The following is a 144,179-nucleotide window of genomic DNA, read 5'->3' as shown; positions in this document are numbered from 1 at the left end:
AAGGTTTCCTGTTTCTGTTTTCCTTAAGGTGATTAAGCACTAATATTTTAAGCCAAGATTAAAATTATTAAAAATGTATTTGGAAAAGAATAACTTACTTTTTCAAAAAAGAAGTTTACATTGTAAAATTACAGGTATGCAAAAACTGAATTTGTAAAAAAAAAAACAAAACAACTGAATTTGTCCCATCATTTATTTGCTAGCAATGATAATAAAGACTTCTTTTAAAAAACCTCCAGAGAAGTGGAAATAGATACTAAATAAAAATGTGGATGAACACAAAGGAATGAAAATACCATGAGCATGTGCCTGAGTAAATATCGAGTGTGTTTTTTCTATCATTTAAACTACTTTGAAATGTTATTTACTAAACTCTATATAATACGAGATTTACAGTATAATAAAAAATTCAATGTAATAAAATGACGGAACAGATATCAAGGAGAGAGAGAAACAAGTAGGTCTTCCTGTTTTGCTTGCCTTAAAAACCAGAGGAAAGATTTCCTGCCTCCAGATCAAGTTTTCAAGGATGATTATATAGTTAGCAGTCCTGGAAAACCAGAAAATATTTGTGTCTACAGATGAAGAAATGTGTGTGTATATGTGTGGTGTTGTATTGTTATTTGTTTTGTTTCTATTTTAATGTAGTCTCTATGTGGTTGTGCAAGTTTAGTTGTAGTACATTGTAAAGGATTTGGGTTCCTATGTTTAGTGTTTTGCAGCCACACCCAGCTAGACATCTGCATACCGTGCACCATCCTGTGGGACTTTCATAGCAAAAGAAAACAACCAAAACACATGCTATAGTATATGCTGTGCTGTGAATAAGTAAGGAGCTTTGTTTCTGACCGACCCAGAAGTCTCTGGGCTATTTTTTCCCAGCATCCATGAAATCAAGGTAAGTGAAGTTGTTAGTTTGTAAGCAGGAAAAAAAATCTCAGATTCTGTACAGATATTATAATAATAAAAATACTTTCTATGTAAAGACACTATAAGCCATAAAGAAGCAATGAAATAACAAAGGAATTGTATGTAATAATGAAATAAATAGATGATATTATAAAAACAATTCTAGCAATCTTTAAAATTTCCAAAAGTAAGAAAAGAGACATGAGGCATGTATGGAGAAAAATAGGAAACATAGGAAACAGAACCAAATGGTTAACCTATCATTGCCATAAAATTAAAATAGTCTTCATATCCCATTTTAAAAGTTAAATGCTTTCAAACTAAATAAAACAGCAAGTTTTAAAGGTATGCTGTTAAAAACAGTTTTTTGTAATGTATGAAAAGGTACTAATCATAAATTTGATGAGGGATGGAGATGTGGCTCAAGTGGAAGAGAGCTAGCCATGCGCAAGAAAGCAAAGCAGAGAGTTGGAGAGTTGGAGGACATTATTACAAGTACAGTCCTTAGTACAGTACTTAGTAGAGTAATTCAAGGGGAGAAAAAAAACTAGTAAAGTGAAATTAATACAAAGAAAAGTAAAATAGGTAAGACCATGCAATACTTTAAGTGAAATCTAAGAGTTGCTTAATAAGATGATATATCAATCTTAACACCAATATGATGGCCAAGATTTTGAATATGTGGATCAAATACTGAAACAACCACATGGAAAGACACAGTTTATAATAAAAGCCATACATTTTTTGTCTCCCTTTCAATGATTTATACAGCAAATATAGAGAAACATAGTAAAGATACAGAAAGACTTGATTAATATTACTAGTTTCCCCTGTAGGCATTTTGATTATTCAATTTTGATCATGAATATGAAACTCAATAATTACAATCAATCTCTGAGGATATGAATTGCCTCAGTATAAAGTTAACATTTTTCCTCTTTGTAGTTATTATTATTAGGAATATATTTGAGGACCAAGTAATTACTCTCTTTTATATGGTTCTTCTACACATTAACTTTCCCATCCAGTGCTTTTTTTCCCTGAAGTCAGCATTATTGTGGTAACTGCCACAATGACTTTGTTTCCTTCATTCTTTGACACTTATGAGTGGCAATTCCAATTTTTGGAAGAGCTTGTCTTGTTTTCCATTCACTTACTTAATAATTTATAGTATTTATTTATATTTTACAGAATTATTACTATATATGTATATATTTTTAACCTACATATTTTAATAATTTTTATTTTTCCCTTTTCTATGCAGATTGTTGCAGATTTGACGGGGGAGATTCACTTCATCACTGTACTTATTTTTATGTAAAATGTTCTCGAATTGTTTTCATATATGTGTATTAGCTTCAAAGTAGTTTGGTTTCCAGGTGAAATAAATTGCCCTAAAATTTAAAAAAATCTTGGCAAAGTATGTTTTAGAAAATGATTGTCTCTTGCAGAATAAGTATTGGGTATCATTAATGGGTTGTCTGTTTTATCTACCTTTTGTGGGAGCTACCATGCAATTCACTTTTCTAGTTCTGAACACAATCATCTCTAAATAATGGAGAGTCAAGTAAAATTACATTGCAAGTTCATAAGAATAAGCTTATCAATAACAAACAAATGTTAGCATTTATAAACTTTTTCAAAACCCTATATCTAATTAAAATTGTACACATGTAATTTGTTTTCAACAAGATTCTTTCATTTCTTGCATACACTTGAGCCTTGAGTGAGTTTTAACATGCTTATACACAACTTTGATGTCTTTTAACTTTCATCAAAGAAATTAATCAAGTGAAATAAAAATCCATGAGCAAAGATATTTTTTCCTTTATTAAAACTAAAATGTTGCTGTGAGTCTGGATAGGATCTTTCTTTAGACAACAGATAATCTACTTTTAATAGTTTGTTTTTAAAAAAACACCTCTAGAAAAATGCCATGCTTAAAGCAATTTCAAAAGCATTTACTATGACCATGATGCCTTTTAATTCTTTAACACCCACACATAAATCTTAATAACATTTTATTTGGATGAAAGTTTTAGCCACTTCTCTGAAACAGGAAAAAACAATATCTGCATTGTAAACTTACAAAAATATATTTGTACATAATACTTGGTATTCTGAATTGTCTAGCTAATAAAATATTAATCTCATGAAATATTTGAGTACTTCTAATTCTTTTCATGTAATTTCTTTCTGTTTCCTAAGGTAATTTCCTGAAAAAAAATATATATATAAGACATGCTTGTATAATATGAGGGATTTTTAAAAACATCTTCTTTTAGTCATTCTTATTGCAAAGAGAATTATGTTTCCTAAAATTAAATAGAGAACTGTTAGCAATTTAAGTAAAGCAAACACCAGATTTCAAGCACTTATAAGAATGAAGCCAAAGTTTTATAATTAAACTCTTTTTATAAGATAAATATTGGACATTTTCCTAGAGAAAGTAGAAAGAATAAAATGTGTATTACATTGTAATCTTGCAAAAAGGTATTTTATAGGATTTATCATTTCAATGAAACATGTACTTCAAAGAATTTTATTTCTTTTTTCTTTTTCTTTCTTCTTTTTTAAATATATATTTTTATTGTAAAGATACTATACAGCGGGTTTACAGTTACATGAGCAAAGTAATGAGTCCATTTCCTATCGAGCATTGTTCCCCCTCCTTAGTTTTCCCCTACCATCCCTTTCCTCCCCACCTCCCTTGTCCTCCCCCACCCCCCCAAAGTTGAAAAGTTCATTTTCACAATAGTGTCTTGTACATCTCATTGTTAATGTGGGTTTTATATGTTTTTTATTGTAAAAATACTGTTCAGAGGGGTTACAGTTCCATGAGTAAGGTAATGAGTACATTTCCCTATTAAGCATTGTTATCTCTTCCTTTTTTCCCCAGACCATCCCTTCCCTCCCCAACTCTCCTTTCCCTCCCCCTACAAATTGTAAAGTTCATTTTCAACATACTGTCTTGTACATCTCATTGTTACAATGGATCATCTTGTATCCTTATTTCAGCATTTTGCTATTTCCCTTCCCTTCCCCAAATTAGAAAAATTTATATATAAAATGCAGGGCACTGGAACAGGGGTTATACAATGGGGGAAGAACATACAAAGAAACAAACAAAAAAATCACATTATATAGTACATTATAAGTACATTAACAAGAAGAGCAAGAAAGATAAAATCTCTTGTGTTCCTATCTTGGGGTTCATTTCACTTAGCATCATCTTATATGGTCATATGCACATAGCTTTAGACTTTTCTGCTTGTCCTAGATTTATTTTTTTGATTTTTTTAAAATTTTTTATTGTTGGGCTGGGAAGGTGGCTCAGTGGTAGAGCGCTTGCTTTGCATGCTCGAGGCCGTGGGTTCGATTCCTCAGCACCACATAAGCAAAAAGAAAAAGCAGGAAGTGGCGTTGTGGCTCAAGTGGTAGAGCGCTAGCCTTGAGCTGAAGAGCTGAGGGACAGCGCCCAGGCCCAGAGTTCAGGCCCCACTACCGGACCCCCAAAAAAAAAAAATAAATAAAATAAAAATTTTTATTGTAAAGATACTATACAGAGGTTACAGTTACATGAGCAAGGTAATGAGTACACTTCCTATTGAGCATTGTTACCCCCTCCATTGTTTTCCCTCTACCATCCTTGTCCTAGACTTATACTAGGTATTGAAGATAAGGAAAACCATGGGACCTAGGTTCCTTTGAGTCTGGCTTACTTCACTTAGAATAATTTTTTCCAAGTCTTTCCATTTCCTAACAAATGGGGCAGTGTTACTCTTTCTGATGGAGGCATAGAACATAGATAGATAGATAGATAGATCACATTTTCTTGATCCATTCATTTACTGAGGGGCATCTGGGTTGGTTCCTTACCTTAGCTATGGTGAATAATGCTTCAATAAACATAGCTGTGTTGGTGGTGAGGATTAACATAGTGAAAATGGCAATACTGCCAAAAGCTATCTACAAATACAAAGCGATACCTATCCACATCCCAACTTTATTCTTCAAAGAAATAGAAGAAGCAATTAAAAAATTCATATAGAACAACAAAAGACCCTGAATAGCAAAAACAATCCTTAGTGGAAGGAAAAGTGCTGGAGGAATATCAATATCAAACTTCAAACTCTACTACAAAGCCATAGTAATCAAAATAGATTGCTACTAGTGCACAAGAACAGAGCTGAGGACCAGTGGAATAGAATTAAAGACCCAGAAATGAACCCACAGACCTATAGCACCTAATCTTTGAAAAGGAAGCAAAAAAAAAGAATGGAAGAAAGACAGCCTCTTCAGTGAATAGTGCTGGCAAAATTGGTTATTCACCTGTAGAAAACTAAAGCTGGATCCTTATATATCATCCTGCACCAGAATCAACTTCAAATGGATCAAAGACCTCAGAGTCAAAGTAGACACCCTGAAAACATTACAGGATGGAATAGGAGAAACCCTAGGTCTCCTTGGCCAGGCTGAAATTTTCTTAATAAAGACCCAGAAACACAACAAATCAAAGAAAGGTTTGACAAATGGGATTGCATGAAATTGCAGAGCTTCTGCATGGCAAAGGACATAGCAAGCACTATCAGTAGAAAGCCTATGGATTGGGAGATCTTCACTAGCCATACAACAGAAAAAGGTCTTATATTTAAAATATACTTAGAACTCAAAAAATTAAATCCCCCAACAACAAATCCTCAAAGAAACAATCGCCCGATTAATAAGTGGGCTTAAAGGCTTATAGAGAGACTTCTCTGAAGAGGAAATAAGAATGGCCAATAGACATATGAAGAAATGCTCAACTTCTCTACCCATAAAAAAAATGCAAATCAAAACAACATTGAGATTCCACCTCACCCCAGTTAGAATGGCTATAATCAAGAAATCTAATAACAACAGATACTGGAGTGGATGTGGCCAAAAGGGAACCCTACTGCATTGTTGGTGAGTGTAAACTTGTTCAACCACTTTGGAAAGTAGAATGGAGATTCCTCAAAAGATTCCACATAGAACGCCCCTATTACCCACCAATCCCACTTTTAGGCATTTACTCAAACCATCACAAACAAGGCTAAAGTAAAGCTTTTTTTTTTTTTTTTTGCTTTGAATAAATGGCCTTGTTTCATCTGCTAATCTGCTATAAATATACTTGTACAGAATATTGGCTTCTATAGCTTGTTTTCATATCAAAATTGCTATACATGGAGTATAGGTATCTTAAGTCGTTATGGACAAAAATAAAGTTTGAAAACTTTTAAGGTATTTTAAATATAAAACTCAAATTTAGAAACTAAAAATCATTGAAATCTTTAACTTTCAAGGTTGTTATGTAATGACATTTAATATTTTATTGTAATTTACAAAAGAAAGTTAAGAATTGTTGATATGTAAATAATAATGTTGTGTTAATTCAATTTAAGAAAGACTTGTGCTTTCTAGATGAATTGGTGTTAATTTTCTGCTTCATAACTATAAACAATATTTCAATATGAAATATTGAGATCAAAAAATTAATTCTACATTCCAACAGAACAGGATAGTACCATGTAATAATTAATGGTCTGTTACTGCATAATCAATAAGTAAAATTAACAGCTTATGAAAGCAAAATGTTAGAGTTTCTAACATCAGGAATCTAGATGCAGACTGGCAGGACACCACTGGACCACAATCGTGCACAGAGCCTCATCAGCATCCTGTACAATTCCTTTCTAAGCTCACTCGAGTTAGTTGGCAGAATTCCATTTCTCAAGTGCTATTGAACTACCTCTTTGGCTTTTCCAGAGCCATTGACTGATGATCTCTCTTAATCCTCTGCCAACTAGGGACTCTAGAATACTTCACAACCTTGTAAATAGACAAAAGAGATTGCAGAATAGACTGAGCATATAACCAGAATAACTACTTCATAAAGAAAATACGGAAGCATATTTCATCACATTTTTCATCAAGTAAAACCCAATGAAAGAAAGAACCAAATCAATGACATAGACAAGTAAGAAGCAAATGAGTTTTAATAATTTTAAATAAGCCGGGCGCTGGTGGCTCACACCTGTAATCCTAGCTACTCAGGAGACTGACATCTGAGGATTGTGATTCAAAGCCAGCCCAGGAAGGAAAGTCAGTGAGACTCTTATCTCCAATAAACCACTAGAAAACCAGAAGTGGTACGGTGACTCAAGCGGTAGAACTCTCACCTTGAGCTGAAGAGCGCAGGCACAGCACCCAAGCCCAGAAAGAACTTTAAATGGAAATTTTATCCCAGGGCAAAAACAAACATTCCAAAAGGAACAAACATGTAAAATAACAATGCTGTAACATTTGAACAGATTCAGTTAATGAAAGCTTAATCTTCATAGATGTGTTATGCTCTCCATGGACATCTAAAAATTGACTAATAGTCCACTGGAATAATGCTTAATACATATGCTCTAGAGACTCAGAATATTGAATGTGAACATCATCTCTTCCTACTTGATTACTTACACTATTTGAAAAAACTGACCTATTCTCTAACTTACTTGAGATAATAGCATTCATCTCTCAGTGGAGTTAGTGGTATTATTTTATCCAGAAACAACTTTTGAGAGATTTCAAGAAATAAAACAACAGAAAGAACTAGTATGGAGAAGAGCACATTATACTAACTCAATAAAAATTATTGAAATCAGGGAATGAAATGAAGTGAGAAATGAGAGAAAAGAGAAAAGAAGGTGAAGAGAAAGAAAAAAAGGGACGGTTAAAACATAATATAAAATGTAAGAAATATATGTACATACAAACATCAGAGTACTCATATTCCTAAACCCAGTTTCACATGTGTAAAACAAGGATTATGATTTTTATTCACCATCATTGCTTATGAATGTAAGGACAGAAGTGGCCAGCATCACTTCCAAACTGGCTGAGAATGTTTAGAAACATAACTCTGAAACAGATATTGGTCTATTGGTTATTAGTAGTATTATCCTTACCTATGTTTTACTAAAATTTTCAGTTTATTATTGCCCAACTATGTCAGCAGACTCACAAGGAGATACTTTAGGATGTCTAAGAGATTTCAAACTATATCCTCATGTGCACTTCTTTTGTTGGCAAAGTGAGAGAATAAAATGAAGTTTTAAAACATTTTCTGTAAATCCAAGTTTATTATCCAATCCAATCTTCCCACATACCTAAAAAATGAGAACACTAAAGATGGAAATGAAATATACATTTGTGGTTATCATGAAAACTCTACTTATAACAATAATATTCATTTCATATTGATTATGTAACTTAAAGCTAAAATTATAATATGACTTTTTGAAGATGTTCTGGCCAACAAAAGACAGAGAGAATGATTTTGGTGGAAGAGAACTCTTACTAGCTGCTGCTTTTATTGCTTACAATCCAATAGTTTTAATATATTGTAAAATATTTTAAAAGTATATTAAAAACTTCAAATGCATTTTATACAATAATATTTAAGAGTAATATTTCAAAACAAACATTCTATATTTCTTACATGTTTACTAGTAATGAATAATATTTTTTAATCCATGACACTAGGAAATACTCACTTATATATGACATAAAAGTAAATTAAAATTTAAATACCTATATAGAATTTAATCTGCATTTGTGGTTGCAACCTATTACAAACTTTACTAGTTTATTACCAAGACAAATAATAAAGAAAATAATTATGAAGTGGTAATATAATACTGCCATCTCATGGCTAAATATACATGAAAAGTAGATTGCTCAAGTTTATGTGTGAAGTTAAACCCCTTTGCTCTTCTAGAGAATAACCATGATTTACTAAAAAAATATAAATAAGGAAATAAAAATTAAAAAGAAATTACAAACAGTTTTAGAAGGCTAGGGGTATAAATGATAGAGAATAAGCTTGGCGTATGCAAGGCCTTAGGTTCTGTTTTCAGCATCCTTAAAAAGAAAAGCAAATATGTAAAATCATAAAAGGAAGAAATTATACTCCAAATATCCACAGACAAAATAAAAATGTTCCTTTTACAAAAAAACAAAAAGTTATATTCAAATGTAAAGATATTAAGTTTGATGAAATTATCTGCTCTTTCATTTCTACTTTATATTTACGTATCTTGAAGTCTGAATGTTAGATAAATTAATTGATACTAAGTCATTTCATCAAGTTCTAAATTTTTAAGGATAACAATCAAATGTGACAAGGATGAGTTAACTGTTGGTGTTATCAAGTAATTTTATCCATGCTTACATTTCTACATTCCAGTACTCAGCTACACTCCAGTCCTTTGTAGAAAAAATCAGGAAAAAATAATGTCCAGGGATCCTAGAAATAAACCAAGGGATTTGTGTACCCTGTGAGGCAAAATGCTGCAAGAATTATTAAGCCTTTAGAAGTGGCCTTCTCAAGACACAAGCAACAAAAGGAAATATCGACAAATAGAATTACATCACCAACTCCCCCCCCAAGATTTTGCACAGCATAGGAAGCAATAGAATGAAGAAATAGCCTTTCAAAAAGAAAAGAAATAATCACAAAGTACAATGAATAGTGATTACACAAAATTTTACAAACCAAAAATCTCAAGCAATTCACTAGCAAGAATACAACCAGATTTAAATGGAGACATAGTTCTAAATATACCCTTCTCCAAAGAAGACAAATAACCAACTGCCATATGAAAAAAATGATGCTCAAAATAAGTAACTGTCAGGGAAATGCAAATTAAAACCATAAAGTGATATAACCTTGTTCCATTAAGAAAGGATGCTATCAAAATAATAAAGCTATAAAGGCTTGCACTACGTGAGAAAATAGAATGCTCGCACATAGTTTGGGGAATGTAACATAGTACAATCCATGTGAGAACTGTATTGTAGTCCTGTGGAATTTTATGGTAAACATACAATCAGCTATCATATAATCTTGCACTCCCATTGCTTGGCAAATATCCAAAGGAAATGAAAGCAGTACATTATATAAACCTCTGTAGTCCTAGGTTATTGAAGCATTATTCATTAAAGCCAAGGTGGTTGGACATCAATGAATGAATAAAAAGATATGATTTTTATACACAATGGAAGACTACTGTTTTTCCATTTGTGACAATGTGATTGAACCTGGAGGGTATTTTGCTAAATGAAATAAACCAATCACAAAAAAACAAGTATTGTATGATCTTACTCATGTGGAACTTTAAAATATTGTCATACGAGAGTAGAATCTCCATTACTAGTGGCTGGAGCCATTTGGGGAATGGGATAGATATATACTGATTGGAGGTCCCTAAATTTCAGTTATAATTGATGATATTAGTAGTAGTAGTAAGATAATAAATTATAATTATTTAGAACAAATATGATGACTATGTAAGGCAATGTATATAATACTTAAATAGAAATAGACCTCCCACAGTGTACATACTTCAAAACACCATATTGCATTTGCTAAATATGTGCAGTTTTACCTGTCAATATAGAACACACATAAAGAAATACAAATAAATCTCAGAAGAAGAAAATAAGCCGCTGTGTGTGTATGTGTGTGTGTGTGAGAGAGAGGGGGGGAGAGAACTGGGGTTCTCGGACCAGTCACTAGCAGCTCTGACCTAGTGAGAAATGAAGGTAAAGAAGATAGCAGAGATGATTTCTTGCTTTCATGGGGTATTCAGCCAAATGCCTAATTGTCCAAGGGCCCTGTACCTGAGAAAATTGTGTGTATTTAATAGATCGCCTTGTGGTTCTTGAATTCACACTGCATATGCCTACCTATCATTCTTGTGTGATGTGACCCTTCACATATGTGACACTTAACATAAAAACCCTAGCCAAATCTCTTTCATTTTGTCATCAGAAAGACATGTAGAACCAGAGTGACAAGGCTACTAATTTCTGTTTCTAGGGTAAGTTAAACTTAAATTCAAATGGATAGCATACTAGTTTTCCTTACTAGTTTTCATACTGGTTTTCCTCACTCTGCAGAAACACTTGAGACTAGGAAAGTTCATAAAGAAAAGTGTTTTATTGTAGCTCATAGTTCTGGTAGTCCAATGCAAAGAAGAAGACCCTGGAGAAGACCCTGTTGCTGGTAAGGTCCTTCCACAATTCATCATGGGAGTGCCATATTGCTGACCTTATCTAATGCAAATTGTCTTCACAAAGCCTCACCTGTAAGCCTCAGACTAATTTCTCACAATAGGTATTAAATAATACATGAAACTGTAGGGAATATTGAAAGTATAACTGCAGGTAAATTTTATGGACAAAATTCACTACAGAAGTTACTAGAATGAAATAGAAGTTAACCAATGTATGAGACACTTCAGTTAGACAGGAAAAAGAACATATTTATCTATTTCATACAGGTGACTACACTTACAAACTATAGATTGCACACTTGAAAATTAGTAAATAGAGTTTAAGTGTCCTCATCACAAATGAAAGTAAACATACGAGAGGATGCACGGTTCACTAGATTGATGTTAGCCTTTACTCAATGTATAGACACACACATATAATGCATTGTATTTTATTTAAAAACATACAATTTTACTTACAAATCAAGTTTTTAAACAGTATAGGAGACTTCTATAGCCAATATTTGTGTTTTCTTTGAGGAATAGCCCAGCCAACCACATATAAGGATTAGCATCAAACGAGAGGTAACCCAGTAAAGCAGCGACATCCACCCATGCGGTCCACATCAGTCCATTTGGTGAATCAGGTAATCTGGAATGTATCCACAATATTCACAGCATGGAAGAGTTACTCAGACAATTTCCAGAAATAATAGCAAAACTCATCTATAAGCACTCCTCAAGGTTATTCTTGTTTGTTTGTTTGTTTTATTTATTTATTTATTTTTGTCTGTCATGGAGCTTGACCTCTGGGCCTGGGCGCTGTCCCTCAGCTCTTCAGCTGAAGGCTAGCGCTCTACCCCTTAAACCACAGCATCACTTCCAGTTTTCTGGTGGTTTATTGAAGATAAAAGACTCCACATAGAGCTCCCCAATGACCCAGCAATCCCACTTTTGGGCATTTACCCAAATGATCACAAACAAGGCCACACTAAAGCTACCAGCACAACTATGTTTATTGCAGCATTATTTACCATAGCTAAGATATGGAACCAACCCAGATGCCCCTCAGTAGATGAATGGATCAAGAAGATGTGGTATACTTTGGAAAGCAGTATGGAGGTTCCTCAAAAGACTCCACATAGAGCTCCCCAATGACCCAGCAATCCCACTTTTGGGCATTTACCCAAATGATCACAAACAAGGCCACACTAAAGCTACCAGCACAACTATGTTTATTGCAGCATTATTTACCATAGCTAAGACATGGAACCAACCCAGATGCCCCTCAGTAGATGAATGGATCAAGAAGATGTGGTATATATACACAATGGAATTCTATGCCTCCATCAGAAAGAATGACATTTCCCCATTTGTTAGGAAATGGAAAGGCTTGGAAAAAATTATATTAAGTGAAGTAAGCCATGCCCAAAGAAACATAGGTCCCATGGTTTCCCTTATTTGCAATATCTAGTATAGGTATGAGTCAAGCGGAAAAAGTCAGATAATGTGATGTTAGGAAAACGAAACCTCAAATATGTATTTTAATGTTTTTGTTTCTTTCATGCATGTGTTTCTAACGCATTTATAAGATTATTTCTTTGTTGCTTTGTATGTCCCTCCCCCACAGTGTAACCCCCGCTTTCACTATATTTGATGTCAGTATAACATGTGGAGGAGATGGGGACAAACAAGTCGTTTAAGGATTCAGGTGGACCTGTTGCAACAATGAGAAGTACAAAATGTCATGTCAAAACCAGCTTTACAATGTCGGTGGGGGGGGAGGGGGGGTATGATTGGGTGGGAGGGAGGGGGGAGGCTGGGAAGGGAGGTGAAGGGTAAACAAAGGAGGAGGCTGCAATGCTTGGTAAGAAATGTATGCATTATCCTGCCCATGTAATTGTAACCCCTCTGTACAGTATGTTCTCAAATAAAATAAAATAAAATTTAAAAAAAAAAAAAAAAAAAAAAGAAGATGTGGTATATATACACAATGGAATTCTATGCCTCCATCAGAAAGAATGACATTTCCCCATTTGTTAGGAAATGGAAAGGCTTGGAAAAAATTATATTAAGTGAAGTAAGCCAGGCCCAAAGAAACATTGGTCCCATGGTTTCCCTTATTTGCAATATCTAGTATAGGTATGAGTCAAGCGGAAAAAGTCAGATAATGTGATGTTAGGAAAACGAACCCTCAAATATGTATTTTAATGTTTTTGTTTCTTTCATGCATGTGTTTCTAACGCATTTATAAGATTATTTCTTTGTTGCTTTGTATGTCCCTCCCCCACAGTGTAACCCCCGCTTTCACTATATTTGATGTCAGTATAACATGTGGAGGAGACGGGGACAAACAAGTCGTTTAAGGATTCAGGTGGACCTGTTGCAACAATGAGAAGTACAAAATGTCATGTCAAAACCAGCTTTACAATGTCGGTGGGAGGGGAGGGGGGGTATGATTGGGTTGGGGGGAGAGGGGAGGCTGGGAAGGGAGGTGAAGGGTAAACAAAGGAGGAGGCTGCAATGCTTGGTAAGAAATGTATGCATTATCCTGCCCATGTAATTGTAACCCCTCTGTACAGTATGTTCTCAAATAAAATAAAATTAAATTAAAAAAAAAAAAGTCTCACGGCTTTCCTACTTGGGCTGGCTTTAAACTGGATCCTTAGATTTCAGCTTCCTGAGTAGGATTAGAGGCATGAGCCACTGGCTCCTGGCTTCCTCAGGCTTTTAAGAGACCTTTTTATTCAATAAGCAGTTATCAAAAGAATTCTTTCTGAAGTGCACAGAAAGATTTAGTTGTTTAATGTTTCATTTTAATAGCCTTAGTTGTATATAGTTCATATTTCATAAATATGAAATATATTTAGATGTAAAATTTAGGATTTTAAATTCTAAGTTTCACAGAACTGTGCACATCTCTTCCTGCTCTCATTTTAGAACATGAATATCATCCCAAAGAAACAGAAAAATGATTGGTTACCATTCTTCATTTCCTCTTTCCTCAAACTTCAGGCTGGGAAAACATGTAAATTATTTTCCATTTCTATAGATTTGCTTATTCTGGACATATTACACAAATGAAATCATATGATATCTATTTTTTGTGACTGATTTCTTTGCTTTAGCATAATGGTTCACCCTTATTAGAGCATGAGTTTCTATTTCTTTCTTTATTCTGAGATATTGTTTCACATATAGTTCTTCCTTATATTATTTATCCATTTATCAGTTGGCAAATATCTGAATTGTTTCTACCTTTTTCTACAAATCATGCTGCAATTATACATTCATCTAAAAGCTTCAGTGCCTAAGTAAATTTTTGTTTATTCTGAGCACACACGTGAAACTGTTTTTCTATGTAGAATAATAACTCTATAATTGACATTTTGAGATATGGGCCAGTTGTATTAGAAAGCAGCTCTACTACTTTGAATCTCACTAGCAGTCTATGAAGGTTACAATTTCTACAAGTACCTGTCAACACTTGCTATTTTTATCCTTTACTTAGAGATATCTTAACAAGTAGTAGCTCAGTTTTTATTTACATTTTCCTAATGACTAAAGACACTTCTGTGTTCGTTTGGTAAATGAGTCAAACAAAAGTTTTATGACCTATACTATCTCATGGAATGTTCTTTCAAAGAAAGGTAAATACACAAAACTCATGAGGATAGTGATCATCACTCCCAGGTATTGTTATATTCATTATGTATCAAACTCAAACATAAATAAAACAATCTGTGTGACATGCTACACAGGCTTAGGTGATTTTCTAGCTGTTACTGCTATCATAGCAGTTAATTCTGGATATGATTGTTACTGGCTCCAGAGGCCTGACATTTAAATCAATGCTACTATTTTTTTTTCATGGGGCTTGAACTCTGGGCCTGAGTACTGTCCCTTTGCTCTTTAGCTCAAGGCAAGCACTCTACTACTTGAGCCACAGTACCACTTCCGATTTTCTAGTGGTTTATTGGAGATAAGAGTCTCACAGACTTTCCTGACAAGGCAAGCTTCGAACCATGATCCTCAGATCTCAGCCTCCTGAGTAGCTAGGATTATACACGTGAGTCACTGGCACTCGGCTAAAGCTATTATTTTAATTTTCCTATATTATTATTACAAAATTTCTGTAAATGCAATCTCTTGTCAAGTTATTACTAAAGATACTACCATAGACAAGGTCACACTCCAGTGGAAATAAATGTAATTACGTGGATGTATAATATGATCATTTAACTTTTGGATTTCTCTTTTAAAATTCCCATCAGCCAATTATAGCACATTGATCTAAAAACAGATGGCATAGTTTCAAGCAAAATTATACAGCACTATTAATTTATAGGATACTTATCAATAAAAAGATCACCTCATAAAAATAAATTCTGCCTGATATTTGCCACTGTACTTTTATGTAATTAAATGACTTTTCCTGTTACTAAAATTAATAATTAAATTATTGACTAGTATGGTATTATATCTGTAACTCATTGCTTAAGAGCCTAGTCTAGTATGCTCTTTCAATTAAATGAAAATTATATGGTCAGGTTTATTTTGAATGTGTACTGAAACATCTGTTCTCGGTGTTATCCTCCTCTTAACAATTTTGCTTATTAATTGAGAAAAATGAACTCCTTTGTCTATAAAGTATCTTCCATGATTAAGTGGAGATTTACAGTATTTCATTTTCCTTAGGTTAGAAGAAACAATTGGTAGCATTCATGTGGAAAGCACAGATTTATTTTTTAATTTCATGTCATACTAAAGATACCCATTTAATTGGATCTCTTAACTGATCTTTTAGATTCCTATGGAATGTAAATAATAAAAAATGATGTATTTTGTCAGGCGCTTGTGGCTCATGCCTGTAATCCTAGCTACTCAGGAGGCTGAGATCTGAGGATCGCGGTTCAAAGCCAGCCCGGCCAGGACAGACCATAAGACTCCTATCTCCAATAAACCACCGGAAATGGCGCTGTAGCTCAAGTGGTAGAGCGCGAAGTAGAGCGCTCGCCTTGAGCTGAAGAGCTGAGGGATAGCGCCCAGGCCCAGAGTTCAAGCCCCACAACCGACCAAAAAAAAAAAAAGATGTATTTTATTCATTGTAAACAACAAATTCTGGAAGTAAAAGAAATATTAAAATTTAGATTTCTGTTACAGTAATCAATTTCTGAAATTATCAATCTATAAACAACAAGTGATCTACCTGAGTTTTCTTTTCTAGAAGTTCTGGGTCCTGGGATGAAGCAGACAGAACACATGGTAGAAGAGCTCTTCACCTTTCAATCATATTTCAGCTTCTTGACATTCATTGGATAAAAATAATTATTTGAAAAGTTTGCTTCATAAGTTCCAGGCCTGCACATGCTATGCCTTAAACATTTGACCATGTATATAAGCACATGCTTCTGAATGTGTTCACATGGGAGGTTTCATTTTGGTTCTAAAATCCATATATCAGAGAAAATACTCACCCTTATACATTTTGGGCCTGGGTTACTTCACTTGTATGGTATTGTCCAGATCCATCCATTTCTCTGCAAACAACCTAATTTCATTCTTTCTGTTGGCTGTATAAATTTTTATTGTATATATGCACATATGTATGTATAATTATGTTTCTAGATATGTATCTATATAGACACATTGAAATGTACATACACAATATATACCTGTATATATATATATATACATGTACATATACACTTTTTTTTTCAGTTGTGGGGCTGGAATTCTGGTCTGGACACTGTCTTTGAGCTATTTCACTCAAGGATAGTGCTCTGCCACTTTGAGCTACAGTACCAATTTGGGTTTTCTGGTTTTTAACTGGAGGTAAGAGTCTCATAGACTTTCCTGTTTGTGCTGGTTTCAAACCTCAAATCTCAGACCTCACCCTCTGAGCAGCTAGGATTACAAGAATGAGCCATCAGTACCCAGCTTCATCTATTCATCTATCTATCTATCTATCTATCTATCTATCTATCTATCTATCTATCTATCATCTATCTATCTATCTATCTATCTATCTATCTATCTATCTATCTATCTATCTATCTATCTATCCATCATCTATTGTAGTGCATGTGTACTGTTACCATACTTATAGTAATAAACTTCCGTAATAAATATGGATGTACAGGTGCATTTGTTCTATACTATGGTCTTTCAATATACTCCCAAGAGTGGTGTCACTGAATCCTAGGATAGCTGTATGCTTAGATTTTTGAGGACTCTCCATAGTAATTTTCATTGTTGTTGCACTAATTTACATACCCAACCAATAATGTATTATGGTCTGCTATTACCAGAAACATTGCCAGTATTTGCTGCTGTTTGGTTTTTTGTTTTGTTGTTTGTTTGTTTGTTTTGTTGTTGGTCGTGGGGCTTGAACTCTGGGCTTGGACGCTGTCCTTGCGTTCTTCAGCGGGGCTTGAACTCTGGGCTTGGACGCTGTCCTTGCGTTCTTCAGCTCAAGTCAAGTGCTCTACTGCTTGAGCCACAGCACCACTTCCAGTTTGCTAATGGTTTATTGGAGATAAGAGTCTCACAAAGTTTCCTTCCCGGGCTGGCTTTGAACCATGATCCTCAGATCTCAGCCTCTTGAGTAGCTAAGGTTACAGTCGTGAGCCACCAGCACCCTGCTTGTTTGTATTTGTTTTATTTTTATTTTTATAATTTTTATTGTGAAAATACTGCACAGAGGGGTTACTTGTTTGTATTTTTGATGCTGGCAATTCTCACTGTAGTGTGATGTAATTACACTGAAAACTATAAAGCTCTGAAGAAAGAAATAGAAGAGTGTTAAAAGATTTTCCATGTTCAAGGATTGGCAGAATTAACATAATGGAAATGGCCATACTGCCAAAGCCAATCTGCAAATACTATCTCTACAAATCACATTATTCTTTGTGGAGGTAAAGAAATCAATCTAAAAATGTGTATAGGATCACAAAAGACAGAGAAATGTTTGAACAATTCTGGAAAATAGTAAGAAAAAGGAAAAGCATTTCTGGAGGCACCACAATTCCAGACCGCAAATTTTATTACAAAGCTATAGTAACAATAACAAATAGGTCAATAGAACAGAGTAGGAGATCCAGAAATGAACCCACATACACACAGCCACCTAGTAGTTGACAAAGAAGGCAAAAATATATGTTGGGGAATTTTTAAAAGACAGTCAATTTAACAAATGTTGTTTGAAAAACAGGACATCTATATGCAGAAGACTGAAACTGAATCATTTTCTCCAGTTTATACTAATCTCAATAAAAAAATCTCAGAATAAGTCTTGAAACCTTTAAAGAAATACAGAAGAAATAGAGGAAGTTAATAAAAATCAATGGCATAGGCAGAAACTTCCTGAGTAGACTTGCAGGGGATCAGCAAACAAGAGAGAGAATGGGCCAATAGGATTGCATCAAGCTTAAGACCTTCTGTGTAACAAAGGATTTAATTTCTAAGCTAAAAAGAAAGCCCACAAAAGAAACTATCTTTACCAGCTAATGCCTGATATTGCCTAATAAACAGACTGTATAAGGAGCTCAAAAATTAATTTCAGTGAATCAATAACTCAATTAATAAATAGATATAACAAGTTAGTTTTAAGAGAAAACCAATACATGGCTAATAACACATAAAGAAATGCTCAATATCCCTGCTCACAAAAGCAATTCAAATCATGACAACACTAGATGATTCCTTTTTTTGTACATTTTTATTGTAAAAATGCTGTACAGAGGTGTTACAGTTACATGAGCAAGATAATGAGCACATTTCCTATTGAGCATTGTTGCCTCCTCCTTTGTTTTCCCCCTACCATCCCTTCCCTCCCACCTCCACAACTACCTCCCTCCCCCGCCAAAGTTGTAAAGTTCCTTTTCAACATAGTGATTTGTACATCTCATTGTTATAATGGATCAACCTGTATCCTTAGTTAAGCATTTTGTTTTTTCTCTTCCCCTCCCCAAATTAGAGAACTGTATATACAAGATGCAGGACACTGACATCAAACACAGTGAAAATAGGGGTTATGCTGGGGGTGGGGGGTGGGAGGAACATACAAAGCAACAACAAAATCATATCGTACATTATAAATACATTAGAAACAATAGCAAGAAAAAAAATGATATTTGTGCCCCTATCTTGGGATTCATTTCACTTAACATCATCTTATATGGTCATATTTACACAGCTTTTGGCCTTTTCTCTTCTCCTACCATGTACTAGTTAATGCAAATAAGGGAAACCATGGGACCTATGTTTCTTTGGCCCTGGCTTACTTCACTTAATTTTTTTTCCAAATCTTTCCATTTCCTAACAAATGGGGCAATGTCATTCATTCTGATGGAGGCATAGAATTCCATGAAGCTGCAGAGCTTCTGCACTGCAAAGATCATAGCTAGCAAGATCAATAGAAAGCCCACGAATTGGGAGAAGATCTTCACTAGCCATACAACGGACAAGGGTCTCATATCTAAAATATATTTAGAACTCAAAAAATTAAATCCCCAACAACAAATCCTCAAAGAAACAACTCCCCGATAAATAAGTGAGCTAAAGACTTACAGAGAAACTGCTCTGAAGAGGAAATAGGTGATTCTAATAAGGCATTTTAGTTAAAATTGCAAACCTGATTTTGGGTTGAACACAAAGTAGAAGTAAACTTTAAAAACATGACTATTTTCTTTGCCAACACAACTGCAAAAGGAAATTTCAACTAAATATCTTCAGCTTTTGATTTTAATAATACAATTTCAAATAATAGAAAATGAATGTTATAGATAGATTAGATAGATTATACTAAAGTAAAAGTACCAGTTTCCTTACAACTTTCATGGAAACTTTTTTGAAGGATGTCATATATAATTAAATTTCACAGTCAAAAGAAAAAAACACCTCCTCTTAAATGCTTTTATTAGTGTGATAAGTATACATTTTAAAATAGAATATAGTATCAAGCTTTACAATAACATTTCTGTTTTTTTACCAACCCTGCACAGAATTGTCAAATTATAGTTAATGACCCATTTTTTAAATTCCTCAAATTATAGTGCATGATGTGTTCCATTACCTTTTAACATTTCTTAAGTATTTTTCTTAAGTTTTAAAAGAAAAAATATATTTAAATCACTTCAAAAGTTATGCTCAACTTTTAAACATTTGGAGGAACTATTCTTTCTAATTTTACACCATTTAAAACATATTTAAAAACATAGAAAGCAGTATCTATACACATGTCAAGTGTTTTAATTAAATTAAATTAAAGTAACTTTAGGAAAATATTAAAATTTCCTAGTTGATGAAGGAAATATTTTATAATAGGAAGTAATGATAATTTAAATTGGTATTTTCCTCTAAGTTATCCACTCTATTATAAAGTATGTGTTGTGATTACAATAAAGCAACACTTCTCTATTGTCCCATTTATCCTATTTAATATGAGTCTGTCTCTTTATTTTCCTAACATTGCCCTGAATTTGCCAGAATTATGTTATCCTGGACATTCATTCATACCCAAAGGATGTATCAGAGAGCATAGAAGTTAGTTAGATGTTCCTTCATCAGGATATGCTTCAGGGAAATTTTTCCTTAAAACACAGACAGCTGCTGGAGCACAAAATCCAAAAATTACCCTCAGATATTCACAAAAAAGTTGGATAACTGTTTTCATTAGTACATATATACATATAGTATAAACTCATTTATTTGCCATCAGCAAAATTATTTAAAACTACTATCACGGGATTTATATCTATAGTATCCTTCCTCTATTCTACAATTGTTTAATTGGATGTTGCAATGTTGAAGTGTTAGGCATTTGTGTGAGGGGTAAATTATTATTGTAAGCATTATGCCCACCTTTGGTCCTCAGTCCCCCCAGACCTGAGCTCCTCCCTTGCCCTGGAGTTCCCGCCATACAGCCGGCCCCTTCCTCTCTCACCCAGACTCTCATCTACCTCACTTCCTACCCCCAGACCCTGATGCTACCTAGATAGCAGAGGTTGCCATGTGCTCTCTCTCCGGGGCAAATATGGCTCCTCTAATAAACCTTGTAATAATCTTTCTCCTGTGTCTGTCTGCCTCCATGTGGTCCTCTGGCATGGATGTGCAGATGCTTTCATGGATTCTTTCATTGGTGGCTCCAGTTTGGATGGGGGTCTGACCAGCTTCCCCGGGACCTAGCCTGAGATACTACACTCCAATCTCCAGAGGACCAACAAGGTAACTTTCTCCTGTTCTATCTGCTGCCCAACACCGGCTAATTAAGTCCTTCCTCCAGGTAAGTGATCACTGAGCAGTCTCCATGCCTCTCTCAGAGGGCCTCAGAACCCCCCCTCCTCAAACAAAAACAAACTTGGCCAAGTACCTAGCTGAGGGGTCAAGTGGAGAAATGTGACATTTCCCACTGGTTGTTTCCCTGTTGTTGTTGTTGTTTACCATGTCCTCATCTGAATTAGCTCATTTTTTTTTTAATTGTGAAAATACTGTACAGAGGGGTTACAATTACATGGGCAAGATAATGAGTACATTTCTTATCAAGCATCCTTTGTTTCCCCTTCCCATCCCTTCCCATCCTCCCCCTTCCCCTTCCACCCAATACTCCCCGCCCCACCCCCCACCAAAGTTGTAAAGTTTGTTTTCGACTTGTACATCTGATTGTTGCAATGGATCCACCTGTATCCCTATTTAAATGATTTGTTTTTCCCCTTCCCCTCCACAAATTATAGCGACATCAAATACAGTGAAAGCAGAGGTTATACTGTGGTGCCATGGTTTCCCTTATTTGCAATATCTAGTATATGTCTGAGTCAAGCAGAAAAGGTCAGATAAGGTGATGTTAGGGAAATGAATCCTAAGATATGTATTCAAATGTTTTTTTGTTCTTTCATGCGATTGTTTCTAATACATTTATAAGATTATTTCTTTGTTTCCCATTTTTTGAGCCCAATTTGCTGCCGGAGACACTGGCAGTCAAATTTTGGTTCCACCATCACTTACCATGGAAAAGGACAGAACTCAATTTCCTTACAACCAAATTTGGCCCCAGATAGAACTCTCTCTCTCTCTCTCTCTTTCTCTCTCTCTCTCTCTCCCTCTCTCTCTAGCTCTCTCTCACCTCTCCCTTCCAACTGAAGATACAAGTATAGGTGAGTCTAAGTTTAAACTCCTCTTTTGCAGCCTTCCCTGGGAGGTACCCCTTTTGAGGCCTCCCCATGAGGTACTCCCCCTTTTGAGGCCTCCCCCATGAGGTACTCCCCCTTTTGTGGCCTCCCCTTCAAGGTGCCCCCTCTGCAGCCTCCCCGTGAGGCCCCCCTCCTCTGCCCAGGCCCCCACTCTCCTGAAGAGCCTCCTCTGTGAGGCCCCCACTCCCCCATGGGACCCCCTCCTCTGCCTTTGTAATGGTGGTGGAACCTGAAGCTCCATGTGTGCCAGAAGCAATGCACCCTCACTGTCAAAATCTTTAGCTCTCTCTATCATTGACCATGTGGCAGATGCGCCATCTTGGCATTGTGGGAGCTCAGCTGCTATTTTGCACCAACTCGATTTTGCGCCTACCTCAACTTGATTCTGTGACCCTCCCCACTCTGACCTGACAAGTGGCGCCATTATATCATGTCACATGTCTGCTCTTCCCTCCTGTTTACTAAAAGTTAGTTGGCAAAGTTTTGTGTTTTAAACTGACCACATGGTTCCATCATAATTAGGCAAAGTAAAATCCCAAAAAACTTTAAACGGCCAATTTTAAAATCTAAGCCCGCTCTAAATCTGTGCATAAACATGTCTGTCGGTCTACTTGTCTATATGTAAATGGTTATGGTTTCAAGGTTATCAAGTACTCTGCTTACTAAAAATCTTTGTCAATGGAAGCTGTGATTTAGCCTAAATTGGTTTAAAAATTTGTGACCTGACTATAAGCCAAAGAAACGAAGGCTAAGGTTTTAATTCTCCATTTTCTTCCCTGTGTGCTGATCAACTCCCTTGAAGATCAAGAGACCAGAGTGAAACCATTGATACTAGCCTGCAAAAGCCAGTGCAAACCAGGTCTTAACCTATATATGGAAAAATTTTGCAGGTAATCCACGACAGATGCCACAGACTTTCCCAGGCTCTGGCCTTGCTCCATCACACATGACCAAAAGCCTGCTAATTTGGGGTAAAACACAAGCCACCTTAGATATTTGTTTCTGTAAGTTAATCCCCACAAGTTAGACCTTAAAGGGTATGACCAAATGATAAATCTTTGGCCTAGAGGTAAAGGGTATAGCCCAGTGTTTCAATGAAGCATTTAAATACAGATTAAAGTAACTTTAGAAAAAGGGATTAAGAATGATGTCCCTTTTGTGAAAAATCTGGGAAGTTGTGGGGAGTGGCTGGCATCTCAGACAAAGTTTAAAATTAAAATTCTCTTGAAGGTTTTTTAGAGTCCAAAAAGATAAATTAGGATTACCGGAGACCTGAGATTGTATCTGTATTGAGATCTGCCTAAATCAGATTCCTCAGCCAGCCAGAAAAATGCTTTTATATACCAAAGTGTTAAACAGGCTACCCTGCTGTAGACCAAGGTATAAACCACTTTAAACAGGCTGCCCAGAGGCAATGGGAGGTACTTAGAGTGCTAATCATTCTCAGTTTAAAAACATCTACTAGATTTTATTTAAAAAAACTCTGACAAGCCCAGGCCGATGGCTCAAGCCTGTACTCCTAACGACTGAGGAGGCTGAGATCTAAGGATCACGGTTCAAAGCCATGCCAGGAAGGAAAAGTCCATGAGACTCTTATCGCCAATTAACCACTAGAAAACCGGAAGTGGTGCTGTGGCTCAAGTGGTAGAGCTCTCGCCTTGAGCTGAAGAGCACAGGGATAGCACCCAAGCCCAGAGTTCAAGCCCCATGACGGACAAAAACAAAAAACAACAACAAAAAAAACCCCTCTGGCAAGTAATTGTTAGTCATTTGTTAACAATTTATGGGTAACCTCTATCTCATTGATCTCCTTGTTTCTTTAATTGGAAATATAAAGGGTTTTTGTAACAAAGACTCCTTTTGCCACAGTTCAAAGCCATCCTGGGCCCAAAGAAATCCCTCTAAAACTCCATCTCCCAGCTAATCAGCACAGAGCCAGGCTGAAGGCCTGGCTTAAGACTCACCTCTAAGTATCCAGCCAAAGGCTGAAAGTGGCATTGTGACTCTAAGTGATAGAGCACTAGCCCCAAGCAGAAGTGCTCAGGGACAAAGACCAGGCCTTGATTCCAAAACCAGTAAATGCGAACTGGGAAAGCCTATCCCAGCAATGGACGCTGAGACACCCACCAGGACAAAGTCAGTCCTGACAATGGAAAACCATGGAAGAGGAGTAAGAGGAGATAACAATCTCAATGGAGTCACTTTACACTCATCCTTTCAAAATTAATCAGAGCCAGGAGATCAAGAAAAATAGCTATTGCCCACCTAATGTCCATACCTGTCTACCTTCTAACTGGACAGAAAGTTAACAATCTTACTTTTGTTACCTGGTATTTGTATTTATAGTAGCCTCTGACTGGTACCCCCAATCAGTCCGTTATGCTCTCCCCTGCCCAGTTGACAAAAAGACCCTAGACACCCCTTTCTACCTTCTTGCCCCAGTCCAGTTATTTCTTTCACCTTCCCTGTAATGGGCTACAACAGGGCTTTATACTCCAAATGCAATGTTTCTGGTCCATGGCTAATGTGTGTTCTCCTATGTCATTCATGTTAACTGACCTTGTCACCTTGTCAGCTTTTTGTTTGATGTGTTGTCAGCTTTTTTGCCTGAACTTTCTAAAAGTCTCTTTCAATAGGATAACATCCCCTGCCCAGGATACCACCTGGGAACAAGTCAAGGCCATCCTGTTATTTCAGGCAACTGGAGACATCGCTTGCACTACCCTGCTTTGCTCACTGCAGACCCAGACCTAAAGACCCCAGCTCCAGGAATTCCTTGATGCCCCCAGACCAGCAGGAACTAGCCAAAAGAGTCCATGACACCCGTTGGCTCTGGTACCTTTAATATCTCTGCTACCTCCTCTTCAGGTTACTGTGAACCTAAAGCAGGAATAGTCTTACTTCTGCTCTTACTCCTCCATGATGCCTGTAGTCAGGTATCGGGCTATGTCTCCAATCTAAGACAAAAAAGGCAATTTCAGGTTTTTGATAGCCCTTTCTGGGAACCAATCCTCCCATGGCATATTCCTCTCTTGGGCTGCCAGCAGCAATTGACTTAACAACAATTTTGCCTTTTATTAATTGTGTCTTGCATTTCAGATAACTATTGTCATAGAAAAAGGAGAACCTTTATCAACCACTGTCATCTTGGACAGTACCCAGCCTAGCAATGAAGCAGAGACCCCTGACTACTTTGCCCCTTTACAGCAGGCAGTAGCTCCAGAAGAAACGACCTCCGCCCATAACCCCTGGCCTGGGAGACCTTATTTTTATTAAACAACAGAGTGCGGAATGTAAGCATTATGCCCACCTTTGGTCCTCAGCCCCACCCAGACCTGAGCTCCTCCCTGCCTTGGAGTTCCTGCCATACAGCTGGCCCCTCCCTCTCTCCACCCAGACCCACCTGAGCTCCCATCTTCTTCACTTCCTACCCCAGACCCTGCTGCTACCTTGATAGCAGAGGTTGCCATGTGCTCTCTCTCTGGAGCAAATATAGCTCCTATAATGAACCTTGTAATAATCTTTCTCCTGTGCCTGCCTGCCTCTGCATGGTTCCCTGATATAGATGTAACAGATCCTTGCATGGATTCTTTCAAATAGAAGTGAAATACTTTTTCAGCATTATGAATTGTTTTTGAGACAAAACCTTGCTATATTGCCCAGGCTGAAAGCAGAATTCCTGAGCTCAAGCACTTCTACTTCAGCCTCTTAGTTAGTTACTGGGCCCATCACTGTATCCAGGTAAAGTATTACATTTACCTAGCTTCCTTTTCTTCTATAAATTTAAGCTGTAAAATATCCCTACATACATTGAGTAAAGAACTATACTAAGTTGCTTAAAGAGCTTGACTTACTCAAATAGGTTGTTCATTTTAAAAGACAGTGGAGTTAAAAATTTAAATAATCTTCTGACACAAAATCTCCAACTACTACACAAAAAACAACAAGCACATTTTGAACTTAAATCTGATTTTATCATCAGTTTTAGGAAGTTTCCAATGGAATTGAAATCTCCTCCGTGGAGCTGATGCTAAAGAATAGAAGAAAATACATTCTCATTTTTGGACATTAAAATTTTCTGTTACTAATTTATGAATATACAAGTAAGCATATATGGTATCATATGCAAATGTGTACAAATGTGTTAAGTGAAGTATGATATACACAGGGTTGAATTCAAATGGTGCCATTCCTTCAAACATCTAACTCACATAGATCTTTTGTCTCTCTGGAACTGACTTAGTTCACTTAACATAATTTTTTTCCAGGTCTTTCAATATCTTTACAAGTGGTACAATATCATTCTTTCTAATGGACAGCTAAAATTCAGTAGTATTTATATATCACATTTTTATATACTCATCTATTGAGAGGCATCTGTGCAGCTATCATACCTTGGCTATGCTATTAATTTTTTTAAAAGGAAAGAAAAGGAAAAGAAAGCAATATTAATCCGTACTCCAACAAAATGAATGCCAAGAAGCTAATACTTGGAAGCTAATACTTGAAAGCTGGGGGCAGGGAGGGATAGGGGAAGGAGTATAGAGAGGGGGATAGACAAATGAAGAGAGGATCTGGGAGGGGGAACTGCAGTTATAATATTCAGTGTATTTTTTTATGAAACTAGGAAAACTGAGAGGAGAGGTTTGACTTAGGAGTTATAGAGGAGTATGACAAAAGGAGTAATATCAACCAAGATATGCTATAGTTATAAGCTGCTCTGTTGACTGGTAATCTCTTTATACAACTACTTGAAGATAACAAAAATATGATTTAATTTTTGTCTTTGTTAATTGACAAGAAGAGTGGAGAAATCACTCTGATAGAACAGTTACAAAGTAAAAAGCCACGTACTCAGCGTCTCACATCTGTAATCCAAGCTACTCAAGATGCTGAAACCACAAGATTATGGTTCCAGGCTCACCTGTCAAAAAGTTGGCAAGATCCCTTGTCAATGAATAAAAAGCTAGACACAGTGGTGTTTGTCTGTCATCCTAGCTATGTACAAAATGTAAACAGGATCAGAGTATAGGCCAGGCCATAAAAAAGTCAAACTCTATTGAAAAAAATAACAAAAAATAAATGGTTTGACCCATGGATCAAATGGTAAAGTGACTACCTAGTATGCAAAAGACCTTGAGTGCTAAACCCTAGGGCCACCAAACAACAACGAACACATCAAACTGTAAGAAGTGGAAAATTGGCGTATGCAAAAGTACTTGTGTTGCTTCAATTTTGGTAATTCAAAGTCCAAGGAAGAGAATTATTTATTTGTAGTAAAAATAAAGTCACAGTTTAGTCAGGGCCAATGTTTCTTCCATAGATCTGTAATGTAATGATAGGGTCTTGTCATAGAGCTGTTTGTATGCCATGAGATCCTCTTTTGAAAGTTCATACTTTAATATCTTTCATCTGTTGCTGCTGTATAGAGTTATAATTCATATATAAATTATGCTATTTTGAATCTTATCCATTATCCTAAAATACAATTAGACAACATTAAGAATCTACTTTTTCTCTATTTATTTAGTCTTGCCTTGCTAGATCCCAGTCCTTGTTTCATTGTCCCTACATAAAGTAACAGCAAGTAAACAATGTTTATCTTGCCCGTACTTCTTTTGTATCCTCTATCATCTTTCTGTGCTGGCCAGCATACTTAGAACAAAAAAGTAAATGACAAATATGGGAAGTGTAGGGTGATGGAAATGTTTTATTTGGGAATGCACCTGTTGGATGAAATTATTTACATTAGTCTATCTTGTTTAATTTGCTGTTTTGTCCTGTGAAACTTTGGAATTCAGAACTTATTGTAGATAACACAACCATGACAGCTCATAACACAGCACCTCTGTTTTAGAGACAGTCCATTTTTCATTCTACTGTCCCTGAGTTGGCTGGCTGTATATATACAACCATGGCTATTGCTGCTTTTCTATTATCTGTGGGCCAGAAGTAATCTACAAAAGTAGATCCTATCAGAGCCTTCTTCTATCTTAACAAGTCAGTGGTGTGGCCACATTTGCAGACAGCAAATAACAAAAATAATATCTCTTTCTCTTCCTTGTCCTTCTTCCCTTTCTCCTCTTTGTCCATCACTCTTCCTCTTCCTTTTATGTTTGCACTGGGGTTTGGAGTCAGGATCTCTTACTTGCTAATTAAGCACTTTACAACTTGAGTCACATCCCCAGTCCCTCTTTTATTTTTGGTGTTTGTAAAACAGCATTTTGCCATGTACACAGGCTGATTCAAATTCATAATCCTCCTGCTTCATGTGTCTGAATGCTGGAACTATACCATGACCATTATTCTTCATCATCTTACATGTAAAAATTATGTAGAACTCTGATTCTGTCACTTCCTGAATTTTTGTCTGAGAGGGATAAGGACGCAGTTACCTGAAAAGAGCTTTCTTTATAGCAAGTACGGATAGAAAAGCAGTTGTCAGATTTGCTTTTAAATTATGTGATACTCATTTTCATGGACTCAGAATTTCTCAATTATTTTGTGCTCCAATCTCAATCTCAGAAAAGCCTGTTGACATCGGTGGCCTCTGACCTATAGCAGTTTATGTCATTATAGCAGTCTTAAGTGAGCAACAATGACCTTTTAGCAATTCCTCAAGTCTATATAGAAAAGAAAAAGCATTCACTCTAATGTGATACACAAAGATAATGTTGAACTGTCCAAAAACCCTGTAGCATGAGTCCATCCACAAATTTCCCCATCTCTGGAACACCAGACTTGTGACAGATATTTCATAGGTCACAAGGTGACAATACATCCATAATTGGAGCCTTAGTTTAGTTCCCAATGCTCCTATCATAGTTGTAATTTTTTTGAGGGTTTCAATTTAGACTTTTACCCTGAGGTCAAAGAGATCCAAAAGTGATTTTCCCCCCAGTGTTGTTTTTTCACTATGTTACTGATAGTACATCAACACACTGGGTTTTTTAAATAGAACACATCTTTCTTTTAAATTTTCCATGAAACATGAGCAGTAAACCAAGGAGCGATGAGAAAAATTAGGTCTGGTAATAAACACAAAGTTTTAAAAAAGCATTTTCAAAACTTGCCAATTCCTAATCACTTTCAATAGTGCCCCACACTGTAATAATATCATAAAACATGTTTTATTATAATGATCTATGATATAATGTTCTAAAATAGGACTTATATGGCAGAAAGTAAATAGTATTTACTACAAGAACTTAATACAAAATCAAGTTTAGTAAATGAGAATTAGTTAGTAATCACCTCATTGTTTAATAAAAATATACTGAATGATATTGCATACAACTATGCTTACAGATGCTCTAAAACTACCCAGCAAACATAGTAATTGAGTCTACCCTCAGTTGTTAGGAGTAAACAAAATGGCAATGTGAATAAATATCTACACTTATTAGAGAATGTTGTTCTAAACTTCATTTAAAACTAATGTCAATCAACTACTTATGACATGCAGCTTGAAATTATAGGACTTTCAATTTTATGCCCAATAATAATTTAAATTTGAGTGTTCCTATTTAATAATTATAGAAAATAAGGTTTAAATATCTTTTTAACTAGTTTAAAGTATCTTGAAGCTAGTATAGGTTAGGTTCTAAACTTCATTTTTCTTGAGCCACCTTCCCAGCCCCTAAACTTCATTTTTCTATAGCTCCCCCTCTTTTTCTTTGTTTCTCCAATTTCTGCTCTCTAAAATTAGCATTTCCTTAAAAAGCCTCCAATTGGGATGCATGAGTCCTCTGCAGCTGTTTATAGACTGAGGCTTCCCAAGTAGCCCTTCAAAACTAGACAAGATATTCTTCGTAATCTGTGAGCTTTATCTCTAGATGTTTTGCTGAAACACATCCTAAATTATAAGAAATGAAACTTTTTTGTTCTATTTGTTTTCCACTACCACTAACAGCTGCTTATATCTGGATGTCAGAAACTGATTCAGCTTAATGAATGATAATCTGAACCATTAGACAAGAGGATCTCCACAACCAAACTGTATTACTGCTTAGGCAGCCACCAGAATGAACAGTCCTGGTAAAGCCTGGAACCTATTTATGCCCTCTAAGGTGGGCTGTAAGGGACATTGGATATCTTTGTTATGAAATATTAATGGATATCTGGAATTGTATATGGAGAAGAAATTCTATAGTTTTCTTTTTGTTAATTGTCTCTTTGGAAACAAGAGAATACATAAAGAAAAAAAATAAGTATAGGCAGCAAAGTGTGTGAACACCAGGGTTTTGATTATAGGTAGGTGTCAAATTAAGCATTTTTTTTTGTTCAGTGCTTGGAATATTGCAATGTAATTGCCAATGTTGTATATTTAGAAGAACAATTGGCATATAAAGGTAAATGCATTCTATAATTGCACACAGTGGACACGTTTACCAATAAATTATCTGACTAATAACAACTAGGCAAAAACAACTAGGTTAAAATTTAAAAGCCCCAAATTCTCCTGATTATCTTTAAGAAGCAAACTAAAAGATGCTTTTACTGGCTCTGTGATTTAACTAGCAGTCCCCCAACTATGTATTTGTGCCCTTTAATCTGAGCTTTTCCAGCTGCAGTCCATTTGTAATTACCTTGGGTTCCAGAAGGAAGAAGCAGGTCTATCATTTTCTTTTTTTTTTTTTTTTTTTTCGGTCGTGGGGCTTGAACTCTGGGCCTGGGCACTGTCCTTCAGCTCTTCAGCTCAAGGCGAGCGCTCTACCACTTGAGCTACAGCGCCACTTCCAAGTCTATCATTTTCTACCTGCTATATTTGATAAAAAAAAAAAAAAACCTGCTTTTATTTTCTGATACTGATCAGAAAATATAGAAAGAACAAAATCCAAAATAGTAGTTTCATGTACATTTCCTCTCCTTTCTCTTCTATAAAATAGGTTTAATTCCTAACTAGACAAATAGAACTTTGGAGTTACATGGAAATTTGGCACAGCATACATATGTTGAGAGTTTCATTATGATTCAATTTGGATTTTTGAACATGATTTTCCAAAGTTTCCTTAGTTTTCCTACTATAGGAATAACTGTATATCCACCCAGTAGAAGCAAGAGGGAGAATCCTAGTGTAATTTCATCTATTTGCTTATAGTAGACCTTTAACTCTGCTACTAGAACGTTCAAATCACAAATAGAGTAAGACAAATACAATGTGGGTGCTGGGTTACTTAGCACTTAATGAATAACAATTTCATCTTGCCTGGGCTAGTAATCTGACTTAGTCTTTCTCCTGAGTTTTCATTTATGTTATAGTCTTTCATGCAAATGAAGAAACTACAGAAAAACAATTTGATGCGGCAGCTATCTCTGCAGCAAGTGAGAGGAAAGGGGCTTTTACCACGAGTGGATAACAGATATATTTCTTTCCTTACCAGTAATAGTCAAAGGATCCAGTTCAGGCAGATTTTTAAACGTTTTTCTTTCCGTTGCTTCTTCCAAGCCAGAAGAGAATGTAATACAAAGTGAGTGTTTTATTTTTTTTAATGAATTTGTGTGTTTTCCCTGCTTTTATTTTTCTTCATGATTAGTTGGAAGCCTGAAGTCCTAGGGGAGTGGCACTTCAGAGTTTCTGCTGCATCCAAGGTCATTGTGGTCCCACCACTCCCCATCCACAGCCCAGTAAGCACAGCACATTGTTTCCACCTGCCTACATGATTTGACGTTAAGCCCTCAGAAATGAAAGTTGGACTCTTCGAATAAAAATAAAATGTGTTTCTACTTCTTCAGCAATACTCTCCTCAGACATAAATAGTGCCTGCTTCATGCTGGCTCCAGGTGAAACTGGGAACTAAGCAAAATTTGTCCAAAGCTGTTTTAATATTTCTCCACTGCTGCAAACTTCTTTCCAAGGAATTCAATTACTTTAGTTCAACATTAACTCATTTTGCATCTTTTAAATAATTTAATTCTTTCCATAACTCTATTAAATAAGATTAGTGAAATCAGAAAGTTTAATTTAGACAAGTATATGATAACAGATTGCACAACGGAAAAAAATGAGAGTGTTAATTTCATAAGAGGACCCATGATGATGACATTGTGTGAGAGACACCTGGGTTTAATCACTAATTCTTGAATACGGTTATATGATTGGCAGTTTGCCTCCAGGAGACCAAGTTTTAAAATTGGTCAGTATTTATCCTTTAACCTAAGAATGACTAACAACCAAGTTAAGCTCTTCCTATGTATATGTAATATGTATATATAATCTCAACCCCAGAGGAGACAGGAAGAATGGATTTGAGGCTGGCCTGAGAAACATCGAGAGACTTTGTATAAATATAAATAAAAGTAAAAATATATTTTAAAAAACAAGAACAAAAAATTTCACTGTACTGCAGTTGCTCTTTGGAAATAGAGCATTATGTTAGCATCAAAGGGAATGATTCCTGTACTTTCAAATGCTTTTGAGTCCCATAGAACACTAGACATTGAAGAATGTTTTTAGAATATAACAAATGCCAAGATAAAGGTAATCAGAAGGTCTGTGGAAGAAGAATCAAATTTTCTCCATACTCACAGAAAATGTTTACTTGTTCAACTCTGGCTCCATGCCATGATTCTTTTCAATATCCTGTAAGCACTTTTTTAGTGACACAAAAGGGAAATATAGTAAGTACTTGGCTTTTGATAACTACAGAAAAACAAACAAAATAAAGCAAGATAAAATAGTATGTCCGATTCAGAAAATAAAACATAACTAGGTAAAATAGAGAAGTAGAATTTAACTCAAATCAAAATGAACATGAATCAGTCTGCACATCTCTGTCTTTGAGCATTTTTTAAGCATTGCTCTACGCTCTCCTCACTATTCCCCATTCACTGCTTCCTTCTACTCTCAGCACCCACTCTTCCCTGCACTCTCTGACAATCAGAAGCCTAAGAATTTATTTCTGTGTGTGTGCACGTGTGCGTGCGTGCGTGCACATAAGTATGAATAGAGGGCTCAAGATTTACCTCCAGCAAGTCATATTTCCCTAAACAGGAAACTCTTGCTCCCTGATAGAAATATTGATTAGAACTCTTGAAGTCATGCAAGAAAAGATATGCAAGCAGAAGATCAATAACAATTATATAACGATCATTCTGAAAGGAAGAAAAGACTAAACATAAACATAATAACTGAGGCACTGAACGCGGTGGGGACACGCCTATGGTGCCAGCACTCAGAAGGTCTCAGCAGGAGAAGCACGAGTTAGCCAGCTCAGGCTAACTAGCAAAATCCTGTAGAAATAATAATGACAATGACAAGAAGAACTGAATTCCAGGAGAGAAAAATCTTTCCAGAAGGAAAAGTGACTGTCAGTGTCAGATGCCTATGAGATGAAGAACAAGAGAGGAAACAAGCGATCGCCTCTGGCAACAGTGCAGTTAGAACAATTGCTGACTTCAGCAAGAACAGATCCAATATCATCTGTAATGCTGACCAAGTCCTCCATAAAGATTCATCCTAAAGCACAAGCACAAGTACTTCTCACTCACAATGGGAAGGTTTCCTGAAAACATTTTCACATAAAAATATCTTAGGCTCATTACCAAGGTGCTGTTTTTTTTAAATAAAAATTTTGCTGTTTGGATCGATATTTTTCAACAGATTAATGTGCACAGATAATCCCTTCGATTTGAAAACAGTTCCAGGACTTAATAATAACTGTTACATTTTTAAACAATTCATTTTTTCTCTTCCCCTCCACAAATTATACCAACATCAAATACAGTGAAAACAGGAGTTATACCATGGGGGAGGCACATACAAAGCAACAAAGAAATCATCTTATAAATATGTTAGAAACAATCACAAGAAAGAAAAAAACATTTGAAAAAAAACTTTCATTTAATTGAAACATGAAAATCTAGTCAAAATTTTCATACATACAAATTACAGCAGGGAATATGCATATATTTCTACTTTGCTCCATGAACTCAAGTAAGAATTTAATCCCCAAGTTATATTTAATGGTTAGGAGGAGGTAAGCGTGAACTCAGTAGTACTGCGTGGTCCATCAAGTGATTACGGTTAGATTGGCCATTGGAGTAAGCTATGATTGAATTATAGCACTTCGGTAATAGGTTGAGAACCACATGGACATATACATGTTTGCACCTCTCTGGCTCTAGCCATCCTTGGCATGTGTTCCCTTTGTGCTTCACCTGCAAGAAGACTATCTGTCATGACATGGTGAGATACTTCTCATCATGTGAGAGCCCCCACTAGAAACTACATAATGAGGTTTAGGCTGAATACAACTCTCCTCTTGATTAAAGTCAGCCTTCCTTATTTATTTCATACAGTAGCAGTAGGATAATAAAGTATCAAATAAGTTAACAAGATGATTCCCAATATAAATATGACATTCCTGATTTACTGTCATTCTTAGGTATAATTTTGGTGTTCCAGATGTGTAAGCATCAGAAGCTTTGGGAGTGCAACTAGAATAGATAAATATAATTCAATTAAATCCTCATTTCTTTGTGAAATAATCTGTTCCCATATATGAACTAATTGTGTTAAAATTAATCTATTCTTTGCCTGTTCTACTACTTTAGTCAGTTTATTTCTCCACTTTTATTTTCAATTTTGACATAAAAATTAATTATACAAAATAGTGGGTACTATTTTTGTATCTTATGGTCATATATCTATATATATATATATAGTATATTTTGATTATATCCACTCCTCATTACCCTCATCTCCCACTTCTTTCCCACTTCTCTCCCATTCTCTTGATCCTTTTTTTTTTCATTTTCATCAGTTATGGGGCTTGAACTCGGAGCCTGAGCCCTGTCCCTCAGCTCTTCAGCTTAAGGCGAGTCCTCTACCACTTGAGCCACAGCGCCATTTCTGGTTGTTGTTTTTTTTTTTTTTTTTCTTTTTTTCTGAGTGGTTTATTGGAGATAAGAGTCTCACAGACTTTTCTGCCTCTGCTGGCTTTGAACTGAGATCCTCAGATCTCAGCCTCCTGAGTAGCTAGGATTACAGGCGTGAGCACTGGCGCCCAGCTCCTCTTGACCCTTTTTATATAGACACATACATAGTGCATAAACACATATATGTGTATGTATATCTGTGCATATACAATAAGGTAAAGGTCAGCACTTAATCAATTTAATATATGTTCTTTCACTTCTATTGCTGCCTTTGTCTTTTGTTGAGTAAATCTTTTCTCAAGCACCTACTTTTGTTGGCCCTTATGGATTATGCAATACCTGGAATGAGTACCTAGCAAGTGAAGAGCGTTGTATACTAATGAACAATTCTCTTTTCTTACTAGTTTTTAAATATGCTTCACTGGCTATTTACTATTTGGCCCACCTTGTCTGTCAGATCATCTTTTCGGGGAGTGGGTGGGTTAATTGGAAAAAGAATCTCCAGTGCTCTTCTGGAAGGACTAGTTTTGAACCATAATCCTCTGTGCCTCAGCTCTCTGAGTAGCTAGAATTATAGGCTTGAGCCACCAGCTCCTGGATGATAAATGATTCTCATACTTATGTTCTATTCTTTAAATCACCTATAAACATTATTTTACTGTGTTTCTATTCCCTAGTATGATACATGAGAATCAATATCCATTGAACTCTTTCCCACTATTTTTGCCTGTTCAAAAGAAACTATGTTTCTAACATTGTTGAACAAGTCTTTTCTTGGTATAAGTGTACACATTTGTATTTTTATGGGAACTTTTGTCATATTTTATTCCAGGTGGCCTTAAGGACATTTATTCATATCTCAGCAACTATTTTTTCTTTAGATCATCTTCAAAAAGGTTTTCTTAAAGATATAAGACTTTTTAAAGTGTATAAAGCAGTGAATTGATGTTGCTGTTATTGTTCTGTTGTATACACTGACATCTTTAACTGATCTCTAAAATTTGTTATTTATTAGCTCAACAGCTCTTTTGAGTTAGAAACCTCTACTAATTGTTCTGTTTATTATTTCTTTTGCTGGCTACTAGATGCTTTTTCTACACAGGAACCACATTTCATTACCTACTGGCCTGAAGTTACAGTAGTTCAGCATGATTCAAGGCTGAGTAAACTCTGGTCCTAGAATCTCACCATAGCTGCTGGCAGTTCCATCAGCTTCGATCAGATCACACAGAGATAGACAGCATTGTTCAGTGCTGTCTACCAATCTTTAGTTATAGTACATGAATGAAACCATCATCCTCCTTGGAAAATCTTAAGGTGTTTGTAATGTTGAAGTATGAGAACATCCTTAGAAGTCTCTAAGACCTGAGCCCTCAGTGGTTCTCCCTTATGACATTTACTAGTTTTTAAATACTGGTCCTGTGAATCTCTTACTTTATTCTCTAGTTTCTTATCAAGACCAGAGAAAAGTTTCCTGGAATAGTTGTCTTGATTATATCTCTCAGTCTGGACATGTCTTCATGGATCAAGAGTGGAAGATAAGTGAAATTTCAATTTTGGGAAAAACTTCAGACAGGCACATTTATGCTACTATCTTTTATTCCATTTTCCTTAATTAAAATCTAATTTTTCCTATAATGTGTTCTTTGGCTATATTTTGTTAATACTTTTACAAATTGAGCAATCATACTTGCTCATTTTTATACTTCAGAGATCATGTGCATTTAAGCTATCTTGCAAGAAAGAAAACTTCATGTTTCTTTTTCATATGATGAAAAAGAAAATTTCGTCAAAGGTATGCTTATTACTCTTGTATTGGTACAAGTGTTCACCAAATAACTAATTGAATTCTAGTCAATTTTTTGTTCTTTTCCTAGACTGTTGAACTTCATATTACCCCAAAGTTTGCTCACAGGGCTGAAGCATAATGACCCCTAAAGGCTTCTACTAACAATCAGCTAACTGCAAAGGACAATTCTCTGTGCAGTTCCTTGATCAACTCCTTGCTTACTACTTTCCCCTGTATATATTTCTAACTTAGTATTTGTTTCTCTCTGTAAAAGCAAGAATCTCTTTTCTTTCATCCTGATATACTACAGATCACATAGCTAGAACACCTACCCCATATATACAGTCCTCTTACATATAGTGTCCTTCCTTCAATCTATTCATGCTTTTATTTTGATATGATAGTTCATATAGTGTGTTGACTTTGGAAACATCAGGTGAAACATTTTTGAGGTCAAAAAACATGGCCATGTTGAAAATAAACCTTATTAACATTCTTAAATGTTTAATTCAGAAAGATCTGGATTTTCACATTATAAACTAGAGAATTAACGGTAACAAAAAACAAAATCATAATATATTAGCTATACTTGAAGATCTGCATTAAGACAAAAGTATTTTGTGCTTTCAAATATTTTATCACTTTCATGTTTCTCACCAACTAAATGAAACATTATTTCATTTTCTGAAAGAATAAAACTTGTAGTTATAAGAATGATGTGATTTGACTAAGGTCATACAACTAGCAGCAATGTGAGTACATGTTATTTGAATGCAGGTCTCTTGGCACCAACACAAATGTTGTTTATACAGAACATCTGCAACACAAAATGTGTGTACTATTTGCTTGTAAGAGGAGGGGAAGTGTTGCTTTGTATAATATTGAAAGAATACTTTCAAGGACATCTTGGAGAATGTCATTAAGTGTACAAACAAAAGATATTTAGGACAATGGGAGAAGTCTTTTCATATATATGAAAGATGAACTTCTTTAAGGATAATTTGAAATTTTTTCATATGCTGATGGTGTTGAAGAAAACTGAGAATTTTATTTTAGTCACATGAGATATTTTGGATGTTTGCCATGTAATTCTTCCTTTACCTGTGAAGAATTGGACTTCATCTACAATCATTCTGAACAAGAAATAAGTGTGATATTTCAAAAAGCAAATGTGAGTTATATTTGCTTTTTCCTTAAAACTAAATTTGTGCCAAAATATAAGCTCTAAAGCAAACTTTGTGTGGGCTTGTGATATTCTTCATGATGTTCTTAAGTTTTCACTACTTTATAAGAAATGAACTTGAGGATAGAGAGATGTCATCATTTATCTTGACTAAATTTTAGTCAAGTCTATGACCATGATATAAAGAACATAATTCTCAACTCCCTCATAAAAATCAGTTTGATTAGGAGATTAGTTTAACAAAAATTAGCATGAACAAAAACAATGTAATAAAGTCTAAACATTTAATATCAAATGCTTCAGAAGGCAATTACTTCTTTGTCTGATTTTCTCTCCATCCCTCTCTCTTTTTTTCCTTCAGAGACTTTTTTATTGTGAAAATACCGTACAGAGGGGTTACAATTACATGAGCAAGGTAATGAGTACATTTCTTATCAAGCATTGTTGCCTTCTCCTTTGTTTCCCCTTCCCATCCCTGCCCTTCCAGTAAAGTTCGTTTTTCGACATAACGTCTTGTACATCTCATTGTTGCAATGGGTCCACCTGTATCCCTATTTAAACAATTTGTTTTATCCCTTCCCCTCCACAAATTATACCAACATCAAATACAGTGAAAACAGGGGTTATACCGTGGGGGAGGGACATACAAAGCAACAAAGAAATAATCTTATAAATGTGTTAGAAACAATCACATGAAAGAAAAACCATTTGAGTCCTTATCTTGAGGTTCATTTAGCCTAACGTCAACTTATCTGACTGTTTCTGCTCGTCCTAGACATATACTAGTTATTGCAAATAAGGGAAACCATGGGACCTAATATAATTTTTTCCAAGTCTTTCAAAATGTGGCATATATACACAATGGAATTCTATGCCTCCATCAGAAAGAATGACATTGCCCCATCCTTCTCTATCTTTTAGTTTATTGGCACTGTTGGTACTTCCACAGCATGTCTCTTCTAACTAGCATCAATTTTAGAAATAAATACTACACAAAAGAAAATTATTTTACTATTATATATATGCATTTTAAATTTAGTACATAACAGATAGTTATAGCAAATGTATTTGGCCTTTATCCTTTTATTATTAATAATATTTTTCTACATAAATATGTTAGCATTCAATTGTTATCATGTTCATTATTCTATTCCTATTAGATAAGGTAAAGTTAAATTATTCCTGAAGATAACTCAAATAACAGACATACTTAATACACTCATTTTTCCATATCGATGGCAGATTAAAACGCTAATCAGAAATCCCATTTTGACATCTTTTCATTTCATGAAATTCCAGGTTGTTTGTACATTTCAACATTATCTTGTTTCCCAGCAAGCTTCTACCATTACTGTAAGGGCTTAATGAAAACTTTGAAGACATTTCATTAAATGCAATATATTACTTTTTATTATTGTAAGGGTGATGTACAAAGGTTTCCAATAGTCTATAAACCAAAGCACAAACCTTCTAACACATAGTAGAAGATTTGTAAACACAAATGTCTGTCCTGATTCTCTGGTCTCCTCTTTTACTTTAGATTAAATATATAATCAGCTGTACTCAGCTACTCGGTCATATCCTGTACTTTCATAGGCTTTCCAGGGATAATGAAAAAAGACCACAGCTCTTTAGAAGAGACCTAGACAGATTTTGAAAACAATTTCATGGCTAAGGTTAGGGCTTTGACACTGAAAGCTAATTACATAGGCTGATAATTTTGTTTCTGATTTTTGTTCAAATTATAGTTGATTGATGAGTTCTTACAAGAATTTCAAATACTACCTTTTAACAATTATCACATCTAAATTTTAAGCACACACAGACCAACACACACACACACACACACACACACACACACACACACACACACACACATACACACACAAACCAACAGAAGGGAAAGTTAAATCCGATTATAATTCACATTGTTCAGAGAACCTTCTGATCAACAGAAAATAGTGATGTTGCAAAACTGGACCCTAAGTTTGCTGTATTCTGCAAAAAATGAGAAGACTGAAAAGTAAGAACAAAATGGGCTTGAGGACTTTCATCTAGAAGACTATTGTGTTTCCTACTAAACAGGTATCAAGATAAATTAGACATCATTTTGTGACTGGCGGAAAAAGACAAATACAAGACCATTGAATATCTGACGCTTGTGTACCTGACCATCATACCAGCTGACCATGTTTAACCAGACCATTATCTACCTGATCATTGTATATCTGATTGTAAAATTGACTATTACCATAAAATAATCTTTTTATACTTTAGCTTAAAATGAATGGGTAGTATTTCTTTACCAATGACAACTTCTTGTCCAAGTGCTTATTCTCACCTCTTAGATAAAATCAAGAGATCTAACTTTCATTTTTTGCCAGCAACGAGTCCTTGAATTTTCCAGTAAATCACCTCCCAAACATTTTTTCAATTCCCTCATACCTGAATGTTCCTGCTTATGCATTTTCTCAGGCGATAGAAAAGTAATATACTTAACTTTTCTTGAATGCAGTACAAGTATGGCACTCTGCATCCTAAAATACTGCATTCCTGTTTTCCTTTTTTCTACACATGGGGCCTTTATATTTATATTTTAAGACTAGCCGATTTTTTACATTTCAATGTTTCATTGTTACCACCTGATTTATTCTAGGTCAATTTAGTTTCTCAGTTATGAATCTCCAACAAAATCACTCTAATGTCATGCTTTGACTCCACTAAAGCACAGAGAGTTGTATGCATCCACTTTCTGAACTTAAGTAATGACAAAGATGCCTGGTAAAACATTAGTTCTGTGTATGTCAGTGTTTCTGAAAGAGAAGCACTCTGTTTTGAGTAAAGATCTAACTCTTAATGTGTATGAGCATCACCCAATCCATCAAGAGATCGAATAGAATAAAGAAGACAGAGAAAGTTCTCTTTGCCTCTTTTGTTTTACTGGACAATTTAAATTTAAATATAGATTCCATTCAAGTTATACCTTATATTAGTGGTTTCCATTTGGTAACTGAATCTGACATAAAATTTCACGATGTGTACGGTAACTCTTCAATGTTTTTATTGGCTACTGTAACTTTTCTCTCTACAGATTCTTTAAAAATTCTCTAACTTTCTAATAGCATTGTTTACTTCTGGTCTAACTGTAATTTTCCATCTCTATATATACCCTTCCTAAATATTTTTCATATCTCAGTTGTATGTCACTGCTTTTACAAACACTCTTGAGTGTAGCTCAATCGACAATGACCTTTGTTAGCAGCGATACATTATCTTGCAGGATTCTTCCCCAGGTTCCTTCTTTCTGCACCACACATTTTCATGAGGGCTGTAAGCACCATATCTTCCTTACTTCTATGTAAACATAAACGAAATCCTTCTTTAACCTGTTTGAATATTGAGCACACATCTTATTATATGTATTGGTATGAATGGGATTGGCTGATAAACTTTACATGAATGAGACTAATGGGGTAAATATCTAAGATATTCTCTATTCATTCCTACATAAATTGTATAGTTCTACTAAAGCTTCAAACAAGATGAACACAACTGTATCATATATACTTTTGGAATATTTAATAAAATATATTACTTGCTATATTATTTATTAATAAATAACATTTGAGTATAAATAAATACATATAAAATATAGAACATTGGCTAATTTTACCAACTATCATTTCTTCATACATATCCCTATATATTTTCTCTTATATACATATTTTATTTTAGATTCGTAACTCCTAAGTTATTCTTCTGAACTCTAAGAGAGTCTCAATAATACTGATTTTTTAAAAATATCCATGAACCTATGTTCACAAAGAATTAAGGACCATGAAATTATCTGCATGAGAAGTACTATCAATGAAATTCAAATTGAAAAGTTTTTAAATTCTGTATTCAATAATTTTAAAAATTAGAAACATTCTCCATCCACTTCATGTATATATTCTTATAAAAATAACTACTATGTGAAAATTTTACAATACTAAAGAGAAAAATTATACTTTTGTAAATTGCTCTCATGTTTGGTTTCATGATAGCTGAATTTTCTACCTTCCCTGAACCATTGTTTTGAAAAAATGTATTGCTTCAGCTGAATCTAAGAACATACTTTTAAACAGAAAGGTAGGAGAATAAATGAAGGCTATTTTGGTAATCTTTTGATATTATGCATATATAATAATTTGATATGATTCATCAAACTCAACAAGTGGTGATTCCTTGAAGGATACTCACAACGGGGATTCTAAAACCATATCAATATTATATTGAATTCTACTGGCCTGTTTTATAATGCTAATGTATGCATTACTCATGAATGATTTTGTAACATAATGCATTGATCACTTGAAATATAATGAGTCAGTGATTAATGAAGGCCTTCTAATCATTAGCATATTTTATTACACAGTGTCAAAACCCACATTCATTAATATTACTACTGTTTTCTTCAAAACAGTCTCATTAAGAAAAGTAAGCTGTCAAAGTCTTAGTGCACATATTTTTCCAAAGTTCTTGTTTTTGTTTAAAAGCTTATATTATGTTACTAGCAAAACAGCTTCATTGATTCCTTTGAAGTGTCAGGCTCACTTCATCAATGTCTAGGTTTAAATAACCATAGTTTGCCTAATAAAAAGAAAAAATTATTCATGTTAGTTCATTTCTTAAGTGTTTTTTCCCCTTGGAGACAATTAACATATTTCCATATGAGAAAGAGGTCTCATTCTAATTTTTACTTTATTTCATAGACAATTAAAATTATTTTTATTCAAAAGTTAAGGTTTAATGAAAATCAATTATTGTTAATGTTTCATCAAGTACATTAAGTGATATTTGAACATTTTTTTCATGTATTTTTTCATTTTTGTATGTCTTTGGTGGAAAATGTTGGATCAACTATATCCCAATATATGAACAAATAGGTACCAATAAAAGCATATTAATAAGCATAGTAAATTTTATAACAGTAACAACAACTGACACTTTAAAAACCATTAATATGTATCTAAAAATACAATTTTTTATGATTTAAATGTACAAACTTTACCTAACTGAATTTATAGTGGGCCTATTGCTGAAGTAATGGGTAACAGTGAACTATGGGATTGTACTTGAGATATAAATAAATTAAATAGAGACCCGTAGAGTAAGGCATATTGTCAAATAAAACAATGAAAGTTTATCAGCAACAAGAAGCTAGAAAGGGAAAAAACTTTCAAAGCAATTGCTCAATATTTATACATAGTAAAGCAGTTTTGAAGAACAACTTTAAATTAAAGCCTGAGACATTCTCTAACTTAATAATTAGGAGTAAACATACCACATATAAAGCAGAAAAAGTGGGTAATTTCACTGATTACTGGATGCTGCTACAATACAAGTGGGAAACACAGGGATTTAGAATACTGTGGATGCTGACAAGAACTCATCTAAAATGTAACACGATGGACTCCAAACAAAGCAAGGAATGAAACAGAATATTGGGAAGACCAAAAATTGCAGGCAGAAACATAATCTTATTGAGACAAAAATGACTAAATTTTATGTTATGTTAACTTTTATAAATCCAGTAAATACTAACATGAATAAAAATGGAGAAATAAAATAATAGAAAGACATAAAACTATTCAAGAAGAAATGTATTCATTATCTTACTTATGTAACTGCAACCCCTCTGTACATCATGTTTACAATAAAATTTTAAAAGGAGACATAGTCTGCAGAAAATTTAAAGAGTTAACAAATCTTGTGGCCAAGACACAATAGGGTATACTACCCTTTCCCACAATGAAAACGTACTTGGACTAGAGTAAAATAACTCTCAGCTTGGTTTTAAAGTTATTTTCAATAAAAGAAGTAAGTATAGACATTAGGAAGCAAATAGATATTTAAAAAAATACAGAGAAATATGTAAGCAAATATTTAAATGGAGTTTTAAAATATGCTTAGTAAGGAGAATTTTAAAACCATATTTAGAAATAAGGATGCTGGTTTTACATGGTATGCATTCATGAAAAACACCTGAGGTTGTTTCTGAGGACATACTCCTCTCTTAGAAGCACTGTGTTTACTACAGAAATAAGGATGTGAAGCACTGTGTGTGTGTGTGTGTGTGTGTGTTTGTGTGTGTGTATGTGTGAACAATTAATTTATAAGGGTATTGGTTTATAGGAAGCAAAGAAGGTGTTATCCGCTGCTGAATAAAAAATAGCAGTGTGTCCAAGAAATATGTTCTATAAGTGAAGTTACATAATAATATTGACTGAAATTGACTTATATGTGTCTATTTAGAGAGAGGGTTATGATTATCAGGAAACGCCTACTTTTAATTTTTTTACTGTAAAGATACTGTACAGAAGGGTTATACTTACGTGAGTAAGGTAATGAATACATTTCTTATCGAGCGTTGTTACTCCCTCCTTTGTTTTTCCCATGCCATCTTTTCCCTCCCCACCTCCCCTACTCGTCCCTCCCCCAAGTTGTAATGTCTGTTTTCAACATAGTGTCTTGTACTCATTGTTACAATGGGTCAACCTGGAATACACCTAAATTTGAGGCATTTGTGAGAGCCCAAAAAGCAAGTGAGTGATCCACCTACAGAACTGGAGAGGGAGGTCTTAGAGGCCCATGGAGCAGGTTGAATTGCAAAATAAAGTGATATGGAAATCCATGTTAATGAGATTATTTTTCTAAAAGTTTAATTAGAAAAAATATACTCTCTCCAAAGGAATTCACCATCCCCAGAATTAGTTACATGAGCCTGCAAATGTTTATAAGCTTAGGGTGAAAGTTAGTTTGTTGCACCCTTGCCATTTATGTGGTGATTGAATATATCTGTGAATTGGCAGTGTCTGCTCAAAGATGATCCCCAGTGAACCAGGATAGCAACAGACATGTGGTAGAACTTACTGGCCTGAGATTATTAAGTGTGAACTCCTGACTTACTAAAATTAAGCCCAAATGAATAATTTGGGCTTAATTCATGAAATTATCTTGGCAAAAATTACTTTGTTGTAGAGCCTAAACATAAAATAACCAATTTTACCCACCTAAAATATTCTTTAAATTCTTGTTAGCTTCAAAATTTTAAAGCTAAATCTTGGATTAAGTAATAAAATGACTCAAAAATAGTAGTTTTATAACTCTCCTATCTAAAGTTTTATTAACTATTTACATACAAAATTTAAAAATTCATTATCCTAACCTAATAGTTTTGTGATAACAAATTCTTTTATATATATAGATAGATAGATAGATATAGATATAGATATATGTTTCCGTGGCTCATACATTTTAATATATCACATAAACATTTATAGGTTAATTATAAAATAATTATGCATATTTATCTTAGTATACACAAAGCTACAATACTTCCCCCTGAATTCCTATGCAATGTTTATCCCTGCACTTCAAATCAATAAAATTGTAATGTAGATTTCAAAATATATATTGGTGATAAAATGACAGTGTTCACATTTTTATTAGCTGACATTCCATCTAAGTAGAATGCGGTAACACATTTTTTTGGATAATAAGTTTTATACATAGAGGAACTGAATTCACTTCTTAGTACAATACTTACTTGACACCCATAAAATTCACTGCTTCAAATGTAGAAAATAAGCCCTTATCATTAGAAATATGTCTTCTATATAGTCAGGATATGATTCAACATGGAGTATATACTTAGTATAAAATCCACAAGAATAATTCAGTACTTGATTTTTACTTAAATATCTGGATACTACCAGAGAGGATATCACACACACAAAAAATGAACTTGACATTTATCTTTGTTCACTCCATTTACTTCATTGTTCCTATACCAGCTCTGTAATGTGATGTTTGACTCCTGGAGTGGTGATAGTTGGTGTGAATCTATGTGTTGTCTGAACAGTCATGGTCAATTTACCTTTCTCAGAACGTATTGTTTATACTATTGCTATAAAAGATCAAAATTAAATTCCTCATAGAGATTTTTTTTATTCCCATATTAGGATGTACGAAAGCAATTTTCTAGCAAGAGAAAGTACAAAAATAAAGCCAGACCTTCATTATGGTCATAACAGAAATTGGAGAGACAAAAGTAGAATTCTAGATGACACTGGATATATTCATTATAACTTAATTTCACTTACTAAAATTTTGATAACTTATAATAATAATATGGAAAGAGAACACACAGATTTCGTACAAACACAGATAGCTTAATGTGGTGCATGTCTTCTTAAAAGTTACTTCATATCTTACTGATTGGGTTTCCTAAATGAAAAAAAGAAAAAATAAGACTGTATGAAGTAAGTAAAAGTACATTTATACGTTATTGTCAACTATTTATTAGTAAACATGAATTTATGAATAAATGTCAACCTTTTCAATGCAATGTGAATATTCGTCTGGCTTTTCTTTTTCTTGAGACAAGGTCTCACATTGTAGCCCCATTACAAATTTGCTGTCCTCTAGCAAATGTAGCACCTTACCCAGCTTGTTTACTTTTTCAGAATTAGATTTCTGAATGCTTTTGAACAAATTCTCTATGATTTTGTACAAATCCATTTAACTCTAACATTTTTCTATACTATACTATACTACAAAAAAAACAAATTTGGAACTTTCCAAATATAATGCTTCAAATATAATTATGAACATGGCTTAAGTGTGATTATTTTTTCTTTCTATCACCAAAAGTGCATATAATGTAGAAATGCTAGAGATTTGCAATAAGTATCAATAGTCTGGTCGGTCCCTTGAAATTCTCAGGAGACTGGAAGAATCACAGCTACTTCTAAAAGCAGAGATGTCTCAGACCCCCCAGGAGAGTCTGAACAAATCTCACAAACAGCTGGTATTCATCCTGCTGCTTCTGCTACTGTTGTTGCCCTTTTCTGGTTTTTGTAGGAGGAACTGTTCAGATGATACTTCATCGATCGTTGTAGCCACAAGTAAGGCAGATGGCACCAAAAATGCTTTCAACTAAAAATGTGCTAATTATCCAGTTTAAAAGTGATGTATAGTGGTTATTCTTCAAGTTCTGTACTAAAAAGCACTCGACATACAAAAGAATTACTTTTTCAGATAATGTCATATTAGATATGCATAGTATGAATATCATTGTCATTTACAATTAGTATAAAGTGGAATTTCCAGATGTATGTAAACTACGCTCAGGTATAATCGTATGCTTTTATTTACAGGCAAAACTATTCACTCAAATGGTGTGATTCAAGATTCCTAAGCACCAGCTGGAGAAGATAACATCCCCTTATGCCTTCGAGGTGCTGATTATTATTAAAAATCTCAAATATATTAGTAATCTCCATAGATTCAGCTCATCACAGTCATGTGGAATTAAAGTCAGATTTATTAGCTTGCTTCAAGAAGAAGGAATAATGGTAATATGTCTTTGTAGAGTTGAACTGTTCTTAAATATTAGAAGATATAAACCCATGCTCAATAATGCTTAGGGAAGATTAATTGAGTTGGAATGCATTTTGAATTCGCTGTCATTATGAAGTGGGACAGACTTCACAGGTTTTCAGAGCTGAAGCATATTTCTCTTAATGAGCTGGGATATCTAATCTGGCACAGTGTAAAATTGCATACCTAGCAAACATAAATTTCACACACTGGTGACTGGAAGTGAGAGGAATCCAATCTTATTCCTAACCTTGAGTACAAAACCTGTGCATTCTAAATATAAAGTGCATAGCACCAAACATAACAATCATAAATTTAGTATTGCATGTATCACATCCTAAAAGACAGCACTCCCAAGTTATCATTTCTGAGCAGACCATTTACCATTGTCCTACTAGGCTAGCTGTGTGAGAGTGATTCAACGTATGGAAATAATGACACATCTTTAGTTTATATGCTTGTGGTTGCATCATCTTTGCAATGACATCAGACTTCTAACTGGAGGATATCAGGCTTGCTAATGGAGCATCTGTAGGCCTTCAGAATGTCATGCTGACATGAGCCCTCTGGCAGGAAATACAATCCAGTGTCTAGAATAGTTATCAGCTCCAGCACAGACAAACTGCAGTCTATTTCAATGCACTCCAAATTGCTACCAAGCTCTGGCTAGTTGAGCAACCAAAGATGAAGTATTTAAGTTCTGCTCTCAGTACAATGATCATTTATCCAAAGTGATAACTAGCTTAGTCTGAGGATAAAAGAGATTTCCTGATTCTTCTTCTGATATTACAACATAACTAGACAAAATTGGTTTCTTAAACATGATCATTACTTTAATATGTATGTTTGGATGTATGGACACATGTATACATTTATCTATTTCAGTACTAGCGATTGAGCCCAGGGCCACAGGCATGGGAGGTGAGTGCTAAACAACTTGAGCCACACTCCTGTTTTAATTTTATTATTTATTATGATTTCTCCAGTCCACAATTGAAGAAAGTTTTGGATGGATTCTTCTATCTTATACACTTTCCTGACACTATTGCCAGATGGTCTGAAACTGGAATGAGATGAGGTGTATCGACGGACAACTCCTCTTCCTTTTATTTAGTTATGTGACTTGTTCATATTGAAGTACATTTGACCTTCCTCACAGCTTGTCTGGCTCAATGAAGTCAGAGTTCTTACTTGGTGTTGCAGGATTCTGAAGTGGAAACCATATTGCTGGCCTGTCCTGAGAAGCAATATATTGTTATTTCTGCCCATTCTCTCCATTCATTTGCAGTTATAAAAATTTCACACACCTCCAAGGATAGTGCATCTGTACATAGACTCTGAGGCTCAATTGGAATAATATCAATGAATTGAAATAGAGAAATAAAAGTTACTAATAAAGATATAAATTGTGTGATTAGCTAATAGGAGAAATCTAAGCTCTTAGAAGTTTGAGCCACATGCATGTATCATATATCATATAGTTTACTATATGATACATATATAGTTTATTATGGAAATTTAACAATAAGATATTTAAATATGACTGAATTTTATTTATCATATCTATTTTCCCTCTCTAACAAGGATGTTAAAACAAACGTGGTTTTTACAATAAAATTAAATTAAAAAATAAATAAAAATAAAGCAGACATGTATTATTGGAATAACATTAGTCTGTATATTAAAAGCCCTAACCCACTAAAAGCAGGCTTAATTAGGAGTTGTATGGTAAATAAACTACACTTTTACAAATATGTTTACAAAATACTAGCCTACAAAGATTACCAATTACAACAGTGTAGATAGCTATTAGCACAGAATCCTGATTTCCTTTAATACTTCATGTATTAATGAAAATCTATTAGTATTCAAATTCAATCTATGGGCTTATTACATGAGTATCATCTCAAATGCTAATTCATAATGAGTGTCTTTGGTCAAAATTCAGACTTAACATCAGAAATTTTGGAAAAAAATTAAATTAAATTAAAAGAAAGAAATTTGGGAGAATGGGGGACTGGGAAGGTTTGATTCATCAGTACCATATAAACAGAAAAGTCCAGAAATAATGTTGTAGCTCAAGTGGTAGAGTGCTATCCTTGAGCAAAAGAAATTCAAGGACAGTGCCCAGGCACTGAGTTTAAGGGCCAGGGGGGAGGAGGAGGGGGAGGAGGAAGAGGAGGAGGAGGAAGAAGAGGAGGAGGAAGAGGCGCAGGAGGAGAAGGAGGAGGGGGAGGGGAGGGGAAGAGGGGAGGGGGAAGAGGAGGAAGAAAATAAATTTGGGAGAATAGATATCACCTGGGAATATCATTTTTTCTTATTTCTGTAGCTAATGTGTAAACCCATTGTTTAATACATGTTTATGAAATTGCAAAAAATGACCCAGAAGCTACTGCATTGGCCTTCACCTCTTCCAATTCTCTTTGTGGAGTCTTTCAAAATTCACTCATTTGGTATACAAAACTTATTTCTAACTTTACTTGTAACATGCTGATCTAATTATATTCCGTTTGGCTTTTCTCCCATACCCTCTGATGTTTTCCCCTCAGAATAAAAATATGATAAAATTCCATCAAGCCTTTTGAAACAAAATTTAAATTATCTGCACTTTCAATGATCCTCCAGGGTCTCTGGACTTAGACACAGAAGTAGATAGCTAAATCAGAACTACATGTAGGATTTAGTGAGCATGAAGAAGCTTTGATTAAATTTCAAATATCTAAGAAATCAAGCGCACAGATGAAGCAGAATTTGTCCAGAATTCTTACTATCTCTTCCCAAGGTCCTGCTTCATCTTTAGCATATGAGGTTCCTAAATGATTTTGCTAGTTTACTCTACTTACATAGAACAAGTCCCCATGTTACAGTCAGATAATTATGATGTTTATCTGAAATTTTGCTGGTAGATAACATTCCGTGCCTCTATATAAATTTTGTTGCTTATTTACCAAAAGCAATCAGTTCATGAGCATAATGCTAAATGCATTCTCTAAGTAAAAACTCCTCCCATTAAAACAATTTGTTTTCCAAGTACTATTCACAAATATATTTTGAAGATACTACCCTCAATCACCTTCTTTCTTTATACTCACCTCCCTCATCATGGGAGACAAGTTATCTGCAAGCCAGCTATGGCATTCCTTTGACTTTTAATATTTAAACCTGGTTATGATTTTTCCCCACCTTCAATTTCAATTTATTTTTTGTTGTTTTTTCAGTTAACTGAGTTACTATTTTTAAAGAAACAAATATATCCATGTGCAATCATTTTAATACATGAGTGTTTAATACACAAATACTTCTCCCAAGAAAGCCAAAAGGATTATTTTGTCAGATTTTACCCAAAATGATAAGATCCTAAGAAAAAATAATTTTTACACTATTGAACTTCAAAGTGTATTTACATTCTTGCTCTTTCATATTTAAATAGTTGTACTCCTTGCAACTTCTGCTTGGTGTTATGTTACCTCTAACCTTTCTCTACATTTTTCTATATGACTTATATTTATTACTTTTAATTTTTTCTATATTTGATAAAATTCAGAAAAAGTCCTCAACCAATAATCATCAAAACCCAGAGACTTAAACCTCCAGGAATGAATTCTGCCAATTTGTGAGGACATAGAGATGATCATGCCATCCTGGCGCACATTTGATTTCTTTCTGCCTGGTAAATCCCTGAGAAGAAGAATGACCTAACCTATGGATAACTTGTCCCGTGAATTTATCTCAGTTCTAACTTTCTGGCATTTTGTTATACAGAAGTTAAAAACTAATACAGATTTTGGCACCTGCAAGTGGGTGGTACTCTAAACAAATTTAAAAAAAAATGTGTCTCTGGCTTCAAATCTAGCAGTGTTGGAAGAGGCTTGAAGTTTGGAGGAGGGTGGATGAGAAAGCCTACATTGCATTAAACAGATAGTTTAAACTGTTGGGAACCAGTGAAACGGGGGAAAGGGGGAATAGTGGGGCTATCCAGTGCAGTGAGATTAGTGGAAGTGTGTCCTGCAAATCAGAACTTGTCAGTAACAAATCACATATATGGTTAGGAAATTTTTAGCAATTTGTGTGGAAGCAGCTACCTGATAGTTTGTCTTTCTCATATAATAAAATGTGAGTAGAGAGAGAAAAATTGAGGAAAGAATTATTTTTAAAAAGAAACTAGGCCTGGTTCCTCCTAGTAATAAAAGATGTCAGAAGTCATAAATGACTGTTGAAGGTTTGGAAAAGAAAAATGACCTCACATGTGCTACAGCCAAAACCCTCACTGTCTTTATCCAGGTTTAGGCTAAGCAGGTAGCTTGCAAGCTTTTAGAATAAATTTGCATTCTCTAAATTCAGGGTTAAGCAGCTGCAGCATAAATTGGATGTCTTTTCAACATGCTTTTACTCTATCCTCTGCTTTGTTTGGAGGATTAGGACTTAGATATCCTAAGTCCTAAGTCTAAACAAGGTTCAGTCTTATTTACTGTGAATAATAAGCCCTATCTATGACCTACTACCTTCAAATTATGTTTCAGCATCCATAAAGTTGATAACTTTAAGTAGGTAAAAGCTCAGACACGTCACCATTCACAACATTTCTAGTTTAACAGATATTTGTAAAGTGATAATGTTACTTAGACAAGAGAATGTTGTCTATGTCAGAAACAAAAGAGTAAAATCTCATTGGTACTTTCCTTTTACATGAGGACTATTTAATGAGCCATAAAGATCACTGTCTGAGGAAGGGGTGAGATTATCAGGGGCTTAAATGATAAATCAACTTATTATTATTTAGATTCGTTATTATATTGTAGAGATTTTTGTGGTTTATTCACTTATAAAAAGCATTTTTAACTGCCTTCTACAAATAAGTAAACTAAATAATAGAAGAAATCTTTGTTTCTGTGCCTTGTTCCATGCAGCTCTCAGCATGGATTGAAGGAAATGAGTTAAAACCGAATGTGAGGGCTGAAAATTTACCCTTGTGTAGCTCTTTCATTCAGCAAGAAATGATGATTAAAAACTACATTATTTTGGAGTAGATGAATTTATTAATATTCTGAAGAGAATTTGAATTTTGGTCATAAAGGCTTAGAACACATCTGGCATATAGACTAAGCAAAATGATGTCATTAGTAAACTATAAAGAGTGGCAATGGAGCATGTGTCCATATGTGAATGTGAGCATTGCACCCTGGGGAGGGTAGAGGCTTGTCTGGCCTGCTGTTTTAATTTGTTGCTACAAGATTAGTTAAGCAAACAGAAGACTCTGGGAGCTTGCACCTCTGAGCAGGCCAAGGTTGGAGGCAGGCGGCCCACCTTTTCCCTCTACCCTTCAGCCCCTGTGAGAGCAGCTCATGGAGAAGAGTTGGCTGCTACACCAAGGAAAATATTGCACCCAGCTGTAAGAATATAAATCACAGATGTGGTGCTGGAAGAACACACAAAGGTAGAAAAAAAAGTAAACAAAACAAAACAGAAAGCATAAAATATTTATAGGAAAACTACAGCCTAGTGCTTCAGATAGCCAGTTAAGCAAAGCTTGTATATTACAATACACTACAGGCCACTGATGCAAATAGTAAGGTGAATTGTGCAATGATACAGAAGTTCAAGCATGATGAAAATTGAATTTTTACAGAAGTAAAACATGCATTTACGAGGAAATGGTTTTACATGGCACACAATAAATTTGAAGGAAGGCTGAAATTACAGTTTGAGCCTCATAATTTCTGGTGTAACCATCTCTCCACTGAAACATGCTACGTCTCTCCAACCATCCAAACATGCTCTCTGAATACCAATGAGAAGCACAGTAGGAAAATACAGCTGTTCATTGTGTTCTTCATTTGATTAAACGTTATTTAATAAATTTAAATGGGTAAAAGCAGTCAATATAAAATAAATATGCATAAAATTTTATTAATTTTCTTGCGGTATTCAATAAATTAGTTATTTTAAAATATTAGTAATTTTAAAATAGGCAATTAATGGTATCATTTCTCTGTGACAAAACTGAGATGTTCCAAGCAATCTTAGTTAAATAGAAAAATAAGCTAAAGGTATAATAATATGTGAGTTAAAAACATGTCTTGGGGCTACATTAACCAAAACAGTGCATTACAATCATAAGAAAATGGCACATAGGCCAATTCAACAGAAGTCTCAGAAATAAATCATGCATCTGTAACCATCTGGTTTTAGACAAAACCAACTGATTTATCTAATGGAATGAATGAGATTCAGCTTGCCATTTTTATTAGCAATTTTTGGTAATATAGTTGATTTCATTTAGGTTTTTATTACTATGAAGTATTTGTACAAAGGAATTTCATCGTGCTATTTCTATGCATAAAATTAATATTGGTCAAATTTGCCCCCACCTCATTTTCTTTTTCTCAATCATACTTCCTCTTCCCTTTTTAAAGCATTGTCACTAGGTTTTATCCTGTTATATTCGTTACATATTATTATATAATTGGGTTTTTAAATTTTTATTGCCAAGGTGATGTACATAGGTTGACAGTTACATGTAGTAAGTATATTTCTTGTCAAACTATATATATATATATATATATGTATATTTATATATATATATATATATATATAATTGTATTAACCTCTACTAACCTCTTCATTCCTCCTCTTCCACTGGTCCCATCAGCCAGTCACTTTTTATAATACTTTATTATTATTATTATTATTAAAGTCAAGGTTAATATACAAGTGGAAATATGTGATATTTGTCTTTGAGTTTAGACTATATCACTCAATATAACCATCTCCATACCCATCTGTTTTTCTACTAATTACATTTTATTTTTCTTTATGGTTAGATAACACTTACTTGTGTATATGTACCACATTATTCTATGCATTAATTGGTTGTTACCAAGATTGTTTCCACAGGTAAGCTATTGTGACTAATGCTGCACTAAAAATGCATTGCAAGTATTTCTAGTGTATATTGACTTACATTCCCTCAGATATGTACCCAGTATTGAAACATCACATGGTATCTCTGCTTAATTTTTGTTTGTTTTTGGAAGAACCTCCAATCTATGAGAATTGTCAAAATCAATTGCCCATTTATTAATTAGATTATTTTGGGGGGTTATTTTTGTAGATTCTGTAGATATTTAGGGTTTTAAGTCTTATCCAGTAAATAACTTGTAAATTGTTTCTATTCAGTGGTTGTCCTTTGCTATATGCTGAAAGCTTTTTCATTTGATGCAATTCCATTGACAAATAGTTGGTCTTCATTTCTTGAGCAATTGGAGTTTTATTCAGAAAACTGTTGCCTGTGTCCATTTCTTTAAATATTTTCCCTATACTTTCTTGTAGCAGTTTCAAAGTTTCATATCTTACATTACAAACTTTTTTGGGGGCAGGGGTCTGGTCGTGGTGTCTGAACTCTGGGCTTGGACACTGTCCCTCAGCTCTTCAGCTCAAGGCTAGCGCTCTACCACTTGAGCCACAGCGCCACTTCGGGCTTTTTTTCTATTTGCTTATGTGGTGCTGAGGAATCGAACCCAGGGCCTCATGCATGCAAGGCAAGCACTCTACCACTGAGCCACTTTCCCAGCCCATACATTACAAACTTTAATCCATTTTAAGAACACTTAAATCTGTATTTCTCCCTATTTCTTTTATGAAATAGAGCTACATAAATATGGCAAACTAATCTTTGACAAAAGGGAATGGTCTTTACAACAAATTGTATTAAATATTGACAAGCAAAACAAAAAGAGAATTTAAGCCTAGCTTTTACAAAAAAAAATTCAAGGTGATTATACATAAATATACAATTCAAAACTCTGAAACTCTTAGAATGTAAAATAGGAGAAAATCTAGATAACTTAGGTTTGATGATGAGATTTTAAATGTAGCATCAAGTCATGATCCATGAAGTAAATAATTGATGTGCTGGGGATAGAAGTAAATTTTTCTGCTCTGTAAAAGACACTATTAAGAAAATAAAAATCTAATCTACAATAATATGGACTAGGAGAAAAATCAGAAATTAGAATGCTATTGTACCATTTGTAAAGAAATGGAAAGACCTGGAAAAAAATTATATCAAGAAAAATAAGTCAGGCCCAGTGAGACAAAGGTTTCATGTTTTCTCTCTGGATTTAGACTATCAATTATAAGTAAATGCATTGGGTGGTATGCCAATGTGTACAAATGTATCAACTGAAATATGATAGAGTTAAGGGAGAACTTAAATAGTGTAATTCCTTAGAAAGGCAAGATATTTCTGTCTTTTTGTTGGTTTTGAGGAGGATGGTGGAATACAAGGGTGATATTGAGTGTGGACATGGTAACATTGTTATGGTGGCCTGTGTTAATGATATCAATAACTATGTTGCAAATCACTGAGTTGCTTTTTTTTTGGGGGGGGGGGTCCGGTCGTGGGCCCTGAACTCTGGGCCTGGGCTCTGTCCCTCAGCTCTTCAGCTCAAGGCTAGGCGCTCTACCACTTGAGCTACCGCACCACTTCCGGCTTTTTTTTCTTTTTGCTTATGTGGTGCTGAGGAATCGAACCCAGGGCCTCAGGCATGCAAGGCAAGTGCTCTACCACTGAGCTACCTTCCCAGCCCCACTGAGTTGCTTTTTTATCCTGAATAAATTATGTGCTATGTAAATTATATCTCAGTAAAATTATTAAACAATAAATTACTAGACATGCAAATAAGCAGCACAATTAGCATAACATACGAGAAAAATCGTTTACTAGAAACACAATTTTTAAAAGAATATGAAGTTACACCAATTTAAATTTTTTGAATATCTTTAAGAAATTAAAGAAAATTGTGAACATTCAGAAAACAGAAGTTAAAAGTATAAGACAATATTCAGTTGATAGGCTTGACCAGCCATCTTCCTATCTCTGACTCTAACAGCTGGATTTCAGGCGTGAGCAGCTACAGTGACCCTAATGTTAGCACCTGTTGAGTTCAGTGAACATAGCCAATTAGCTGCTTTAATAACTTGGCTTAACAGTTTTATCCTTAGAGTGTTGAGCATTATATACTGTATAGGAGAATCTAGAATATAACCCTGTTTCAAACAACATAGAGGTTTTTTATTTTTTTTTTGTCTTAACAAGATACTAACTTATAAAAGTTAAAGTACTGAGTTTCTTGCCAGTCCTAAATTGCAGTTCAGATTCCCACTTAGTCTTTTGTTGCAATTTAACTTTCCTCTCTCTAGTTCAGCAGTCATTCGGTGATTTGGAAAGAGTTTGTGAAAGAATTAGGAATTCCTCCGGCTTTCTCCTTTTTGAGGACTCTTCCAATACATTCCATTAAAAAAACAAACAAACAAACAAACCCTGCAATATCACCATACCACAGTCCCCTGCTCTGAGAGCCACTCTGCCTTCACCTGTACTATTTCTATTTCTTTCCCTGGAGCTCCTTGCTTCCTCTAGCTTGGAACCCATGATGTGCGTTTTTGTCTTCTGGACTCAGAAGGTTCACTCTTTTAGCTTTGACTATCTTACGAAAAAAATGTCACAAGATTGTGGGAATCACTTCATGCTGCTTGATCTTCCTCTCTCCCTTCCCCTCCCACCACCAAAAATTCCAGACTTATAAAGCTGACAACTGAGTTTATTTTGTTTTGTCTTTGCCCTGAAACTTCTGACAGATAACTTCTTCACAGTAGGATTAGTGCACTAGGTACTAATTTGTCTCCACCAGATATCAAATACCTTTAACTGTGTGTGGCAAAAATCTCTGATACTTCAAGTATTGTAAATATCAGTGGGTGACCAAAGGAGAGGCCTTATTGTATGGAATTCTTGTGATATTTATCATCCACTTAAAGTTCAGCACCAACCAATATCAAATGGATGCAGGACATTTCTCCATTATCTGTAATTAACAACTATTAATTATTTTAGTTATCCTAGTAGCCTCTTTCATCTCCACCACTTAAGAAATTTACAATATGTCATTCAGAGCTAGAAATTGGGAAAACCAGCATTGTTGTAAGTTGGCAGCATATTGTATTATCCTAGAAATTATCCCCCAAATAGTTGGCCCTCCCTGTGCTTATCCTAGGTATTCAATGGCATTACAAAATGCTTGGCCTTACTGAATGGTTTCCTTCATTTGTAGCAACTAGAATGTGCCTCTAAATCTACAATTAACTACACTAAGTGACAAAAATAAATGAAACTGAGACATGATAAATGATATAAGACCCTAGTCATTAACATACAGAGACCAAAGGAGCCTATGATAAGATTCATGGACTTGGTCTCAATAGCTATGGACAGGTGACCATACAAAATGATATTCTCCAAGAAAAGGAAACAAGAGACATTCTGTAGTTGCCATGTTGCTGTTTTAATTTTCTTTTCCTTTTTTCTTGTTAGTTTGTGTTTGGGAGGGGAAGGGAGGTCACAGAAAAGGTGGAACAAGGATCAACAAATACAACAGTGACCATCACTAGACACCACATAGAAAATGAACTGGGCGGTGAAGGGAGGGAAAGAGTGGGAGAGAGCAATGGCAGGGGAGACACGGTTTAGAAAGAATTGTACTGATTGTACTTGATTCATACAACTGTAACCCTTCTGTATATCAACTACAAATACAATTAAAAATAAAATTATTGATTAAGAAATAAAAACAAAAAAGTCTGTCAGTTGAGCAACAGTAATTTAAAAAAAACTGAAGAAATCTGGGTCTCTATTAAGAAACTTTCAGCCTGGTCCAAGAATTTTTTTGTTTGTTTCCTTGTATGTTTTTCCGCCTATGGCATATCCCCTGTTGCCACTGTACTTGATTTTGGTGCCCTGCATCTTGTAGATACATATGTCTAATTTGGGGAGCAGAAGGGCGTGACAAAAGGGTGAAACAAGGACACAGGATGACCCACTGCAACAATGATACCCACAGGACAGTATATCGGCAACGAACTTGACAAATTTGAGTGGGGGGATAGTGCAAGAACAAGGGAAGGGTAACAATGCCTGACAAGAAATGTACTCATCATCTTACTCATGTAACTATAACTTCTCTGTGCAGCGTCTTTACAATAAAATGAAAATTTTAAAAATGAAGAAATACATCTTCACATAACGGTCAGAATTTTAAAATTACATAGTAATTTGGTATTTTTAGTCAATTTGAGAGACAGAATGGGAGAGAAAATGTGTTTAAAATAAGCACAGTACATGAGGTAATTTCCATCTTCAGAAATAATTTGAAGAGATACGTTTTTCTCCATCTAGGTAATGTGGAATCAAGAATAAATATGTCTTAAATTTTTATGTACAATGATATTTTATGAGCTTTGTTCAAAGGTTGATTAAAACCAATTTCTAAAGCCAATTCTCTTTTCTTTCATATTCACATTAAGTTAATTTTACATCTTGTGTAAAATTACATCTCGGTTACATGCCTACACGAGTATATATAGTATTAAACAATAACTCAAACCTTAGTCTTTCTGTGGTTATTTTGAAAGTGTATATTTTTTTGCCACTTACTTTGTGTCAGATTGAATGAAAAAGATATAATTATTCATTAAAATTTTTTCACTTGTATTTTAATACACTGCAACTTATAGTAAACTTAGTACCAGGATGAAAAATTATTTTACATTTAATATAATCGAATCATTCTATGGTTTGTTCTGTTTTCATGAGGCCTTTCCCACATCCTCTCATCTCTTCTGATGTCAAATGGCACCAAAAGTAGTTTTACGAAACAGAAACTAGTTGGTGGGGAGGCTGAGGCAGGAGATTGGAATTTATGGCCAATCTGGGCTCGGGTCAAATCATAAAACCCTATCCAAAAGTCAATACTCATAGTTCACATCATTATTCCTGTTTGATTAAAGACCTCAAAGGAAGTTAGAGGAAGGATTTATGAATGAATAAAGCTCTTTTTAAAGCTGGAGAATAAGACAAAAATAGAGAAACAGACATCTAAAGAAACTTGATGTAGCACAAAATAGTTTGAGGATGACATACACAGTATGAAAATTAGTTAATTTATTGCCCTAAAGGAAATATTTCTAATTATGTTATGAAGCAAAACCTACAAGTTTTCTGCATGAAGAAAATATAACAAAGGAGGAGGCAACAATGCTCAATAGGAAATGTACTCATTACCTTGCTCCTGAAACTGTAACCCCTCTGTACAGCATTTTTACAATAAAAACATACAAAAAATAAAAAATAAGTATATGTAAAAAAAGAAAATATATCTAAAGAAAAGTATGATTTTTAACTACAGAGACTGGAACTAGTAGAACACTAATACACACAAATGCTCATACCACAGGAATGAGCTCCTGATCTCAGATAAGGTAAAAAACAGATAGAAAAGCTTTAGGAAGGAGAGAGACCAGTGGATGAGAACTTGTTTGGTTTAGTTGAATTGGTTTCCTGAGGAATGTCTCCAAAGGTTTTTTTTGTCTCATCTTCATTAACTTTGAATCTGAACAAAAGATAAAGTTTTTCTTAGACTGTTTGGTAATTAGGTAAATAAAAAATTAACAACTAAGAACTATAACTGATAAGCAACCTCCTGAAATAGCACTCTGGTCCCTCAATGTTAACATAAACAACCAGCTGCTGGAAGATGATAAGGACTTAGTAATATTTTAATAGGCACTTGTTCTGAGCACTTACATGAGAGTATTTATAACACAACTACATGAATAAATGACAATTATTCCATGTTAACAAAAAGTAAATGTCCTTTTAATTCAATAGTATGAAGATTAGAAAAGTAAAAAAAGGTAACTAAAATTAGAGGCTCTTTATTTACAAGTATATAAATGAATATTTATTCTTTGTAAAGTGAGAACACTCATATCTTTGTGGCAAAAGTACATATGTGTTTATGTAAACAAGAAAAGTGCCTCAGTACCAGTTTATATATTAAGTGGAATAGAACTAAAGTTATGTGCTTGGACAGTGAGCTATATGTTACTAAGGATCTATGAATTGATGGAAAATTGACAGAAGACCTGAGTTATAACTTCAAACCCTTAAAACTTTTTAGGATTTTGTACATTTTTGCTTGTTGAATAAAAGTGTTCAATTAAGTGATATTATATAGCAACTTCTATTCTGATACTTCCAAGAATTTTATGAAAATATACTCAAAGTTCACAACCTTGTTTTCTTTCATGAAATCATAATATACTGGGTTGGGAAGGGGCTCAGTGGTAGAGTGCTTGCCTTGCATGCATAAGGCTCTGGATTGGATTCCTCAGCACCACATAAGCAGAAAAATCCGCAGGTGGTGCTGTGGCTCAAGTGATAAGAGCGCTAGCCTTGAGCTGAAGAGCTGAGGGACAGCGCCCAGGCTCAGAGTTCAGGTCCCACGACCAACCAAAAAAAAGTCATAATATGCTGTATAACATATGCACTAAATAAGAAGAGTATACAAATGACAGAATAGTAACTAAGGTAAATTTGTGTAAAGTGATATTCTCAACAGCTACTAAATGTTGTTTTTTTCTCTTTTATATTAATTTTAAAAAAAAACTATGAAGCCAGGCAGAATTTCTTAAACCTGTAAGCTCAGCTCTTTATCAAGTTAAGCTGGAGAGAATCACAGTTCCAGAACACCTGGGCAAAAACTAGCAGAATATTAAGAATAAGCCAGAAGTGGTAGTATATGCTTGTAATCCCAGCTAAACAGGAACTCGTAGATAGGAAGATTGTGTTCTACTGCCAGTACTGGGAAAATGTTAAATCCTACCTGAAAAATAAATTTTAAAAAAGTTAGGTTCGGCACACATTTGCCATAAGTAAGTTTAGATGAAAACACACATATACTCAAATCATCTGTAGAAAGTGTTTCTCATGGAAGTCAATTACGTTGTAAAGAATTACTTGGTGTCATTTGGGGTAGGATTCAGTTGCTCCAAGGCTGTTGAACTGAAGACCTCAGTTCTTTCCTGGGAGGCCAAAAGCTTGCCTATGTTTCCTGTCACAAGAGTCTGTCTACCTTTAGCTCACAATTTATACCAGCTTCATTTAGAACAAATGAACATGAGAATGAGAAAAAGGGAGCTATTGGAAGTGACACCCCATAAGTTCTTTCATATCTGTTAGCTAGAAGCCCACTCACTTATTACATGAGAGTATGAATAACAGAAGTCAAGAACATTAGGAGTCATTTCAGAGACTATCTACTTGACCCTCAACTATAAACTAAAAATTGCTCACATTCCTGTAAATTAGTTACAATGATAAATAAAATCACTATAGTAATTTTTATATTGCTTAAGCATAAGTGAGGTTGACATTTTTGAAAATATTTTGAAATATTTTGATATTTAATAATGAATTAAAGATAATTCATTAATAAAGCAAAATATTGCTTTTTCAATGTAACATTTTCTATTTTTCAAATTCATTTCCCCAAAATATATCTAATATATAATTATAGTGGCAGACTGTGGGTGTACAGTTCACCAATAAGTACAAGGAAAAGAAACCCATCAAATATCATAAAAATTTAAATTTATTCATTGTCTCAAGTGACTCTAACTCCAGCAAAATGATGCTAATAACAAAACTATGATTGAATATCTAAATAAGTCATGGCATTTGTTAGGTGTTCTAGGTGGATTCATTCGATAACTAAATGAGATAAGGGTTATCATTATGATAATTTTGCACAGGAAGAACCTGAGTTTAAAAGATGAAATATAAAACATATTAGCCTGGGTGGTCTTCTTCCTGAATAAGTGCTGTTTCTACTATACTATGCATCCTGAATGCCTCTTCCACCAAGAGGTTTGTATCCACTTATGATCTCCTTTAAATTTCATGCTTAAAATGGAAACATATTCATGTCCTACTAATTATTTTGTATTTCACTCCAGCTACAGTGTATCCTACATCTCAATTTGATTCTTGTGGAGTTGTGTATCTCTCTTTCATACCATTTATTTCTTTTTTAATAATTTTTAATTGAGATGAATTACATAAATTTCACAAATTTCACAGTATTGGGGGATAGTGACACTTAAGTAAAGTCATACATTTATGGCTGATTTTAGAAATTCATGGCATTTACTCAGATTAAAAGAGTTATAGCCAGGTACCAATGGCTCACACCTGAAATCCTAACTACTCAGGAAGCCGAGATTAGAGGGTATGATTCAAAACCAGCCCTAGCAGGAAAGTCTGTAAGACTCCTATCGCCAATAAACCACTCAAAAACAAACAAACAAAAAAAACCCCACAGAAGTGGCACTGTGGCTCAAGAGGTAGAGTGCTAGCCCCATGCAAAAGAACCTCAAGGACAGGGCCCAGGCCCTGAGTTCATGTACCAGGACTGGCACAAAGACCAAAACCAAGAATTGAGGGTTATAGATCCTCAATGAGATCCTGATCATTCACGGTGTTTTCAAGGATGGGTGCTGAGCTATGCTTTGATGGCCGCTTTGCAGGCTTGGGATGGACACCAGAGCACTGCACACATGGGACAAGGGCAGCTACGGGCTGCATTTCCAGCCTACAGCTAACTTACAATTCCTGCTGTTCTCCCAGGGAGGAAGCCAGATGGTTCAAAGAACTAGCGCTGCCTCCTGACAGTGGAGAGCACTCCCAAACACCAACAGTATCTTAGCTAAAACAAATCCAATACATTACATACCATTTATTTCTTAAGCATTGTTTACTTTTAACATCAGAACCATGATTGAACCATTCTAGAGTCCTGAAAACCTTTCAAAATTTGTCTTCTTTTGGGTGATTAGTTCAGTTCTGAAAATCTATTGGATCCAGTAAGTTCTGTAAGTACAAATTATACTTGTAACTGTTGAGTGAATTATTATTACTGCAATGTAATAATAAAGAGCCTTCTGAGTAGGTAGGATTCACAGGTGTGAGCCACTGGTGCCCAGCCAAAGGAAATAATTCTTGATAAAACTTCTGAATTTCTAATGAAAATGTGACTTAAGAGATATAATTGGTATGACTGTCAGTATACCAAATATAAATAAGTGCTGTTGTTACTGTAGGTCATGCCACTTGTTAGGTATTCTAGCAACTTAAAAGGGACATTATAAAGAACTAGCAGAGATGTAGAGCAGTGGTAGAGTACTTGCCCAGCACATGTCAGATCCTGGGTTCATTCACAAGTAGTGTAACTCAAAAATAAAACAAAGAAAAAGAGTTCTCCTATCTTATCCAAATTATATATCAGACTAGATGGAAATAAAACAATTGAATGAATCCTTAAATACTCAAATACTAAATATAATTAATGACTAATAATAACTGGAATCAGAAAAGCCAGTGTCCAGAATGAATTCATGTAATACTAAATTCATCACTTTGAAGAGTATGACTTAAGTTGAAATGCGTCTTCTAAACTGTTTTCTAGCTTCTAATGAAAAGAGATGAATGGTTAATTCTGTAAATCAAATTGTCTGGGCCATGATGCTGTTCTGGAGGTTTGTCTAAGGATATTTGTTAGATAACTATGATCTCTAAAGAGCAAGAAAATCCATTGAGGCACAGTTAAAGATAACAAGCAAATTTATTTACACTATTTACACCAGAAAGGTTGCCTGCGACTACCTTGTCCTAGGCTAGACACCCAGAACCAAGGACAGCCTCGACCACCAAACCTCCAAGCCTCCAACAGGCAGCCCCAACCTTCATTAGTTGGTCTGCAAACCACCAATTAGTCAGTCTACAAACCCCCAAACCTCAGACCTCCGAAGCTTCAAAGCCCCAAAGGGGAAGGATTTTCCCTTCCTCCTTCTCTGCAAGCCAGTCCACTCTCCACAGGCCTGCCCTGCCCTGCTCTGCTCTGGGATGTGCCTCTGCACAGGCCTCTCTAGAGGAAGGTCCCAAATGGCCCCTCAAGGAGGCCCCAAATGACCTCTGCAGGAGGTCCAAATGCCCTTCTGGGGAGATCCCAAATGATCCCCCGGAGAAGACCCCAAATGACCTCGCAGAGGAGGTCCCCAATGGCTTTTCGAGGAGGCTTGTCCTGCTCTCCACAGGTCTGTCCTACTCTGCTCTGGCAGGCTTTCCCCTTCTGCTGTCCCTCTCTCCTCTCTGTCTCTCTCTACTCCCCTATTGCAATGGGACTACTCTCCACTCTGCTCCCCTGCTCTCTACCCTACTCGCAGGCCTCAGAACTGCACCCCTCCCCCACTGCAACAGCATTAATGATTCATCTGCCTAACAGTTTCCAACTGCCATTCATGCTCCTTCCCCAAGCTGCCCATTGTCCAACCACTTCAGCTATCCATGTGGGGCTCAAGGCCCCATCCCCTCCAGTAGCACACCCTGCCCCTTTAGGCAGCACGCCCATGGGGAGGTGGCCTTAGCCTCTCGATGCCCCGCCCCCTCCGGTGGCCTGGTCCTTGGAGTGGTGAGGCTTACCTCTAGATTCCTGCCCCCTCTAGCTGGCTGGGCCACAGGGCCACGCTGATTATCAGGGCCCCGCTGGTTATTGCATCGATTAGTATTTAAATTATCACACTTCGAATAGATTGCCCCCCATAATATGAGTCACTCACATATTATCTCAGGTTTTAACTAGAACAAACAGGGAGCAATGCAATTCTGTGAGCTCAAACTACAATCCTTCCTTAGATCTACAGCCTACTGGATAGACTTTGCAACCAACCATATTCTCTCACTCTCCTATTTCCTCTCCCTCTCCCTATTTTCTCTCCTCCTCCTCCTCAACACACACACACACACACACACACACACACACACACACACACACACACACACAAATAGGAATAATAGGCAAATGCCAACAATTTGTACCTTCTTATAATTTAAAAATGACACATATATGTACATATATACATACATATGCATATATATGTATATATATACATATATATGCATATATATGTGTGTGTGTGTGTATATATATATATATATATATATATATATATATATATATATATATGGGATAGGAAGGTGGCTCAGTGGTAGAGTGGTTTCCTTTCATGCATGAGGCCCTAGTTTGGATTCCGAAGCACCACATAAGCAGAAAAAGCTGGAGATGGTGCTGTAGCTTGAGAGGTAGAGCACTAGCCTTGAACCTAAGAGCTGAGGGACAGTGCCTAGACCCAGAGTTCAGGAACCAGGACAGACCAAAAAAAAAAAAAAAGACATCTATTATATGTCATTATATTAAAAATGACAAATATGTAGAGAAATTGGTAGTAGAGTACATGAGGCAGAGTTTTGAGTTGAAGAGATGAAAAAAGGCTTATCTTGGTTGAAAAAAGAAAAGATTTTACTGGAGAAGTTTAACAAAGGTTTGATTGCCAAGTTGAGAAAAAGGAGAACGAAAGCCACAAAAGAAGAATCCTTAACACAAAAATGGAGTCAATGTTTAACAGTGATTACCATTTTCCTAAATCTTTGAAATGTTTTCATTTGGCAATATAAATAACTACTGAAATAGTTGTTTAAAAAGATGTTGGTCACAATATCTGACATTAGTAAAATTTTAATAAATGGCAAGTATTATTTCTAAAGGACACAGAAATAACAGTAAACAACTGAGAGAGAAAGAACCCATGAGGCTAAATCCCAACTCCTGGTAGAGCCAGTACAGTCTCTTGCCCTTCAATTCCAGGCGATTCGGTTGTTCAAAAGTCCGTGTTCAGCACACTGCCAATCTTGCAGCATTTCATTTAATCACTAGAGAAAAGAACTGGGAATTTCAGATTTTGAGTGGATGGTTGAGATGAGGATTCAGGGAAATAATAAAGTAGAAACACACACACACACACACACACACACACACACACACACACACACACACAGCAAGAGAGATGAAGACAGCTAAAAGGAACTGAGGAAGGAACAGGCAGAAGCTGTGAGAGACCAGAGGAGGAACGATATGGGGTGGATATGGGGTGGTCACAATGTCTATAGAACAGGAAAGCAAGCCTCTATCCGAAAATGGATGTCTTAGCTCCTTCCCGGATCCCTGTTCTCAGATATTAGCCAGTTCTCACCAGTAAAGCTTATGTGCATTGGAATTGGGATTGTCTGATGGAAGATAGTTTCAGAAAGCAAACAAGTTTGGACTGTGAATCTCTTCGATTATACCTCTAGGGCTAATTTTCCCCAGTCAGCCCAGAGGGAATCAGGTCCCCAAGTTCCAAAGGCCCTGGATGGAGAACACGACCCCGCCCCCTGGCCCCATGGCCTCCAACGTTTCCGGTAGGAACGCGGGGGTGAGGCCTCGGGGACAGTGGGTCCACTGGCCAGTACTGGTCCGGTCGGGACAGAGAAAGGACGGGGAAGGGAGTCTAGGGAAGGGTCAGGGCAGATTGGCGGTGAGGCTCAGGACACAAGCCAGCCATGGAACTGTACCTCAGCTCCTGCTCCAAGGCTGCCAATATCGCAGCCAACAAAACAGCCACCAGCAACGTGGCCACGGACAGTCAGCAGTGTGGAGACGTGAGTGGTCATAGCCTGGCGTCGATGTTCTCGATGGGGTCTGGTGGAGACGTGGGTCGCGTGGTTCTAACCGTCCAGCTAGGGAGTGGGTGGATCTAGGGGTGTCCTGTAGAGCGGGCCCTTCAAAACTCTGAATGATTCTTGGGTTTCTTTGGTTGGAGAGGGTGGAGAACGGGAGGAGATTAGCCTAAACTAAATGAACATTACCTAAAAGACAAAAATCACCAATTATATCTGACAGGGAGCCCACAAAACCCAGTTTCCCGGGGTGGGAGCAGCTCAGCTACTGGATCTGCCCCTTGGGGTCAAGCTACCTGTGATCCCAGGAAGTGATTCAATATATTTTACTACGAATATAAGTGAAAAGGTAAAAATATGTTTTAAAATTGTTTAACAGTAGTTTTCGTTACCCTTTTCTACTTGCTCTAAATTCAGAGACGTTAGTATCTAAAGGACATTACAGGAATCCAACATTCACAACAACAACAAAGTAATGAAAATAATAATAACAATAATAACAAAAACAACCAAACCAGGTCATACTAAATATATTATTTAGAATGCAGATTAAGCAACTTCACTAGGGTTTAGACTAAATCTTGAGCCAGAAAATTTAGGTACTCAAAGAGAAGTTTATATGAAAGCATGTAGACTTTTTAAAATAATAAAACTTCATGTCTATGTAGTGATTTTTAATTCACATAGAAATAAGGTTGATTGAAAGGTGAAAAATTGTCAATGTTGGCTGGCCTTTCATTAGTCTTTGCATTTTAACCAACAGTAACAGGGACTAAATTCTCTATAAAACATTTCTCTGTGGTTTATGGGGTATGTCTTTTTTCACGCAAAGTGAGGAAAGGTCAATTTGCCATTTTTCTGGCAACTCACTTTATTAGATGAAAACTCCAACCTCTGTTTCTAGAAGACCTCAGCATTAGCCCAGTCTTTGTTCCTAAAAGAGACTCATCTTCTTCAGATTCCTATCTTCAATACCCACCTCTCCTCACCATGAAAATACTTCTGTGTTTTTATGTACTTTATCCTCAAACCTGGAGAACTCCTTCTTCTCCCAGTGACTGAATCATGCATCAAGGGTCTTTGTAAACTATCACTGATCCCAACTACTCTCTCTTTGCTCAGAGGTCACGTATTCTTGCCTTGAATGTTCTTCCCTAACAAATACATTGCAGATTACCATGTTTTTTCCCCTTAAACCCTTTCATCTTAAAAAAAAAATAGTTTTCAACATTGATCTTCTATCTCTAACTCTACTCTTTCACTGTCTATGATGTCATTGGAAATAAGTAGGGTTCCTTGATATGTGACACTGGTCAGGTATCTTAGTCACTTGGGGCTCCTATAACAGAGCAATGTAGACTACATATCATAAAGCTAAGAAATTTACATATCACAGTTCTGGGAGCCAGAGGTCTGATATCAAAATACGACAAGGTTGGGTTCTGATTATGATTCTCTTGTGGCAGAAAGAGAACTAGTGAGCTCTCTGTGGTGTTTTTACAAGGTCATTTGTCTCATTTGTAAAGCATGACCTTCAAGACTTAATTACCCCCCCCCCAAAGCTTCAGCATCTGATGTCATTGGAAATTAAGAAAGTAATACATAGTGAAAGTGGAATGAGGAGTATTCAGTCTATAACACTTGGAAAATATATTTCACATTAATAAAAAAAAAACCCAGGCTATTCTACATGCTAATTAAAAATATGTCAAATGCATTCTTTTTAATCTCTCTCTATTCCTCCCTCCCTCTATTTTCCCTCTTAATAATTATTAAGTTACAGTTAGATAGGATTTTTTAAAGCTCTGGTGTTTCATTGCACTGTGGAGTGAATATAATAATGAAACTTGAATGTTACCACTGTAATGAATGGTACTTATTGAGAAAATACAAGTCTACTTTGATTTGAACATTGCATAATTTATATACATATTTAAATTTCATATATTCTAGAAACATGTATAAATAATAGCTCTAAGAAGCAATTACTTTAAATCATAGTAATTTTTTCTATTCTTTTTCCAATGATTGAAATATAATGGTATTATTCCTTTATCTTTTGAATATGGTGCTTTGATCTGATAGAAGACAAAGGCGATAGGAGAATACTAGAATTGGCTTTATTGCTTGAATTATTTATCAGTCCCCTTTTTCTTTTTCAGTTTAAAAATAAACTGACCTCACAAAATTTGAGTCACATGTATACAAACTAAGTTTGCCAAAATGTGCATGACATACTACTGATATAGTGACACAAATCTATTTATTGTAAGCTGTATTTTTGGCAGTTTCTTGAACTATGCTCACAGTATTGCCGTTTTTGTTTCTGTAAAAATCAATTTTTCTATTACTTTTCAAATAATGGTCTATTATATACTTCCAAAATACATTTAACTATAATTACTTACTAGTCCTAAAGCCTGTCTTAGTGAGAAAACTTTTTCCGTAAAAATCGATTTGTCTGTTAATGTTCAAATAATGGTATATTATTACATACTTCCAAAATATATTTAACTATAATCAGTCAACAGACTTAAGGCTGACTTTGTGAGATTATTTTTTCTCTCAGTCTGATGTCAAATCAATCAATATTTCTAATCATTTATATATTTTAAGAAAAACCAGTAATATAAATTGCTAATGGAAGGGTTATCCTGAATTTGTTCAACATACTTACTCTTCACAAATCAGGCTTCAACTTAAGAAACATACCTATCATAGATAAAAGTAAACATAAAAACAAAAGTTGACAAAATGTCACCATCCAAGTGAAACAGAATCAATCCCTTCCTTGACTTACTATTATTGATTCTCTCCTTTCAGGAATATAAGTGGACATCTAATCTTGTCACACTGAGTTCAAGATTTTATGCTATAGATTTCCTTCACTTGTTTCCTCAGAGAAGTATTTATTAATCAGTTTTCTGATGAGCCGAATTGGAAAGGATTGGTGTTCAGTGTTGAGGTCAGAAACAACAAAGAAACTTGTGCTCAAAGCTAGTGCTCTACCACTTGAACCATAGCTCCATCTCCACTTCTGGCATTTGGATTTTCAATTGGAGAAAAGAGTCTCATGGACTTGCCCTGGCTGGCTTCAAACTGCCATCCTCAGATCTCACCCTTCTGAGTAGCTAGGATCACAGGCATGAGCCGCTGGAACAGTTTTAAATATAAAGTGTAACTACACTATCATGTACCCCCTGTCTATTCGCTTTGCCACTACACAAAGCAATCTACCTATGTTTGTAGGGTTCCATGTAATCAGTCTCTTGAGTATCCATGCATTAGACTCTGGTTATATCCAAAGACAAATTAAACACAGAAATCATAAGCTTATGACTATAGGGATGGTGGAACTGGTACAAGTGTTTCATGGAATGGAAAATTCTATGTGATTTTTCCACCTCCCAAACAGATTCCTACTTATTTTTCCCCTGGTTCTTGATTTGTCATTGCTATGTGCTAAAACTTGTGTTGCTTTTGCAAAGCAAACTCAAAACAGAAGAAATGCAACATTAACACTAGAATAACTTACATACTTGCTTCCATCTTCCACTTTTCCCTTTAACGGGTATTCACATGCTACTTTTGAACAATTAACCAAGAACTTGTTTTGTAATGTTTTAACTCCTCAATGAGTTGAAAATTCCTATAAAGGAAAAAATAAAGAAACATTAACACAATTGTCTCTTCCTTCCTCTCTTGGTTAATCGTTATATGAGGTGATGTTTGGTCTTTATTCATTGAGGAAGGGCTCATTTCTTGTGAGTATGCTCTAAAGCTCGTTATTCATGTTCTGAAACTATATGATGCAAACATTGACTTTTCTTCTGATTGACATTAAATTTGTTTCATTAACTCAAGACTCAACCCCAAATTTTAACATCTATTGGCATCAACTTTTACCCATATTGAAAGATTGCTGTTTTCCAATGAAGTATAACAATTACAATTAAAATTTTATCTTATAAATAAGCTAACATATAAAATATAAATACATTATATAAATATATTATAAATATGGTAATATATACATAGTGTTGTATATATCTATGAACATATCTCTTTATATATATATATATACATATATATGTATACACGTACACATTATCTTTTAAATATGGTGTACTGACCTGGAAGAGTGAGGGCTTCAAAGGGACAATCCTTCCTTTGGCTTTGTTCCTTTGAAATTAGATACCATTCCCTCTCTTTCCCTTCTATTTTCTTCAACTAAGGGTCAGAGGCTGAAGCAGTTGAGGTGAAGAGCTAACAGTGAGAAAGCCATTCATTGTAAGCTAAGAAAAGAAGAAAGGCAATTCTCTTGTCCAAAGTTCTGTTGGTGGTTTATCACCCAGTTCAGTTTCCTCCTGCAATGGTTTGTTTTGTACTCATTCCAATAGGTTATTTAAAAGTGAAATGTCATTTATTTTACTTTTGTAATACTGTAAAAATCTGTGTTTGCAGCTTTTTCGACCTTCCTATGATTTTAACCTGACTGATCCTTACTGTCGACTTTTGGAAACCCAGTACAAAAGTCTCCATGATCCACATTTAAGGGAATATTATAAACGCAAAGATATCCTCAGGAGATTAAAGAAAGGTGGCTACATCACCAGCAATAATAAAGTAGGTTGAAAATTACAGTTATGTTATTTTTTAATCATTTATTATTTTCAATGTTTGGTATTTGCTTCTACCTCAATATCACCTTTAAACATTTAGCTTGGTCATGAGATGATACTTAGAGCCCTTCTACCAAATATTCAGGAATCAGAAAACAAGTGGAGCTATTTTTTTTGCCTTTATGTTCATTGTAAATATCAAAGGTTATGGGTAATTTGAGGGACAAAAGCTATACAAATTTTCCCAGCTGAATCACAGTACTGTGCCTCATTGCCCTCTACAATTTTATCCTATACACTTTATAGAACCCTGAGACACAATAGAAAGTAAGAAAATTTCGCTTTTTTAAATCCTGCAAAAATATTATTTGGGACTAGAGAATACTTATATCTACAACAACAATCTGATTATAATTATTTGAAATTGTTATTTTAATAACTAATTGTGAATTCTAAATTTCTTACAATGTAAGTCACAATAATCAAGTCAGATTTTGGAGAGGAATTTTCTATGGAATAACAAATGTAAAAAGATACCACCCATGATACCAGAGTAAATTGTTACTCTTGATAACAAAAGTATCATAAAGTTATACGTCATTGTTATTTTTTCTCTGGAGAGTTATTGTTAATTTCTTAATATTTTCATATTTATAATATTTATAAACTTATATTTTTGCTTTTAGATTGTATGTACCTTGAAAGAATTGAATAAGTACAGACAATATCTTACCAGCTTGAAATTAGATTTTGAAAGAAACTATTTAAGAGAACAAGTAAGTTAACACACTTAAACTTTGTGTAAGTAAAGGTTAAATAAAGCCTTATTGATATATGAAATCTTATTCTTATATTTCACCTTTTAATGATAAAGCAATTAAATACTTTTCCAAGTGAAAACTTAGAACAGGATTAAATATTTGAGTGGTGCTGTATTTGATCAAGGAGAAAGGAATATGAGGTCAGATATCAATCCCTGCATAGGTAGCTGAATTAATTTATTCCGTAATTAGTTCATTAATGACATTGCTATTGAGAATCTGATGCCAGTAAGAATTGTCTATTGCGATAGCAATATTCTGAAGCTGTAAATCTAATCAGTTTCACAAGAGGAGATGTTCACTTCCATAATATCAATAATGTCTTTCAGGAAACTGAAATAACAGGTGCCCTGAGTGTTTGAATCCACACATCAATTACACACATTGATGGTAAATTAGGCGCAATGTTTGGAATTACGACAATAAGTAGTGACTTCTCTTTCACTCAAAAGTTTATATAAGATGAATGTGAGAGTGTAAATTCAAGTTTAAGTATATTTTCACAATTTTATGTTCTAAAGTTAAGATAAAAGCAGTACTGCCGTTCTCTGTGCCTAGATTTTTTATATTACAGAGTCCAGTATTTCTGTTTATCATAGGTAAACAAATACAATGTTTGTCATATTCAGAGTGATGACATGTTTATTTGGATCATTTGTACATGCCGTTAAAGGATTCAAAATAGACTTGCTTGCAGTTAATCATTTATAGAATAAAGGAATTTCAATGACTTTCATTTCTGGAAAATGTAAATAATTCATTTTTTTCCAAACAGGAAATGATTGCAAAACAACTCCATAAGCTGCAGCAACGCAATGAAACAGATGTTGCACAGTTTCAGAACTGGTTGTTACAGGAGAGCCCCCAGTCTGTTAAGGACCAGGAGCGGTTAATAAGGCACAGGTAAGGTGGAAATGAGCACCTATTTTGCAAATCTATTGTGTATTCAAATATATTTGAAAATTCTGGAAAGCATTCAGACAGGGTTTGCTTGTTTTGTTTTTCATGTGGTAGATATTACTCAATTCCTCTGTACTCAGAAGTGGGAAGGAGAGAAAGAAGACCAAGTACAAGATTCAGATGCTGGGATTATGAAGGGAAATTTCTGAAGTCAGTCTTTCTAACAACACAAGACATAAGCCACACAGAAAACTGAGGGAAATCCAGATCTAAAATCCAGAGAAATATTGACAGCAAATGCCACCAAGAATAACACATTTTTACAACCCGTCATTAAGGACTAACTATATTAAGTTTGAGGAAGTTTAGGGCAAGTTCAGAAGCAGGACATTTTAAAACTTTGATGCAAATATAGAATGTGTATCATCTCCAAAAAATGGTAGATTCATCCTGATATTAACTAAATATACTCAGTCTTAACATTGCATTCTCAAGGTCATTTCTTAGGGTATAAAGGGATGATATTTTCCTTTTCCTTCATTGGGGTAAGATATTAGTTTGCATTGTCTCATTTTTACATTCTATGGCTTCATTTCATTGTAATGCCATTTAAATCTAATATGTAGCCAGGCACTGGTGGCTCATGCCTGTAATCCTAGCTACTCAGGAGGCTGAGATCTGAGGATCGTGGTTCAAAGCCAGCTCAGACCAGAAAGTCCACAAGACTCTTATCTCTAATTAACCACCAGAAAACTGGAAGTGGTGCTATGGCTCAAGTGGTAGAGTGCTTGCCTTGAGCTGAAGAGCTCAGAGACAGTGCCCAGGCCCAGAGTTCAAGCCCCATGACTGACAAAAACAAATCTGGTATGTAAATGACTAAAGACAATGTAAGACTTGTAAATAAGCGAGAAATAAGTCCCCACTTTGTTCTTAAGAAATGTGAATCTGTATTTTTTGTCTATGGAATAATTTCTTCATTGATCTGAGCCTTCCTTGCAAATTTAGTATCCTAAACCCATTTTTAGAAATATTTGCTTATTGGGCAAATATTTTTAATTAGATTGCTTTACATTTCCCCATTGCCCTGGCCATCCTAACAGCTGGGACTGTAGTAAGATTTCATGAGCAAAACATTATGAATCAGTATGGCTTGAAGGTCCACAAAAAGTCCTAGGAGATAAAATAAAGTAAAATTCTTTCAGTTCAGAAAATGAAAATAAATAAGAACATGGTTTGGAACATTAAGTAAGTGGGAAGAATTCACCTCCAATAATATGTGTACCTTTGTTCTCCAGGTACTTAGACATGATAAGTAAGGAATTAGAGCAAGTGGAGCGCACAGCAGAGGAGCAACGCCTGCTCCGAATGGATAGAGAAGAGAGACGACAACGAGAATACACAAGAAAAAAACTGAATCTTCGTAGAAAAATTGAGGAGGTGATGTATAACAATTAAAATAGTGACAAAAATTACCTACCATTTTTTGATTTGTAAGCAATTATTATCGTTAGTCCATATTGATTGAAGTCTATTCAACTCTAAGTAATTTTAAACCCACACAACTTAACTTCATGGCTAGACCATATAGGTTTGTACATAAAAGAGTAGGGCAGACAACATATTTTCTGCTCTTAAAGACCACTGTGAGGTGAGTGGAATTTGGGATCAATGGAGGGAAAAATGAAAAGATGACAGTGGTCAAGATGCACACCATACTAGTAACCTAACCTGTTGAGATGAAACTATTGTGTACAACTACTTAAAGATTAAAATAAAAACCAGAGAGGAAGTTACTGAACCTTACCTTACTAACAATCCTGTAGAGGATTTTTTAAAGTTTAATTTTAGTAACATAATGATAGTAATAATAATCAGACTCACTTTCCCAATGTCACAACCAAAAGACTTCTAAAATCTCTCCATGGCTTTCACTATGCTTGACCATTTTTCTGTTAGGCCATTGGCTCCTGTCATTTTCTTAGCAGTGAGACCAAACAGGAAGGTGGTACTTGGATGGGAACATGTAGAAAACATGGTAACATTGTATCTTCCAGGAGTGGAAGACAAAGGAGATGTTGCTCCTAACAAAGATTGGAGAAGATGTTAAAAGAGAGCAGAGAGTAGAAGAACAAAGGCGAAAAAGCAGAGAAGAGAGTGACAAAAAGGTAGGACATAGGACAGTTTCACATTTACCTTGAACTTGCTGAAGAGCTTTTGTTCAAGTTTTTTTTTTGAAGGTAAAAATCATTTTGGGATGGGACTATAGACCATAAATATGCCCTAAATGACATGCATTATACAGAGCTGAAAGTTCTAAACTTGTTTTTTATTTGTTGAGTCCTTTTGTTTTCTATTGTTATTTCTTTAATACTGGGTCTTGCTATTTTCCAAGGTTGTCCTTGAACTTCTCTGGGCTCAAGTGATCTACTCCCTCAGCCTCCTAAGTAGCTGAGATTACAAGTCCCAGAGCCAGCTGCCAGCCACTGCCACCCCATTGAGCTCTGGATAATTTTACTCTATTTTTAACAACTAAGGTTTTATTTATTTTTTAACTTAAATTTTATTGTAAAGGTGATGTACAGAGGAGTTACAGTTACATAAGTCAGATAATGGGTGCATTTCTCTTTGAACAGTGGTACTCACTCCCTCTTTTTCTCCCACTTTTTCTCCTCCCAACTTCCCTTCCTCCCAACTGGTAAAGTTTCCAAAATAGTGTCTAGTAAGCATCACTGTTGAATTGGTTCACCCTTTGGCCCACTACTTCTGTGATTCCCCTTCTCTTTCCCAAATCAGATAAACTTACATGAAAGACAAATGTAAGAAGTACCATCCGTGGTGCAAATACTTTGGACTCCATTTTCATACTATATACCACAGCTATAATTCCTTTAAAACTTGTCATGCTTTGTTTTCTTAGAACCTGAAATTCTTGAAAAATTTTCTTAGCTTTTACTCACCAATAATATTTACGTGTGTCTAGTACCATGTACTATTGTGTGATTTTGAGTAGGAATCCGAAAGTAGAAAATGAGAAAACCTGTGTGTGTTCTCACTGCCTCATTGTCTCCACTGTCCACACAGCCACACATGTCCATGCAGCATGATTTTATCCATGTTTTCTCTCAATAGGGAAACACCTCATATATTCTTGTAAAGTACCTGTTGACTAAAAAGCCTGTATTTACATCACTGAATGACAATAAGCATGGATCTAACACTATTAACAACAATTTTATAGATAGTTTTGCTCTGGACAAACAGGAGTAAATGTAAGAGTTACATAGATGGTATTGCAATATACCAATATAGAGCAATTTTGTACAAGTATTAAAACTGAAGTTCATGAAGTACATGTATTTGTCTTCCACTCAATTTGGTACATTATACTTTTTAATTCTTTCGGAGACTCATTGCTCATGTAGCAGGCTCAACTTATTCCAAATTTAGAGGCATTAGTAGTTTATGGTGCTTTCATTTTCAATGTTATTTTAAGTAGAATTGGGTTAAACTCAGGAGGTTGTGTATGCTATTAGGCAGTCTTCCACTTGACCCATACTGCTACCTCTTTTTCCTTCTGCTACTTTTCAAATAAGGTCTTTGATCCTCTTCATCTCCACCTCTCAAGTAGTTAGAATTATAGAAGTGAGCTAGACTTTTCACTGCAGTTTTATCCAGAAGATCTCACAAAGTTGGCTTCTTTTTTATTTCCAGAAAACTCTTAAGAGTATCTTATTTTTCTGTGTCTAATACAGTGCTCCAGATTCCTCTTCATTTTTCACTCTATGTCAATTTCTTTTCAAAGAGCCTTGGTTAATTTTGGTTTTGACTTGGATAAAGGATGAACATACAACCAAGAAAGAACCAGCCATTATACAGGTCCTCTGACCATAGGCTCCCGGTTGAGATGGGTAATCTGATCCACACTAGTGATAGAGTCACTGAAGGCACTGAAGCATAGAAATTGCTACTATTTCACCATGAGAAAGATATTCACTAAAGTCTAAACTGAAACAAGAAATTAAGGACAGCTAAATCTGTGAAGAGACAGACCTGATTCTTGCAGCAGAACCTTGATATTCTCAAGAGAGCAAGTGTGCCCAGACTGATTCATAGTATTATTACAACTTGAATGAAAATTATAAGAAAATTTTTTTCCATAGAAATTGATAAACTAATTCTAACTTTTTATAAAAATTCATTAGATTGAATTGGCCAAAACAACTGAAATAGAAGATCAAACTTGCAAGGCTGAGTTTAATCTAATGAAAGAACACCAAAACCCCATTTGTTAGGAAATGAAAAGGTTTAGAAAAAATCATATTCAGTGAAGTAAGCCAGTCCCAAAGAAATTTAGGTTCTATGGTTTCCCTTATTTTCAATAATTAGTATACATATAGGATAATCTTATCAGATGAGCTGAAAAGCTCAAACACTATGTACATATGATCATATAAGATGATGCTAAGTGAAATGAACTCCAAGATATGGACACAAGAGGTCTATCATTGTTGTTGTTGTTGTTGTTGTTGTTGTTGTTGTTTTAAATGTACTATGTGATTTTTTTTGTTTCCTCTGTGTGTTCTTCCCCCTATGATATGTCCCCTGTTGTCATTGTACTTGATTTTGGTACCCTCCAACTTGTATATATATTGTCTAATCTGGGTAGGGGAAGGGATATAATAAAAAGGTGAAACAAGGACATAGAATGACCAATTGCAACAATGATACCTACAAGACAGTATATTGGAAACGAACTTTACAACTTCAGGCAGGGATTGGGGAGGAGTGTGGGAGGACAGGGAGGCAAGGGATAGTGGGACAGCAACAAGGGAAGGGGTAACAATGATTGACAAGTAATGGACTCATTGCCTTGCTCATGTAACTGTAACCCCTCTGTACAGCATCTTTACAATAAATAAAACACAATAATATAAAAAATATGCTAAAGAGCAGAAGATGCCTCCCAATTAGACCGACACAAATTGTTTTGCACAAAAATATTAAGGACAAAATCCAAGTATTTTGATAACTCTAATGCTACACATTAAGTACATAACTTGAGGTGACATAGATAAGCATTTGTGTATATGTTTATATATGTGTATATATGTGCATATATGTGTATATATGTTTGTATAATCTCAAATGCTGACAAAAACATTGCCTAAAACTCCTAAAGCAAAAATGACAATACACAAAAAATAAAGAGAAATCTGTGCAAACTGTTGATCTCAGAAAAGTTACCCCTCTATATTTCTAGGAGCAAAAGAGGGGGTAAATTTTGAGAGAGTTTCCTCCAAAAATGTTTGGAAAAAGAGATTTATAAACAAACACTGGAAAATACAAATTAAGCTCATAGCCAGTGGATGGTTCACACATGCAATCATAGCAGCTCTGTAGGCTGTGATCTGGAGGTTAATGTCTTGTGGTTAGTGTTGGGCAGAAAAGTTTGCAAAATTCATTCTCCAAAATAACCAGCAAAAATCTGTGCAGTAAAATAAATTACCCTAAGTGTCAAGAACTTTCTTATATTTGTATAGAAATAGAAACTTACTCTTTTCTACTTTCCTGTTTGTTCGCTATGTAAACTTACAAGTCAGGAGACACAATTGACAGTTTCTAGCGTGCTTTTCTGGCTTTTATAATGGCAAACTGATATTAGTTAATGTGTTGTCTCTAATATTTTAGAAACAAGCCATGATAGAGAAAAAAATGGCTTACCATTTACAAAAAATGCAAGACACAGGATTTAAAGAAGATACAGGAAAGAACTCACATGACTACGGAGGACAAGATGGAACCATCTATGAATGTGAGCATAGTAAGGGGTGGCGTAGCTAAATGGATATGCTAATCTATGAAAAACTTCTTCATAATACATAGTGCTGTGTTTCTACCTGCTTAGCAACAACACTTGATCTAATTATTTCTGTTAGCATGAATGCTGAAAGGTATACATATATGTAAACAGCATAAGAAATATTTTAGCTGAGGGTTCAAGAAAAATGTGTTTCTGTATTGCAATTTTTACTCTTTTCTCCACACATAAAATGATGTGGTTTTTACTAGTGAACACATGCAAATTTGTTACAGAGCAGCACAGTGTTCTGCTACGTTGTCAATAAGAAGGGACATTATTAGGACATAGAGGAGGGGAAGGACGAAGGGAGATACAGAAAATGGGGGAAGAAAGAAAGAAAAATAAAGATGAAAATCTAAAAGGAGAAATATAGCGAGCAATAACTGTGATACTCAGCTCATAAACACTTCATTTGAAAAATTATAGTGAGATATCAGTATTTAATGGCTAGGATGTAAACAGTACACTGGTTTTGACTGTGACTCTTTAGCATTGGGTCAGCACATGACAGTCAATCCTGTTCCTTCCTTATATGTCCTATCTGCACCACTCCAGAAGATAACCAACTAGTCTCACTTCATTTCTACTTCGACCTGACTCAAATCCATTTTTATAGGCAGCTCCTCAGTTAATACTCCTCACTTAGTGATGCTTTCTTCCTCTGCCCCACGCCCAAACTATTACCTGTATATTGTGATTCACACTGCTTGGGCAAATGATCAGCAATACACAAAGTTCAGTCTTACTCTAACTTTTCTATTTGGTTACACACTGTACCCTGGAAGATGGCACTAATAGCCTAGTGGCAAAATGACCCACATCTGAAGCTGACTACTAAAAACCACTCTGTGTTATCTTTCTTGCCATCCAAATAGGTGAGGCAAATGTTTTAATTTTTCCATGAGAATTTCTTTGTCTAAAACCAAAGAAAATAACTTATATAAAGATCCTCCAAATTCCAGCACTTATTTCATTGCTCTGATCAAATGCCAGTATTGATCGTTCCTAAAATACAGGTTAAATGTCCCAGTTTACTCCTCTAATCAATTTTCTCAGCCTACAGTTTTCTGCTCCCCACATCTACCAAATCATGCTCTACCTACACTCCATTAATCTTTCTTCAGGTTCCTAATTGGAAGGTCTCTCTCCTTTGAATCCATTTAATAAGCTGTAGCATTCATAATGTATTACATCTCTTAATGTCATAACCATTTGTAAAAGTTTCCACATTTGTGGTGATACATGTTTAAAAAGTATGTATACTAGATACATGTTTGCTAAGTAGAATTGATTAAATACATTTTTCATTGAGGCAATGATAGTAATCTCATGGTTCAGATTGAAAATTACTATAGTTATATGCATCCCAATATCTTAATAATGTCATGTAGTAAAAAATATTGAATTAAGTAGCAATCTGAAAAAGTTGATGTTTCACATTCTCTTTGGAAAAAATAACATATTAAGAATTTTAATTTGCACTATTGAAGTTACAAAATATTAAAATGATATATTTTGCTAATGAAATACCACTATAATAATGCACACAAGTTCTAAAGAGAAACAGAAAAGGAGTATTAGAAAACTCTGCTTCAGTGACCAACCACTAAGGTGATAGTCTCACATAAATGAACATTGAGCATTATGTAATGAGAGTATTTCCCACTAACATGCTTAAAAGAAGCTACACTTCCTCTATCACAAAAAGGGATAGATATATGCATACAAAACTAAATAAGTTGTTTCTTTAGCTATTAAGATAAACTCTATTTGCTTATTCCAGGCTGTAAGGAAAATTCAAGAAATGTAATAGCCAGCCAGCTAGGAGTCTTCAGCCCTGTTCTATGCTGGTATACAAGTCCATAAGCAAGAGATTTATTACATGTTTTACTAGACCATGACATTTTTTTTCTGTTCTACCAGGAGAAATGGTTGAATCTCCTGTCTTCTTTAACTTGAAAGTATAGTATTTTATTTTTACCATTTCCCATCTCTCCATCTTCTCCTATCTCAATCCATCCTGCAGATTAGCAGGTGTTTTGCCACCTCCCAGACTTGAAAGATAAGTCTATCTTAGGAAATTCAGTTTTCATCACCATGAAAATTAAATATTTTATTATTATTTCTTTTAAGTTACTCCAAAGAAGAAAAAGAAATCTGATGAAGTTAAATTAGTTGGTGAACAGAAAGCTTCTAAAGAATTGAACGGTAACTATTTTAGTGAGAAATACTAAGAGTAAGTAGACTAATTGTGGGAAAGACTCAGATTGGGATGATGTGCTGTTTTGACAAAAGGTCAGCTATGACTATGCAGATTGTTGTTTTCAGAATTTAATACCTAGCTAACCTATTGCAGTTTTCAAGCTCCCACTATACTTTCATTTTAGAAAAGGTAAAAGAAGGAATTATTACTTGTAAGTACACACTGTAGAATGCAGAGCTAATTGATAATACTTTATTTTTCAATTTTTAATAAGCACACATTTCTCGTGTGAGGGGCTTTCACTATGTCATTGCCATATGTTTACATAGTACACTTGAAAGAAATTAACTTCCTTAACCACATTTGTCTTTTTCTTCCTCCTCCATTTTGCAAAGAGCTTTTGGTAGATTTCACTATACTCACTTTGTTTGTGTGTGTGTGTGTGTGTGTGTGCGCGCGCACGCGTGCTGCATTTTTCAGTCTTCTTGACTCCTTAGTATTCTTTCATTTGTCCTTCCACTGATGTCCTTCAAAAAAAAACACTTTATGTTTACAACTCATTAATCATCACTATCTTCATAATCCTCCTCATATCAACATCACAACTTTAAGTATATATCTACAAATAGGGGAAAACATTTGATATTTAGATTTTTGAGCTTATCTCACTCAATGACATGATCTCCAGTTTCATCCACTTGCCAGTAAATGGCATTGTTTTTTATGAGTGAGTGCAATATTCCTGTAATACAGGTATACCATATTTTATTTGTCCATTCATTGATTGTTGCACAACTCAGCTAACTCCAAAGTTTGGCTACTGTAAACAGTGCTGTAATAAACAAGTGTGCAAGTGTCTCTCTTGTGTATTGAGTTATACTACTAATATGTTGAATAGTTGTAGAGTGGAATCCTAAGATAGATCTATTTCTACTTTTTGGAGGAACCTCAATACAGATTTCCATAGCAGTTCTACAGTTTACATTTGCGCTTTAAGTGTATGAGGGCTGTTCTGTCCTTACTTCCTCCCTGGCATTTGTTGTTGTTTGTTTCCTTGATTGCTATTCTGACTAGAGTGTGATGGAATAATTTTTAAAGTTTATTGTTGTATTGTATTGTGAAGGTGATGTACAGAGGTGTTACAGTAACGTAAGTAATGAGTACATTTCTTGTTGAACAGTGTTACCCCCTCCATTGTTTTCTCCCACTTTCCCTCCCTCAACTCCCCTCCCCCTCCAACTTGTAAAGATCATTTTCAACATAGTGTCTTGTGAGTGTCTTGTGAATATCGCTGCTACATTGGTTCAAATCTTGTCCTTTGTCTCACCAAATCAGATAAACATATATACAAGAATCTAAGATATGGAAATGAGGGTTTCTTTTGTTGTTGTTGTTGCTTTAATGTACTGTTTGAAGTTAAATCTTCTTTCATTTCCCCCCTTGTGGTTTATCTATCCCCTGTAGTCACTGTTTTTTATCTTGGTGTGTTCTTTTTTGCACTAAGTTTCTTGCTAAAGATATTGAACTGTTTTTCGTAAGTTTATTAGACTGAGAACTGTATCCAACTTGTTTATTAATTAGATTTTCTCTTTTGTTTAACTTTTTGAGCTCTTTGTATATTATGGATATTAATCTTTTTATGGGGAATAGCTGGAAAAGATTTTTCCATTATTTGGATTCTATATGATCTGGAAAATGTTTCTTTTGATGCATAGGATTTTCTTGTAATTTTATACAGTTCCATTCATCAGTTCTCACTCTTATGCACTGGGCAATTAGAGGCCTATTCAGAAAATAATTGTGGTAGGGTTTGCCATATATTTTCTTATAGTAGTTTCATTAAACTTTTTGACCATTTAGGACTGATATTTGTACAGAATAAGACATAGATTTGTTCTAGTTCCATCTATTTTCCTGCAAATGACATTATTTTATTCTTTCTAATGCTTGTGTACAATTCTGTTGTGTATAGGTACAACATTAAAAAAAATATTTAGTCATCAATAGATGGTGAGGTATCTTGGCAGTTGTGAATATGTTCAGGGTAGATGCCCAGGAGTGGTATGGCTGGCTTGTAAGGTAGGTCTATGTTTAGCTTTCTGAGGAACCTCCAGACTGCTTTCCAGAGTGGTTGTACTAGTTTACATTCCCACCCACCAATAGGTGCAGTAGGGTTCCTTTTTCCCCACATTCCCACCAACATTTGCTGTTGTTTGAATTCACAATGTTGGTCAATGTTACTGGGGTGAAATGGAATCTCAGAGTTGTTTTGATTTGCATTTCCCTTAGACTAACGATCATGAGCATTTCCTTAGGTGTTTCTTTGACATTCTTACCTCTTCTTCTGAGAAGCCTCTCCTTAGCTCCTTAGCCCATTTAGTAATTGGTTCATTAGGTTTGGGAGGGGTTTCTTGATCTCCTTGTATATATGGGATATTAGGCTTTGTCTGATATATTTGTTGGCTTTTTCATTTAGTAACTGTGTCCTTTGCTGTGCAGAAACTTTTTATTTTGATAAAATAAATCTCTTGTCAAATCTCTCTCCTATCAGTTGTGCCCCTGGGACTCCATTCAAGAAGTTTCTACCTTTACCTATGTTCTAATGTTTCTCCTACTCCCTCTTTTCAGCACTTTGAATGTTTCAGGTCTGACATTGAGGTCTGATCAACTTTGAATAGATATTGGTGTATGGTGACAAACAGGGATCCACTTTCAGTTTTCTGCATATGGATGCCCAGTTTTCCCAACCCCAATTGTTGAAGAGGCTATCTTTTTCCACTGTATGCCTTTGGATCCCTTATCAAATATAACTAAGTATATGATTTTATTTCTGGGTCTTCTAATCTATTCCACTGATCTTCAGGTCTATTTTTATGCCAAAACCATGCTGTTTTATGTTATTATAGCTCTGTAGTGGAGTGTGAGGTTTGGCCATTTTTACAATATAGGTTCTACCTAGTTCTATCATGAGGTTATTTACTTGAGCTGTTTCTGTTTTCTTTATGAGTGTGCTTAGAGCTGTAAAGTTTCTTCTCACCACTGCTTTTGCTGTATCCCACAGATTCCTTTGTGATGTGTTTTCATTTTCATTGAATTGTAAGAACTTTCTAATTTCTTCCTTAATTTCTTCTGTGACCCAGGTATTATTCAGAAGTATGTTATTCAGCCTCCATGTATTTGAGTGTTTTCTGAAATATATTTTGTTGTTGACAACTAGTTTGTGATTCTTCTCTGGCCAGATAGGCTGCCAGGAGTTACCTCAATCCTCTTGTATTTGCATGGGTTCTTTGTGGCCAATATGATCAATTATAGAGAATATTCCATGGTCTGCAGAGAAGAATGTGAATTGGTTCATTGTTGGGTATAATATTCTGTAGATCTTTGTCAAGTTCATTTGCATTATGGTGTCATTTAATTTAGAGGATTCTTTGTCTTTTATTTGGTTGACCTGTCCTTTAGTGAAAGGAGACTATTAAAATTTTCCTTTATTTTTGTGTTGAGGGTCTATCATATTCTGTAAATCCAAAAGTGTTCATTTAATGTATTTAGGTGCTCCATTGTTTGGTGCATAAATATTGACCACTGTGATTTCCTCTGCCTTTTATTAATATGTAATTTCCTTCCTTGTCTCTTTGTACTGATTTTAAAAAAAATCAATTTTATCATATGCCAATTCGGCCACTCTTGTCTTCTTGCATGCATCTGCCTGAAAGATCTTTTTCTATTCCTTCACTCAGGAATTGTTTTTATCTTTGACTGTGACATGAGTCTCTTGGAGACAACAAACGGATGGATCTTGGTTTTTGATCCAATCTGCTGCTCTACTTCTTTTATTTGGGGGATTGAATCTGTTCAATGTTTAAGGTTATTATAGAGTAATGTATCATCTTCCTTGCCACTTTCTTGATTTCCTGTTTATTGCTTCTTTCTTGTTCCCCTGCTTACTAGTCTTCTAATGACTTTTGTCCAATGTGTTAGTTGAAAGGTTCTAACCACATATTTAATTTTTTTCAAAAATATTTTCTACTTTATTTCAGAATTGCTTTTTTTTAAATTGTGAAAATACTGTACAGAGGGGTTACAATTACATGGGCAAGATAATGAGTACATTTCTTATCAAGCACTGTAGCCTCCTCCTTTGTTTCCCTTTCCCATCCCTTCCTATCCTCCCCCCCCACCCCCCCAATCCTCCCCGGACACCCCCCCCCACCATAGTTGTAAAGTTCGTTTTCCACATAACGACTTGTACATCTCATTGTTGCAATGGGTCCACCTGTATCCCTAGTTAAACGATTTGTTTTTCCCCTTCCCCCCACAAATTATACCGACATCAAATACAGTGAAAGCAGCGGTTATACTGTGGGGGAGGGACATACAAAGCAACAAAGAAATAATCTTATAAATGTGTTAGAAACAATCGCATGAAAGGAAAAAAACATTTGAATACATATCTTATGGTTCATTTCCCTAACATCACCTTTTTAATCAGTGTAGGATTCTTTATACTATCTGATTTTCAATGAAAAAATGGTAGTTTATAACTTCAAGGAATTTAGCTATTGCATGAAATTTTTATGTGTACAATTTTCCTTATATTCTTTTAATTAATTATCTCTAGACTCTGTTGTGTTGGTTTCAGTTCCTTCGTCAAACTAGTTGTTCATTTTTACTTAAGTTCTTAAAGAGCTAGCTGTCTGCATCATTATATTCTCTTTTGTTTATTCTTTGTTTAAATTTAACTTTGATCTTTCTTGTTCCTATAATTTTGCTTAGTAATTATTACTAAGAATATACAAAACAACTAAAGTATAGATGCATTTTTTTTTGAGGGGGTCCGGTCGTGGGGCCTGAACTCTGGGCCTGGGAACTGTCCCTCAGCTCTGCAGCTCAAGGCTAGAGCTCTATCACTTGAGCCACAGCACCACTTCTGGCTTTTTTTTCTTTTTGCTTATGTGGTGCTGAGGAATTGAACCCAGGGCCTCATGCATGCAAGGCAAACGCTCTACCACTGAGCCACCTTCCCAGCCCTAGATGCATTGTTCATTGGTATATGAAATGTTCTGATCATTTTGGAAAGGGCTTAAAATTTCTTAAAAACTTTTCTTAAATCCTCCTCCCCCCTCCCCCTCACCCAATACTCCTCCCCCCCCCCAAAGTTGTAAAGTTCCTTTTTCGACATAATGTCTTGTACATCTCATTGTTGCAATGGGTCCACCTGTATCCCTATTTAAACAATTTGTTTTTCCCTTCCTTTCTCCAAATTATAGGAATACAGTGAAAACAGGTGTTCTTATACTAGATATGTACCTGATTGAAATGGGGAAAATGTCACACAAGATTTATGTACTCCTGTAATTTATAAAAAGTTTATTTTATAAAATGACAAAATTGAAAAAAACTCAACTATCTTATCAGCTAATGAGCAAATTTTAGACATATATCAACATTGAAAAGAATAAACTCTTGAAGCATGTATTAGAATTATGTTGATTGAATGACACAAAAAGAAAAATAGTGAGAGGAATAAGAGGAGGAGAGGAGGAAAAAGAAGAGGAGGAGGAGGACTATATGGTTCAATTTAAAAGAAATTCCAGAAAATGCACTAATCTTGTGTTATAGTTGTCATTGGATGATTCAAATAGAAAAATGGATGAATCTTACAATTCCAAAATTCTGTATGTATTTCAAAATTAATGAAATAATTGTATTTGAAGAATGAAATAATACAATTAAAGAACAATTTAATGTAATTGAACTGTATTTAAAGTTATGTTTAACATTATCACTTTCCTTTCATTCACTTTCAGGACACACAGGAAATTCTGCTCATCATTCTCAAAGTATAACAAAAAATATTACAAAAATATCAACAACTTCAGTAGATGTACATAATACTGTCTCAGAACAAAAGGTAAAATGTTATATTTTAAACTTTTGTTTAATGTTTAATTCTTTTGGCTATCTCTTTTGCTAGCATGGGATTGATTAGTGAGGAATGTTGATTCTAAATGCCTTACATAATTTAGCATGAAATAACCCAAAACATATTTATTCATAACAATGATATTGTGAGCTAGGATCTAACAGATACTAGACCAGGTACTCTGATAAACCAAAAAAAAGGAGACTAGAAAGCAAAGATGAGTCCCTATGAGGAATTATTGTTCACTGAAACAACAGACACAGAAAAATGTGATTGCAATAAAATAAGTGTGCAATGATGAAAATTTTTCCATTAGGATTATGTGGTTACTTTCAGTAAATATTGTGCTGAGTTTGATAGAGTGTGAATACGTAGCATTAGATTTTCTTGGACTTAGGTTTTTTTTTTTCAGAACCATCCATTGAATGGATCATCATGTCTTTAAACAAAATATAAAATATTGAAAGAGGGAGTTAGTTGGAACAGTGCTATGTATTAAGCTCAATTTTGAAATAAATTTGAGATCCCATATTGGATAGCATGGGTGACTGAGAAAAGGAGGTCTTGTTCCTGACACAGATTCAAGTACTGGAAGGGAAAAATGTATCTGGGTTCATCTGATTAACTGAAAGGAAATCCTCTTTCAGAACTATAGTTACTTAATTTTTTTTCTTAATTTAATGTGTCATACAGAGAAGTGGATCATATAATAAAAAAACAAGTACTCCTGATGATAAAGGTAAGATCATGAAATATTTACAATTATCTTGTTATTAAATGCATATTTATAGTTATAAGGTTTTTTTACTTGGTTATAAAAATATGGCTTATTTTATGCCTCGGGCTCATACCTATTAACCTACTACTTGGAACTTGACACCAGCTTAGGTAATAAAGTCCCTGAGACTCTTATCATGAAATATGTGAAAAGTGAAGCTATAGCTCAATTGGTAGAGTACTAACCTCAAGCAAAATCTCAGGTACAGCACTCTGGCCCTGAGTTCAGGACATAGGACCACCAAAAAAAAAAAAAAAAAAAGACAGGCAGGCACGAAGGAAGGAAGGAGGGAGGGAGGGAAGGAGAGAAGAAGGAAGGGTGGACCCATTGCAACAATGAGATGTACGAGTCGTTATGTAGAAAAATGAACTGTACAACTTTGGGGGGTGGGGATGGGGGGTGGGGGCTGAGGGAGATGGGAATGGATAGGAAGAGGAAACAAAGGAGGAGGCAACAATGCTTGATAAGAAATGTATTCATTATCTTGTTATCTTGCCCATGTAATTGTATCTCCTCTGTAAGGTATTTTCACAATAAAAAAAAAGAAAGAAAGAAAAAGAGAAAGAACTTGGGGTTTGCTTTGGTTGTTTATAGAGGTGAGGAGACTACATTACTGACATTCTATGGCTGAGGAAATTTTAGTATAGGCAATTGTTACTATGGATAGTCTCATATTCCACTATCATTTTCAAATGATGGTTGAACTTTCCTTTTTTCTTTTATATACATTACAATTTTTGCACGTCGTTAGGATTTTGAACATCACTGGAAGTACACACTCAGGAAATGAAACATATCTCCATTGATATGACATGTGACCACCTCAAATTCAATGAAATTCATCATCTTTCTGACTTCTAATATGACCAGTGTACAAAATCTGACATGTCATTTTCTTTATTTTTTTACATCTAAAAGTTATAAATTTTGGATAATCTCATATATTTTTTCTTGTTTGTCATTCAGTAGATGTACATAGTGTCTCTATTCAATATGTCAATTTTTGAGTTCTATGTATTTGAGGCAATATCACACCTTCCTATATTTATTTTAACTGCTTTTCCTCTTGTTTTCTCTGTTTTTCTATTGCAGTGAGCTTCTTTCAATCATGTTTCCTTTTTGTAATACACCATATATTTTTCTATGAAGATAACCTTCCTAAAATAAAGTTTTATTTATTCCCTTGTATAAATGTGAGTCATCTTTAAATATCAAAAATATTTTGGCAGTTGACTGTGGTGGTTTTATAAGATTAAGATGGTATAATAATTTTTCCAAGTCCATCCATTTTCCTGTAAATGACATACTCAATTTTTCTTCATGGATGAATAAAATTTTCTTGTATATTCATATACCACATTTTCTTTTTTTTTGTTTTTTTGTTTTTTTTGTTTTGGTCGGCCGTGGGGCTTGAACTCTGGGCCTGGGCGCTGTCCTTCAGCTCTTCAGCGCAAGGCGAGCACTCTACCACTTGAGCTACAGCACCACTTCCGGTTTTCTGGTGGTTTATTGGAGATAGGAGTCTCACGGTCTCTCCTGCCCGGGCTGGCTTTGAACCGCGATCCTCAGATCTCAGCCTCCTGAGTAGCTAGGATTACAGGCATGAGCCACCAGCGCCCGGCTCATATACCACATTTTCTTCATCCATCCATTTACTTAAAGGCACCAGGGCTTTTCCATAACATGACTCTGGCAAACAGTCAATGGACATTCATGTTCAATAGATATGCAACAATGAACATGTATGTCAAGTGGCTTCACTGTATTATATTACTAGTACACCTTTGGATAAATGCCCAATTGTTATCACTAGCTCATAGGGAACTTCTGTGTTTAGTTTTTGAAGGTATCCCCAAACTGCTCTCTTCATATTCCTACCAACATTGTTTTAGGGTTCCTTTTCTCCCTTATCCATGCCGATATCTGTTATTGGTTGTATTCTTGATGATGGCCATTCTTATTGGGGTGAGATGGAATTTCATTGTGGTTTTGATTTGTATTTCCTTTATGGCTAGCAATGTTGAACATTTCTTCATGTCTCTATTGGCCATTTTTATTTCTTCCTCTGAGAGCTCCCTATTGATTCTTTGAGGGTTTAGTTTATGAGTTCTTTGAATATTCTGGATCATTCTGGTCATTGTCTTATATATAGCTGGAAATGATGTTCACCTACGCAAGTAGGATATATTTTTAGCTTAGTACCTATTACTTTACTGTGCAGAAACAGTTTAATGAAACCCTCTTTGTCAATTCTCTGATTTTCTGAGCCCATGGAACTTTACTCAGAAAGTTTCTTCATATGTCAACAAGCTCTCATTCTTCTACAACTCCTCCCTCTAGAAGTTTCAAGCTTTTAGGTGCTACATCGAAGTCTTTGATCCATCTTAAGTTGATATTAGTAACAGGTGACAGACTAGAATCCAGTTTCAGTTTTACGTATATAGATATCTATTTTTCCCAACAACATTTGTTGAAGAGGCTTGTCTTTTTTCCAACGTATATGTTTTACTTCTCTCTCAGATAACAGATGACTGTAGATATGGATTTATTTTTAGGTATTATAATGTATTCTATTGGTCTTCAGGCCTATTTTTGTTCCAGTACCAAACTGTTTTTGTTATTATGACTCTTTAGTAAAGCTTCAAGTGTGAAATTGTGATACTTCTAGCACTGCTTTTCTGGCCCAGATTTCTTTTGTAAATCAGAACCTTAACTTACAAAATTGTAACCTCTTTGCACAAATATTTAATAATTTTTAAATTATGTTAGGTCAAGTAAGTCAGGCTCAAAGAAACAAAGGATGAATATTTTCTCTCTGCGTGGAAGTTCAATCAAAAATTTAAATACATTTGTAAACATACACAATGCCATTTGCACAATACATAAATGATTTAATAAGTGCTCAGGGGAGGACTCCAAGAGTACAATTCCCTTGCACAACTAACTTGTAGTTTCACAAAATGAATAACAGAAAGCTGGAACAGGAATTGTTGTGGGAAGTGAGGTCCAAGGGAAGGAGGGTAGATGAATGGAGAGATGAAGAGTGGGAGCATACAGTCATAATATTTAATGTACTTATGTGAATATATACCTAGGTAAATTTAGGGGATGCGTGAGGTCAGGTAGATGGGAAGAATGCTTAAAAGAATGATACTGATTGAAGTGCATTGTTCTTACAAACTGACATGCTGAATTGAAACCCCCTTGTACAACTTACTTAATGCTAATATAAAATAGTTTAAAAAGATGGTGTTATAAACAGATTGTTTCAGATGGTAGAAGTCTCACTTTGTCATTGAAACAGTACAAACCACTGAAATTTGTAGGCAGTAAATATAAAAAATTCATTTTGTTTTGGCAATACTTCCTTAATTCAAATAAGTTTCCATTGTAGTTATATCAGTCATTGTGACAGATCAACACAGAAAATATTGGAGCAAATTAATATTCATTATTTATTCTATAAGATTTATTTAAATATATCTCTTCTTTCTCTAGGAACTACGAATATATCTAATCCAGATTCAAATTTTTCAAATCAAAATTCACCCACAAGAAATTACTACAAACATTCACAGTTATATTTGAGTCCTACAAAACAAGAGGTATGTATCATTTCATTTACTCAAAATACAAACACACTAAATGAGCTATGACCTTATGGTCACTGTTAGCATGTGATACTGTCTTTCTTTAACCAGACAAGACAGGTTTTAATGATTGGAGTTAATTCAACCCTACGAAAAATTTAATAACTAATACAGTATGAATAAACGTATGTCACAAGATGATAATTTATAGTATATAACAGCAGCCCTCAGAAGAATCAAATCTAGCTTCTTTGATTGTGCTTCTGGTAATAGTACTTCTGGTTTAGTATTTTTTGACCAGTGGTCAATTACCTGCTGTAGAAAAATTAACAAGGATTCACAGTACAGACTTCACATAGGTTTCCTTTGTAATATGTCAACTTATTATTGGTTTCCTCAGCTAACCAGTTAATAGCATTAACTGCTTTATTGCTCTAAGAAGTTACAACGGTTTGAATAAGATTTCTATAGGCTAGAGATTTCCTGAGTTATTCCAAAATGAATTTTCCCTGAATAGAATAGAAAATGTTATCTTCTTCTCTTATCCTGAAATATATAACAATTGAGAAATTAAATTATGCAGAACTAAAATATTCTTTGGTTACATAATGTGCTGCCTTATACTACAGTTTATATTTATATATAAAGAAATATTTGTCTTCAATACTTTTGTCAGAGTGCACTCTTCTTATGTATCAGTAGCTAGCCAATCAGAAAAAAAAATAACACTGATATTTTAAAACCATATTCCCATCATATTTCAAAGTATATATCCTTAATTTAAAATATCAAGACTACCTCCCCGAAAAACTATGTCTAAATTTTATTATTTTCCTTTTAGGGGAATATATGTGTTACTAATTTAGTCCTTCTCATTAAATTCAAATGGGTACCAGGTGTTAAAAATAAAACTAATTTATGTTAAGGAAGAGAGTATTTAAGTTATTATAATATATTCTTGAACATTATATACAGCCTACCATTGTCAGAAAATATACCAGGATACCTGTTTCAGGATTCTGATCCAGGGAAAGTAAGGAGTATATTACACTGAATTTGCTTCTCAAAGCAAGTCTGGTTCTTGAAAACATCTAGAAAACTATATTAACATATGGAGAGAACTAATTTCCATTTTGTACTTCTTCTTGCACGTTTTTTTCTTTTTTTTGGAGGGGTCCGGTTGTGGAGCTTGAACTCTGGGCCTGGGCGCTGTCCCTCAGCTCTTCAGCTCAAGGCTTGCGCTCTACTACTTGAGCCCCAGCTCCACTTCCGGCTTTTTTCCTTTTGCTTATGTGGTACTGAGGAATCGAACCCAGAGCATCATGCATGCAAGGCAAGCGCTCTACCACTGAGCCACCTTCTCAGCCCCTACACGTTTTTTCTACTGTTGGTTTGTTCAAAGACACAGCTCTTCTTCTTGTTGAAGTGATTAATTTTATTTCAAAATTACTGCATTCTAAGACAGCTAGCTTTGAGTTTCTAGTGGATGCTGTGGTACAGGAATTCGGTAACGGAGCAGCCTAAGACAGCTTCCTTTAAATGCATCTTCATGCAAATTCTGGCTTTGGCTGATGTGTAGGAATGTGAGTGAGGTAATTTTTTTTCTATTCTTTTTGGATACAAAACAAGTTGTCCACTGTATTTAGACTATTAAAACTATTTGATTCTTCTGAATCATATGGTTATCTTCTGAGAGTGAAAATTTGGAATGTACTAAGCAAAAGGATGTCCTCATGAAAAGCCTTCAACAACAATGTTGAGTTTCTAGTTGATGAGTGGGTTTCCTTGGACAAAAACATTCTAAATTCATTATTCTATTTTTTCTTGCTAGAGTAGAGAGAGATGAGAGGGAGAGAGAGGGAGATAGAATATAAAAAAGGAAAGTATATGGATTTCTCCAGACCCAGACTGGGTCCTTCCCCGTTTTTCTCCTGTTGGTATTATTTTATTGTAGTAAACCTTAGATTGAATATAATCTTGTGATGAATATTGAAGTCTTAAAAATTATCAAATGTGTGTATAGTATTGTGGATAACTTCTGTAATAGCAAAGACATTTTAACTATATCAGTAATATATACAAAATAAACATAATAAAATGTATGCATTGAGATTAACATTCAAGTTTCAAAATGGTAAATTTCATTGTTTTCTTTATCCATTCTATTATTTATTTATTTTTGTGCCAGTACTGGAGTTTGAGCTCAAGGCCTCAAATATTGCTTGGCTTTCTCATTTGAGACTTGTGCTGAACTTCTTGAAACATGGTTCTAGTTCTAAATTTCTGCATTTTAAATATGAAAATAATAGTTGAATACTCAATTTCTCCAAAGAGGGATATCTTTTGGGTTTTGTTTTAATAGAAGGAGGCAAATGATGATGATAACAACAACAACAACGAAAGACCAAGCAAGAAATCAAGCTGGGTTGGTGACTCAGGTCAGCCTCAGAAGCAATTATTAAGTAAACTGTAATATTTTAAACTCATTATCTAAATTAAATATTTTCAACTCTCCCACTTCATGCTGTGTCAGGTGGCATGGTAGAACATGCAAGGGATAGAAGCCCTTATTTATTAAGCTAAAGCTGTTACTGCCTAAGGTTGAAACAGCCATGGAAGTAAAACACAATCTAATACTATTATAAATACAAAAAAGAAAAAATAAGAGGGCCGAGGAAGACAAGGCCAATGCCAATCTAGGGCCATCAAGAAAACACTCATTTTATTCAGGAAAGAGGAAGCTTAGAAGTAGAGAATTCAAAGTTGATAGGCACCAACAATGAGAATAAGGTTTTAATAGGAAGGAAGAGGATAGGAGAATAGAACAGTATGAATAGTCCAAGGTACATCATGTTAGGAGACTAGAAAGGAAAGCAAATAAAGTTACTAGAGGGGAGTAACCCGTAAATACAAAAAAAATAAAAACATGTAGAAAAAGTATAGATAAAGTTATACTGAGAAAAGTGAAAGGAAGGAACATAAACCAACAAGCAATCTGGCACTTTCTAAAAGTAAAAGCAATAAATAAAGATTGTGGACAAGAGAATTTATAGAGAAAAGCAAATGAGAAAGCGCTCTTTATTGTAGACAGAAAATGAAAATGTGAGAGTGATAGATAATTGAAAATCAGCAGTGAAAGTGGGTGTATGGTCCACATATAATGACCGCAAAAAAAAAAAAAGGAAGAATAAAGCAGAACTCGAAAGAAAGTTTCTTTGTTAAATGGACACTTCTTTGTACAATTAAAACAATTAAATTTTTAAAAGACAAACAATGAGGACAAAAATACCAAAAGTAACCATTGGTCTTTTCTTCATTGCCCTCTGTCTCAGCCTTTTTGTTTTTATCTTCTCTTTTCAAATCAGAACGTACTGTTCAATGGAGCAGCCAGTTTGGAATCTTAGCTTGTCAGAAGTGTAGCTGCTCTGAGCCACGTGCTGATTCCCCATTGAAGGAAAATGGACATAGAGCTCTATTTACAGTTCAGGCTCTCAATCTCTAACTTGTAGCATCCTCAGCACCCAAGTGCCACCAATTCATAGACACTTGTTCTCTATACAGGTGACTTTGTGTTCCCATGTAAGATACTGCAGTGCTGTGCTCTGAGTTTGCTTGCTTTCTCATTCACACCACACACATCCTTGCTGCAAAAATGTTCTAGTTGGAACTGTGATTAGTATCAGGGCTCCACTAGTCTTTTGTCTTGTAGGGGTTGTGGGATATAGTTGTGTCTGCTTAGATTCCTCCACAGGCCAGCCTGACTGGATGAGAGACCTCTGCCACTTGCAAATTCCCTCATTCTACTCTCTCCTAACACCCTTTAGTATCTATGCAAGGGTCTATTTCATATATTCCACAGGTCTGTGCCAACTGGCACTTGCCAGCAAGCGCATAAGATGCAGATGAAGTCAAACCTACTGGCTTCCTTAGCAATTCTTCAGAGTGTGGTGTGAAAATAACAGTTTAATGAAGTGTCTGTGAGGAGAGATACCCAGGTGATATCACTCCACTGTCCTCTGGCTTGTGATGGAGACACTATCTCTCCAGAACTGAAAATGCACAAGACATATCTGCACAAATTAAACTTGAAAAGATTCATAAGACATTTTATTAGTACTTATTAATTGTTCACTATTTTTGAAAAATAAGAATTAAGCTGGATTCCAAAATGATTATAATTACTAACACTTTTTTTCCTGACCAGAGCACGTTTATATGACTAAGACTTTCATTTATTTGTGTATTTTTACAATCAACAAACACAAATCCACACCACTCCAATCCAATATAAAGTAAAGATATTCTGTATGAAGTCTGGGCTATCTATGCAGAATATCCAAATCAAAAACAGAATCTTGCATTCTGTACACAAAACAAGTAGATAATATTTCAACACATGATTGAAAAGATAGATCAGTAAATAAATGCTAGGGAACTCCATGAATAAAATATGTTGCAAAAAATGAGCATTATTTAGCACTTTGTTCACTGCAGAGGAAATTATGTGGAAATTATATCATAGGGAAACACAAGAGTACACTTTTTATTATTGTAAAACCTAGCACTGGGGATGAATATTTAAGTAGGCTTAAAAGAGTTAATGTGAACTTAAGAGATAACATAAAGATTTAAGGCAGTTAAAAGGGAGCACAGGGTACTCTAAAGGAAATGGGAGGAAACAGACCAGAGGCATAGAAAGCCTGATATGTTTAAGAGATTGTAATTTGTTGCTGGTTTCTGGAATGTAACATACATATAAAAGACTCACCAATGATGGCATTAGAGAGAGAGACAAGCATGTTAGGTCTTCTGGTGTATTTTATGTCGTGCTAAGGACTTGAGATTTTACCGTGGAAAGTCCACAAGAGCCTGTAAACAAGGCTGTGACAACAGAAAATATTAGCACAGGGTATTATAATTTTAACAGATTGTTGAGGATGGATAAAAATTACAATTTTCTCTTTAGGAATTCATCCTCAGAATCCAGGGCCCCGTGTTGTTTCTTCTTCTGTTTTTGCAAATATGTAAGTATTTAAGCAATTAATGTGAAATTCTTAATTAATATTTTTAATAATTGCGTAAGAGTGCTATGCTCACTTGCTGAGAGTACTTGCCCTGAATTCAGGGTCTTTATGCCCTCTCATCTCCAGATCATTTCCCATGATCAGATTTTCTTTCCTTCTCCGAAACACTTATTATTCCTTATACTCTGAAATTATTAGCTTCCTAAGAGTGATAAAAATTTATTATATAATATAGAAATGTATTTCCTTTCTAAAAGGAAGTGTCATCCAAAATAACAATCTACAAATAATACTAGTAATGATGTATTCCTCAGACACTTAGAAGAGATATTTTTAAGCACCCAAAGCTTTTCATTTCTCTGCCTTTTTTGATCACTTGCATTGGTTAAATAATATAATACTTACATCCATTCTTGTTAACTTGAGAAGAAGGAGAAAATGTAATGGGGATCCAATACCACCATCTTAAGGAAAATCAACAAACCAAATCAAATATAAGAGGTTAGACTTTTCTAAACCAAGGTTCCTTTGTCAACAAGTAAACACAGAGCTAATAGTCTTATTAAATGGCAGTATATTTATCAAACATTCAAAGAAAAATGCCAGATGTTAGGTGCATACCATCATTTCCATAATGTGAGTATGAGCTATTGTTTTCCAAAGATATCATGGAACGAAAAAGAAAGGATAAAAATAATCACTTCCTCTTATTATCTGTACTTACCAGACCTAAAGTAGATGCTTAATTTTCAGAATTCTGGAAATTATTCTGGAATTTTGATTCCAACCATTGCTTTTATGGAAGAATCAGTTTCTACAGATCCTTACTCTGATTATATGATATGATTTTCTCTGATTATATGATTCTTCAGGTTATTGTAATTGCTTTCGTTTCTTTTGTTTTGTTTTTTTTTTTTTGGTTGGTCGTGGTACTTGAACTCTGGGTCTGGGTGCTGTCCCTCAGCTCTTCAGCTCAAGGTTAGCGCTCTACCACTTGAGCCACAGCGCCCACTTCCGGCTTTTTTTGTTTATGTGGTGCTGAGGAATCCAACCCAGGGCCTCAGGCATGCGAGGCAAGCACTCTACCACTGAGCCATCTTCCCAGCCCCCTGCTTATGTTTCTTTTAAGTTTTTCTTTGTTTCATTTTATTACTGTGTGATGGGAAAGCTCTTGAGAACACGTGAGATAACATTGGCCTACACAACACGGACACATTTAAGTGATAGTGGACACAATCAGAAATCTATGATTAAATCTATGAGTGTTGAGTAATCACTCACACATTGTTTGCCTACTATGATATATGGGCAAATGGATGAAGATACATGAAATTAAATTGCATAAATAAAGTGATAACAGAAAGTGTGATCAGAGCACTCCTGTGCTATCATGTCTACTAGCAGAGAAGAGTCTATTCCTTACCTTCCCTCCAAATCTGCAGAGAATCATGGAGCAGGCATAGCTAAAGTAGGTACAAGCTATAACGATCAGTTCTGTTGCTAATGGAGGAGTTATAACTTCCCTAAGTAAGAAAAACAAAGGAGGAGGCAACAATGCTGGATAAGAAATGTACTCATTACTTTGCTCATGCAACTGTAATGTACAGTTACGTACTTATTTTTAAAAAGTACCTTTCTGAATCCAAAGGCTAATGTCTAAGGAAAAAAGTGAAATAAGAGGTTTAGACAATATAAATAAAGTTTAGTTTCCTTTTTGGATCCTTGTGGAGAAACTCTCAGAAATAGAAGAAAAACTGATTCAAATATTAGACATTGTGGGAATAGTTTCGGAAATTCTCTATCTCTAAATAATTAACCAACTTTTCTTGGCTTTACAGACCACAGCATCTTCTACAAAATTGCTTGCATGAAAAAGTATGTACAAAAACCCATTCATAAGATAGCATATTACATGCTTTATATCATGTCAATTGAAACATAAGTGAATCAGATAATTAGGGATCATGTATTGATATTTATCAATCTTTTCTATTTTCTCATGCCTTTTGAAGTTTACATAATTCTTAGATTCTGTTTTTATCTAAAGTTACTTCAAAAGATAATGCTGTCCCTCCAGAAAGAAGTTTTTCTCAAGCATATAAATTGTAAAAGCATGAGGGACCTCACCCTCAAGAAGCAGTATCAAATGCAATAAAACTGCCTACAGTGGGAAAAATGTCTTTCATGGCTTTGCTGGCCTTGCTGATAAATTCATTAGCAGAGTCAGGACTCATAGTTCTCTCTCTAGCAGTGTTCATAGGAACTAACGTATATCATCTCACATCTCATATAAAGGTGGCTGGTCACCTGTGTTTTGAAAAATCCAAGTCTGGGTCTAGTCATACCTGCCAGGAAAAAGAAAAGTGATGTGGAAAAACACATACTCATGGCATTTCGCATGCACACTGCTCAAATCCTAGACTACATAGCAAATACAATAGTTTTTATTCAATGACTATTGCTCAATTACTCTAATGGAAAAATGTTGAAAAAGATCATATTTACCTAATTTCACTACATTCAAACCTTTATGAATGTCCCTCTTTCTTACATTGAAATTGGAAATGCCTTCACCCAGACTCAGCCTAAGACTAATAATTTAGGTCTGTTGTTACCATATCTGGTAATAATAAAAATTATGTATTTTGAATATCTCAGTTTATATGTCCTGTTAATTTAGAGTAAGCATGTTCTCTATTAAATTTGAGGATTCTGCATAAAAATTTAAAAACTAATAGGATATATTTATGAAAACTAAAAGTATTTTATATTTTATTTTATATTTATATTTATTATCTTCTCATAGTTGTACAATGTATATGTATGTATATATGTAATATATACAAGTGTATATGCAATATATGTAATACATACATGTAATATATGTAATATATATGTAATACATACTAACCATTCACCCTCTTCAGCATTTCCCCAATATATACCATTCCTCAAGGCTCTCAACAAGTCTTCCTAGTATTACCACATGGAGAGAGAGGGAGAGAGAGACTGTTTTCACCCATAATTCCCCTCTCCTTCATTTGCTTTGTCCATTAGACCTCATTACCCCAGTCAAGATATGTTTCAGCCTCCTGAGAGTCATTTTGTTAAAACATTTGTTAATTGTTCAGTGGGTTTAAACTATGAAATCGCATGCTGAATGTTCCAAATATTAGTCAGTTATATATGTAAATGTATTCATATACATATGTTTATATTTTAAGCCTATCATCTCGATATTTAAAAAAGGAACATTTCTTTGACTTTCTGAGAAGGGCTTACTTTGTTCAATTTATTTTCCAGACATATCCATTTCCCTAATACATATATACGTATCTCATGTGTTATATATTTAAGTGATATATACATGTGAGAGAGATGTGATATATGTGTATATATCCATATACATATATATACATGTGTACATACATATACACATGTGTGTATGTGTATATGAATATACGAATGTGTATGTATATCATGTATATATATACATGTACATATGTATATATATATATATATATATATACACACACATACATTTTCTTTTAGGGAGTTGGGGCTATTTCCATAACTTGAGTATTGTGAATAGTGCTGCAATAAACATGGCTGTGCAGGTGCCATTATTATATCTTGATTTGCATTCTCTTGAGTAAACAAGTGCCCAGAAGTTTTATTACTGCATTGTAGCTTATTTTTGTTTTTGAAGAATCTTCATTCTGACTTCCATAGTGGTTGCACTAATTTATATCCCATAGTGTACTGGGGTTCCATTTTCCCCCACATTTTTTGCCAGCATATATTTCTGTCCTTATTTTTGATGATGGCCACTGTGACTGGAGTGAGAGGGTATCTCAATGATGTTTTTCCTATTTCTGAAATATTTCATTGATATTTTAATGCAAATTGCATTAAATTTGTGGATTTCCTTTGACAGCCTGGACGTTTTCATATTGATTCTGCTAATGCAAAAACATGAAATCTCTTTCATCCTCTGATGTCTTTTACTATTTATTTCTTTAAACTCTTATTTTTTCACCATAGGGATCTTTTACCTTCTGGATTAAACTTATTCCTAGGTTTGGGTTTTTGTTTCTTTATAATTCTTTGTTTTTTACAGCTAATATGAAGTTGTTTTCTCTCATCCTGTTTAGTGTTAATGTACATTAAAGAAACTACTGATCTTTGTGCATAGGTTTTGTATCCTACTGCAGTCCTGAGGGGCTTTATCATCTCTAGGAATTTGAGATGCAGTTTTTAGGGTATTGTATGGATAGCAAATGGAGATACTTTGACTTCTTCCCTATTTTGATCCATTTTATTTCTTTTTTTGGTACTTGAAATTTAGGTACTATAACGAATAAGAGTATACAGAGTGTACTCATGTGTCTTGTTTCTGGTTTTAGAGGAATTGGTTTCAGTTTTTCTCCACTTAGCATAAGGTTAGCTATAGGCATATCATGTGCAGCCGTTATTCTTTTATCTGTTTATGTGGCCTGTTGTACTTATTAATTTTCCTACATTGTACCAGTCTTACATAAGTTGGAATAGAACCATTTTGATCATGGTGTAAGATTTTTTATTACTTGTTGCATTTTGTTAGCATTTTATTGAGAAATTTAGCATATATTTTTATCAGAGATTAGTCTTTATTCTCTTTTTTTGGTGTGTCTCTGTTTGGTTTTTGAAGAAGTAGAAGGCTGACTTCATGGAATGACTTCAATAGTGTTCTTTTCTTTTAGATTTCATGAAAAAGTGCTGTAACCACTGGGTTCTGGGCTTTTCTGCTGGCTGATTTTTATTCACATTTATTAAATTTTTTAAGTAAGTTTTCAAGGAGTTTCAATTCAACATGTCAGTTGGAAGAGTCTTTATTACTGTTTCCATGTTACTAAAAGAGTTTTCTAGGGACTGGGAAGGTGGCTCAGTGATAGAGTGCTTGCCTTGCATACATGAGGCCCTGGGTTCGATTCTTCAGCACCACACTAGCCAGAAGTGGCGTTGTGGCTCAAGTGGTAGAGCGCTAGCCTTGAGCTGAAGAGCTGAGGGACAGCACCCAGCCCCAGAGTTCAGGCCCCACAACAGACCAAAAAAAAAAAAAGGTCGTCTATTTTGGTAGGCTGAGATTAGGTAAAATACAGCCTCACAATCTTTAGAGGTTTGCTTATTATCCTCATTTTCATCTCTGATTTTATGCATCATTAACTTTCTCTTTTTAATCAAATTGCCTAAAGATTTTTCAATTTTATCTTTTCAAAGAAGCAACATTTTATTTTGTGATTTTTTTTTTGGGGGGGGGGGGGTCTGGTCGTGGGGCCTGAACTCTGGGCCTGGGCGCTGTCCCTCAGCTCTTCAGCTCAAAGCTAGTGCTCTACCACTTGAGCCACAGTGCCACTTCCAGCTTTTTTTCTTTTTGCTTATGTGGTGCTGAGGAATCAAACCCAGGGCCTCAGGCATGCAAGGCAAGCATTCTACCACTGAGCCACCTTCCCAGCCCCTTATTTTGTGATTTTTACACAGGATTTTTTTTTGTCTCTGTTTTATTGACTTCTGCCTTAATCATTCATTATATTATATGTTATTTCCTCTGGTAGTGTTAGGTTTAGTTTATTCTTGTTTTTCAAGAAGTTTGAGATGTATCATTATGGTTTTAATTTGAAATTATTTTGTTGATATGTGCACATAATATATCAACTTTCATTTGCCTTTGACATACCCAGAAGGTCTAAAAATATTTTTATTTTTATTGGGTTCTAGCACATGCCTGATTTCTTTTCGTTCTTCTATAACCCACTTATCTTTCAGCCAAGTGAGGCTCTGGGCCCAGAGTTTAAGCCCCAAGACCTTCACAAAGTAAATAATTTATTACCATGTCTTGATAGCCTTTGTGTGTGTGTGTGTGTGTGTGTGTGTGTGTGTGTGTGTGTCTGTGTGTGTTGGTGGTGGGATTTGAACTCTGGGCCTAGGCACTGTCCCTCAGCTCTTCAGGCTCAAGGCAAGCACCCTACCACTTGAGCTGCAGAGCCACTTCCGGTTCTCTAGTGGTTTATTGGAGATAAGAGTCTCACCAACTTTCCTTCCTGGGCTGGCTTTGAACTGCAATCCTCAGATCTCAGTCTCCTGATAGTCATTTCTTAACATGAAGTGACTTTTTTTTTTGTCTCTTCTGAATAATTTTGATTTGAAGTTTATTTTGTTGTATACAAGTATGACTACACTGACTGGAGGCTTTTTGTTTGGCAGACCTTTTCTACCTTTTCCCCTATACTAGTATTTGTTCTTGTTAGATAAATGTGTTCGTTATAGACAACAAAAGGTTGAGGTTTTCCTTTTGAGCCAACTGTTCACTCTGTGTCTTTTAATTGGGAAATGGAGTCTAGATGGACTCCATTGTGTTAAAATGGAAAGGTTTGTAGCTGTTACTGTCATTTAAGTTTTGGATGTTTTTTGTTTTGTTTTTGTTTTTTGTTTTGTTTTTAATGTTAGAATCTTCCCTGCTCATCCTATGATTGTCTATACATATGCTGGAATTTGTTTTTGTCATCTTTCTCAGATTTACATTGATCTTCATTTCCACATGTAGAATTTATCTTCTGTAGTTCTGATTTAGTGCTGATAAATTGATTTATTTTTGTTTTATCTTATTTACTATTCTTTTATGAATGATAGCTTCACTGTGAAATGTATTCTGTGGTGGTAGTTGTTAATTTTCAATGACTGATGTACATCATTCCAATCCCTCCTTGCTTTTAAGGTTTCTGTTGAGAGGTCTGCTGGTATTCTGATGACTGTCTTTGTTCTATGTGGTTATTCTTGTCACTTTATGTAATAGACAAGTTCATCTGGTCTTTTGGATATTTTAAAAGCTGAGATAGGCTTCTATTTTTCAGATTCAGGAAGTTTTCTATATCTTTTCCTATTGTGTCTTCTTGTTCAAGTATCTGCATTGTGCATAAATTTTTCCTTTTAATAGCTCTTCAAGTTCTTATCATTTTCCTTTCCTATTTCTTTGATCTTTTTACTCAGTATTTTTTTGCTACTTTTACTATGTGCTTAATGTCTCCACTATCTTAAAGATCTGAAATTTCTATCTTCCATGCTATCTATAGTCTTCTAGACAGGCTTTCTATTTTGTCATCTGTAGGACTTCAATTTGAGGTGTTTTTTTTTTCAAGATTTATTTCATGCCTAGAACTATTTATTGAACTCTCTTAGCTGTTTAACTGTATCCTGTTAGACATCATTTAAGCTGTTCATTTGTATTTGCTAGTCAGCCATATCGTTCTTTACATATATCTGTTTTTATTACGTAAATGTTTATATATTTCTAAATGTCATTTTTAAATTCACTGAACATTCTTACCATCATTCCTTTGAGATCCATGTATGGTGTTTCTTCTACTCGGCTATCATTCGACATGTCTTTTATTATGTGATTGATGGCCTCTGAGGATGTTGTATTATCTGATTTTCTTGCATTTCTTTTATTTCTATGTGGAATTTCAATCATTTAATAACATTTTGTGGTTTGCATTTTTCTGATATGAACCCTCTTAATCTCTGTATTCATTCACATAGTAGTAGGTGTTAGCTGGATTGATGTGTGGTTTCTGGGTTTTGGTATTCGGATATATAACAACTCCACTGAGGAGCAAAAGCCATACATTTTCTCCTCTGACTTGAGTTCTTGCTGTGGAACCCAGTTCCAAGTCCATTGTAACAACTGATGTGTACATCTGTTTCTAAAACAGTTTGCCTTTTGGTCCTTGGGTATTGTTGCAGATGCTGAATTGTTCCAGATTGGCCTTTTTCTCCAAGACAAGTATTTTAAACATACTTTAAATCCATCATCTCAATTTGTCAACCACTAATCTCTAAAATTAGTGAAAAATATGTGAGGTTTGAGTTTTGGAGAATAAGCTAAATAAAATACCTTTTAGTATTACCCATGAGGTCTATTATGTGGGTGCTACATAGTGACTGAGTTACCTAAAAATATGTAAAGCATAAATAATTTCAATGTAACTCAGACAATATTTTCAGTTTAAATAGTATATTTTTTGTTCTGGCCTCTCCATACTTAGCTTCCAACTTTGCTGCCATTTCTTTTATTTGGAGCCTAGATAGATGTCTTACAACTTTTAACAATTTTTTAAATAAACTGCTAATTAATTCTAGGCAAAATAACTTATTTAAGTTCAAAATGTAATTGCAGTAAAGCATAAATTCATTTAATCCTGTAAGTACACTCTGTATCTGTCCCAAGTACAGTTTACCTAGAGAGCAATATTGGTCTAAAGAGGTCATTCATACCTGGCTTCTGGCCTTTTACTTCTGATTCAGATAGATGAATGACTTTATTTTACTACCCTTGTGTAAGCCTTCCTAGAACTTTGAGTCCCCATTCTACTTTGTACTTTATTCTCTACCTAAAATTATTTTTCACTTAATAATATCTTCTCTTCCTTTCTAAGACATCTGTGCTGATACTTTGGCAGGAAGAGAGCTATTCTCTGTCAATGCTACATTAGTTTGTTGTTGTTGCTTACTTTTTTTAGTATTGGATTTTGAACTCAGGACCTAATACTTGTTTTGTTGATACTTTACCGCTTTAGCCATATACATTCAGTATGGTTTGAAGATGAAGTCTCATGGACTTCCCTGACTGGGCAGGCTTTTGAACCATGACACTGTGGTTCTCAGCCTCTTGAATAGCTAGGAATATAGGCATGGAAGATCAGATTCCAGTAGCACATTACATTTTATAATTGTCTTTTGTATATAGTTGCCTTTTTATTCATATTTTTATTGCCAAGGTGATATACAGAGGGGTTACAGTTACATAAGTAAGACAATGAGTACATTTCTTGTCAAACATTTTGCCCCTTTCCTCAATTTTCTCCTACTTTACTTCCTTTCCCATCCCCCCTAAGTTGTACAGTATAATTCTTAATAGTCATTCTAACCATGCAGACTACAGACTCACCATTGTAACAGGGAAAGGGGATGAGGATGATATATTTTCAATGCTCATATATTAGCTACATGGTAGACACCTTGGAAGACACATATTTATTTTTTACTGCATCTTTTTTGGGGAAATATTAATATCTTGAAGTACTTTAAATAGCAGGGTTATGAATACTAGTATCTCTCTTGATAAAATATTTGCATGGAATGTGCCTTCATAACAACATGGCAATTTTTGAGAAGGTAGTTTATCCTAGCTATGAATCATGAGGTTTTTTTTTAATTCCAAGATTCTGAAACTGTGAATAAAGACAAATAATATGCACAAACTCTTTTTCTGTACTGTGGAATAAAAACCATCTTAAAACTAATCTGAAATTCTAAATAAAGTCATTACAATATTTTCTTTATAAACCATGATGGTATTGTGACTATGGAGTATTTGATGTTCAAAGCTGTGTGCTACCTTCATATCTCCAAACAACAATTACATAATCTCTTTTTTATTCTTGCTTGACCTTTTCCCAGGTAACCTCTGAAGAACTGAATAGCATAATTCACAATATAATGACGTGGGTTGTGGCTACAGTGACTAGTATATTATATCCAGCCATCACAAAGTATGAAGAAAGATTGAAACATAAGAGATACCCAGTGTCTGATGACTCTGACCTTTCTTCAGAGAGTTCAAGTTTCTGTAGTACATGCAGTGAAGAGTTCACATACAGACGACGCTTCACTCCCACTTCCGCTGTGGCCAAAACATTTCGAGAAGAGCCTGGTACACCTGTTGACATGTCAATGAAAAGACAGACTACACCTTTAAAACCTTCTTCTGCCCTTGTAGAAAAAGCAGTTTTGGAGAAAACAGAACAAAGTGAAGGACAATCTATAACCTCCCAAATCGCATATAATAGAGCCAGCATTGTATCTCCAACACCAAATCTCAGGACTAGTAAATCTGATAGCCACCTTTTCACACCACTTGACACAGACACAAAGATATCTAAGGATGCTACCACAGAAACAGAAACCTTAGAGCCTTCAGTGACCAGCGATAAAAAAACAAAAGCTACAGATGAGATGAAGAACTTAAAGAATGTTTTTGTTAACTTTAAATGTCACTTGAAAGAGGAAACTCAAACGATCTTAGAGAGTGTCTTTCAGGAAATAATGTCGGACTTAACTCAGATCATTCCCTCTCTTTCTTCTGTCACTGCTGAAGTTTATGTGGATCCTTCGGAGACTGATAAAGAAGAATTTCTCTCTGATGTTGATATCTGCTCAGTAGCTTCTGAGATTGTGGAAAATATGCTTGAGAAGCTCGAGTCTGCTGTTGAGAAAAAGTGTTTTGAGATGTTTTCTCAAGAAGATTTGTCACTCAACATTGAAACAAGTTTATCCACGACTGGGGAATATTTCACATCAGTAAGTGGAAAACCTTCAGGAGAGTCTCTGGGCTTTAACTTAGAACCCATGCGTGACATTGCAGAGGATATGGTGCATGCGATTTTAGAAAAACTGTTGACTATTGCATCCTGTAAGAGAAGTGAACCTCCAAATGAAGACACAGTGAAACTTGTCGATCAGCAACAAAGGATGGACCCAACAGCTGTCAAGAAGAAATCCAGTTCTGAACCTGACATGGAAGCAAATTTAATTAAAGAAGAAGTACAAAATTTAATATCCAATATATTTTCCAGGCCCTCTTTGGTCGGTTATATAGAGGAAGCAATTAGTACTATACTAGGCTATGTACAAACTGAACTTAATAATGACAGACTTACAGCATCTGAAGAAACAGTAGTACTCCTTCAGTTACTCGATGATGTCCTAACGCAGCTTCATCCGGATCCAGTCAAAGCAGGCATTTGTCAAAGACGGAGACAACGCAGAATGAGGTATACTGACACTGAAGAGAAGTACAGACTTATTGGCTCTGGTTTGTCTCAGTCTACTAGGTCCAGAAAACGACTCCCACTTGTTAATGTTCCAGGCATGGTCCTTTATTCTGACGATGAAAATGAAGAAATAGACAACATGGTAAAAAATGTACTTGAATCGTCCTTCAAAGAAGAGGGAGTGAAATCACAAGAACCCATTCCTAATCCATGGTTTGTTAAGGAAAATACTCATTTTGAACACATGAAAAAGAGGAAACCATCTCCCAAGAATACCTCTGAATGCAAATATGCATTGGATGAATGGGATAGTGATGAAGACTTCTTAAAGGAAAAGCCATTTTTGAAAAAAGAGAATTTACTGTTCAGCCAAGATCAAAAGCATCAAATTGTAAAGACTTCAGAAAACATAGTTAAATGTATTTTAACAGACATGATCAAGGATCTACCTAGTGTTTCTCCTGATCATGTGGGTAATAAATTTAGCAAAAAAGTTTCAGTTTTTGTTTCAGAAGAATCTCAAGGACTGCCACATCAAGAAAGCACAGACAAGATAATTTCCGTGTCAGAAATTAATGAAGTAGCTGAAGAAATAATAGATGCTGTGTTAAATATACTTCATAAGTCATTAGTACACACCCCCACTACCACTTCATCCTCAGGTCGCCCAACTTTTCTGGATAGCTGTGATATTCCCCACAAAGTCAAGGTAACACCAAATAAGCAGTCGATAAACATACGGTTTGACAGTGAAAAGAAAATTAAATATTTATCTTCACTCAACACAGATTCTTCAAAGCCTTCTTGGTTAAGGTCAGAAGAAAATGAACCTCAACATGTAGGTGACATTACTGAAAATATCATTAATGCAATTTTTAATAGGTTGAGATCATTTGTTTGTCAAAAATTGCAAGTGAAACCCAAACCTTCACTTACTGAGAAATCTTCATTCAAATCTCAACTTATTACTTATACAACTAAAATAGTAAATGTTGTTTTACATTCTATCCAGAATGAACTGGAGTTGAGCAAGGTCAAACACACCAAGCCACATAAGAGTAAAAGAGTTTTTGCTGATTCTGATAAAACATTAGAATCACATGTAACAGATCTCAGTGATGATATCACAACAAGTCCATTGCTGAATTTGATTTATGAGATGCTGTCAAGTGGAAATGAAGATCAAAGAGGTGCCGCATTTGCTGTAGACAGGACAACGTCTGAAACTTCATATGACTCTGATGTTGATAAACAAAACATGTTGCCAAATATACAGGACAAAAAGGCTTTTCGTGAATATTTGGCTACTCCCTGTATGCGCCACAGTATCATAAGTGGAAAAGATATCAAAGAGAATGCTAATTTACAAGTGTTGGACAGAATTGGGGAAACACTCCATGAAATGGTAAGCAAACTCATGGATGCCCATCCTGAATCTAAAGCACCTTGTAGAAAACAAGAGAGAGAGAAGAAAAGAAAGGATCATCAAATGAGTGCTACATTGCAATCCAATATTCAACTCACTTCCAAAACCATTTTGGAATATATTGTTGCAAAATTATGTAGTGTTGACACAAATACTGACGTTGCAAATTCAGGATGCAAGGCTGTTTTGGAATCTCTTGACATTGACAGTTTATCATTTGGTTCAATTATTGAAGAAATGTCCAAGTGTACCAATGTAATATCTACCATACTTTCCAGAATGATGCAGGAGGACAATAAAGAGGTGATTAAAAGCAAGGTGAAAGATACTATTGTTGTGGAAACCACAAGAAACGTTTCCAAAGAACCTCACCCAACTAAACTGAAATCTGTTGCTTCAGATATTCTTACCACAGTTTTTGCTAAACTGGAAGGATTCACAAGTGGAAATTTGGAAACTCATGAGACTACTCATGATGACAAGAAAAAAGGCAATAAAATGGACTCAAAATGTGGAAATGACAATTCTATGACAGATACACCTGAAGAATCATTGCACAGTGCTTTATACGCCCATGCAAAGAAGATATCAAGTGCTATTTTGAAAGCTGTTCAAACAGAAATAGGTGAGAAATCATCAGATTTAAAAACAGGTATAAACAAGCCACCTGAGACACAGACATTCATGAATTTGGTTAGTTTAATTTTAGAAGCAGTATCCTCAGATGAGTGTAATGAAACTGAAAGTAGAGACACTGAATCATATCACTACCATCCAGTTTATGGAAATTTTCTTCCTGGAGGAGCTGAATCAGATTCATTTTTCGACAATGATACCCATACAGAAGAAGAATACATTGGAGAAAGAGCAGCACTAAAAGAAAAAACTAAAACAGACTATCAACAACAGGTTCTAGAAAGAACCTTAAACAAAATTGAATTGAAGTTCAAGAAAGAACACAAGTCTCCAATTATTCCTATTATAAGAAATATTTTGAATGAAATTTTTCAAAACACTTTAATCAATCAACTGAATGAACTGTCTCTATCACCCTCTCATTTGAGTGCCATGCCTCACAGAGTTCAAGAGTCAACCACTCATGCATCTGACCCATTTGTGAATGAAATGATGGGTCCTTTAGTATCTGACACAGATGTATACATGGTGGCAAATGATGTTGTTAAAACTGTATTTCATAAACTTTGTTCTGCTGCCATCTTAGAAAGAAATATGAGCAAAAGGAGATGTGAGTTCATCGCTTTTTCAGCAAATGTTTCTTTTCATGAGCATAACTATGGAAGGAGCTCCTCTGTCACCATGTTGAACAGCAATCCAAGCACTCTTCAGTCTGGATTTAATGTTGACAGACAAACTACTGGAAATGTAGGTGAAGATATTGTAAAAGCAATATTAACAAATTTAGAAAGTTTTGCTACCTCCAAAGTAAATTCTCTCTTTTTTCCCCAAGTCAACTTCACAGTTCCAGTGACTTTACCTATTCAGCAGGATACGACTACGTGGAGTAAAGCATTATCAGACAAGGACTCACAATCAAATGGGCAATTTTCCTGTTGTAAGGCGGATCATGGGAAGTCAGACTCATTGTGCCAACTCTCTTTGTCCAAATTAAATATTTATGCCACAGAAGTAGCTAGGAAACTTTTACAAGGAATCAAGCATGAATTAGATAAAGAGAGAGAAAGTTCTTCCTTGGATCAGAGCATTGTGGTTTCTGAAAATATTGCAAGTCAGGTTGTTGACACGGTGCTAGATATTGTATCATGTCAGAGTAAGTGTACAACACCCATTTCTGATAAAGAGAATGATAAAAATATACAAAAGGGTGTTACTGGAAAACTGTTAGAAAAGACTGAATATCGAAAAAGTCTTTGCTTTCAAATACAAGATACCACTGAAAGTATCTTGTACAACATTTATGAAAAACTTCATAATCAAAGTAATGTCACACCTGCTCTGAAATGTAGCACAGCTTTCAAACAGGCAGAAGAAAATACTGAATTGTTAATTGAAGATGAAAACAAGTTTATTCCTAAACTTTCAGTTTCCAAATCAGATGTCATTTTGCTCTCTGGTGATATAGTAGATATTGTTCTCCATCACCTCAGTTCTGCTGTCACACTTGTTATAAATACAAAACTTCCTGATGCGCCAAGATTGACTTTCTGTGATATACTCCCAAAAGCAGAGGGACCACCATCTCTCTCTATAGAGTTAAAAACTAAAGAAAATGCAGAGCATTTTCTGTATTCCAGAAGTAAGGAATCAGCTACAGATGAGCAAAAAGACACCAAGAGAGTTGTTCTTAGCCCATGTGAAGAAAATGCTAACTTCATTACTGAAGCTATTTTTAATCGTTTAGAATCTTTTGCCACTGAAAGAATAGGTCTATTAACTAATCGTGTTATGCAGCCTAAAGAAAAGTCACTTTTCAGCCAAGAATTAGAAAGCTGTAAAGAAGATGACAGCATTCTTCATGAGTCAAGCCAAGTAGAATCTGGTATTAGTATGCAGAGGATATCAATACCCAAAAGCATTCTCAGACAAGGGCTTCCAGAGTCTACTTTTGCCAGTTACACAGTAAAACCTGCATCCACAATTCATTTATCACAAGCTAACCTGATGGATGATGCTTACCTCCTTGCCAATGCCATTTTGAAGCTTATTAAAAGCGATTTTGACTTCAAAGTCCAAAGCATGAATCAGTATCCAAACAGCATTTTATTTCAAGCAAATATTATGGTGAGTGAAACTGTTAATAGTATCTTAAATATTTTGTGTAATAGGAGATCTACAAAGGAAAATCTTAAATTTTTACCATTAACTGTATCAAATGATATAGGTCTAGGACAAATAGCAAAGGACAGAGACAGCACTGTGTCAGTGTTCACCAATCCACTACATCAGAAACAAGTGGCATTGGAACTGGATAGCCAAAGAATTGTTTTGGAAGAGATATTTATGAGAAAGAAAGAATCAAGACAAAAAGAGAAAACTGAATTGCTCGGTGCAATCAAACAAATTTTGCATACATTGGATCAACGAGCCATGGAAGTTATGGGACATTTGCCTGCATTAAATGAAGCCCCTCACATTTCATCTAACTCTAAAACATCCGATACAACACAAAAACATTCCCTTCAATCACATTTTTACAATGTAGCGAAAGATATAGTTGAGAATGTTCTGGGGGAAATGTACTCTCTTGTTATGACAACAGTATATAAAAATACTACAATAGCGGAAGAAGTAGAAATTCATGAAGACGATGTTTCACCAGTGATGCACACAGGTTTTAGAGACACTAAAGAAGCAAGAAAAAGAAGTAAATATGCAGAGAGTAACAGTGCTTCTCTTTTAGAAGATACTTTTTTGCAATATTCACCAGTGCAAGTAGGAAAAGATTTAGTCCAAATGGTTTCCAATAAATTAACAAATTTTATCTCACGGCATGTGGAAGAGAGTTTATCCCCTGAAGCTTGCTCAAATGAGTTGCCATTTGTTAGACCACATAGTCATAAAGTTAGTCCGAAGGGCAGCCCTAAGCTAGGTTTTAAGACAAATTTAAAAGCAAAAGCGAAAGTCACCTCTTTGTCAAAATTTAAAACAAAAACCCACGTAGGACAAAGTGCTGGAAAGGTCAAAACCAAGATTAAGTTAGTTAACAGAGAGAAGACTCTGATAGATGGCCAATCCACGGCTGCAATGGGGCTGCCAAACATTCTACCAACAGGAGATGCCAAACACTTGCTAAAAACAAAATTGCCCACGTTGGAACTAATAATGTATGCCAAAGACATAATAAGTGTCATTTTGGAAACAATTCTAAAAGAACTTGAAAAGGTGACAGAAACTAGAGCAATGGCAAAAATGAAAACATTACCATCTGATCCAATCATGGAAGCAAGTAAAATAATTAACACAGTTTTGCAAGAATTGTACGCAACAAGTAACCACAGTTTGGCTTACCCAATAAAACTCTCTTCTCTGGATTCTCTCAAATGTTCACAGCATACAAGATCTTCTGACAAAGCACAAGCATGTTTTTACTTAGAAAACGTTTCCTCACAACTAGAACAGATTTTTCCCAAGGAAGGTATATTAAAAAAAATGTTTGACAGATGGCAAATGGAAACGAATGATATGGAAAATGAAAAAGTTAAATTATTGATAATAGCTGAAAATATTTTGAAGAAAATTTCAGTAAGAGCGAAAGACTTAGAATATGCTATTTCACTTTTACATTTGCCAGTTCTTGAGGATTGTGCAATCAGATTGCATAATCAGGTCAAAGATAGTTCTACCAGAGCTGAAGATACCAAAACACAAATTAACAAATTTGGAAGGGAAATTGTGGAAATGCTATTTGAAAAATTACAGCTCTGCTTTTTGTCCCAGATGTCCAGTCAAGATAGCAAAGAAACTCTAACAAATAGGAAAGAACACCTTACTGCTAACAGGAAACAGGGTTTTCCAAACAAGCAAGGCCCCGGCAGTTTACCAATCTGTTCCATGAAGATGAAAGACCAAATGTCCAGCAGCCCTAGACACCAAATTGTGGAAGAAATTGTCGAAAGGGTCTTAAACATGTTAGAGTCATTCGTGGACTTGCAATTTAAGCAAATCTCTAAATATGAGTTTTCTGATATTGTGAAAATGCCTATAGAAAATCTTTCTCAAATGCAACAGAGACTATTAGGTAAAAAACATTTGCCAAAATTACAACCACTGAAGAAGGTTTCTGATTTTTCTGACTCCAGTAGTATTATTTCCCAAGAAAACATACAGAATACCCTCCTCGAGGTTCATTTGTTTCATTCAGATTTACTTACATATGCTGTTGATATCGTCAGGGACATGCTTACTTTAATCAAGAATAAACTAGACAAAGAAATAAACCAAGTGGAACCCTTTTCAGTTAGCATATTGAAAGAGAATACTGTAGCCAGTGAGATCATTGGCACACTAATAGACCAATGTACTAACTTTCACAAGTCACTGATCAAAAACCTTCCAAACAAAAGTTTCTTTCCAAAAAATGAAAATGTTTACATTGTTAATCAGATTGAATTTGCATCTAAAATTAAAAAGCCTACATCAGCGCTAAACCATGCTAGTTTGGAGGATAATCTTACACCAAGGAGTGGATCTGATTTTGTGTTTAATTCAGAGGAAGATGCAGGGAAAAAATACGGACTTTCCTCAAGTTCACACTCATATGCCAGTTCCTACATACCAGAAACAATTAAAAGCTCAGAGTCAATGGAAAGGCCCAATTCAAAAACTATGGCATCACGTTTAACAAACAAATTACAGCACTACCACCGAAGGAATTCTAACTTTGGACATAGTGATACAGCTATGAACACAATCCCCGAAGGCAGTGTCTTAAAAAAGCTGTTTAATAAAGTGAATGACTCCTCAGATGAAGCTTTTAGACAAGCCATGTCATTCATAGAGTTTGGAAAAGGTGGAAACCCGAAAGTGTTTCACTATGAGACTCTAAAACCAATGGTTGAACCAAATGAAATTCAGACAACAGTTTCTCCACTCAGAATCTGTTTAGCTGCAGAAAATATTGTCAATACTGTGTTGTCAAGCTCTGGTTTGCCATATCAACAGTACATGAATGACAATATGGAATCAATGAAACCATTTTTCATATCCAGAGGAAGAGGAAAAAAGGAAGAGAAAAACTTTCGTAGATTATGGTGTCAACCAATCGGCGGTATATCAGAAAAAGAAATTAACTACCCAGAAGCCTTGAGGAAAGATTGCTCTTTACTGCAAAAATGGCAAAAGAAGAACCCACCGATAAAAATAAAGACTTTGAAAGAAGTTGAAGTCATTGCTTTTGCTGATCATGAACTGGGTCCAAATGAAATTCATTTGGTAGCACGTCACGTCACTACATCTGTGGTCACACATTTGAAAAACTTCAAAACTAGAGGTAAGCATAACATCGCTTATTTTAAAAGCTAGTATAATTTAGGGAAAATGGAAAAAGATAATGTTTAAAAGATCTCTCTTTCAAGAATATGTATTCTCTGTTTTGCTGAACATAGCCTTGAAGGTGGGATGACTATTAATTGCTTTTTAGTCACTTATGCTGCCAAACAATGATTTTTAAAACGTTAAGCATATCTAAAGTCTGAATATACGGAGTAGGTTGTTTTGTATCTACATATTTGGAGATTGTTGCATGATTTTAAAGTGTTTTCAAAGTTCTTATCTCTGATTCTGCCATTACAATTTACACTAACCTTTCTGGAATTGCCACACTTCTGTTTTTGTTGGTTTTGTTTGTTTGTCAAGGAGATGTACAGAGGGGTGACAGCTACATAAATAAGGTAATAAGTACATTTCTTGTCAGTTATCCCTTCCCTCATTTTTCTCCTCTCCCTCCCCTCTCCCCTACCCCCCAAGTTGTGGATCATTTCCAACATATTGTCTGGTGAATGTGGCTGCTGCACTGGTTCCCCTCTCGTCTTTGTCTTATCAGTTTATTGTTCATCTTTCCCTCCCTAATTCAGATAAATGTATATACAATACATAGGTACAGGGATGGTAGGGGATAAACAAAGGAGGAGGTAGCAACGCTTGATAGGAAATGTACTCATTACCTTATTCGTGCAACTGTAACCCCTCTGTACACTGTTTTTACAATAAAAAAAAAACAATTTAAAAAAAAGAAAAAAATACACAGGTACCAAAATCAAATACAGTGACAAGAGAGAATATACCATAGGAGGAAGAACATACAAAAGGAACAAGGAATCACATAGTACAATGAAAACAACAACAACAACAAAAACCTCTTGTGTCCATGTCTTGGAGTTTATTTCACTTAGCATTGTCTTATATGATCATATGTACATAGTTTTTGAGCTATTCTCCTTATCTGCTAGGACTATCTTAGACATATACTAAATATTTCAAATGAGGGGAATTATGGAGCCTATGTTTCTTTGGGTCTGGCTTACTTCACTTAATATGATTTTTTCCAAGTCTTTCCATTTCCTTATGAATGAGGGAATGTCATTTCTTCTGATGGAAGCATGGACTTTCATTGTGTATATATAGCACATTTTCTTGATCCATTCATCTACTGAGGGATATTTGGGTTGGTTCTATATCTTAGCTATGGTGGAAAATGCTGTGATAAGCATAGTTGTGCTGGTATCTAATTTAGTATGGCCTTCTTTGTGGTCATTTAGGTAAATGCCCAGAAGTGAGACTGCTGGATCATAGGGGAGCTCTAGGTGGAGTGTTTTGAGGAATCTCCATACTGCTTTCTAGAGTAATTGAACAAGTTTACACTCCCACCAACATTTGGCTACATGCCCTCCGGCATTTGTTGTTATTAGACCTTTTTATTATAGTCATTCTAACTGGGGTGAGGTGGACTCTCAAAGTTGTTTTGATTAGCATTTCTTTTATGGCCAGAGAAGTTGAGCATTTCTTCATGTGTCTCTTGGCCATTCTTATTTTCTCTTCAGAGAAGTCTCTGTTTAATCTTTAGCCAATTTATTAATGAGGCAGTTGTTTCTTTGAGGATTTGTTTTTAGGAGATTTAATTTTTTGAGCTCTAAGAATATTTTAGATATGAGGCCCTTGTCTGTTATATGACTAGTGAAAATCTTGTACCAGTCTGTGTGCTTTCCATTGAATTTGTTCGTTATGTCCTTTGCCATGCAGAAGCTCTGCAGTTTCATGAAATCCCATTTGTCCAACCTTTCTTTGATTTGTTGTGTTTCTGGGTCTTTATTAAGAAAGGGATTAGGGGGGGAGGGGGGAGGCTGGGAAGGGATGTGAAGGGTAAACAAAGGAGGAGGCTGCAATGCTTGGTAAGAAATGTACACATTATCCTGCCCATGTAACTGTAACTCCTCTGTACAGTATGTTCACAAATAAAATTAAATTAAATTAAAAAAAAAAAAAAGAAAATTTTGGGGGCTGGGAAGGTGGCTCAGTGGTAGAACGCTTGCCTTGCATGCATGAGGCCCTGGGTTCGATTCCTCAGCACCACATAAGCAAAAAGAAAAAAGCCAGAAGTGGCGCTGTGGCTCAAGTGGTAGAGCGCTAGCCTTGAGCTAAAGAGCTGAGGGACAGTGCCCAGGCCCAGAGTTCAGGCCCCATGACCGGACCCCCCCAAAAAAAGAAAATTTTGGCATGTGCCAAGGAGTCCTAGAGTTTTTTCTATTCCTTCCTGTAATGTTTTGCTTTTACTTCGAGGTCTTTGATCCATTTGGAGTTGATTCTGGTGCAGGGTGATATATAAGGGTTTAACTTTGGTTTTCTATAGGTGTTTAACCAATTTTGCAAGCACCATTTACTGAAGAGGCTATCTTTCTTCCATCCTATTTTTTTGGCTTCCTTATTGAAGATTAGGTGGCTATAGGTCTGTGGGACCATTTCTAGCTCTTCAGTTCTTTTCCATTGGTCCTCAGGTCTGTTCTTGTACACCAGTATCTAGCTGTTTTGATTACTATGGCTTTGTAATAAAGTTTGAAGTTTGGTATTGATATTCTTCCAGCCCTGTTCTTGCTGCTAAGGATTGTTTTTGCCATTTGGGGTCTTTTATTGTTGCATATGAATTTTTAATTGCTTCTTCTATTTCATTGAAGAATGAGGTTTGGATATTGATGGGTATTGCAATGAATTTGTAGATAGCCTTTGGCAGTATTGCCATTTTCACAACACTTCTGTTTTCATCAAGGTAATAGATGATTACAGCTCCAAAATAGCTTTTTTTTTTTTTGTCAGTCATGGGGCTTGAACTCTGGGCCTCAGTGCTGTGCCTCAGCTCTTCAGCTCAAGGCTAGCACTCTACCATGTGAGCCACAGTGCCACTTCCAGTTTTCTGGTGATTAATTGGAGATAAGAGTCTCATGGACTTTTCTGCCCGGGCTGACTTTGAACTGTGATCCTCAGATCTCAGCCTCTTTAGTAGCTAGGATTACAGGCATGCATCACTTAGCACCCAGCTCCATAATATCTTAAGAGTAACATGGCATGACATTAAACAATTTAACTAGTGTGTTTTAAAATAATTATAGGAAATTATTAAATATTCTGACAAAATATTTTAAAATATTCAAATCAAGCCTCCAGATATCACTGTAGATGTTTTAGGCTTGGAAAAGTAAGCCTGGAAAACATTTCTCTGCACAAAGATTGTCAGCTTCTTAGAGTCTATAACCATTTAAGCAGGATCAACCTTGACAAATGACTATTTGAATTGGAAGAGAGATGATTATTTCCACACAAGAAACATGTATTTGAGGAAAATCTAACTTCTTTAGTAGGCTTTCTCTTTCCTTTTTCCAGATGTTCCACTGGAAAAATTTACTTGTGCATACCAATATACTGACATTTCCATATTTTCTTAATCCATGCCTAAAATAGTAATATTTTCTCTTTTAAGTTTCCACTGAAGAGAAGATATCCATTGTTTCCACACTGTCAAGGAAAAAATATGAATCAAGACATTCTCCAAGAAGCATATACAATAATTCTTCAATTTTTCAATTTTGTGAATACCTCACTGAATCAGTCATTTGCAATTTAATATCAAGTATTTCTGATGGCACCAATGAGTGCAGGGGAAAAAGCAACGTATGGGAAATCCAAGAAGCAGCATTTAACACAATTATTTCAATTCATTCTCAAGTGTTTGAGACTAGGTCTCTTTGTATTGGAGATCTTGCTTTAAGTATTGCTGAAATCATTATTGACATTCTTTCTAGTGGTAACATTATAGAAGCTGATATTGCACCACAAAAGTTTTCCAGAAAAATCAAATACATCTACCGTCCAGGAGTAACTTCTTCTGATTTTGATGATTTCTTTCAGGATCTCTTAGCAGGTGTGATTCATGTAATGTCCAGAGAAATAGGAACAAATCACCACTTTGGAAATAATGCAAGAAACAAATCATTTTCAGCAGTTAGAAGCAATAGTATGTCCATTTGTAACAAAAGTAATACCACTGACAGTCAAACAGGCACCAAAGAACGAGAATCATATACTTATCAAATTGATCAACTTGTTCAAAAAAATAAATTAAATTATCTAGCACATAGGTTAGACAGCCTGATTGGTAGCCTAAAATCTCCTGAATCCAAAGAGGTAGTCAATAAAGTCTTTGATATTGTATTAGATTTGTTTTTACCAGATGAAAACCCTGGTAGGGATATGGACTCTGGTAAAATAGCAAAGAGTTGTTTCTCCTCTTCAAGTATTCAAAGTAATAGAATACTTAAGAATAACCTAGGGCTCTCCCCTAAGTCAGTTTTTCTTCTCAACATTGTGTGTGAGAAGCTAATTAGAACACTTCTGGAGAAATACACAGGTACCTTCTCTCTTGAGAATAGGTCTTCTAGTGAAACATCGGCAGAAGGTCAACTTTTAAAAATACTTCGAAGTATGGAAGATGGGGATTTTGACTATCTTAGGAGATCAGTGGACTGTGAACAATTTCAAGGAAATTACATGGCAGATCTTTTGGAAAATATGGCAAAAATTGACCAAGATTTATTGTCATCAGATTGTATACTTACATTTATTTCCCACAGCTTAGTTAAGTCATTGATGGAGAAATTATCTAACAGTTTAGTACAAGCTCCTAAAAGCCCATGTTTTGAAAGCAAATGTTTAAATTATCAAACGAGAGAAATGCAGTCAAAAAGGCCAGAGTTTATAGAATTAGAACACGTTAAGGGCCCTTTTGGAATCAGGACTTGTGACAGCAATCCTTCGGCCAGATCCTTAAATTCCAGTGTGGCTAGCTCTAAAATCAAAGTACCATGTGGCAAGAAAGCTGCAGTAAAACCTTTTTGGTCACATTGTGGCAAACAAGAAACAAAGGAAATGGATACAATGCCCACTCCTCACAAGCTATACCAAAGAAGCACCAACACAGGTATTTATTCAGCTACATTTTTGGAGGAAATCATTTCACAATTGTTTTTTAAACTCTCTACCTCATTGTGGAGAAAAAATAGAAGCATCATGGAAGCCCGGCTTAATATGGTAAACACATTATTTGTGAACAGTGTAGTAAATGAGTTCAATAATGCACACATCACTTTTCTACGGAATGCTGAAGAAAAGCTTTGTTTTCCACCAGTCCGTACAGAAATTATTAGTAAAATTGTTGATTCAGTCTACTGTGATGTTTTACAACTGTATCAGTTAGAAGCCACTTACAATAATAATCTGACAGGTAACAATACTCCAGTATCTGAACAAATATTCAATAGCCTACTGTTAGAGATTTTGGACTACCAACTCCCATCAAGAATCAGGAGAAGGTTCAGGCCTTGTTCCTATTACCCTCTCAATGCTGAAATCATACTTCGAAAACTTCAAAATAACCTATCAACATTTTTTTCCCAAGCCAGGTCTTCAGAAGTCTATAGCACTATGTTACCACACTCATTTTTAGAAGCTGTCATCAGAAAACTTTTGTCTCAGCTACTTCCTCCATCAATTTTATCATCTTTTTTGGAGAAAAAATATTTACAACATTCAGATTTTAATGAAATGTCTACCTACATAATAAATAAGGTTATGTCAGCCATTTCAAAACATAAAATCTGTTTAACTGTCTATGATAACCACAATCTATATACGAGAAAAAACCTTCAAAAGATGGTGGATTCTGTTTATTATAATATTTTGCAAATGTCTGACTCTCTTGCTTCAGTACAGAAAAGTATAGTCAGCCGAAATCCAATTATGATTGATCAAATAGCCAGTTTCATTATCCAAGAGATAATTGAATGTCATCTCCAACCATTTTTGTGTGGAGAGGTTCTCTCTCGCCCAATGACACCACCAAATGCAGTATCTGATATGGTTAAGCAAGTTCTCAGTGAAGTCATAGAAACCCATATGTCCCAGAACTCATCCAACTGTGGTATTTACCCTAAAAAATTTGTAGGAGAAATTGTTTCCCGGCTTTTGTCTAAGATTTTTACCCCAAAGCTTAGCAGTGAAGTTGAGCTGGAAAACATAACCAGAAAAATTGTAAATACAGTGCATAACCATTTTGACAAAGCTAAAATTCATATTCCATGTAATGTCAAGGCACAATATTTTCCTGATAATGATACAGATATTGTGGATGAACTTGTCACTTCAGTTTATAGGAATGTCTTACAGCAGCATGGTTTCAATCCTGATATTGATGCAGAGTCTGAAAGTAGTGACATTTTTGTAGAAAATGTTAGCAAATTAATTATAAAAGCTCTTTCAAACTATCTTCTTCATCCTTTGTTTTCCGGTGATTTGTCAGCTTCTTCCTATTCTAACTCAGTGGCTGAGAATATTGTTCATGATATCCTTAGTAATTTCAGTATAACTAGCAAATCAAACCACAGTTTACCTCCATATAATACTTTATTGCCATACACATTTTTAGAAGATCTGATTGAAACCTTATTATCAAGATTCTTCCCTTTTGAATCTAACATAGTACCAACCATGGAAAGTGTAAAGGATAAATCAAGAATGAATTATAATGAAATGGCTTCCAACTTAATCAGTGATATTAGGATGAAAATTTCCCAACATGAGATTGGTTTTTCAAAAGATGAAGAAGATACCAAACTTGCTTATTCAGAAAATGAAGTTCAACATCTTGTGGACTCGGTATTCAAAAATATTTTACAGGGCTCTGAGTCTCAGGAATCACTACAGCAAAGTATTGCAAGCAGTAATGATATCCTTATTGATAAAATGGCGGGTTTTATCATAAAATATATCTGTGAACAGCATCTCCAGCCATTTTTGGACAGAAAGTCATTCGCTTCTCCCTCATATACCTACAGTTATGATGAAGAAAGACAAAAGTCACTTTATGCCAGTGTTTATTCCTCAACTCTCTTGGAAGACGTGGTCTCTGGGGTTTTAAGCAAAATATTTCATAGGGTAGTAGGCATTGTGCAATTGCAAACCATAAAAAATTCAGATGATGAACTATTTGATAAAGCAGAAAAACTCATATGTTTGGTAATAGAGGAATTCTCAAAAGCCAAAGTTAGCGTTGTAGATAATGCAGAAGAACAGTTGTGTTTGCCTTCAGTGGAGAGAGATGTGGTCAGAAATATCGTTGACAGGGTATACAGCAATGTTTTAGAAGAACATGAAGTAGAAATTATATCTGATGAAGATTTTCTAAATAATACAAAGTCATTGGCTGCAAAGATAACTAAACTCATCCTGGCTGAAATTATTGATTTCCAGATTCACCCAAATCTAATAGAAAACCTGCCTTTTAAGTCATATTCCAAACTCAGCAAAAATGTTTTGATAAACAGAGTCCAATATGATATTACTAAGTCAAGGTTCCGGAGACAGGCTTCAACAATCTATACTACTATGTTATCACATATGCATTTGGAAAAAATAGTCACCCAACTTGTGTCTCAAATTAGTACATTTGCTCCCAGTTCAGAACTTGCACATACTTCTAAATCAGACTTAAATAATACAGTCGTGGAACTGATAAATGAGATCATGTCAATAATTTCAAAACATGCAATATGTATTACTAAACATGGGAATGGAAATCAAAGTATGATTTCAGAAAGAGATATACAATCTATGGTTGATTCGATTTATGCTGATCTTTCTCAGTCAGATCTCTACCGGTCTCTCACAAGAGACAGAAAAGGTATAAGTAGTATACCTGTTTCAAAAATAGCAAGTTTCATCATAAAAGAAATATTTAACCATCATCTACAGTCATTTTTATCTGGAGATAAAACTCTTCTTTCAGCTTCAGTGGGTCAAACTCCCAAACAAAAAGTAGTAGAGATAAAAAAGAGAGATTTGTCTTTCATTGTGAATTCAGCTGTCTTTTTGGAGGAAGTAATTTCTGGGGTTTTGTGCAAGATTCTTCACTCATTTGTATGTAACGTCTTGCCTGACACAAATCCAGAGAGAGTAGAAGCCAAAATAACTGATATCGTTACAACATTAGTAAAATCCGTAGTTGTAGAGTTCATTGCATCAGAGATCTTGGTTGCAGATGACTTGGATAAAGATCTGTGTGTCTCAGAGGAATATAAAGACATGGTTGAAAAAACAGTCAACTCCGTTTATGAAAAAGTGTTAGATGAATATAAATCACTGGTTAAAGTATATGAGGTGATCCAAAGTGATGCTACCTGCCTTGGAAGGAAGATATATCATTTTCTACTGGAGGAAATTTATGACTATCATGTGCAGTCGTTAGTTTCAGGAGAATTAATGACTTCTTCCTACACTTCACCTCGAGCTGATAACATCATCAGAAATGTACTTAGCAAAATTTTGACAGATAACAATGCCCTACCATCCTGTGTTACTGTGTTTCCTCGCTGTCTTCTAGAGGATATGGTTGACAAGCTTCTAGTGCAAATCTTCCCTTCAAGTGACACAGCTCATGAAGTACAGGATAAAGCAGACACACCTGATGATGAATTTTCACATGCAGCTTCAAAGTTGACTGAGGATATTATAAAAGAAATTTTTGAACATGAGATCCGACTTGCCACAGCAGAGGAGAACGCAGAAAGTATGCAACTAGGAGCCATTGAGAGTTTTGTTGACTCTATATGTAGTAATATTTTGAAAAAATCTGAATTCCAAGCTGAAGTAAAGAAGGATTCAGACAAAAAAAAGGGATCTTTTCTTAGTAAAATGGCTGGTTTCATTATGAGAGGAATCATGGATCACCACTTGCAACCATTTTTATATGAGAAAGAACCATCTTCCAAGGAGGTACCTGCTCATTACCAGCCCACTGCAGTTAAAAAATCTAAGAAAGAAAAGACACAGCCTTCTCTGTTTTCAGCTACATTTTTGGAAGATGTAATTGTTGACCTAGTTCACAAATTTTGTTCTTTTCCAGCTCTTCCTGAAAGTTCTAAGAAAAAGGAGATGCCAGAGGCAGATATTGTAGGTATGGCGATCAAGTTTGCAAACTCCCTCATTGGAGAATTTAGGAAAAGTGAAATTAAAGTTTTACCAAATGCTGAAGAAATATTTTCTTTTCCACCAATAGATAAAGAGACAATTGATACAATATCTAACTTTGTATATGATCAGTTCATAGGGAAATTGAGCTCTAAGGACCTTCAGAAAGATAATGGTAACATTGTTATAGAAATGATTGCTGGTTTAGCAAAGAAGGCAATCTCTGCTTTCAAGATTCAACCATTATTCTCAGGAGACTGGACTTCAACCTTCTTTTCATTTCTAAATCCAGATAACATCACTCAAAGGGTTCAGCTGCTACCACAAAGCACATTTACACAGATAACTAGATATGTAAAAGGGAAACAGCGTCCTTCAGATCAACTGCATAAAAAAAGTTCTCTAATCTTCGATTCAAAAAAAAGGATGCACAGTTTAGAAATCATTACAGATGCAATGCATAGAAAGAAAATTTTTGACACTAAAGAAGCCTCAGAGAAGAAAATAGCCATCCCAGATCCAATACTTAGCTCTTTAGCTGACATTATGAAAAGCAATGTGATTAACCTGTCAGGGCCAGCTACAGGTGTGAATAAAAAGGATGGAAGGAAACGGGAAATTTCTATCCAAAAGAATAATGAGCATGTGTCAAATATTATTTCTACAACTACAAGCAAGAAAATGCAGGAGACTCAGGAGCATTTGAGTGAAATTGAAAAGACAAAATCAGCTCCACAAAATGCACAGAGTCAGGCTGACGAGATACAGCAACATTATTCAGGAGCAACTATTGACACAGACTATAAGGAGAAAACACAAAGATCAGATTTTGAAGTAGACATTGAAAAGAAGATTGGCAGTCCTGGAAGCTCAATAAAACTAGATGGCAAGACCACTGAGTTACATTCTTCGAAGAAGATAATTGAGCCCAAGACGAGAAATGTGGGGACTACAACAGAGAAAACTGCAGAAATAACTGAAAAGGCAAGCAAAAAGGAAAGAAGAAACTTTCAGGGTCAAACAGGTATGGATGAGGCACCATACGCAGATTATGGAAGTGTTCAAAATGTCATTGAAAACATTTATGACAATGTTTTACAAATGTCCTTCCCTGAAGAACAATTTGAAATTACAAAACTCAAATGTAAAACAAGCTCCCTAGGGGATAAACCTGGCAGAGATTTGGCATGGTCTGGCTCTGTTATAACAATGGACTTATCCCCCTCAAGCCATCAAAAAATCCCTGACAATGAGAAAGAAAATACAGAGAAAGGGAATGAGGAAAAGAAAGAAAAAGAGAAAGTAAGTGAGAAAGAAGTACAACGTAAGCTGAGTAATGAACTAGACGCCCAAGACAGTAAACCTGGAGTTTTTCCTGCTAAATTTCTAGAAGACGTTGTTGTTGAATTGGTTAACAAATTAATCTTCTCTTCCTCACCCAAAGCACAAGTAAGTGATAAGTATCCAGATGTTAATAACAAGCAACATCAGGCTTCTCTCTATGACATAGCTTTAAAACTTGTTGATTCACTGTTGAAGGAGTTTTCAGATGCGCAGATTAAGGTGTTTAGGCCTGACAAAGAAAAAGAGCTTTTCTCATGTGCAAGCAAAGAACATTTGACTGATGTACTACCTCCAAAACATAAAGAACCGACAAAAGAAGAATCTAGCTTTGAGATGAAAATGGAGGGTAAAATGCCACAGATGTATAAATTGACTCCAAAATCCTCTTCAGATATGGTATCTGTTGTAGATAAGGTACCAGAAATGGATAAAACATTAGTTAACAAAGTTGTTCATTCAACACTTTGCAGTGTTTTGAAGGAACATAGTTCTCAAGAATCTATTTGTGAGGATATCAATCATAATGGGGAACATTTTGCTCAAAAACTAACTAGTTCAGTGATAAATGAAATTTTTCAGCAGCAACTTAACTTCCTATTTGGTGATGGCATTCCAATTTCAGCATTTTTGCCTCTGGAATCTAAAGAAATTGTCAAAAAGATCCAAAGAGTGGCTCAGACTGCCAGTAAAGAATGTCAGACATCATCGCCATATACCATACTGTTGCCCTACAAATTTTTAGAGGATGTGATTTCTGCTCTTCTATTTAAAATCTTCCCCCAAATACCTGACACTAGCACCAGAGAAATCTCTGAGGACAATGCATACACAGAACTCGAATTTTGTCAAATGAAGTTAGTAAGTACAATTGCAGAACAGATTGCCAAAGATGAAGATATGATTATACAGTATGTCGAGTCATTACATCCCAATGATGATGAGATTACTCAATTAGTGGCGCAGTCCATTTATAATAACCTTTTGCCTCAATTTGGATCAGACGAGGTCATACAGAATTGCATCACCAGTGGATGTAGGCTTCTTTCAGACTCCATAGTTGAATTAGTTGTACGGGAAGTGGCTGGCAATCAGTTGCAGAACTATTTCTCTGGAGAGTTAACTCCCCATCAGTGCGCAGAAGTTGACAGTGTTGTTGAAAATATCCTTGAAAATGTCATCCGAACTGTCCCACCTCCACCCCCACGGGCTCACAAGCTCTCTCGTAACGTAATAGAAGAAATTGCAGTAAAATTTTTATCAAAGCTTTTTGCCATGTTTCCAAAAGGGGATAAGGAAATAACCAAATCTCTAGAAATGGAAATGGAAAAAATGATCTCAAAAATATTAAATTCATTCCAAGAATTTATCTGCAAAAGTAAGATCAAATTTGCACAACCAGATAAGGAATCACCTGTACCTTTAGCTGACAAAGCAATTATTGAAAAAGTAGTTAATGCTGTTTATACCAATGTCTTAAAACACTCTGGCTCTCCTACTTCTATATTTAAAGACTTGCTGGGTAAGGGCAATGCCCTTTCTGATATAATAGGTTGTTTAATGGTGAAGGAAATCTCTAATTCTGAATTTCAGCCTCAGGAAGAGGAAGAAGTATCAAATACAGAGTTAGTTCTGGAAGCTGTCAAAATAGTAGAAAAAGTAGTCAAAATTATCAATGAACTGAAATCCCAGAAGTCCTCATCCAGTAAACATTCTCTGTTAGATGGCCAGATTTTAGAAGAAGCATTGGCCCTGTTCTTGGCTAAACTACCAGTACTACCAAATGCTGAAAGCAAAAATGCAAGCATCTTATCAAAGCCGGAGTTAAACAAAATTGCAACTCAACTGACAAAATCTGTATCAACTGAAATTGACAGAACTAATATTAGCCTTGTAACTGCCTATCCTGGGGAGCATTCTTTAACGCCACATGATATAGAAATGGTTACTCAGGTTATTGATTCAATATATAGTAATATATTACAACAATCTGGAACCCTTAAAGAGCTTTATGATATGAGACGTGCAAATACAGCCTTTCCTAAAAAGGTGGCAAGCCTGATTATTGATGAGGTCTCAAAAGTTCAATTAGACAGTGTTCTCTCAAGTAATTCTCCCCCCTTTGGAGAGCTAGACATCAGTAGGATTGTTAAAAAGGCACAAAATCACATTGCAAGTGTGTACTCTGACTCTGATAAAGAACAGTCAGATGAAGAAACATTTGGAGACTCTATACCAGTTAAAATAGTTCCATATATCCGGGAAAAACCCATCAAAATTGATCCAAACATTATTGCACAACACTTAGCAGTACTCTCCATAAAAACCCAACCAATTGAACAACTTCAGATGGACTGTTTAAAGAGAACTGGACATAGTATAGCAGAACTGAGAAAAGCATCAATAACTGGGAGAAATCACTCCTCCCTCTCATCTGATTTAGAAGAGAGGATAAAAGAAAGACGGACCTCACTGGATAAGACGGGACGTCTGGATGTAACACCTTGTGAGGTAAGTGCAAATGCAGGAGTGAAGATCAAGTGGTAATTGCCTTCCTTAAATAGGCACATGGGAAAGCGTGTTTGTTGTTTTTGCCTTTGCCAACAGAGCTTGGTTGCCTCATTTCATTCAAGCCCACATATGAACTACAAGGACCTCCTGTGTCAATTCACTAATTCATTCTAAAGGTCTCAAGCTAGGATTTTAGATAATTTACTTCAATTTCTCCCTTTTTTTGAATAATGAATATATATATATATATATATATGTAGAGAGACAGAAAGACAGACAGATATAAATACAATTATATCCCTAACAATTACACCAGGCCGAATGAAGGTAGTATCATTTGAAGATTTAAACGAAATGCAATTGTGTGTAATTCCTAAACTTCTAGGATTCCTTTTGCTCTTCATTAGAGACATCTAAATGTATTCAAAAAGGCTGATTAGTAGAACACCAGGGCAAGCGAACTTGCCTAAAATAGTTTTAATTCTCAAATTTAAGATTCCATAGTAATGCTTTCTTCATCAGGCATTAAACTACAAACTACATAGGTTACAGGTGTTCTTAAATTTTCATTTAAACCTTGATTTTTGTCATTTAATCTCTGCTTTCAAAATGAGCACATTTTCTTTTTAATGCTTTGTTCTAAACCCAGGCATCTTAGGGCTCCTATTTTCATCTGGCATAGGCAGAAAATTCTGCCATGTAGCCAATATATTAAACTGAGACTCTGAAGTATGAAAGAATTAAAGCACCCATAAATAAACAACAGAATTGGCTATGTCCATTTAGTAACTCAGTCTGTATCCTGGAGAGTGAATTAAGTTTTATAGAACTCTAGTGTTTGGAGCATAAACATGGAGGGAATTTTTTTTCCAGGACTATTCTGCAATCCATTGAATTAAGTCTCAAGGCTTATGAGTAAGTCCACAGTACTTTAAGTTTTCAAATTCAAATACTGATTATCATAGACTGATACTCCTGTAAACCTTTTCATCCTAATTGTTTTGGAATACCATGAGCCCTTTTAGTTAGTTTAAAATGTTCCCTTCCCTCTGAATTCTCATTACACTAGCACTGTTTCCTGGTATTTATTTGTAGATAAGTAATCTATTGAGAATAAAACTTGTAAAAACTGACTAGACAGTAATGCCAGTTTTTAACTTTCAGTTACCTACTCTCTCTACATAGATCACTTATAAGCCGCAGAAAGAATTAGGCAGTTAGGTACACCAAAACATATTATCTGTGCCCTTTTAAATTAGAAAGAAGGACATCCTAAGAGCTCTTTTTTTAAAAGCAGTAGCCATGAGCCAATCTGAGGATGAGTTAGATTTACCTTCTACAAGCAACAGAGAATATAAAGAACAGTAGATCAGGCCAGATATGGAGACATGTGGCTCTACATCAAGCTTAATTCTCCACCATCTACTGTCAGTTCACCATATTATTATTATGTGTTAATATGAATATTAATACATAGGCAAGAACAGATTCTCAAATCAAGTATCATGATGTGGGGATTTTCTTATCCAATCCAAGGTACTTATTTTGGTTTTATGAAGTTGCTTTAAACAGTCAGACTCAAAGATTGACTTGCAAAGTTACAGAGGAAGATTGACTCTAAGATGATTATGTTACTAAGTGGTATGTAGCATGGTCAAAAGCCAAGGAAATGGGTTAATTCTTTTTAGTTATCTTTTAAAATATATTTTGTTTATAAGCTAGTATTGGGGCTTCAACGCAGGGTGACAGGATTGGGATTTTTTCTGAAGACTATGGCTCTATTACTTGAGGCACAGCTTGACTTCTGGTTTTTTGCTAGTTAAAGATACGTTTGTTTCAGATCTGTCTTCCCAAGCTGGCTTCAAATATCAGTTTTTCCTTTCTCAGTCTCTTGTGTTGCTATGATTAGAGTTAGAAGCCTCTGGAACTCAGTTTTTAAAAATCTCTCTTTTCATCAGGAAGGTGAAAAAATAGGATATATATATGGACTAAGGATGGAAAATATAGAGTAAAAGTCCAAAGACTAAAATTTTCCTCATAACCTCTCTCTCTCTCTCTCTCTCTCTCTCTCTCCTCTTTTGTCAGTAATGGGGCTTGAACTCTGGGCTGGGGCACTATTCCTCAGCTCATCAGCTCAAGGCTAGCTCCCTACCACTTGAGCCACAGCATCACTTCTGGCTTTTTTCTGCTTATGAGGTGTTGAGGAATCGAACCTAGGGTCTCATGCATGCAAGGCAAGCACTCTACCACTGAGCCAATTTCCCAGCCCCCTCCTCATATCTTTTAAAGTAAACATTAGATGATTGTCTGCTTTCTTTAAAATACATGCATTTACATTTCTCTATGATTTTCTGCCTAGAATTAAAAACAGTTGTCTATTTTTTCAAAAGAAATGATGAAAAATGATAGCAACAAAATTATTTTTAACAAAAATGCAAAATTTAAGAAAGAAAATTTATTAGACATATTTTTAGACTAAAAGTAGATTAATGTGAATTCAATGTAAAGGAAATAATAACACTAGAAACTAATATCATTTTCATTTGGCTCATCCTGTTGCAATGCTATTTTACTGAAAAGCAGCATCTGAAGATATTAAAATAAAAATAAAAATCCCGAGAAAATAACCATCTTAAAAGGAATTAGAGGAGTAATGATTAAAACTTATTTTTGTTGTTGTTGTTGTGCTTTCAATTTCAGGCTGTTTGCAGAAATTCATTTATGAATATGAACAAGCCTGATATCACCAAGATAGAGCTTTTAAAAGATGTTCGAAGCAAAAAAGAGCTGATCATTCGGTTAGTAGCTCATGATATTAATCAAGTACCTTCAGAAACGAGCAGAGACGATGAAATAGGTTCTGATGAAGAAGAATTGGTTTTAAGAGAGTTTGTGGCCGAAGAGGGTTTAAGAAAAATATCTGAAGCTCAAGAAAGCCGAGTCCTGAAGTCAGAAGAAAGCAATGTAGCATCACCTAAGTCAACAATAAGTGCAAAGAGCCTGAGGAAGCTTTTATCGCTAAGCAATTGTTGTCAGTCTGAAAGTAGTGTGGCCATCAGAAAGACTGAAGCACCCATAAGCCGGGCTGTAGAAACTGATGAAAGAAGTGTTAAGAGATCTGTTGGTATGCTTGACATGGTGTCTTCTAAAAGCTTGGCTGAAGCTACCCTTCCTCGGGGGAAAAAAATGCACTACAAGGTGAGTAAGAAAAATGATTGTGAGAGACTAAAAAAGGTAGAGAACTTCACAAATTCTGTGCTAGAATGTTCAGAAAAGCATCCTACTAAAACTATAGTTACTCACACTAACAAGGCAAGTAATTAATAGATAATAGCACTGGGTTGAGAAAGCGGGTAACAGAAACCTAGATTAACTAGCTAGCAAACAAAAAGAGGAGATGGAAATAGTTAAGAGAAAGGAATAAACCAGAAATTATTGTTTCACATACATTCTAGTCTTATTGTATCTAAATTAAGTTTGAAAATTACCATTAGGCATTTCTTTCAGGGAGATGCATGCCAGTAGGATGGGACTGGAAGCCTTGAGAGAAGTCTGGTTGAAAGGTTTCACAGAAAAGTAGATCATTGGCTAGAATGTGTGGGACTCTGGATTTAACCCATAGCACCGAAAAGAAAAATCCAAGTTTGAATGTTGACTCACTCATTAACTATGTGACCTCTTTAGACAAATATTTAACTTTCTTCTTTAGAAAGTTTAGCAAACTTGCCCAAACTTAACAGGTTCATTGAAAATATGCTTACTCTCACCAGTACATTGAGCCAGTATACCCTACTATCATCCTGGTGACTACTTCCTGTTACTGCTTTCAAATGCTGATTCTCAATATTTTACTGTCGAAAAATGTTTACATTATCCGTCTGGGGAGAATTTCTGGTGTAGGATTTCCTAATGAGACCATTCTCTTGAGTCATAAATTTGCAGCAGTTCCCAAGTTATCAAAAAAGAAACCTAAAATGAACCATGAGATGTGAACAGATACTTTAGTCAATTTAGAAGCACATGATCTTCCAAGAAGAGATTATTGTATGTGTTAAGATGAGTAACTTGTGTTAAGATGAGTAACCTCAATACCGTAGAACACCTTCACTGAGTCATTCTAATATTGGAAGAGACATTTTAATTACAGCTATAGGGCTTATCTTTTAAGTAAGGTAAGTTAAGATTTAGGTCTAAAATTTTTCTCAATAAGGTATATATAAGACAAAAAAAAGGTCCAGTAAGATGTCAAACTCTATTTTGTATAACACCTGATTTGCATTTTTTTCAGAAAGAAGAATTAATCCCAATCAATGAACCACCACATTACCTAATACACAGAATTATGAGTTCATCTTCATACAATCAAGAAGATCTTATTTCATCTGCCAGGTACATTCAATTAATGTAATATTAGTATAGAAATCTTCCATTGCTGTAGGATATATAAGAAGTACAGAACATCTGGGAGAGCAGTCATTGGCCAAGTATTCAATTTTAGACCACCTTATTCCCTTCTTTCATTCTCTCTCCACTGTGGAAAAATCCTCCCATTCTCTTCCTTCCCACTTTCTCCTTTCTAGTGACCTAACCTCTATATTATTGAGATCTGCTTTTATATGTATTCATATCTTGGATCAAGAGCATGCTAGTATGTTGAGGCAGTTTTTTTAATCTGTGAAATAGCCATTGGGTCAAAATTAGAATGTATATAATCGGAACAAAAGGATCTCTGCTCATCTCTCAAGTAAGTGAATCATTTCAGTGTATAGCATTACTATAAAAATTATACAAAGATAAAAGGAAAAATGTAAGATGAAGCATCTAGCAAACAATTGTTGGATATGGACCTTTAACAATGGGTACCTTTACATGACAGAAAGACAATCCAAGTTTAGATTATTATGGGAGAAAACAGGGGGCAGAGTGTCCTGTAGACTCAAAATCTGATCAGCAACTCTAAAAACACCCCGCATTTTGCAAAGCTAAAAACAAAATTATGACCTGGAAAAGATGACTTTCCTGTATGGGGAAGAACTGAGAACACGGAGGAAAGCTTAGTTTTACTTTCTCCCCCATTTAACACAATGGGATGGTGTCGATCTGAATGTGACACTACTTTGGAGTACCTGTCTAGCTTCACAATTGGATATTTCTTTATGCAAAATTATTTTAATATAAATAGTATTAATGCAAGCAACTCTATTATTTGCATAAGTAAAGGAGAGGAAAGGGATACAGGTAATAACTCAATACAAATAAATTTAGAATAAGATGGTATCAGGAAGTTCTAAGCTATTGCTTTTCAGTGAAAATAAAAAATAAACAACTACAAATTCACTAAGACAATTTTCTAACTGTATGGAAGCCTATTGAATATTCACAACAAATATTTAAACACTTAATCAAGAAAAGGCAACCCTGAAAATAGTAGAGAAAACCCCTATGGGCTTCTATTTATTCTTACCAAACCTCTTGTCACCATAGCACAATGTAGTTAGGAGGAAGCAGCCACTACCTTATGACCCACTCCCCCAGAAGGCACTAGTTTGCAATGCTTTGAGCCAGCACTAGTTATCCTAAGAAATTTATTTAATAGGATATATAAATCTCAGATAATTAAAGCAAAATTCTAACTTAATCTTTCATTCAATCCAAGAACATTGGGAAGGTAAATCATATGTAGGGACCCAGGAAAGCATATGCTCAAAAAAGATATGAGATAGTAAGACTCCACTTGAGAGACTCTTCTCATGTTTATTATCCCACTAATTACTAAAGGATACTCATATCAGTCTACAAAAGCTGAAAGGAGTAGTTCTTGTTTTTCATCTCACAAATGCCAAATTTCCACAAGTGATCATTAGGAATTTTCAGAAATAGGGAATATGGCAGAGTCAGAAGAATAAAATAAATCTCCACAAAAATGAAGAGTCTCTGAATTGGATGTGATCACATTTAAAATATAACCTTCAATATGCACAAGGAGTCAACATAAACAAAAGTAAGGAAAATGAGAAAAATATGAAATCTGAGAACACTCGAATTATTTTTGTATGTATTTTATTACCTCTAAGAAGTTGTATAAAGGAGTTGACATTTAACAATGCAGTTTAGGAATACAATGTATCTTGATAAAAGAAATTATTTTTAAAAGAACCAAACAAAAATACTGGACCTAAAACCAATAGCAGAAATTGAAATTTTTTACTTGACAGATTCAACTACAGATTTCAGTAGTCTGACAAAAAGAATCAATCATTTGAATGTAAATCATTTTAAATTTTCAAATCTGATTACCACAATTAATTTTTTTAAAAAACCAAATCAGAAGAAAATTCAAAACGACAGAGCCAAATGGCTTGGGAGAAGAGGTGATTATCAGTCAAATAAAGCCCAGGATTGGTATAATACTAGCTATTCAGGAGGCTGAGATCTGAGGATTGCAGTTGGAAGCCAGCTCAGTCAGAAAATTCCATGAGAATCTTATCTCCAAGTAATCACAAAATAATTACAGAAAAAGCCAGAATTGACACTTGAACTCAAATGGTAGAATGCTAGCTCTGAGCAAAAGGAGCTTCGGGGCAGCACTCAGGCCCAAAGTTCAAGGCTCAGGCCCAGGGAAAAAACAAAAAAGAAAAAACACCACAACCAAAAAAAAAAAAAAAAGAAAGAAAGCAGTTAAATATATATACTATGGGGATTCACATACAAAAATTGAGAAACAGACAGAGATTAATTGTGGAAATAAGTATGCCTATAAACTCTCAAAATTTGAAGACACGGGTATGCATGAGTAAGAATCTCAAGAAACCCCAAGCAGGCTAATAAACTAAGTAAAGACACCTTTTAAGCAAACCATCAAAATACTGAGAATATATTTAAGGTAGAAAGAGAAAAATTCATTCATCATACATAAGGAATTTCATGATAATTAGTAGATATCTCAGAAGAAATTTTGGAGGCTATAATGACATATTTTCAAGGTAAAAAGGTAAAAAGACAAACTGTCCAGTTGGCAAAAAAAGTTCATAAATAAAAAGGGAAAAAATCAAAATACTTAAAAGCATAAAACCAAAAGAGTCACATCATTAAAAAAGGCTATGCTTTTTTTTTTTTTTGTCTATGATAGGGCTTTAACTTTGGGCCTGGGTGCTGACCTTCAGCTCTTCAAGTCTAGGCATGTGCTCTCCCCCTTGAGCCACAGCACCACTTCTGGTTTTCTAGTGATTTATTGGAGATAAGAGTCTCACAGACTTTCCTGCCCGGGATGGCTTTGAACTGTGATCCTCAGATCTCAGCCTCCTGAGTAGGTGGGATTACAGGCCTGAGCTACCAGTGCTTGCTTTAGCCTTGCCCATTAAGAAATACTAATGAAAATTTCCAAGTTGAATTAAAAAGATAATTAGTAGTAACTCAGACTCAAAAGGAAAATATACAATTCTAGGTTGGGAATGTAGCTCAGATATAAGCACCTACCTTAGATGCAAAAGACCCTGGATGTATCATCAACACCACACACAACAAAATAATAAGTAACAAGGTAATAAATTCTCTAGTCAAGACAAACACATGAAAAAGCTTTAAAAGTATTACAATTTTGACTCATGGATCCATTTTTCCAAATGCACAGAGAAGATAAATATAAAACACAGAGTACCAAAAATACATAAAGATGGGAAATATAGGGCTGCGAAGGTGGCTGAGTGGTAGAGCGCTTGCCTTGCATGCATGAGGCCCTGGGTTCGATTCCTCAGCTCCACATAAGCAAAAAGAAAAAAGCCAGAAGTGGCGCTGTGGCTCAAGTGGTAGAGTACTAGCCTTGAGCTGAGTAGCTGAGGGACAGGGCCCAGGCCCAGAGTTCAGGCCCCACAACTGGACCTCCACCCCCAAAAAAGATATAAAGATGCAAACTGTGGCATCTGTAACATAAAGGAGGTATGAAGAACTCTAAAGCAGTATATCAATGTAAATACTTTATGATAGTATACATAACCCCATTGTAGTTACACAAAAATATCTGTAGTACACACATAAAAGGCAACGAAATGTTGAATATGATCTGTACAACTTGTGGGCATGTATCAGAGGGGAAAAGTAGAGGAGCAAAGGAAGGGATGACACTTCCCCAAAAGAAATGTATTCATTATCTTACTTATAAAATGGTAACTCCTCTGTACATTAATGTTATAAAAACAATAAAAAATTAAGAAAAAATAAAAGAGGCAACAAGAATAGATGTAATGTGAACTTCAAAAGCATCAATTAAATATATCAGTTAACAGCAATGGAAAAAATGAGGTACACAAAAAATAGGACACAGAATACAACAAAATAGATGAAGAAGATCCTTACCTACATGTCTTTAATCATGGCATAAATAAATTAAGTACAGAAAGTGCAGGGCTGGGAGGTGGCTCAGTGGTAGAGCGCTTGTCTTGCATGCATGAGGCCCTGGGTTCGATTCATCAGCACCACATAAGCAGAAAAAGCTGGAAGTGCGGCTGAGGCTCAAGTGGTAGAGCGCTAGCCTTGAGCTGAAGAGCTGAGGGACAGCACCCAGGCCCAGAGTTCAGGCTCCACAACTGGACCCCTCCCTCCCCAAAAAAGTGCAGAGATACAGAATGGATATAATCAATAGGATAACGTTTATGTTATCCATAGGTAACTCATTTGAGATCTTTGGAAGCAGAAGTATAATATCTCATGCAAATAAAATGAGCTATGGTAGCAATATCAACCAAGGGGAAGAATATCAAGTAAAAATAGCTATTACAAAAGAAAAGAAGAACCCTATGTCATGAGAAAAAGAGCTAATTCACCAAAAAGATTAAAAATATATATGCATCAAACCAGAGCTCTAAAGTGCATGAAATAAATATATACAGAATTAAAGGAGGAAAGAATTGATTGAACTATAATAGCATGCCACTTCAAAAGAACACTTTAAATAATGAATAAACGAGACAGAATGTCAATAAGAAGAGGACATCAATAACAGCATTAAACCAGTAGAACCTAGCAGATAGTTTTTGGAATCAATACCACAAAATTAATTCAAAATAGGACATATTTAAATATAAGACCTAAAACTGCAGTTTTTACTAATAAAAAATTAGAATGCAGGGGGTGGGGGGGTGGCAGGTGGGAGATGGGAAGGGATGGGAAGGAGAAACAAAGAGGAGGTAACAATGCTTGATAAGAAATGTACTCATTACCTTGCCCATGTATGGTATTTTCACAATAAAAAAAAAATAGAATGCTGGGTGCTGGTGGCTCACACCTGTAATCCTAGCTACTCAGGAGGCTGAGATCTGAGGATCGCAATTCAAAGCCAGGTCAGGCAGGAAAGTCTGTGAGGCTCTTATCTCCAATAAACCATTCAGAAAACCAGAAGTGGTGCAGAAAAAAAAATAGAAGCTTCCCACTGTAAGGATGTAGAGAATCTGCATCCCTATGTACCAGTGGTGGGAATACAAAGTGGTACAGCCACTGGGGCAAAGCATGCTCTGCTTTCTCAAAAAATTAAGCATAGAATCATCATGTGATCCACTAATTCCCCTGCCAATCATATACAAAAACAAAAAAAAGGATGAAAGTAGAGATTGGAACAGATACTTGTACACAGAAGAGTGACTGCAACTCAATTCTCCATCGCTGAACAAATGAGCACTCTATGACATATATGTATTTATGTGTGTATGTATATGTTGTTTTAAATGTTTTATATATATTAACCTTTATCTATTATATATTATGTATATGTATCATATATCATGTATATATGTTATATGGTTGCGTGTATTATATGTTTGTATAATAATAAGCACATAATCTGTAATATGTAAATTTGCATTTTTGCACATACATTAGATATTGTCGATATGTACATAATATATATTATGTACTGTAGATATATACATAATACATATGTATATATAAACATATGTATAAACATTTAATAGGAAGAAAATGTTAACACATGTTGCAACATGAGTGAACATGGAAAAATTTTTACACTAATTATTATATACCATTCACAAAAGGACAAATATCACATGCATCTACTTATATGAGATACCAGAGTAGCTGAAAATCAGGACTGCTTACAAGAGTTGAGAGAGGGAAATGGAGTGTTTGTGTTTAGAAAGCATAGAATTTCAGACAAGAATGAAGCAACTGTATGGTAGGGAAGGTTGCACAACTGTGTGAATGTACTGACTGGATCAGAAATACATGAAAAAGATGGCTAACCTGGCAAAATTTATGCATACTTAATAATTATTTGAAATGGAGGAAAGTCAATCTAGAAACAGCAGTTACATCCTAACAAATGCAAAGAGTTCAGTTTCTCTTACATGTTTTCTTCCATTTGAAGGATAATTGTGCTTTGGTTGTTTTTTTGTTTTGCTTAGTTTTTCCTAATACATGTGTTTTTAAAATAACATTCTTTTATCTTTTCTTTCTAGTGAAACAGAAGATTTTAACCCAGAGCCGAATGATAAAGAACTAGCAGGTTTGATATTTTTCTTAAGTTCAAAAAATCATTGAAAAGTTTTTTTATTATTTGATAACTTGGTTGTTTTCTACTTTTATAAGTTTTTATTTATCAACTTTGAAATTAATTCTGTTCCTTTTTATTACTTTGAGTAAACAATTAGAATATAATCAATATTCCATAATTCAAGTGTTCCACTAAGCTGGATACTTTGCCTTGTCTGATTTAGTGTGAGGCACTTACATTTACCACGTGATAAATTTTAAAAAGTGAATCATCATAAAAATTTATATTGGTGTCAGATTCCATGAGAATTGATTTTAATTATACCTCAGACAGATTAGGCTTGCTTTGTTTCACAGCCCAGTCCTACAATGTACAAACTGTTTTTTAAATGTACAAAGGGTTTTATAAGCTAAATTTATTTGTTCACATTCATATTTGTGAGGCTAGACCCTATTTCGTTTTGGTTTTAAGGATCTATTTGTACGGACTGCTTCTATGTGTTAGAACTGTATATTCAGACACCTAAGAGGATAAATGTGATTTTAACAATGACAGCATGCACAAAAGGCAGTGTTCACTATAATGCAGCTCCACCCCAAGTTTGTCATGAGTATTTCCAAGATGTACTCAAGAAATGTATTCTCTCAACTGGGAAGTGGAAATCATTTTCATGAAGAAAATTCATGGAATACTAGTGAATCTAACATAATTCTAGGACCATACTACAAGGACCTCTGGCGAGATTTCTGAATTATGGCCATAAACCCTGAGACATCTTGCTTACTAGAATTCTTTCATTGGATGAATAAGGGAACTCTAGATGTACACGGGGGTTTTGATGCGTCCAACATCACTGTCACTTCGTTAGAGAGGTCATGCTGTTCACTCTCTGAAATTGAAACTTGTTTTTTATCATGGCCCTATGTAACATACATGCCCACAAGTTGTACCGATCATATGCAACATTTGGTTGCCTTTTTTTTGTGTTTGGCTGTTTGTTCCTGACCATTATCTGGCCAACTGTAAATCCTAATTATTATCTTTAGTGTCTCTAGAGAGAAGGTAAACTTTGCAAAAGTGAAGACTTATGACCATTTCTACATGTATTCCTGAGAGCCTAAAGCAGTACATTGGAGTATCATAGACAAAGGTCTTTAGTGAGCAGGAGAACATGGGAAGAACTAACGGGGCAAGAAGAGATAAATAAATAGCACTTTGGCAATGTTGAGACTGAGATATCCATTAGACATTTAAGGTGAATGTCACATGAAAAATTGAATGTTTAAGTCTAGAACTCAGTAGATAGATTAGACTGAATATATATATTCCTAGTTTCAGAGAATACATGAAAAAATTCAAATGATTGAAGTCTGAATATCTGAGCCTCTTAAATACTAGGAATTTTTCTATCTCTTCATCAGAACAACTCCTCAGCTTGATCCTTTTCCAAGTTGCTCCTATTGCTTGCACACTAATAACAATAATAACTTTGTGTAATTCCTTGGTATAAAAAATTCAAAAAAATAATAAAGTCATGTGAGTCCTCCATTTTAAAAATATAATACAATTAGGTTTGCCTCAACAAATATACATAACTCATAAAATTTTTCCTTTCTTGTTTTCTTCTCCTATAGAAACTTCTCAGGAGCAAAAGCCAGAGAATGCAAACAGTGTTCAGGTAAGTGTTTTTCAATAGCCACTAGTTTGTTTACAATGGAGTCCACTTATACAAAGCCTCATTTTCAAAGTCCTATCAGAGACTGTGGTGGGACATGGAGAACATAAAGCATTTCTCTCTTCACAGTCCTTCACATTGGATCTCCCCAACTGGCTGAGAACCTGCCCCTAGTGTCTGAAAATCTTGTAATGAAAGTTTTCATTAGCTGTTAACTATCTCGTGGGAGGGACTTGGCCAGGTAGATAGCCCATACAGGATTTGGTAGAGGTAGGAAGGGAACAGTAAGGAGGGAGTGGTCAGATCTTTCTGCCTAAAGACTTTACTGACAGCTTTTAAAATTCCCCTGTGAACTCTCCTGTGAACTTAAGAGCTTTTTCCTTTCTAACAAGGATTAATACTCAAATGAGGAGAGAAGCTATGGACTTTCTCTTTTATTGACATTTTTACATTGTTTTGTTGTTAGTTGAATTAATTTTTTAAAAAGTCCACCCAACTTTGCATGTACACAACTCATCAATTATCCACGCATTACTAAGTATCACAATGCAACTATAATTTCAGAACATGTTCTTAATATCCTGTGACACACACTTAAGATATTTTGTTATCTTAAAATATTTTGCCAAGTTTCCAGAGAAATGGTTTTAGTTCTACACATAACCTCATTCTTACTTGTTAATGCAAACATCTATTGAAAGATATCTCACACTCCACTTGAGCAATAGTTCCCCAAAATAAAATCATATGGAAGTAAAGGGATGCGGTGAGGCTCTGGTTGGTAATCTATCTGCTCTAATCACTTCATAGACAATCAGAACTTTCCCACCATTTGTACTTTTCCCATTTGCTACTTATAGTAAAAACTATGGTAATTTGGTACCCTGGATATTGTATATATGTGTATCTGAATTAGGGAAGGAAAGGGGAGCAACAAAATGGAGAGACAAAGGACAAGGCAGGACACCAATGGAACAGGAGAATATGTTGGAAATGAACTTTTCAATTTAGGGGGAGGTATTAAAGGGGGGAGGAAAAGAGAGAGAAAAAATGAGGGAGGAGGTAACAAGTTTCACAAGAATGTACTTACTACCTTACTTATGTAACTTTAACCTCTCTGTACATCACTTTGATAATAAAAAAAGAAAAAACAAGGTTATCCAGCCCAATTCCAACTAAGCTGGAGAAAGCTGACTTTTCCCTGTCTACAATGACTGGATCTAAAACATAACAGCAGCAGGAGTTTGTGGAAGGAAGCAAATCTCAAAAAAGTAACAGATAACTTTGTGAGTTTCTTCACATACTTCCTGATTGGGAATTCCCATAGAAAGAATGAGAGAATTAAGTTCTAAAAACAAAAATCAAAACAAACACACAACAACAAAAACCCCACTACTGCTTTCTGACCTGAGTTAAAAAATGAGAATCTGATGAGATGGACTCTATGAAGAGATCCCTGCGTTATTCCCCATTCCCTCACTCTATTCTATTGCCTTGCCTTGAGGAAAGTTTTAGTCACAAAGCTGAAATGTAGAGGCACAGAGGAGATTGCCCAGGTATCACCAAAAATTCTGAGAGATAAGCCTTTCCTCTTACCAGAAGAATTAAGAAGACTCTCAATAGACAAAAGGTTTGAAGGATTTGAGTTCTAACTAATGACTCACATACTGCCTTTCTGAAATAACTGTTCCCTGCATTCACACAAGTGATTCAAGTCTTAAACCAGTATGTGAGCCTTGTTACCACCACGAAAACAAAGCACTTTTTTACACCAGGGCCCACCGAAGGGCTATATTATGAAGTTAAATTAAGAAAGAAATTAATATGCTTCTTTCTTCTTTCATCTTTTTAAGTACTGTGAGAAAAAGATTTGTTAGGTTACTCTAGGTAATCCAAAGAAGGAAGCAGCAAACAGACCTGACATTGTTGCATGTGTTAAGATTGGCTAAGTCCTGGCAATCAGGTATCAATGCTATTAGCAGCATCTACAACAAGGGCAAACCGTAGGAATAACAAAACTTATAAGCCTGGATGTCTGTAAGATGGTATAATGGCTTTACTATTAGATGTGCTTAAACTTTAGTGATGGAAAAAAGACAGTCAGCATGCCCTTTTCCTTGGCAGTTTACCACCCTCTTCAAAGGAGCTAATGTTGATAGTGACACGGAGCAACTCTCAAAGGAAATTAACTCAGGTACAAAATATGCTAACTTATAGTCAGTATAAGAAAGTCCTCAATAACATCATTGTGAATTTAGAATTACCTTGTCAGAATGAGGAGCCTTTCCTGTGTACATTATCAAAGGGCGAATGAAATAATATTCAAATTGCTAGTCATCAGTATGACCAGCTAGCCATCATACTGATGACTAGTAATTTTTAGCTATTTGTAACTTTACACCAAAATGGCAAGAGATGCAGTAACTGAAATCATTAGAAAAATATGAATAATAGAAGAAAATTACCATAGGTTATTCAAAGTCATCACACAAGCTAGTAAGCTACCAATCTATGATTCAAACACAGATCTTTGCCTGACTATAAGGCCTAAACTCCCTCAACAGCCTCAGAGTTTACACTTTCCAATGGCCTCTTGAGCACTCTAGGTAATATAAACAAGAACAAGAGGTCTGGAAGGGGGCTGTGTATATGTCTCTGGAGCCAGCGTACTCTACCTGAATGGGGCATTTCCATCCCTGACATGCTAGATTCTCCCAAGTCTTCTATTTCACTTCTTTCTGTATATCAAGAAAAGCAGAAACTGAAAGCTTTATATGAAATCTCCTGACTTTCAAATATCACAAATGGCACTTCAAAGAGTATGGGGCTTTGTTATTATATGCTTTTAACTCCTATCACAACCTAAGATAAACCAAGATAGCATGTTCTCTTAAACACCCTGTGCACTGAATAATTGACAAAGAAAAATCACACATGGGGATTTTAAAATATCATCTGTACAGTTCCATCTTCACAACAACAACAAATACTTGGGATTTATCCACAAAAAAAAAAATTGACCCAACAGAGGCCTTTACTTGCATTCTGAGGAAGAAAGTTTCAGTGTATAGAAATGCAGTTTACTCTGCCCTTTAGATTATGGACTTAAAGAGATGTACTTTGCTCACTTGAGTGAGCATAAACTGGGCACAATAATATCTGAGAGCCAAGCCAAGCTCTGGGGCCAGTTTGGACAGTTTTTTATGTATATAATAAGCAAGAGTTTGAACCTTGCCAGAATTCACTCTCTGAAGTATGACAGCATTCTTCCCATTCCCCCATAAGAGTATTATGAAGTCTAGTGAACACACTATACATGTTCTTTAAATCCCAAATTTAAAGAACATGTAAAGCTTTCAGTTTCTGCTTTTCTTGATATACAGAAAGAAGTGAAATAGAAGACTTGGGAGAATCTAGCATGTCAGGGATGGAAATGCCCCATTCAGGTAGAGTACGCTGGCTCCAGAGACATATACACAGCCCCCTTCCAGACCTCTTGTTCTTGTTTATATTACCTAGAGTGCTCAAGAGGCCATTGGAAAGTGTAAACTCTGAGGCTGTTGAGGGAGTTTAGGCCTTATAGTCAGGCAGAGATCTGGGTTTGAATCATAGATTGGTAGCTTACTAGCTTGTGTGATGACTTTGAATAACCTATGGTAATTTTCTTCTATTATTCATATTTTTCTAATAATTTCACAAAATATTTTGTGAATGTCAACTTCTGGATTCTAAGTCATGATTAAACTACTAACCATTATAATATTTGTTATTTTTCACAGATAATTCCAAATCCATTATATCCGTACAAGGATCTAAAATGCTTGCAAGAGTATCTTCAACTCTGTCAAAGGTGTTTTCTCGATCTAACCCAAATATTCCTAAATCTTCCTCAAAAGCTCACCAAGATGAAAACTAAAGCTTCTATATCTAATAAGAGTGGACTTTCCTTAGAAAATAAAATAATTTTTAAGTATAACACAGTGTCCTATCATTCTTATTACATTGACAATAATAGCAAAAGAAAACGTGATACTTGAGAAAAATAAAGTTTTAATAAATGCTTATTTTTCTATGAGTATTTTAACTGGTACATTAAAATACTGAAATTTCACATTTTAATGGAGTATCATATATCTCAGTGTGTGCATATGATACATATCTTTAAAGTAAAGGTATCCACCTCTTAAAACACCATTTCATCATGATATACTTTTAAAATCTTTATTATGGCTTTTGGAAAAGAATAGAACATTATTGCT

The 144,179-nt window shown here is 35.1% G+C and overlaps 1 protein-coding gene across 1 annotated transcript; it reads left to right on the top strand.

Annotated features, from left to right (window-relative positions):
* The first annotated feature begins 66,772 nt into the window (after positions 1-66,772).
* Fsip2 (fibrous sheath interacting protein 2) lies at positions 66,773-143,836 on the top strand. The gene is made up of 23 exons (XM_042688393.1): positions 66,773-66,871; positions 67,113-67,238; positions 71,354-71,515; positions 72,198-72,287; positions 73,108-73,235; positions 74,528-74,669; positions 75,287-75,397; positions 78,921-79,053; positions 81,226-81,300; positions 87,103-87,206; positions 87,912-87,957; positions 91,495-91,601; positions 93,949-94,048; positions 96,574-96,610; positions 98,449-98,485; positions 106,109-114,875; positions 118,353-127,744; positions 130,445-130,942; positions 132,033-132,133; positions 138,211-138,257; positions 139,880-139,923; positions 142,045-142,114; positions 143,700-143,836. Exons 1-23 carry the CDS (start codon positions 66,773-66,775, stop codon positions 143,834-143,836), a joined length of 20,553 nt encoding a protein of 6,850 aa, XP_042544327.1.
* Positions 143,837-144,179: the final 343 nt, after the last annotated feature.

This window comes from Dipodomys spectabilis, unplaced genomic scaffold (assembly GCF_019054845.1).
Source record: "Dipodomys spectabilis isolate Male_0828 unplaced genomic scaffold, ASM1905484v1 ptg000115l, whole genome shotgun sequence".
NCBI lineage: Eukaryota > Metazoa > Chordata > Mammalia > Rodentia > Heteromyidae > Dipodomys > Dipodomys spectabilis.
Note: the sequence above shows the minus strand (reverse complement) of the source record. Positions and strands in the feature narration are given on the sequence as shown.

Excerpts from the sequence above, each read along its gene's own strand:
- Fsip2 (XM_042688393.1), top strand. The coding sequence starts at position 66,773 with ATGGAACTGTACCTCAGCTCCTGCTCCAAGGCTGCCAATATCGCAGCC. Across the intron at positions 96,611-98,448 it reads TCTTCTGTTTTTGCAAATAT|ACCACAGCATCTTCTACAAA; the intron begins GTAAGTATTTAA and ends TTGGCTTTACAG. Across the intron at positions 127,745-130,444 it reads TGGATGTAACACCTTGTGAG|GCTGTTTGCAGAAATTCATT; the intron begins GTAAGTGCAAAT and ends TTTCAATTTCAG.